Source organism: Mizuhopecten yessoensis, unplaced genomic scaffold (assembly GCF_002113885.1).
Source record: "Mizuhopecten yessoensis strain PY_sf001 unplaced genomic scaffold, ASM211388v2 scaffold716361, whole genome shotgun sequence".
NCBI classification, from domain to species: Eukaryota; Metazoa; Mollusca; class Bivalvia; order Pectinida; family Pectinidae; genus Mizuhopecten; species Mizuhopecten yessoensis.
Window position 1 is genome coordinate 326,301 of NW_018480078.1, and position 104,561 is coordinate 430,861.

A 104,561-nucleotide genomic window follows, 5' to 3' on the forward strand; every position below is an offset into this window, starting at 1 on the left:
TTCTGTATATATATACATATCTAGTAAATAGAATAATCGAGTTAAATAAAGTATTGCCTCTGTCTCCAGGATTTGAAATGAACAACGTCAGGATGAAAGATAATAACCTTGTCAAGGGGAGTTACTCTAAGCCGGAAAAAGGAATCGCTGTTGTTACTTCCGATAATCTATCTAAGCAATAAATGTGTTAGCAAATGTTGTTGTGGTCCTATTACACACATTGCTTTTGATGACAAACTTAATAAAGCCCGGCAGAGCTTTATGTAAGTTTGTCAGCAATAGAAATGTGTGTTATAGAATCCACAACAATGTTTGCGAAAATATTTATTATTTTTATTAATATTTCGATGGAATAGTTATGATTTATTTAGTTAAAAAAAATATTGATATGTATATATATTGAAATGATATTGTCGAATATTGAAAAATGTCACGTTTCCTTCAAATATAACAGTATTACATGCAAAATTGTCTTTGATCGACATTATCTTTTAGCCAATTACTTGATGTTTACCAGGTAAATCAGTGACTTAGGTTAAATGGGAAAAACTGTTTAAATCTGTCGAATATATAAATAAGACATGCAGTGATAAACAGCAGCTATCGCTTTATCAATATACACGTTCTATGTGGACGCGTTAATTACGAGGACTACTTTTATTTAAATCAATAATGAAATAGGGCAATGTTATGTAAATACCCTAGATACACAATCAGGGTTAACTCTGCGCTTAAGTGTCCATCTGAGTCTTTATCGATATGTTCCCGTCCTTATGGAGACCATGTGTTAAACTCTAAGCTTTTGTTTGTCGAATTCTTTCAAAGCTGTAAATTCGATATCCTTTGTTTAAATTATCGTCAAGGACACTTCTTTAGTTTGAAATAAACATTCCAATGATTGCTTCTCGTATTATTCAGTATCAAACAGGTCTAAATCATATATGAACTTTCGAGGTGCTCAAATGCAAACAATTAGATTAAAAAATAGTGCAAAGTTTAATCATTTAAATGTCTTTTACAAAGAATTACTACCCAAACATCATATTACGAAACTTGCGTAGCTCAAAACGTGTGATTTCTTGAAAGCATTGTAAATAGACGGGAAGCAAACTCTATGAAACAATATCTTATGTACACATGTATAGCTATCTCTATTGTTGATTTGTTCTACTTCTTCTTCTTCTTCTTCTTCTTCTTCTTCCTCAAGGTACAGTCCATACCACTTAAGTGTATTCTCGGACTTTGCGTGATGTGAGCAATTCAACTATTCACAGGTGCATTTAAAATCGATTATATACAGTTAAAAACTAAAAGCACTATGGTGCATTATCGTAGGTGGGTGGTTGTCAGCCTCCTCGTAAAGGTATCAAGTTAGGGTCTGTCTACGACTGTTGATGGTAATGTGTTCCACAGCCTGATGGTGACTGGAAAAAATGAATGTTGGTAAATAAGTGTCCTATTGAATGGAATGAGGAATCGATGGTTGTGTCCTCTGGTGTTGGTACCTGCTGGTATGAGTTGGGCTGATGGTATTGCCACTAATCCATTCACAATGCGATACATCATGGTGACCTTGCTGACTGATCTTCTCTCTTGGAGGCTGGGCCACTGTAGCTGTTGTTACATGCTGCTCACGCTGCTGGTCTGTTGGTAATTTCCAGTGACGAATCGGGCCGCTCTCCTCTGCACCATCTCCATGTTGTGTATATTGTTGGTAATATGTGGATCCCAAATGGTGCTGGCGTATTCCATCTGTGGTCTAACTAATGCCTTGTAGCATAGGTCTTTGGTTCTCAATGGGCAATTGGCTATATTTCTTTGAAGAAAAGCTCTGGTGTTGTTGGCTTTCTTCACTGCGTTATTGATGTGAGTATTCCAGCTGAGTTTTTGATGTATTGTGACTCCCAGGTACTTGGTGCTCTCTACCTCCTCCAGTACATGCCCATGGCTGTTATTGGATTAACTTGTAGGTGACCCCTTGGTGGTGATGTGTAGGACCTGACATTTATGAGGTTGGAACTCCATAAGCCAGTCCTTCTCCCATGCCTGGAGGATATCTAGGTCATCCTGTAGTAATTTGGTGTCATGCTGGTTTCGGATCTTCCTATACAGCACACAATCGAATGGTGGAGTTGTTGTTAACATAGCTAGGCAGGTCGTTGATTTATAACAGGAATAGTGTCGGCCCGAGCACACTGCCCTGGGGGACCACGGATTCTACGGGGGCGATGCTAGATTTTCCTCACTCTAGCACCACTTGCTGTTCTCGGGCATGTAGGAAATCACTGATCCAGCTGTGTAAATTGCCTCGTATGCCGTAATGATGTATCTTGTGTAATAGCCTCTTGTATGCCACTTTATCAAAGGCTCTTGAAAAGTCGAGCAAGATGACATCTGTTTGCCCTCTTTCATCTACTGATTTGGCAAGGTCATGTATCATAGAAACCAGATAATCGATGTGTCCGGAATCCATGTTGAGCATCGGTAAGGATGTTGTAGTTCTCAATGTGCTGCATGATGTTGCTGGTTATGATGTGTTCAAGCAATTTACACATTATTGATGTAAGTGACACTGGTCTGTAGTTCCCAGGGTGGTTCTTCGCTCCTTTCTTGAAGATTGGAACCACATCTGCTTTTTTCTAACTTGTCGGAATTTTGCCTTGTCCCAGTGATGCTTGGAAAAGCGTAGTGATGACAGGTGCTATTTCTTTGGCCAGTTCCTTTAGTAGCCTTGATGGTATACCGTCTGGACCTGTGGCGTTATACTTTTTTAGATTCCTGAGCAGCCTGTACACTCCTTACTGTGTGATGTTGATGTGACCTATATCTGGGATGATGCTATTTCCCAAGTCATTGATGTTGTCATCTGGCTCGTTGGTGTTGAATACTGAGCAAAACTGGTTGTTAAAATGTTTGCCTTCTTGGTTGTATCAGAGTATGTGACAACATATGATCCTGTCAGTGGGGCCAATCCAGAGTTGTCCTTCTTTTTGCTGTTTCTAAAACTCCAAAAGCGTTTAGGATTTGATCTGGCATCAGGTGCGACAATTTTGTTCAGGTAGCTGTTGTAGACATTCCTACATGCTGCTCGTGTCTTACTCTCCAGTTTCTGGTATCTTATCAGATCTCTTTTTCTGTTGGTTTATTTAGCTATGTTGTATGCTCTCTACTTCCTTCTAGATAGCCTCTAAATCTCAGTTGTATCCCACGGTTGACTGAATCTTTTCCTTGTCATCTTAGATGGCACTGATGTGTCAAGTATAGATGTTAGAATGTTGCAGATATCAGTCCACATTTCTTCCACATTACTATTTTCAATACAACTTCTGCAGGAACAAGTGTTGAAAGTCCATACAGCTGTTTTTCGTACTGTCAATATCAGCTCGATTCCAGATGTATATTTTCCTTACCAAAGGCTTCCTTCTGGTATCGACAATCTGCTGTCATTAAGTAACAGGACATTTATTGAACACGTCAATGTATTAGGGACTTGAACTTGAAATCAAGAACCCTGAAGACTTTTCTACGTCAGCAGCTTACCACGAACTTTACTTAAATCACCGAGATTCAAACCAGGGACCATACGAACTCAAGACGGACGCTCTGAACAAGTGAGCTACATACCTGGTCACCGGCAACCGATCCAGTCTGGTTCTAATACACTATGGTGGGTTAAATATATATTGTTGAATTGCATAATCTGAAATGTTTTTATCAATACAGAATAATATTCCATTATTAAACGTAGGATTATGCTTATTGATATATTTTTGTCAATTTGTGCATGACCTGCCATCTTTTGAACAATGTTACTACAATGTTATTATAAAATCAAAATCCGAATAAAAGAAATATAGGATTTTTTAGGATTTTTTTACAACACAAATCTAAATGAATGAGTCAGCAGAAAAAATATTTTGTACAAAACAAAAAAGTCACGAATACATAAAAGCTATTAGTTAAAGATTCATAATAAAATAACACAAACAGCAAATTACACTGTAGACTTGGAGAATTTCTGGCCGCAATTACGATTCACGAAATACTACAAATTCACAGATTATAGAAAGGACCCCCATTTTTTCGGTGACTGACAGACTAAAACTAACCGCCTAAGTTTAACCTGGCATGTTAGTGACCCAGTGGTAACACTGCCAGTCTCAGTATCTCTATGTATACCCACCAATAGAGTAAACTAGGTGTTATTTCTACAATACATGAGGCCATATATTTTAAATGGTATTATAAACCATATTTAAAACACCTGTCCCCGGTTTATTCTGGGTACAAAATAGCTCGAACTGGTATACAGTAAAGAACTGGCCATTCCGGTTTACATGAGATGGTCTACCATTGCCTACCCTGTGGTACCACAGTGTAGGTGTATTTCCCATATATGAGCTGATATATGATGAAGAAATCTCAACCTTTGGAATTAGCCTGTCAGCCAAACATCAAGAGTGTGCAACGTAACTGTGACGAAAAAATAGACACTCTTTATTGATACTGTGGAATTTCAGATATACAGCAAAACTGTATTGAAACAAACTTTACAATCTAGGGTTATCTCCCTTTGACTAGAATATTATTTGATTAGAAATGAATAGACAAGTATCAAAGGTCATTCTACCTAAGTGGTCATGATTAAATCATAATTAAAGTCCATAATATGTAGTCCACTTAATTATCTGCTCCTAAGGAGCACACATATCAAATTAATGATACCATATATAGCAAGGTTAGCTATCTTCTAGGTCTGTGCCAGTTTATCATCTGGCAACATATTACTGGATACATCATTGTTCAAGATATATATACCACTTACCCAGTCCAATGGTATATTATTAATACCTATCACACTGATTGACAAGTTCATGTAACATTTTAAAAATTGCTGAAGACCTGGCCCACACTGGCATGAACATAGGCCTATATCACCTTGCGAAAGTCCACATCACCTTCAGCGTTGTTGTGATGAACCAGTCCCCCTGAATCATTTCCTTGGAAACAGCATAGATCCAGAAATATCCTGTGGACAACAAACACAACAGCAGAGTCCTGTCCAGTAATTATTTAAATGGTGTAGTTGGGGCGGTGGGTGGGTAAATTGTTCAACAGCCTTCGAACAGCCACATCCGGGTCAGAGATATTCAGGGACATGGATACGCTTAAAATTCATGTAAGCTCAAAATTAGCAAATAAAGCGTCTAGCTGATGTTGACCGAAGAGGAAAGACTTGCACAAGACCAAAATGGCAAATTACCTCAACTCATTAAATATTTTCACTTTAACTAAACTGGTGTTATCATACAATTGATAAACCTTATTAGTTCAACGTCACAGAAATAAATATATTTTACGGCACTGCATGTCGGCAGGTTTTTCAAAACTGTTCCTACAAATTAATTCAAAATTATTTCAAATCACAGAAATAACAACTACAAGCACATGTTATATTATGTTCTGTCCATCAATGGTGCTAAGAGGAATCGAGGTAATTGCGCCATGACGTCAAATTAAAATATTGACGTTTTTGCGATGGCCGTTTTGTTGCATGATGGACATGAAGATTGAAATGTATATTCTGAACTTTTATGAAACTCATACAGTTGCTTACATAAGTATATACACCATGATGTGCATACACTGTTCCTTTCATTATTCAAAATTCGAATTTATCAATCCTTTTGATATCACGTTATATTTGTACTAGTTGTATATCATATTGTCGGGAGGGGGCCTAGTAAGATGTAAGAACTTTGAACCATATCCCTTTGACTATTCAGTGTCAATAAAATGTGTTTGAATGTAAAAGAATACTTAATAATCAACTGTGAATCCCGGTGATGACCTGATCAGTTAACGATGTGGTATATAAATGGAAATATTTCTGATTTGTTTTCAATTTACCCATGTCTTCAAGATCACGCAAACACTTACTCGATGTAATTGGTTTTATGACTAATACATAACTTGCTAATTCTACAAAGGTTTCAATAGAATATTTTGACTTGTACATGATTGATTTCACACATTAAATAGCCTACAATCTTGTAAGTAGAAAATTAGAATTCTTTATCGGCTCGACCCCCTACCTAGAAACGCACTGCATCGTCCCCGGCTTAGCATTTCTCAATCTAACGATAGCGCTGTCCCTTTATTACTGCTGACGTGAGATAGGCAATCTGACCACGATCTTCTAGTAAAGCCTGATTGAAATGTAACAATATTCTCCTGTGTATGATTGTTAGGTGCTGTGCTCCAATAGCTTCATACTAATAGGCGTGGCTTGTCGTCATACTGGGTTTTGCACCTGACTTTTTCTGTACAAGTTTCTGCTCATTTTGTCCTGCCGCCACGAAGTAGCGGAAGCAAGACTAAGGTATGGCTTTTCCGGCGAGGGCGGCGACGTCAACATCATTTGTTTGCGTTTAAGTTAGTTTCACTGAAAGTACATGTATAAGTGCTAGACCAACCAAACTTGAACCATAGATGCATCTAAGGTAGTACATCTCAACCCATGCATGAAATTCTGGATGCGGCCTACCTGTCATGGTCCATTGACCTTGTCAGCATCTCCATCAACATTGAGTGTTTGCTTTAATGTTACATATATAGTTTCTCTATAAGTGCTTGACCAACCGAACTTGGCATGTGCTTTGATGGTCAAAGCGGGGCACAGGAAAGATATATCAATCCGAATGGTTTGCTTTTAATGCTTTTGCTACAATTACATACTGAAACCATTGAAAAATCATTTTCTGAATAGGCAAATAATATCTTTAATGCTTTGGTAATATTTTCCGCGTTAAGACACACACTTAATATGTGTTTATCGCAAGGTTATGCGGCCGGAGTATTTTACAATCAATCTCCACTGATCAGACATTATAGCTGATGCATTAATTGCCAAAGAAGGAATTTATGTACTACAACCCTTGTCGCGACAAATTCTTCCCCGAAAACATATTTTTTGATCAGCATAACTGGTATCAAGATTGCGTCTTATACCTTTTGAATCGAAAAGTGTATTGTCCAATGTAGTGTCTTAGCGAATCGAACACGTTCTGATAATACCTATATCTTGCGTGTATATTGTCATTGAGACGATATTTTATGTCACAGCACCCCAACAATCCATACAATGCTGTCTAATTCCACCAGCATACAACAGTTCAAAAGCGGCCACATGCTATAGACCTTACGGCCGATAAGTGTGAGGTTTTGTGACAATCTTAGTCACTTCAGTGGTTGAATTAAAGCTTTTTTCATTGTGTTATTTCACGCGAACTTTGAAACCTCGCATTGACAAAGATAACAATAACGTCATTACCGAACCATGTGTTAATCTTCTGTATTCATAATCCTATGAACGTCATTTTCAAAGACTTCATAGACAAGACATGCAACGTTAATATGATAATTTAAAAAATATCTATGTGAATCAAACAAATTTCATGAATAGATATTTGATGTCTGACGTAATCCCTTGATGTTGCTTTGTATAACATGGAATAATACCAGTAACTAGCTTAATCAATGCATCTTAAGCGATAATATGATTTTCATTTCAGTAATAATTACCATAACTTTAGTATGCATATACAATACCTCAAATTTCATCAATACCATATTGCTAGAAACAGCAAGCAGATCGAGATAGAGGGGCGACCTGGAATGATATTGCCATGTGTATAGACTGATACAACTCTAAATTGTTCTAATAGGTATGGGCATGTCTGCATAAACTGCTTATGATCAATAGCATTAAAAATGTCGACAAGAAGATGCATACCACTGCAGAAGATTTATAAACATCCAACGCAAACAGTATAAACTCGTTTACTCTTCAATCCTGTTTGAAACTGCATCAAAGAACATGATTACCATAGATATAAATAAGATTTATTGTTATCTTAATGGATTTTTTTTTTTTTTTTTTTTTTTAAAGTGTGATCTCTTATTATCATCTCAGTCGATCAAAAAGCTTTGATGAATTCGATATCCGGAATTAAATTTCTGTATGTACACTATGTGTAAAATTTACTGATTCAACCTCATTATTGATTTAAACGCACTTGGTTTACCGTGACATGTTTCATCTTATTCTGTTTGATTACATTGTTATTTGCTGGTAAGTTAATGCATTGATGCATTTCTTCAATCTTTTCTTTAGAAGATACGGTGTATCGGGAAGTTTTCGCCCTGTTAATTTTTGCCCTTTACCTGCAACTTCGATATTTGATCGGTACTAATTTCTCGATTTACATCTTTTTCCCTATCCTAACGTTACAGTACCCAAATCGGGACCCTTTTTAGTGAAATATTGATGTATTTCATACCATATTACCGTTCCCAGTAATTTTTGTTCACTTTTCCTTAATTTTTTCATTTTGATAACAAGTTAATATTTCCGGCACATGGTTCTATAAATAAACCCGGAAATATAGTCATGGTAACGTACTCTCAAAACATGTATAGCTGTACCCGAATCGGGACACCCCTACCAGTTTTGGTTTATATTTGGAGATGAAAAAAGTATTTAGCAGAACATGGCATGTCTTTGGAATATTTAAGAGTCAATGGTCGTTCTGAATGAATTTCTTTTCCAAACTACCATTAGTTGTGAAATAGTAGGAAAGTGAAAAATCACATACAAAAATTGAAAATCTAGAACGTTACATTTTCGTCATTATTTGCAAACTATAACTGTGATTGTAACCATAAGTGGCAGTAAATATTGTTCATATAATGTTTTATTGGTATATTAACATCTTTAAATCAATATTTACGATTTGAAAATACTTCTTTGCACAGCATGCACATTTCTTGTGACTTTTTCCTTCAAGTGTCCCGATTTGGGTACTGTCCCGATTTGGGTACTGTGACGGTTCACCCCTGGACATGAAAGAGTATTATAATCTTACACCCCGTTTCATGTGAAGTAAGGTCACAATTGCTCAACAATGACGTGACGTCATGAATTCGGAAAAGTCTGATGCTGCAGAGCGGAAAAGGTGTCCCGATAAAATAAAACCTTTTTACGATATATTGACCGTACAAGTTAGAAAGATGAGATTATTTTCTGTGTAAACTTATGGGGTATGCTTAATCTCGCTGACGGATTCGTTTTCGTCAAAAACGCTCAGGGGAAAAGTTGATATTTTCAAAATGGTAGCCAATCCAAATGCAATAAAAGGTTTCTTAGCTTGTTCTGGTGGTTAAATGAGAGAAAAATACTCTTTAATGCAAAGCCTCGGATTTTATCAAATTTGAAAACCTCCTTCGCGGGTAATTTCCCTATCCTGCACCACATGGCATTAAAGAGTCTTATAATATTTTCTGTCGTGTTAAATATTTGCCCAAATTATTTATGGCGAGAACAGCGTAAGACGCACTGCACAAAGATTTCCCGGCGTACAGTAATTGAAGTTGTATATTTCTTCAAGATTTTTGACCTTTATTTAATTTCAGCAAAGAATATTTATTCACGACGTTGAAGTCATATGAGTCGAGTAACAGACAAACATATATAAAAAAAGTTCCGTGATTATCAGAATATCTTTTCAAACACATACCGATATTAATTGAATGATATATTATGTAACCAACCCTGTTTCTATTTCTAAGGAGTCGTTAAGCAAGAAAAGAGTAAAACTCTATTTTATTATCATTCTTTTTAAACTTGGAAATTGAGACTTCACAATTTGTTCTTTGAATTGTAAATAATTGAAATGATGTTTTATGAAACAATATCCGTACGTGGTTATTGATAATGATAACTATACACTAAATTATACTTAATACTGGTTAACATTTCAATAGCCCCCATGATAATTGTATATGAACGGCTTGGCGATTATGCGATCGAATTTCTGCTTTTTGTGCTGGCTAACATTACTTCCGGTTAAAATTGAATGACATAATCAAAATTGTGATTAGTACGAGAACCCATTAAGGGATTATAACTTAAATCTAGATCGCGGAATGAAGTAATAGGCACTTAGTAAATAAGCTATGAATACTCCTGAGATTACCACAATAGATTGCCATTTCTCATTAAATACTACTTTGACAGGCGTTTGACTTGTCTTTTATGGAATGTCTTGTATATATTGGTTTATTTGTTATTGTCCCTACTCCACCAGCAGTATCGGTTTAACGGGGAGCATGAGGGTTGTAAAGGATGGAATGCATTTTGTTACCAAACATACCATACAACAGATCCATGATGGATATTATCATTTCAATATCCCATATGTTTTAACGAAAACTCTTCAAACGCCGACATTTATTGACTTTCTCGATCCTATATATATATATATATATATATATATATATATATCCTTTAGAACTAGAAATCAAGGACACTACAGGCTGTTCTACGGCAGCCGTTTTCCCTGGTCTTTACCTACAATATGACCAATAAGGACCTAAGTTGTACGATAAGCATCACGATTTTGATTTCCCTATCGTTAACTTTCTCTTTCTAGATAATAGCATCCCCGCTTATTCTTTGTTTGATATGAAAGTTAATGGGTTTTTTCCCATTATTATCAGTAGTTTGGGTTGTTGTTTCATTGTAACTTTGAGGATAACGTTGTAAGTTAGTCTTATACTTTTAATATAACAAACTGGAATTTAAATGGTTTACCCATTGAGTACTCTATATATTTCACTCGTATGGCAAAATATATTGATATGTTCATTTGTTTGTCACAAATATGAAAAATGTCGATGCATTTTGCCATACTTGTGAAGTATATATGGTAATCAGTGGGAAACCATCCTTTACTTTATATTAACTATCATACTTAATTTTGGATTCAATTAATTGAAACTGAATTATAAACCCACATGAATTAATTATCTTACTACTACCGAAATGGCCTAGTGTTTACGTACCTTCCCTCGTAAGAGGGAGCTGGAAATAAATAAAAACTTGCGCATGCGCACCGGTTCCTCTCCAGTCACATCCTGCCATCCGGGCACCGTAGCCAACAATGTTCGTCTACACTAGTATATACACATTTCCCCCCGCCATATTCCCTTGTTCGGGACCCCTACAGAAAAAAGTATATCAAGACGCATATTTGAGTTCCAACTTGCTGATTATGGCTATACAAATGTAAGCCTGGTCTTTTTTATCTTGGGATTCTGATATTGGTCTATTTAGGTTTGATAAAATATTTATTACCCTTGTGGTAGTAATTTGATTTCTTTGTTTTCTTTATATATATGATGATAAAACCACACGGGGAACAATCATCCTTTCCCTCCCTACACGGCCAATAAATGTATAAGATGTTCCCCCCAAAGAACAGGTTGGACAGTGAAGCACGTAACGGAACGTGAATACACGTGTATTACACAGTAGTTGATGTAAATGTCCCCGGTAACGTCACGCCCGCTGTTTGCCTTGCCTATCAGCACTGTTAGTACAATGAAACACTAGCTGTAACACACTTGTGTCATCACTATGGATTTAGATAACAATCTTGACACGCACTGAACGGAAGGTTCAGAAATCATTCGGGACGCTGAAAGTATCTTACTGATTTTTTTAATTAAGCTTTTATGTGGACTCATATATACCATAAAAACATACTCTAAAATTCTTTCAACTGTTTCGGATAATTAGTGTAAGGGCTCCTTATGATAAGAAAATTAAAAAAGGAAAAACTAATACCGAAAATAAAGAACAATGCTTTCGTATGTCTGTCCCGACAAAAAAGATAAGCGTCACACATTGTCAAAGAATCACCGGACAATTTTTCTATTTAGAATTTAATAATTTTTAATTTTGTTATTGAGTTCTTTTTTATCGGGGATCCAAGTAATTGTGGGCTGATTACATGTTTGTGCACTTCAATTTGTCATGAAGCGACAAGTGGTCTGTTTACTTAGTTTTAGCATAGATGTTTTGTGTGAAGGAACGAGATAATATTCATATGTTACATAGCTGATAAATATGGAAATGAACCATTAGTGAAATCCATTAATGTATTTAGAAACACAATCACTGGTCGTGATGTTGTATCATGCAGTGTATGCCTCCTATTAATGTATTATTTTTTGTCATGATTACGTTACCATTGCAAATATTGACATACAGTGTACTCAGTATAACCCTTATAATTATAACGCGTAATAAAAACACTCATTTTGTTTAACTGGGGCTTGAAATGCTTGTGACTTTAATCAATAATAATGCCTTTTAAACACATTGTTATATGAAAACATTCTCATGAAAATTGTTATGGCACAGTTGTGTCACACAACAACCCACGCCCGAAGACAGACATGCCGTGTTCCGTTTCAAGTTTTTAACACATCGATGATGGTATGTGATGATAAATTTCTAATTAGTCATACATTTACAATATTCTATTCGAATATTGATCAGATACTGAACAACAAAAGAGATTTTGTTTTCTTTAATCACCTTTTTTTTACAACCATTTCTCAGTGGCCTTCTTGTACTAGATAATATAACACACTGTTCACACAAAGGGAAGTAATTTATTTTAACACACACACAAAAGTGTTATACGACATATACCATATACTATCTGGGTTCTAACGTGATATATTTATTCAATATATATATTGTTTCAGTTTACATATATGTTTTGTTTTAAGACCATTTCAAATTCATCAAACACGCTTCTATATGTTCGATAGTATATATATTTAAATCATCTAAATTCCTGTGCAATATTGTCAATGAGTTTCGTAGATTTTACAACCCCTCTTTTAGATAAAGACAAGGATTTTAAATATATCGAGGAGCATGAACGCTTGCAAATTAGTCTCCATCGTACTGATAACAATCAATTCATTTGCAAAATTCGTAACTATTATTGTTTGTGATATTTAAAATCCTATAATTTCAAAGAGGTCCACAGCCCTCGTTGTGGTGGTACCCCCAGCTCTGTAGGTACCGAGAAACTTTTACCTCCGTAAATTGTTCAACTCATTTTATGCATTGCAAGCGTCTCGTCCACTGTTGGTTACTTTGTTATTTTTGCAGAGCAATTCTGCACCCTTGTCAGCCTCCGCTGACCATTTATATCAAATTTAATGCTACACAACATTTATAGATCAAGAACATCTGCTATGATCTTCATAAAATATGATTCTTGATAAAAATATCCATATTGTGTTTTAAGATTGTAGTCTATATATGTGTATATATATATGGGGCAAAGAAGTAATTCCAACAGTGTGGACATGTTTAGGTTGTCAAATTTTCGGAGCGATCCGCTCCTTTATCAAGACACAGTGAAACAACAGTTTCACTGTGTGTATATATATATATATTGGGCAATGATGTTAAACATTTTTGTAATAGATCAGAGAGACACTTAACTAATGTCTTTATTATTATTTTTGGTAGAAATATTGTCTGCATAAATCATATTTGATATACTATTTTCTTTCTTTCTTCTTCATTGTAATTTTGTAATACACCCCACAACCGGATCCTTTTTTTTATCGATAAATGCTTAATTATTGGAACGTTTTCTTTTCTATTTTTCAAATAAAACAAAAAGTTCGACTTAAAGAGAATCAATTTATTAGTGTCATTATGAAAAATACATCATACATCATTACTGTGGTACCTTTGGCGAAATGGTCGACTTTTTACCCTGTATATAAACCTACATACATATACTACACTAGCTTCAAACCTCCATATCATATCATTGTATTAGTATACAAAATGACACTCAGTATGTAAGTGTTTATTACGAAGTATCTCAAGCAGAATGTCTTTAACATGTAACTCCCTTAAATCATGCAACATGGTGAAAAGTCAATTGTAAATATTGAAAACAGTATTCGCTTTCCAAATTTCTTACATAACATTAACATTATATTTTCCTTAACATTAATTTATTACTAGCACAAAATTTATAGCTTGAGCACAGATTCTGAGTTTGATCATGAGAACGGTTTCATGAATATGGGCCCGGTCTTCGTGTTGACTGTAAGAAATCCTTCAATAAGTTTAACCAAACCAACCTTGACTATCCGGTTTATTTTTCAAAAGAACGCACCCATCTAAAAAGTTCTGACACGTGAACAGACTCTCGAGTAGCTCAAATCAAATATTTGTATACAAACCTCATAAAGAGCGAGACATGTATGTAACTACCGAGAACATGAAAGAGTTTGCAGTTACACAGTGAATTAAAATAGGAAATTCACGGAAGAGGAATCTGTGATTCGTTATGAGTGATAAAAATATTCAGAAAGGTCTATAATTCTTGTTTTTCAAGGACACAACCTGAATATGTAATCACAAGATCTTGCAGATACTTTTCATAACCATTGACCTATAGTTATTGTTTAATTTTTTCATCATTCGAATTTAAAGAACAAAAATGTGTAACAAGTTGTTATAGTAATTTATAAGTAGATCCTGAAATATTGATAAATAGAAGAAAATTGGACAATACTGACAGTACCAATATCGACGTTCTTTCTCTTACTCGCAGTGTGCTGTTTAAATGAATAAGTCTCATTTTTATTAGCTCACCTGGCCCGAAGGGCCAAGAAAGCTTGTGCCATGGTGCAGCGTCCGTCGTCCTTCCGTCCGTCGTCTGTCGTCCGTCGTCCGGCGTCGATATTTTACTTTAAACAACTTCTTCTTAATAACCAAAGGGCCTAGGGTGATGATGTTTGGCCAGAAGCAAACTTGGATGAAGGGCTAATAAGTTTGTTCAAATAAATGACCTTCGCCTATTTTCAAAGTCACAGGGGTCAAATATGTTCAAAACTTTAAACAACTTCTTCTGAATAACCAAAATGCCCAGAGTAATGATTTTTTGGCTAGTAGCATGCTTGAATGAAAGGGCTACCAAGTTTGTTCAAATGAATGACCTTCGTCCATTGTCAAGGTCACAGGGATCAATTGTCTTAAATAATCTTTATACAACTTCTTTTGGATAACTAAGAGGCCTAGGCTAATGATATTTAGCCAGTAACATGCTAGGATCAGGGGCTACCAAGTTTGTTCAAATGAATGACCTTTACTTATATTCAAGGACACAGGGGTCAAATATGTTAAAAAAACCTTTAAACAACTTCTTCTCAATAACCAAAAGGCCTAGGATGAACCTATTTGGCCAGTAGCATGCTGTAATAAAGGTCTACCAAGTTTGTTAAAATGAATGACCTTGACAAATATCCAAGGTCACAATGGTGAAATATGTATAAAACATTTAAACAACTTCTTCTGAATAACCGCAAGTCATAGGATGATGATATTTTGCCAGGAGCATGCTGGGATGAAGGGCTACAAAGTTTGTTCAAATGAATGACCATGACTTATATTCAAGGTCACAGGGGTCAAATATGTTTAAAACCTTAAACAACTTCTTCTGAATAACTAAAAGGCCTAGGGTTAAGGTATTTGGCCAGTAGCATGCTGAGATGAAGGGCTACCTAGTTTGTTCAAATGAATGACCTTGACTTATTTTCAAGGTCACAGGGGTCAAATATGTTAAAAACCTTTAAACAACTTCTTCTGAATAACTAAAAGGCCTAGGGTTAAGATATTTGGCCAGTAGCATGCTGTGATAAAGGGCTACCAAGTTTGTTCAAATGAAATGACCTTCGCCCATTTTCAATGTCACAGGGATCAATTGTCTTAACAAATCTTTAAACAACTTCCTCTCAATATATGTTTAAATCTTTAAATGACGTTCCGTATAACCAAAAGGTCCAGGGTAATGATATTTTGCCAAAAGCATGCTGGGTTGGAAGATTTTAAACTCTGTTCAACCTAATGTCCTTGTTCGACATTCAAGGTCACAGGCGTCATATGTTTAAATCTTTTAATAGGTTTTTTTGGATCAAACACTGATATTCTGCCTGTTGCTGTATTTTAGTCCACTTTTAAGATTACAAGTGTGGGATTAATACCAGGTGAGCGATTTAGGCCCTTTGGGCCTTTTGTTATTCATTACTCCTAGGTCTAAACAGAGAAGACGATATTTCATATGTGTCTATCTTGTATAACACAAGCACTTTGAACCATTATTTAATCATGTTAAGCATACCAATTACAAAGAAAAAAATCTATTTTGTTAATAAAATCCGTAAATAAATCCATACTAACGAGTTAGTCGCTTCATTTATGGAACATTATCCTTCATGTACTAAAGTATTACATGTAAAGTTGTTTTGATATCTTTTATGATCACCAATATTATTAAATGAGCTTTGTTCTGAACAAAGTTTTGAGTACAATCATCAGTTATTAGAACAATTAGATTGAATTGAAAGTACTTGTTCTATATTAAACTATATATATACAAATGCTGGTTGTTTAACGAAGAAACCAGAAAAACTGCAATTATATCTGTTTACTTCAATGTTATTCCCTTGCCGTTTACATTCCTGTCGTTGCGTCATCATATCAAATTAGCACTCCGTACGTGTAGGTTTTTTTCATATTTCTAAATCAATTTACTAAGCTAGCAATACAGATATATAGATAGAAAACAGCTCAGTGGGATAAGATAATATGAATGTAACGATATAATAAGATTATGATTATTATGATATAATAAGATAATAACTCTTTAGACAAACGATTGATTAGTAGGGATGATCTTTCGAGCCGATTCAACTGTATTCTCATCTTTTTATCATATTTAAGCATGGTCATAAAACAAGATCGCTCATTGCAAACTCGTAATCAAATCATTTGTTTATTGTAATGAAACATATTTTACAATTTTTGTTATCATTTGCATACATGTACTTATACGGTTTAAAATGAAACTCAAACACACATTTGATTATTTATCTAGTGAGCGAAAACACCACTTCCATCAGGACAGGTTAGGGATGACCAAACAAATTCTCGTTTATCAACATCAAAAATGTACGCGTGTATGTATGTAAGTAGCAATTTATGTACAAACAAAACTGGTAATACTTTACAAAACTTTATGCTATAGACAATACCTTATGATACACTCTTGTACTTTTAATAAAATATTTCGGACATATTTAAAGGATTACATAAGCAACCATAATATGACATTAAATACTTTGCGACGTTGGCTAGTTTTTGGTTTCCTATAATATCTAATTATACAATGTTCCAAATATTAATAACACAACGACAACATTCAATGTAACATTTGAAAATTAAATATCCATCTGTTTGTAAATGATAGAAACAGTAAGAAGCAATTGCTATCACAGTACAAATAATGACGATCTGTTTTTTATGCACATAATACAATTAATTGCTAAATTATTAAATACCATTTGGCCCGATTTGTTCATACCAACCAAACTACATAAACCATTCAACTATAATTAATATAATTTATATCTTACAGCTCATGTTAAGAAGATTTCCATCCGCACAGATTTCTGTTGAGGTTCAGTAGATTTTTCAACGCTGAGTTGAGTGGACGATTAAGAAGAGCGTATAAAACAGGATTTATGGCAATAACGGAACTTCCTAGTGTACCTAATACAATCAGCACACAAAACATGGAATATGAAAGCATTGTTGACCCACTTATACTGTTACTTATAACAAACACGGGAAGCGGAATCCAACAGCATGTAAACGTCCCAACTAAAATGGCGATTTTCCTGGAGGCTTTCAACTCGACCCGTCTTCGACCGTTTTCTCTGTTCTTTTTGCTCATTAGACACACAGCACCAGATACATTGTCGTCATTGGTTTTGGTCATGTGCACTGATCCGTCCATTCCCACAATTTCTATCGTGTTGTCGTGTATTGATGATGTGGCTATATTTTTATCTGTTGTCGTCTGCTCATGAACAGTCGTTTGAACAGTTTTATTCGTGCTCGTACTTATAGTTACAGGAACATTTAATGTTATTGATGCAGATGTGTTGTTAATTTTTGGTGAATCTTTAGCATCTTTCACACTTCGGAATGATACAGCGAATATCTGTGAACTTCCTGTGCTTCCCCTATTATCGGGATTCTGTCCTGTATAAGACGCACTGGCATCCGCATCATTTACTTTCACGGTATCTGGCACGATTTTTCTTTTTCGTTTATGCCGAGCCATTTTCACAGAATGCTTGAAGAGAGTTCTCAATATCAGGCTGTATAACACAATAATTACGCACAATAATGCCATTCCAAGAGGAAATATCAAATACTGGTCGTATTCTGCCCAGTTAGGAGCACCGTCTAAAAAAGAACATGGGACATACAAAGAACTATCGATGAAAAATAGTGCCGAAATGACCCCTAGAGTCAACGCTAAGAGCCATGATGTTATTACTAGCAAAACCGACCTTTTTTGAAGACCAACCTTCTTGAACGGATATACCACTGCCTGATAACGTTCAAAACTGGCCATTGTTAGCATGAAAAATTGCAATGTATCACAGAATGTTCTGAAGAAAGTTCCGATTCCGCAGATTGTCTTGACAGAGGAAAACATCGTATATCCCGTGTACAATTCTATCCGAATTGGAAGTAGACATGTGCAGCTAATAATGTTAACAATGCAGGAGCTTACCAGATTTATATTGATATAGGTCCGCAGATGTCGATTTTTAAATATACATAAACAAATACTTATATTGCCAACCAGTCCAATAATGATAGTTAGAGCCATGATGACGTCACAAAATACTATTGTCCCTTTTGATGACAGTATATAATGCTCAAATCGGGATCGGAATACATTTTCGGCATAGGTTGCATTGGTAACCATTTCAGATATGTAAATATATTTGCTATATGTTGTTGGTAAGAACCATTCTGATTATCAGAGTCATGTCAAAAGGCGTCGATAATAAAACTCACCATTTTGAGCAAAAAGCACTTTCCAATCACAATGTTTACTGTATTCAACTTGTATATTCCATAGGGGTAGAATCATCATTTGAAAAGTTTCCTGGAGGTCGGTCTATCTCAAATTTTTCGGATATAAATAAATATAAGTATGACTTGATTGCAGACACGCAACGCTTATTGTCGTCTATCGCCAATTCTAGAAGAGAATCCCTACGAACATTGTAAATTGAAGTATATTGAATATAACATCATTCGTCCTAGTGACTTCATTCCCGAACAACAATATCAAGATATCACATTTATCCTCATCTACACATTCCTTCGCTGTTTAATCTTCATCGCCGACAGTTTACTTGTAAGCCACCACTCTATAGGTAAATAGACATAGGAACTAAGCAAACGTCACATCGACCGCAATATTTACACGACAAATTATTATATATCCTTCCATAACACAGTTGTGTTCACGAGATGTATTGGAAATTGAAATTCTATATGGAAAAATCTATTTCATTAGCAGTAGACATCGATCGCAAGGAAATTGTACACATGGTACCCACAGACTGAAGCTCCGTAAACAAGTGATGCAATCGTGTACAAATAGACGTCACTTTCTAACCGAGGTTGATTGTGGGCGGGGTATGTTTGGACACATGGAAAGCTCCTCTATGCATGCTGTGTATGTAAATCCAACTGATCATAAGTAACCTTGCCAAAGGAGACTTGAGTAGTGCAAATCTCTCCTATTTTGAGTTATTCTTGTAAGATAAACTCTGAAATTTACGAACCAGATCACAAATCGTAAAATTCAGGTACTGTTAAGCTGATTGGTTTGGAGAGTACAACCACCGCTCCACAGCGAAGATCCGCTTGTCAATATGCTGTTTGCTCTATTTTACTCCTATTTTCAGATAGGCGATAATGATACAATTCATCGCGTTGAATTATCTCTCTAATTATCAGATGTTTATTATGATGAAACAGTAATTACTGCCAACGGTTGATAGCACAATGCTGGTTTATATAGCAATCAAAACAACATGCTGTTTTGTTTTTCAATGCTTCGGGGTGGGTTTTTTTGCATTTAGAATGAACTCATTAAATTATAACTAGAAAAACGAATAAAGAAGTACCTTTTAAAAAAATAAGTGCAACGATACAAAAGTAAGATTATCTAGCAAAATAGACATAGAAATCGCTATGGAAACGTAAAGCTACATTTCGACAGATAATGAAATAATTACGTCACGGCTTAATAAAGGATTTGTAGTGACGTTATTGGTACTTAAATGGTCACATATTAATCATTTTAAATACGCAAAAATAAAACATTAATGTACGTTTAGGTCAAGTAATATAGCGATGATAAACAGAATCAAGAAGCCGTTGGTAATCTTATTCGTTCACTTAACTCGACTTGTTGACCTTTAAGTGTCACACTGTTTTACCTCTATATTATCTGTTTGCTAAAACTTATTTTAACACAAACAAATAACAGTACAAAGCCTGCTATAATAAAATGTACCTATTCAATTTATATCATATAAGTACTCGATACATCAAGATGGTAACATAAAAATGTACAAAAAGTGGAGAAACAAAGTTACTTATATGATCAGAAATGCTATACTAAGAAACACTACTTTTTGAAGTATTAGAGATATGCAAGAATTCCAGCCAAGATTATTGGAAACACTTTAAAAAAATGTTTGTCCTAAAACTAAAATAGCATCTCCAACATTTATTCAACATGAAGGTAAAGATATTACAGATGCTGATGAAATTAGTAATGTTTTTAATCAATATTTTACAAATATTTCCAAACAGTATATACAATAAACATGTATGCTGATGACACAGCTGCTCACACACATGGCAAATCAATTGAAAACATCAATTTCAGTTTAAATTATGATGCCAAATTAATTCAGAAATGGTGTGATGAAAACAAAATGTGTGTTAACACAGAAAAAACTTTTTGTTTAAAAAGAAAAGTTTTGTTAATTGGAACATCACAAAGAAAATGTAGACAATCTGAAAATGTATCTGTTTTTATAACTTAGAAAATGTGGAACAATAACAACTTCTTGGGATTACTATTGACGATTGTTTATCTTGGGATAAACAAATTGCAGATGCTGCAAAAAAGATTGCATCTCAAATTATCCAAATGAGACGCTTTCGACCTTTCCTGACCCAATCATCTAGTCTCACATATTACAATTGCTTCATTAATCCCTATTTTGACTACTGCTCTAATATCTGGGGAAATGCAAAAAGAACCACATTGCAAATATTGAAAAACTGCAAAAACGAGCTGCCAGAGTTATTTTGAAACGTGATTTTTGTACACCTTCAAATGAAATGTTTAGCAAACTTAAATGGTTGCCCTAAAAAACGAATTTCATACAACCACTGTATTTTAATGTATAAAGTCTTAAACAACCTGGCTCCTGACATCCGTTATCCATTCAAGAACTACCAGATCATCAACGCAGAATGTATTTTATATGCCATCTTTTAAAACAAATGCTTTTAAAAGGTCTTTTGCATATCAAGGTCCATATATATGGAATAGTTTACCATCATATGTACAGAACTGAAAAAGTCTATTATCTTTTAAGAAATGTGCCAAAAAGTATTTTATGGGTTAAAACACATGTATGCTCATCATTTTTGTAATTTGTGTAATTTAGCACATTATTTATGTAACTGTTGTACAGTTAAAATGTAATACATGGGCTGACCATGCTGGTAGGACGCTTCCCCACCGTAGGAAAGCTCGGGTCATCGTTTCATTTAGAGCTGTTTCTGTGATAATAGTGGATTTAAAATGTACATGTAAAATTATCTTACCAGTTAACTATGCATAGTACTATTTTATCATTGTTGTATATAATGTACATTTTTTTAATATGCTTGACCATATTGGAGACGAGTCTTTGACTCAAAATGTAATCAAGTTTAAATAAAGACTATTATTATCATAAACCACTGAAATTATCTATGAATATACGTTCTAATAATACCTGCTACAAGTGTATGAAGTATTGCTCTACTCCTTATTAAAGTGACAAATAAACGTTAACCAATTTGTCATCAGCTGAATGATAATATACAATTACAATAACCAGCTCAATGTCAATAACATCAGGACAACATGAACTTCATTAAGATGTAACTAACAGTATCTATAATGCGTATATTCTGTCAGACTTACTTGCCTAATCATAAAAACAATATGCAAAGACTAAAATCATTTAATGACTAGAGTTTCTTTATATGTCTAGACTAAACCTTGATTCAGTCTTGTGAAGATGGTTCGTGAGGACACAAGGTAGGTATACTTTTCTCAAACATGATAGCACTAAAGTAAATGAGCTAACTGTTACCTAATCTACAAACAACTACAAAGGTTCCCAATCAATACGCAATGTACGTATGCTTTTCACAGATAGCAAGAAGTGATGATGCTTAATGAATCTAATATCTATTTCTGTATGAAATATTTTGGCCTAGCAAATGTGATTCAACTTTCTCGTGATCTAATCTCATGTAAATATTGCACACGAATAATCATCAAGAGAGTATTGAAAAGAATCATGTAAGTGTACATATGATCGTTTATTGATTAGGGGTATATTGATTGGTACTAAAAAAGGATTCAAAAAGAACTTGTAAGAATTATGTCTTGTCAATTAAGGTGATCTTTTACTTAAGCTACAGCACGTCATTTTCATTTGTAAATGTATCGTCCAGGTTATTTTCTGAAATCTGAGCTGATGATATATATAACTATGTTTTTGTGTCCAAGACACTTTTTTCATTAAATATCCTCTACTGTTACAGTTCATTATTCCTTTAAACCGGTATATTTGTTTTCAATAGAAAACAAATTACATAAAGAATTAAAGCAAACGCGAGCGTAATGAAATTTTATGAAAAATAGCCACATATATCGGTAACTAACCCAATTGTCTAAAGCCCTTGGTGAAGTAGGATTTCTTAAATTGGGACGAATAATCATACATAGCATGATAAACTCATAGATTCATCGATTGGATATACATAAATAAATTTACAAGATTCTCCAGTGTACCGTATAGTATCTAGTTATTTTGCAACCCATCATCAGGCTGTTCTGGATAAATCATCCTGCTGTCTGTTACGTATCCTGACATTTCTGCTTAAGTGGCGACAATGGTCGCTGAAGACATTGGTTGGTCATCTTCATGACCTGATTTCCAGGTAAGAGTTGTTGTGTCTACTACAATGCAGTGCCTAAGTGGTGTGTTTCAGAACGATAGTGACCGAAATAGTAGCTTAAGGTTGAAAAAAGATATGATAATGGATCATATTTGTTGTTAAACATAGCAAAGTGTTTCCCTATATGCCTCTCAACAGCTATTGAAAGATAAATGAATTTCAGATAATACCCAATTTTGTATTATTCAGACTGATCGCAATGGAAATTGACATGTTTTATTATCTTGGAGTGTACAATAATTAAGACATCATTCTTAATAAGTTATTTCTGACTACGTTAACATCACTATAAATCGTTTTTGATAAAAGTACCGGTTCAAAATATCCAAATTATATATTTGAATCCCGACATTTTGTTAAAATCCTCAAATATGGTCAATCAGGGGTTGACATGGAGGGTGTCCACTCCATCATGTAGAATGTTGAACCTTAATATATGAGCAGTTTGTTCAGTTGATTATTGATAATGTATTGTGATATATTCGAGATTTTCATCTAACAAGATGTCTTTGCAATTCGAACGAAAGCAAATGAAGATATGACAATAATGTTTAATAAAAAAAATAGCAATAGAATCTGGAGATGAATAAATAAATAAATAAATAACAAAACATCAAAGTCTTGACCTTCTTGAATTATTCGTCGTTCAATAAAATCGTTGGCTGCAAAGGGTATTAGAAAAAAAAATTGCGTGCAAACGTTCTTTCTCAACCATCGTCATAATTTGTCTTCGTTAGGTTTCTCTTTGATTAACCATTTTATGACAAATTACCATGTTTGAACATTTTGTTTTCAATATTCGTTAAAAAATCTTTTATTCTTTCTTTTCCCAACAAAACAGTAACACACGTGTATATTAATTATGGGTTATGGAAAATCTCGAAAAATAACCTTTTTCCATTCTGATAACTAGCTGAGTTGTATTGAACAGCTAACTATTTTTGAAATCATATGTCTAGTTTTGCTGTATATATAACGTTAATATGTCTAGTGCTGCTTATACGAAATTTCTAAAATTTTATTTACTGATTGTGTAGATGTAGTTTCAGTCAAGGAAATACTATGAATTACGTACAAATGCTATTGTTTAAAACTTTAATTAGAAAATAGTTGAATCTATACTCTTCTTTCATGCATAGCCCCTGAGGTTTGCTGTAAACTTAAAGGTCACAAAATAGAGCCACGATTCATAATATACATAATTTACAGATTCTTTAATTTGAAAATATTTATAATTGCCACAGTTTCTGAATAGATAACCTAACTGTGTGCAAGTCTGTTTATTTCTCAATAACTTGGGTGTAGAACGTGACCCAGTTCACCGCGTATGAATATCTGTAAATATTGGCAGACTTCTGTCCGCAAACCTCGTGTCAATGTTTACAAACAAACGCTAGCATTTAGACTACCGTGTGTTCGGGATTCCAAAATAAAAACATTAAATTTTATTTTTGTTATTGTGTTGTTGGGTTATTTTTAATTAAGATGTTTTTTTCAGCTAGTGTCATGAGCCATAGTTGCGATTGTTCGTCGGTACAAAAACGCTCCATCAGCTCCACTCTCTCATCGATGAGTGTCGGCCGCCATGACACAGAAACGATGGCTATTGTTCCGAGAAATGTAGGCCAAATTTCTCGTCTCCATCAAGTCACTCGGCCGACAAATGATTGATCCACATCATACATGTCGCAAACCTCTGGTATGCTTACAAACAGCAATTTCAATAACTGCACATTCAATTTCCACCAGGCCTAGGCTAGTCACTCGACGACATGGTAGCACTCTCTATATCCCACCTTTGTGCGCATCACTTTCAAACGATGAACGTATGTGGTCATTAGTATTTTCTACTTAGTATTTTGCCCCAATACCTCAATTTCATACAAATATAAAATTATTGATTCCATTACCTTCTAATACAATTATGAAGATATTGTATGAAGTGAAATATGGATATTTAATGTGATTAAAAATATTGAAATGAAGGATTGTTTTCTTTTGTTGTCACGGAGACACTGGCGGGGTTTAGCTGTCTGTCAACGGCGTTTGCATGACGTCAAAATAACTTTGAACGTAGATTACACAAGGTAAATGCTTGTATCCAACTCTTTTAATAGTGTTATTGTTAAAAGAAAATCGCGTTTACGCAATTTACCTCGTGCTACATTGGATTTATTATCTCAGAAACTAAACAAAATATAAGGTTAATCCTTAATAAACTAGCCCCCTCTTAATTTTGAAATTCATAAATTAATGGATTTTGCGCACCTGCACCTGTTTTACAATAGCTTACAAAATTGCGACTTCCAAATATCCAATAGAATAGAAGAATGTACACTGCATAACTGACCGGTTTGAATAAAATGTTCAGGCCTTAACTCGTTCTGATAGATTTGGGTTTGTTTCGGTGACAGTCGAAAAAGTCTGAGTGAACAAGTTTTATACAGTGAACATTGTCTTTTCACATCGTTTTATAATGGAAATAGGTGGAAAAATTCAAATGAATCACGAATAATTTCTTTATGATGAAATTCAAAGGGGAACAGATTACGGTGGCTTAAACCGGTGACAACGTTAACGGTTCTGGCGATGGCAGCATATCATTTTAAGCATGACATCAAGATCTTCAAATGCCGTTTTATGACTGCTTAATAGAATAACAATACCGAAACAATCAGGGTTAGACAGGAATGCTACTCTGGTTGGAACCCTCGATCGGCTGAATAAATCATGCTTTTATATGTAACCACATGACATATGTGTTTTACATTTATCTTTAAAGAAACAAGGTGGTAGACTCTGTAGGTGGATTCATAGTCCCAAAGGTTTGTCATAACCACGATGGCGTCGTTTATCTGCCTTTTATATAATCGAAGGGTTTAACGAACCTTCCCCCACCCCTACTTTGCTGCAGCAGTAGTTTAGACACAATTTGGATTTGCTGGCCCTATTATCGCCGTTGACTCTTAGAAGGACACAATAGCTCTACGCTGCAGTGTAATTCATTTTTGGCATGCTTTTTTCTATTACCAAATTGTGTAAATGCGATCATATATGTGTGTCTTTCTTTCATCATTTAACAGACTTATGTGATATTCTGCCAATCTCGATTTAAATTCACTTAACTAAAGTTTGTACAACAACGTATGTTATAATAGAATCTTATAACACTTCTATTTCTACACAGATACACAGTTAAGATTGGGTCTATAGAATATATAGTGTTCATGTACATGAGATCAGAATGTCACCACTAATGTTCATATTTATTTATCCACCAAAGGCTCCAGTAACACTTATTATGAATTACACTATGTTAAAGATCTAATATCAATTGTCAGGTTTTGTTTTTTTACATTCTTACTATCCCGTGACCAACTAAATTGTGGATCTATTTGACTGGATACTTCCCTTAATACAACATAGGACCTGAAAACGAAGATTTATCGATTATCTACAGGCTCCAGTGAAGATAAACTGACATTTATTGCACTTTTCAAAAACGGTATAATTCCTGCAAGAAGTAGCCATGTAAATCAGCTCCTAAGAATTCAATATTTTATTATTGTACTAATAAGGGTGATCTTTCATGCGTAAATAGACATTGTTTCTTGTGCTGATGATGGTGCTGTGTGTGATTACATTGTGTGCGTATGTGTGATCATTATTTCACAATTTACAGCGTGTACCTTTATGTCTATCATCTGTTAAATAAATATTACTCGAAAAAGCACTAGGTCCAGGTAATCTGAGAGGTACTAGTCATCTGCTGCATCGACGACACTCACTGTGAAAGCCAATGTAAATTACAAGGAATGGCACGTCTTCAAAGGAAGAACCTCATTTATCTTACAACATATTTCAAGGTACAAAATAATTTCGGGCTCGCATGCCAGGTAAATATATAACATTTCTTATTTTACGAATGGCGAGTCTTCCATCATAAATGCGTCCACATCATTGGTTTATAAGTCTGTAATTGTATAAACATGATCATTATATCAGTCATTTGGGAAAAACAAACTTTTTTAATATTTAGCTAAGATATGTCTTCTGCTGATGACAAATACGCCTCACTCTTGCTTCTAAGTACGACTTGATTAATTCTTGTAAAACCGTATACTGTATATTGATTTTATACAACAGCTCCTCTTATAAATGATATCTTCTAAGTCTTCTTATGCTCAACATGGATTTGTAATATTGAGTTGTTACTGAAATGACCTTCTTATTCTTTTGATGAGAAAGGCATTCTTAGCTTAAGAGTCTATCGATAGCCTCAAGGATTAGAAGGCAATTAATCAATGTGGATACTGTAAGGATTTAATTTAGTCTCTTCATATCAGAATCAGGTTTTCCCCCTTTGTAGCTCTTTTGGCTTATATAAGAATATACGTAACCTTCATAATGTTAATATTTGACATTCGAAAATGTAGTATTAAGTAACATAGGTCGCATACATCGCTTTTGCACTTTTATAAGTGGAATAAAGGATATTACCAAAATGATAAATGTGACGTCACATTACCAAAGGAAACATATGATTTGGACATCCAAACAATTGTTTGGCGAGTCGAAGCCACACGCCGAACTAAACATAGACGTGAGGACAGGAAGTTGGAGTACATTTGCCATAATTACAACATACATCCAAACCATATGAAATCACTATTATGTCTATAGCGTGTAAATGTAATCAAAGGCTATTTGATAAAGATCAATAATTTATATCAAAAGACAGTAGGCCCCTCGTTATCATTTGATTCAAATGGACATTTGCAGTGCTAAGGAAGTATGTCTTTTATGGAAATATATTTCATATTACAACAGTAACAAAAGTCTTCGTAAAGAGGCTCGTTGTTACACCTGATATCACGTCATCTTTAAACGTAGTGGTTTACATGTCTTTTGGTGACAGCTGCGGTAAAAATACCGAATAACGAAATACACATTTCCATTAACATCACAAAAAATGCTTTTTCCTACTAAGTTTTAGACAATCATCTAACTTTTCAATGACATATCTTCAATGCGCATTTGATTCAGTGATAGTCCCTGTATTTTACACCTGTTTCAACAAAATGAAAAAAAACAACATATAAAGACATTTTATGTTACTACTTTTATTTATAATCAGTGAACTGAAGTTTTATAACTATATCCTTTGGAAAAAATTACCTATTGCGTCTATGATCAAGCAATGTTATCGCAAAATGTTTTTTGTTAAATGTACATATACATATTAATATCTACGGTTATGGCGTATTAAATATATTCAAAACATGCGACAAGGTACAATAACGTTTGTGACAACAAATGGGCTGTATTTGGTGACAAACCACCAAATCAATAATATATCATGTTAATAATAGCATATAAAAGCTATAGCCATTAGCATATTCTATAAATAATACTATCATGTAAATATTGATATTTCATAGATATATTGATTTAAAGAGACATTTCCACATGCTAAAATGAATGTATCAAGAGGTTTCAACCTACATTTTTTTGTAATAATTCTTTTTGTGTAGAATTAATGGGAACCCCCCAAAAAGGTAACAACAAAACAAACTGTCTTAATTTGAAAACAGAGAAAAAGACTCATAATCGCTAGAGGCCGTACAAAAGGAATTTTGTGAAAACAAGAGGGCTTCGTTCTGCACATTTCTTTTTTTTATTTATTATTATGACAGATTGATGAACTACGAAAGTTATAAAATAAGATCAGTTTATACTGTATAAGTGTACTTTTGTATAAAAACTTGACAAGATGGTGCATCATGAAATCTCGTATTATAGGATGGAGCATATGTCTTTTATATGGACGAATTTTAGAGTCGGTTAAAAATGCTGCATTGTTTTTGCTGAAAGCAGGGGATATATGGGGGGGGGGTCATTTTAAATCCATGGCTTTACAAACAGAACAGAAATGTTTTAAAACATTAACGTCGTAGAGGAATCGGTGTTTTTTTTTCTATAATTCTTTTTCAGCACTTCGTTCCATCATGCCAATAATTTGCATATAAACCTAAACGAGCTTTAATCAGAAATTCAAAAAACAATCATGTGAAAATCAAATGTTTTCGGAAATCGAACCCGCAATATCGATGTCACGGCGCCACAGCAAAACTACGTACTTCTTTGTTTTCTTTTCTGTCTTTTTTTGCGACTGAAGAGGACAAATGAATCACATTATTATATCTATATAGCACGGTAACCTAATTCCTGTACTCAAATGGTTAGAGGCAACATTTTCCCTCCCATTCTTCTCAATAAAACAGAGGTGTGTTTTTGTCGTGGCTATATATTAACCATGGCGTTTGAAATTCAAATTTGTTTATCAGAAATAAGTCTCAATGTATCATGAATATGTTGAAGAGGTCCAGTATTTTGAAGTTACTTCTGGAAATGTCCCTTTAAGGTGCAGACTTACCCAGCTTGACTTAATATCAATTATAAACAATTAAGCAATAATTAATCACTTCCTCGCGTTTATCAAAACGTTTGTTATTATTGAAATATGAAATGGAATAAGTTATTAAGGTATACATTGACAAAGCGACGAAGAAGTAAATTTAAACATTGTATGAAAGGCTGATAGTGGGATATTATCCAGTACTAATCCATCTGGAACTCTACATATTGATTACATATTCAGATACAACATGCATGCATTTACATTTTACAATGTTAATATCAAAATGTGTATTTCACACTGCGATATTTGAATTGTCTGTGCGTAGTAAAAAATATCTGAAGAGCTTGTAGCTTTGGAACAATGTCACCAACATGTTGTGACATATATTTTCATCGTATCCTAATAGAAAATATTGTATCATGCTAGTCACTGAAAAGCTGAAAACATGTATTGAAAATAGAAGTTGTATACTTGATCTATTCAAATGATATATTACGGACTGACAAAACATGTATGCCTTTGAAATTTAGTTATGAGTTGTGTTTTTAGTTCCAAGTTAACGCCCATACGTCTTATAAATACGATTATTTCTAAACATGCTATGTTAAAGCCTCATCTTATGAAGAGATATTTGCTACAGACCTAAAGCTGTCTTGATCATCTCCGCCCCTTTCTAAATGGTGAGATGGTTGGAATACTATTTTAAGAGTTCTCGTTCAACTCCAACAACCCAGGTGGAGTATAAATTGGTCTGGGGTGTATGTTGCGGTATCTGTGCTGTAGCATTCAAGTGAGGTGGTGTCACTATAAATGATGCCGTTGGAAGCACGGTCCCACTACAAACAGAACACATGACATCTCCAGCACACACACAGTCATACGCACATAGGGAGATTTTAGCCAGGTGGAATAGGACTAGTAGTTAGCGCCTGAATTACTCAAAATTGTATCATTAAATGTATATCTATGTACTGTAAAGTGCTTTAGAGTGGCTTATGTAAGCTAGATAGGGCGGTATATCAAATGCTGTGTATTATATTATTATTAGATAACATCTATAATTCATAAAGTGTCAACTGTATTGCACAGTTGACTAAATTTAATCATCGTTTAATAAACATTTTTGCATGAATATTATTCATTTTGACTATTTTGTACTTGCTTTGCCTTTTGTTTTGATTTAATGGACACACGATAAGCTTTCATTGCAATGTAATCAATGCATGACCAAGAAAATACCCCTACTTCCTTCTTAAGGTATAGTTCATTACAACTTATATATCTCGACACCATGTATGCATCTTTATACTAGACATAACAATCTTCTTTCGTGCCAAACACATCGGCAATGTAAGCTAGGAATCACAGAACCCGATCATTCTCCAGACGCGACAGTGTCAGACCTAAGTGTGCTGCCAGACAATATTTAGTTATGAAACATGCGTTGTTGTGGCATTAAGTTTGTCATATAACACACTAATTACATATCACCAGTCTACTCAAGTATGACAGATCGTCTCTGCATTGAATCCATACAAAAAAATCATTATCAGTCTATGAAATTGAATTCCATATTTAAAAAGTCGCCAGTCCTATTCAATAGTTGGTTCAGTGCGTCATACCCATGTGTGTATGCATTAAATGCCAGTCAGTGTATCTAAACAAACCAATGTGCATGATTAGCATGCTTTAATAGTGCAGAGTAAATCAGTATTTCGTTATATATTTTTGACGTATTTAGATATTTAAAAAAAATGCACATTCATATCCAACACATTGCGTAAAATAAACTGCATAACGATAAATACGGAGCCTATAGAAATATAACAGCATTTTCAATATCATATATTGTAACTACATACTAGACCAATACATAGTGCTACCAATAGGCTTGAATATCAGTTCGAAATAACACAATGTTATTTTAGGCGTGTTGTACGTGTTAAGGTTCCTGTCCCATTGCAGACGAAACGGTAGATAACTCCACTGTAATAGTTTTGTACACACAGAAACTTTCCCTAAATTTCGTTTTGGGTATAACTGGTGCAAAACGGTAAGGAATCTCTTGTTGATAATAAAGCTTAGTTGGTCTGAGGTGCATAGTTCATATAATGTGGTCTAGCCATTTATTTATTTTTTGCTGTTCATTTCATCTTTAGTTTTTTGAAGTTAATGTTCCATAAGGTATGGTTTTGATTTCAGGAACGATTTTACTTTAAGCTTTAACCTTGCCTAAAAAAACGTTTCCAATTCAGAGTTACAGTTTTTGACGGTGGTAAGAAGATCCTTAAAAGCGTTTTACTGGTTAAACAAGCCAACCCTTTGAATGATCCTACGTAAAGGGACTGGTAACATAAAAATATATATCAAAGATTATACATGGATGTTAATAATAAATCGTAAAATTGATATAATAATCAACAGACAATTTCAAATTCAACACATTATACAAATAGGCGCAGCCGTCATTATATTAGGAGGGTGTACGTGTATATGATGGTAATTATGTTAACTATATTTAACTATGTGCAATTTGAATATGTACAAAGTAATCTATATAGAATATGCTACTCATTAATATGTATTGCTAAATTCTTACATTTCTCCAAAGAATTTTATTTTCGCTAGGAAGGACGAATTCAAATATCTACTGAATGAAGACATTCCTCGACTGAACAAACACGGAAATACGCACACTCAAACACAAAGCGATTTGCAATATTACACTTCCATTATTTCTGTATCAAAACAACACAATTACTCATACAAATACGATATATTATTACTCATTTATCCCTTCATTATGACATCCAAACTGTGTATTCAAGCGACGTGTTGTGTAAACAGAACAACGCAGCTTTACAAAGCGGTCATGCATAATTACAGCCTGGCGACACCATCGCTGTATGTGTTGACTACAGAGTAGGGTGGTGGCGCTCCAAGTCCGGTGGGTAGTTGTATATCCGGTCGGAAGAGATTCTTCACTTTCTGTAAGAATCAACGGAATATGAAAACAAAATGAAAAGCATACAAAATATCAAATATTTTGTCTTTTTTGTTGTTGTAAAATTGCCACCTAAATTTTACAATATAACACTTATCTTAAAAGGTAACGAATAATAATGTTATTAAGATGTAATTATTAAAGTTGGATTATTTTCAGTTATCATATCTATCTAAAATTGCGTACATTATTGTAAAAAAATCTTACTGCTCTGAAAGTAATCCCTGGAGTAACAATGGTCTTGTACACCATATAAAGAGGAATGATCATCACCGAAGACAGCGCCATTAAGGCGCCTATAGCGTGCGCCCAAGTAGGATATTCGTAGTCCACATACTTCACCGCTTTCAACTTAATAAGACGGAACAGCAACACACCCTGTGAACATATAAAGATTTTAGATATGTTGTAATTTAAGTATTTAAGGGAAACATATTTCAAAACATCGATTATTGGAGTAACTATTGTCATTTTAAGATTTTTGGCTAAGCTTTTCGCACATCATAACTTTAAAAAAGTGCGTTGGTATTAATGAATAAACTGTTAACATACAAATGTATCCTGTAATATGATATCAGAATAATTTCTTGTTTTTTTCTCTAAATACAGATGTGAGACATTACACAAGACTTAATTAATCATATGTGAAAAGATAACAATACATTCTTGCTATGATTTTATGGACATGCAAAGTGAAAGTTTTTTAAAATACTGACGATTTCAAGGCAACTCAAAATAAGAGATATCACCTTCGGGGCAAATATCAGTTCTGGCGATGTGTTATCATATTTACTACAAAATATAATGGTTACGTAATTCTTATTTATAGTAATAAAATAAGTTGTTTTCGTTCTATTTGTGAACTGTTGTTTACTCACGAAGCAAATTGCTGGTGTCATGAACGTCCAGCAGAACTTGAAAAATCTGCTTGGGTAGAATCCGAACATACTCCGGAGGTTTTCATAGTACCTATTTACTCCTGAAACAGCACATCGGTGATAAAATAATTCCCAGAAATACGACGTAAGTTAACTCCTAATCAAAATAGGTTTACGATACATGAAGCCAAACAAATTCAATATTCCACGCACCATCTGGTCATCTCGTCCATTTAAGACTCAGTAGTACTTTATCTAAAAACACGTATATCATCATAGGAATTGAATTTGTATATATCGTAAATATATGATTAAATTTAATCAGCATTAAAAACCGATATGATAATCATGAAAATACATATAAAAATATGTTCGTATAATATAACGTAGACTGAGTAATTGTTTCCATTGAGGAAATAACCATATTAGACACCTTCATCGACTCCAAGAGCTACTTTCTCAGACTTTTAAAAAGAACGTCATTATGGTATAGCTTGCCATAGCCCCAAGATACTCTACCGACTCTGTGAGTTACTTTTTAGACTTCTAACATGAACTTTATTACGTTATAACTTACTGTAGCCCTAGGTTACTTCACCGAATCAGTGAGGCACTTTTTCTGATAACTTATAGGAACTTTATTATGTTATAACTTACAGTAGCACCAGGTTACTTTACCGACTCCGTGAGCTACGTTTTCATACTTCTAATAGGAGCTTCACTATGTTATAGCTTACCGTAGCCCCAGGGTAATTCAGCGACTCATGCCATCAGTGAGCTACTTACTTGGACTTCCAATAGGAAGCATAGTATTAAACTGTTTACCAAAGCCACGGGCTACTTCACCGAATCCTCGATCGACGGTTTCAAACTTTAAATAGAAGCTGCATGATGTGATACAATGTAGCTTACCATAGCCCCAAGATACAGCAATGCACTCGAAGAATATCAGACAAAGGAGGCAGAGACCGCTAGCGGAGTAATGGTTGAACAATTCAAACACATATATCCCACCCTATAGAATATATAAATATCTGCATGAAACCTGTAGTTAATAATGGGGAAAACATCATTAACAAAGCCATTAACAAAAAGGTAATACCAATTAAATGTTCAGTTTGAAATGTCTATATGATTTATAAAAGAAAATGGGCACAGTTATAATCTTTGATAACAAAGAACATACAGTCACAACAATTTATTTGATGACTAGTTTATCCAAACAAATTGAATAAAACATATCAATTAAAGTAAAATCTGTCAACATTTTGGTCGTATAGGACCGTTGTTGATTTTTCTTTATTTACAATTATTATATTGTATGTTATTGGCCCGTTATTACATCTGTATTTGCTTGATATATCTGTTATTTAAGAATGCTGCAGACTTCATCAGACAGAATTTAAACAAACATCCTACCTCAGTCACCATTGACAACCCTACGAGATAGGACGCGAAACACACACAAGCTATGAAGATCTCCCTGTTCTTCCTTAGGTATCGAGGCCATTCGTCTATCAGAGCGGTGAAGAATCCCTCCATTGTACAAAACTATAGAAGACATTTTAATCTGTAATTTGCACCCCTAAGTTGCCACTGTTATCATGTTTAACATTATAACACCGTTATATGGTTGTCTCCGTGTTATTAAAATAAACTAATAACGCAGTATGTTTGCCGGTTCAACACACTTTTGCATGATTGCTGTCAGTTATAGAAACAATTACAATATTTGACCTTGCCATAACCAATTATGTTATGTGTTGCCGGTGATAATAACCCTCACGAAGTAGGCAAATAAATGATCAAACTATTAACGTATATTTATATGATAAAAACATGTGCGTCAATAGCCATATTTATTCAGCCACTGATATCTCCAATAAAGAACAAAATATTACGAATGTTCAGGCAATTTAAAAAAAAAAAATATATATATACCTGACTGTCGAGTCCTAACATAAGGACCATGAGAAAGAAGAGCACAGCCCAAAGAGGTGAGATAGGAAGCTTGATGACAGCATTTGGGTAGGCAAGGAACGCCAAACCTGGACCTAAAATAGGACTACAATCATAAATGTATGTGTTCCTTTACTTTTAATAATTTAGTTTTAACTTAAATATGTCACATGGAAAAAAAATGTACTTATTTGGTAGTGGATTACGGTATCGAGAAACTAACTGTATGGAACGCCGAGTACTGAAAATGTATGATGATTCTTGAAACAATGACGTGATGAATATCAAGTTAATCTAATGGCGATTAAATGTAAGATAAATTGAAAACCAGATAATTACTTTAACTGATTGTTCGTAAAGCCATCCTTCAACCGTGTTCTATTTTAAGTCATATTTACGTGTAGAATGTGAAGTGAAACTAAGGTTTTACTCACACTTTACAGCATTCAAAATAGAAGCGAAAAATGACAATATATGCAAAATAAAAAAGTTTATATTTTTCACGGTGGCAAGACGTATGGTTAACAGTTTATGGAGATACTTTTCAATACAGACTGACGTTCTTAATAAAGTATTCCTTTTACACCAGACATATTACCGGAAACTGCGACGTCAGCAACAGCCATCTGTTGTTCCTTGGCCATGAATCCGATTACGGAAAATATGACAAAGCCAGCAAACACACTGGTGCAGCTGTTGAGAATAGAGATGAGCACGGCGTCTCTGAAGGTAAAATCACGACAGACTGTTACACTACATCATATTTATTAACGCATACAGTAAGGCTTGTTTTTCATCAGAAAAGCAGGAAAGTTGTTTCAGACCATCAACTACATCTGTAGACGTTTCGATGGTTAGAACTTTTTTTTTATTAATGTTAACTGCAGTAATTTTCATATCTTGGACAATTAAATTGCGGGATTGTATTGATAACTTGCTGCAAATATTTTAACGATTCGGGAAACTCCATCTTAATCCTTTGACTGAGAAGCAAGAACGTCGTTAAGCATAAGGTTTCATTGTGATAGGTTTCAGAGTTCCTGTGTGATAACATAAGCTGGGTGGCATAGCAACCAGAGCATTGCATGACAGACATATGCAAAAATGTTCAATCAATTAGTGAAGTTTATTTTTGGAAAAGACAAGATCTAAACTTACAGAACATATATGTGGATTATTTGATTATACAACAGAGCATGTCGCCGTGTGTGTATAAAGCCTCTTTAACTGTGTTATGATGTTTGTTTTCTGTGTATCATCTTTGAATCAATAAAGACAGCATTTCATTCTAAGGTCAACGTCATATCAAGCGAGGCGTCTAGTGTCATATTTACAAGTGTACAAATGACGTCATAACTAATCCACATGTCAATAGATGTGTCCAAATTATATTAAACGCTTTGACAGGTTCATACATCATCACTAACATAATTACCGGATCATTAAACTCCATCAGAAGCGTTCCGTGCGCATACGTGTATATTTATTCAAGGATGCCTGTCCCACTGGATACCACAAGTGAATAGTGAATTAAAGATTCGTGTCCCACTGCACACAAGTGAGTAGCAAATTAAAGATTCGTGTCCCACTGCACACAAGTGAGTAGCAAATTAAAGATCCGTGTCCCACTGCTAGCAAAAAAGGTAGAAAATCCATCTGTTCATTTAGTTTCTGAGCTGTAGCTATATCTGGTCAGGATACTTTTGTTGATTAAGTAGCTCAGATTGTTAGCGCGACAGTGTAATATATATATAAAAAAAAACGAAAAAAATACAAAATACAACTTTTGATATAGCGCCCTATCTCGCTAACGTAAGCTACCCTAAAGCGCTTTACAGACATAGATATACAATTTTATACAATCATAACAATAAGCATATACATTAATCAATAAAATATTGAGGAATTCGTAGGAGCTGCCTTATCAGGCGCTAACTACTAGTTCTATGCCACATGGGTAATAGCTCCCTATGTGTGAATGCCTGCGTATGTGCTAAAGATGTAAAGTGTTCTGTTTAAAGTGGGACCGTGCTTCCAACGGTATCATTTATAGTGACACCATACTTGGATGCTACAGCACAGATACCGCAACATCCACCCTAGACCATTTTATACTTCAACTGGGTTGTTTGAGTTGTGTGGGCAGGAGAAAAACACTTTCTTTGAATATTCCATGCGTACGACGACTTCGGGGATCGCACCCCGGCCGCCCATCGATCCCGTAATGATCTTATGTCCAGGGTTCTAATCCTGCTCTGGTCCCGTTGTATTTTTTCACTCAACTTGGAATACTGTAGTTGGTATTTTGTTTTTATCTTAATTTCATTCATTTACGTAAAATTCCCGCAATTTATGCTTTGAGGGGGATAATCAAACTTATACTTACATATTTCAGCTGTGGTACAGAGATTCTTAACAGACATCAACCAAATAGCATACATTGTAAGCAGTTTCCAATCGGAAACCGTCGGCACTTTTCGGAAACGCGAATTTCACGTTTACGGAAAATACCGACGGTTCCCGATTGAAACAGTGATTACCGAGTTGACTTACTTGTAGACGTTGTTGTTGTACTTGTTATAACTGCCCAGTGCGATCAGGGAGCCCAAACCGAGGCCATAGGAAAAGAAGATTTGTGTTACAGCGTCCAGCCAAACCTAAGTCATCGAGAAACTTACATTACAATAATCACAACGGTTACTTTGTTGTAATGTTTAGTTATAAAAAGGTGTGCAGTATGACGTTATGCAGTTTGATACATATGTTGATTTTTTTCTTAAATATCTATATGTTAACTTCTAAATTTCTTAAAGTCAGTTAATAAATGACTATGTTATGACATTATGTTATTGGTTGTTTCAAAACAATGTAACTTTATCAATAACTAGTGTATACACTAACGATTAGGTAAGATCATTTTTGAACATGATACTGCATTAATTACATGTACTTTCATATACTCACTACAGGGTCTTCTTACTAACTCTCAAATCTTCATTTATTCATAAACGAATTCGCTAATTCATTAACAAGAATTGGTCAATTCACTATGGCCTCCTTAATTCATCAATGTAAATGTTACTGCGCTAATGACTATTGTAAGTTCATTAATATTTGTACCATAAAGCATTGATGAATACGCTAATTTACTACTGATTACCTTAATCCACTTCTGACTATTTCCATTTACCAATGACTACGTTAATTCACTAATGACTCAGTTACTTCACTAATGACTCCGTTGATTCATTAATGACTCCTATAATTCACTAATGACTGCGTTAATTCACTAATGACTGCGTTAATTCACTAATGACTCCGTTAATTCAATAATGACTCCGTGAATTCATTAATGACTCCGTGAATTCATTAATGACTCCGTGATTTCACTAATGACTAAGTTAATTTACAAATAAATACGTTAATTCACTCATGACTCCGTTGATTCATTAATGACTCCTATAATGCACTAATGACTGCGTTAATTCACTAATGGCTCCGTTAATTCAATAATGACTCCGTGAATTCATTACTGACTCCGTGATTTCACTAATCACTAAGTTAATTTACAAATAAATACGTTAATTCACTAATGCCTCCGTTTATTCATTAATTACTCCGTGAATTCATTAATGACCCCGTGAATTCATTAATGACTCCGTGATTTAACTAATGACTAAGTTAATTTACAAATAAATACGTTAGTTAACTACTGACTCCGTTGATTCATTAATTACTACGTGAATTCATTAATGAGTCCGTGAATTACCTAATAACTAAATTAATTAACTAATGACTCCGTTGATTCATTAATTACTCCGTGAATTCATGAATGACTCCGTGAGTTCACTAATGACTAATTTAATTTACAAATAAATACGTTAATTCACTAATGACTGCGTTAATTCACTACTGACTCCGTTAATTCAATAATGACTCCGTGAATTCATTACTGACTCCGTGATTTCACTAATGACTAAGTTAATTTACAAAAAAATACGTTAATTCACTTATGACTCCGTTGATTCATTAATGACTCCTATAATGCACTAATGACTGCGTTAATTCCCTAATGACTGCGTTAATTCACTAATAACTCCGTTAATTCAATAATGACTCCGTGAATTCATTACTGACTCCGTGATTTCACTAATCACTAAGTTAATTTACAAATAAATACGTTAGTTAACTACTGACTCCGTTGATTCATTAATTACTCCGGGAATTCATTAATGAGTCCGTGAATTAACTAATAACTATATTAATTCACTAATGACACCGTTGATTCATAAATGGCTCCTATAATTCACTGATTACTGCGTCAATTCACTAATGATTCCGCTAATTCAATAATGACTCCGTGAGTTCACTAATGACTAATTTAATTTACAAATAAATACGTTAATTCACTTATGACTCCGTTTATTCATTAATTACTCCGTTAATTCATTAATGAGTCCGTGAATTACCTAATAACTAAATTAATTAACTAATGACTCCGTTGATTCATTAATTACTCCGTGAATTCATTAATGAGTCCGTGAATTAACTAATAACTATATTAATTCACTAATGACACCGTTGATTCATAAATGACTCCTATAATTCACTGATTACTGCGTCAATTCACTAATGACTCCGCTAATTCAATAATGACTCCGTGAGTTCACTAATGACTAAGTTAATTTACAAATAAATACGTTAATTCACTAATGACTGCGTTAATTCACTAATGACTCCTTTAATTCACTAATGACTCAGTGAATTCATTAATGACTGCGTTAATTCATTAATGAATCCGTGATTTCACTAATGACTAAGTTAATTTACAAATAAATACGTTAATTCACTAATGACTCCGTTGATTCATTAATTACTCCGTGAATTCATTAATGACTCCGTGAATTAACTAATAACTAAATTAATTCACTGATGACTCCGTTGATTCATAAATGACTCCTATAATTCACGGATAACTGCGTCAATTCACTAATGACTCCGTTAATCCAATAATGACTCCGTGAATTCATTAATGACTCCGTGAATTCATAGGAGTCATTTATGAATCAACTAATAACTAAATTAATTCACTAATGACTCCGTTGATTCATAAATGACTCCTATAATTCACGGATAACTGCGTCAATTCACTAATGACTCCGCTAATCCAATAATGACTCCGTGAATTCATTAATGACTCCGTGAATTCATTAATGACTCCGTGAGTGCACTAATGACTGAGTTAATTAACAAATAAATACGTTAATTCACTAATGACTCCGTTTATTCATTAATTACTCCTATAATTAACTGATAACTACGTTAATTCAATAATGACTTCATGAGTTCAGTAATTACTACGTTGATTTATTAATAAGACTCCGCAAATTCACTAATAATTCCGTTTAATTACTAGTGACTTAGTTATTCCTCTAATGACTCTTATAATTCACTGATAACTGCGTTAGTTCACTAATGACTCCGTGTATGCATTTATGACTCCGTGAGTTCGCTAATGACTAAGTTAATTTACAAATAAATACGTTGACTCATTAATGACTCCTATAACTCACTGATAACTGCGTTAATTCACTATTGACTCCGGTAATGAATTAATTACGACACTAATTCACTAATGATCCGTGAATTCAGTAATGACTCCGTTAATTTACTAATAAGACTCCGTAAATTCATTAATAATTTCTTTAATTACTTATGACTTAGTTATTCCTCTTATGACTCCGTTAATTCACTAATGACTCTGTGAATTGAATTATTGACTCCGTTAATTTACTACGCAAGTAATGCTTTATACATCGATAACAATGTTGTAACTAACATACATTAAAATGTCTTTGCTTATATTTTCAATTACAGGAAATCACTCGAGTAATTAGGATGTAACTTTCTATTCATTGGGCATTTAAGATATTAACTGTTTACCCCTGAATCCGCCAGTTTAGAGACATCTGGGTATATATAATACCGGATGCCATCCCACGCTCCCGGAAGTGTGACTCCTCTAATGAGGAGAATGGTTAACAGGATGTAAGGAAAGATTGCCGTGAAGTAGACTACCTACAACAGATGAAAATACGTCATTACTCCCCTAGTATGACTTCTCATGAACGGCTCAAGCAGAGCGATATCCTTGTCCACCAAATCGAATATTTTCTCAAATAGATTTCCGATTGGAACAATTCGTCATTTGAAGAACCACAAGTAAGATAACATTTAATGAATAACAATAAATTTACGATTTTTGGGTGAGATAAATGTAAACGTTGAAACAGACATATCAAGGAAACCTCAATTTAGTTGTCTATTGCTGATTTGATAGGCGAACGATACTATTGGAAAATGCAAACAATAAAAGGGGAAAAAAAGAAAAAAGGCATATTCTGAATTAATTTTCTGTTATCAAAAATTATCACTTTTACAATAATTTTTCTTAGCAGTGTAATAAACGACTCTTAATTGTTGAAAATTTTGGTAATTTGTTCACATTCAATGATTACCCTGTGCTAGCTGTGGGGAACATAAAACCAAAATGATTGTGATGTTTATTAAGTTACAATGTTTAGCCACTAAAAGCCATGAACTAATATCTTCGAAAAAAAACGAAAAATTTGAGATTACTAGCATAAATCACTCATGTGAGATATTAATAGAAGCATATCAACTCATTAGAAAGATTTGTTTTTGGCCTAAAATAGCTGCTTCGTTGTTAACTGACATAAGTATAAAATAAAGCATATGGTTCGATTGGGCTTTATGTTATCAAATCTGTATTTAAACATGGAACAATATTTTTCATGATTGCATCATGGTTTTTTGAAACATCTTCTTTTGATGGAAAATAAAAAAGTAAACAAAACAATGAGTTAACCAGTCATTCATAAATCTAATTTCCATGCATTAATATATACCTTTTAGGATATAACATTAGTTAAATATAACTATATACACGGCGATGCCTACCTTTCCGGTCCATGTGATACCTTTCCATATACAGAAATAACACAACACCCAGGCAAGGAGCAGACACAGGGCCAGCTGCCAACGTACCCTCCCAGGGTCGTCAACTCCCGTGCTCACCTCCAGAACATGGCGTCTAAAAGGTCAAACATCAGTCCTAAATTGCATCATAATCCTACTATATAAATTTACATTTTTGATGTCCAATGACTAGCACTATTTATTGCAGAGATCTTGAGCGCTTGAAGTAATAATGTTTTGTTTTGCTTAGTCTTGGCAAAACAATTTAACTGTTGTAACGAGTGTACCTTAATGAGTAGGTAAGTAGATATATGCGATTTACTTGAAAGTAACATCTGTTTTTAAAGTAGTACCCATATGAAAACACGTGCATATTGAACTTGCTTCATAGAACAAAGTTACATCTCATGCGGGTCGGTATTATCTTCATCAGCATTTTGTAACATAAAAGCAGAACAGATGTCCGCTTTTATATCTGGTATCCATATCAAACAAAAAATAGCGCGTTTTTAGCATTTTTATTTTTCCAGACCTTGTTCTCGTACAATATGCATACACAACTATATTTTTTATTTAAAAAACTCTTTTCGTAAAACCAATTACATCATGTACGTAAAATGAACAAACAGAATGTACTCACTCCCAATACTCTCGAACAGGGGAGGTAAATGGCATGGCGGTGCAGTTAAACCCCGCATACGACATCTCCATAGCAGTAACATTTTCGCCCATCGTCGTGTTGGCTTCCGTCCAACTAGTGCCATTTGTGCAGTTGTAGAATGACCACTGGCGATTGTACTCGGACTTACAGAGGTCTGTGTTCCACCAGTTACCACACGTTGACCAGGGAAGTATGTTAGTGAATGAGTTAAACAGATAGTAAATCGCCCAGGCCAAAATTACAACATAGAAAATGTTGAGCCATGCGGCCATAACGGCGGCGGCGTACCCGACACCTGCAGAGGAAATAGGACATTAATAAAATCGTCTATTTAACGTTTGTATATTGGGTAGAACATTCTTACATCATCAAATTGCAAAAGTTTCGGTTTATCTGAGAACTTTCCTCTGAGGTAATAAAAACTTCCACTATAATTGTTTTACATGTCAATAGTTCAATAAGTGATAAATATTATTCAATCATGCCTGAAAGCTATAATCGTTAAGAAGGAATTGTGACGTTTCCATCAACAAAAGATATCGTTCATAATCAAAAGGCGCCTTATTATAGCAGAGAGATTGGCATACAACGCGTTCCTCCCAATCAAATTTTTTACTATTACATCTATCTAACGATGTACGCAAAAGTATTCCCTATGTGATATCATTCTACCATAATACACTTTAACCATACCACTAGAACTAAAGATTTGTTTAATATTAAACTCACAAATCTCCATTTTCTGTTGCAATATACTTGAAGAATATTTAACGTGTATCAATATGTATCAATAAGCATAGCTCATAGCGTCAGGCTAGAGAAGCATAATGTGAAAAGGCAATACGTAAGGATACTGGTAGGTATATCACTGTTTAATGATTTATACAATAGTTTGAAGAATTTTAGAAAATATTAATTCGTTACAGTTTACGCTAAATTTCTAAGTTTTGTGTAGTTTTGGGGAAACATTCAAAAAGACTTATGTTTCCCGGGGATATGGGAAATATTAAACAACACAAATACTTTTTGATCTTTATAAAGGCTCAGTAAAACAATATTTATAACACAACTATTACAATAAATACATCAGGAATATGTTAATGACATCTTACACGTTATGACCATCCATAATGTCACTTTTGTTCTATATTTAGGTAAAGATGAGGTCATATCTTGTATAATATCCTGTTACAGTGAAAAAAGTGTACATAGCTAAAAGAAATGCATTTTCTTATAAGTAACAGGACATCGAAGAGCCAATATTTTTACAAGTGCATTTATCTTAGAGTAAATTATTAACATAAACTTAAACAGTGATATATCCAATTTTTAATGCATGCGCTTTAAAAAGATAGAGTGTAAGATGGTGAAATTTTGATTGTTTTCAAATTTGACATGTTCTTACTATTACATATAACCCAAAGTGTGTGCTACGATATTGTATTTGACAGTTGCTTTTATGTTGCGTCAGCTAAGATTATATCACAGTGTTTTTTTAATATAACCTTTGAAAATTGGAGATATTTTCCAGACACTGAGGCCCCCAGTACTCTGCCATTGTCCTAGTGAGAGCTCCAGAAAGTACATAGGTATCCCAGCAAACACGGAAGTCAGTAGGTACGGGATGAGGAAGGCTCCTGTCAAGAAAGAGAAGTATTATTGTGTCTTTACTCATTCATGAATACCGTACATATGAGATATATGGTGGAAGATGGATGTCGCGTTTGATCGCCATTAAAAGAGGAACACAATGTGGCCCCTGATCTTTGAATTTTTTCTTCTGAGATTTGAATATTGTGCTTAGACCGAGTAAACTGTTTCAGGAGATGGTACTATAAGTCCGGTGCAAATATAACGAAATGTTTACATCATGCTTACCTTTTAAAAATTGCTTTACAGAAATCAAGGTACCTACTGCTACCCCCTACATGTTATACATATAAGTGGAAACTAATGTGGGGACCGCCTGCAGAAATAGGGATTTTCTTTTGTACCATCTGCTTTGGAACAAAAAGTTGTCAAAATAAACTTTGTTCACCCATTTTAAATCTTTATGTTTCTCTGTCCTTATTTACAACCTTTTTGTCTCCCAGCGTCTCGGTAATATTTTAAGTTTTGGTCTTAGTGTTGAACGTTTCCAAAAGGGGGAGGCATTGGGTTCTGTGCCAAGAGTGGGAAATACCAAACCTTTAACAATGGTAGTTGGTATCACTTGCTAAACGTTCGGAGTCGCCGCAACGGTATTTCAGTGAGAAAGTGAGAAAACAAATGGCATTGTCCCCGTGAGGTTTGAAGGGCGAATCCAAAAAGTATTCCAATGTTTTTCTGCTTATGGAAATTCGAAGTCATATGCATGTCGACTTTTTCAGGGAAATTGACGACATGTTTATTAACATAATCGATTATCTAAAGTACGCAACTTACACAACCAGTAATATATGTAGACAAAACTATTCCTAGAAAATGCATTGTGACCTGTTTGGTGATCACGTCTGCTTGCCAAGCTACGTATCGAGGTATACCGTTTGATTGTTACCATATAACTTATCATGATAAAAAAAAACATCAGCATGACTACTTCAGCAATAATATTAAATCAGAATATTACAAGAAAACAAGGTCATTGTTTGATGTCCTCACCCATGGATTCTGTAACTAATATCGTTGCTGCCGATTGCCTTAATATATCCTCTGATTAAAATGATCGTTACAGCTCAACCGAATATTCCCTCTATTCTTGGTACTACAGGAAACCTTGGTATCTCTATCTAATATAAGTACGAAAGGTAACCCATGTTTCTACTCTAATATGCCTACTATAGGTAACCCTTGGTTCTTACTAATATGGTTATTACTGGTGACCCTATTATTTCTATCTTATATTGAACAACAGGTAAGCGCAGCATCTACTATATTAAATAAAAACATTACACCACAATATCTACTCTTTCTCATATGTAAAAGTCACGTACGTAACACCTCTATATAATCTGGTTACAAAAAGGTCAACCTTATTTCTCCCTTGTTTATTACAGTGACAACAAGACACCTACGTATCTACCCCGTTTATGTGGGAACACCAGATTACTCTTGTCCCTTCCCTGTTTAATGCAGTTACAATAGGTTAACCTTGTATCTCCCCTTTTTATGGGGTAATACAAGGTGACTCTTGTATCTCCCCTGCTTAATGCGGTAACTACGGGTCATCTTTGCATCTAACCTGTTTAATGCGGTTACAATACACTTGTAGGCCATCCTGGTATCTGACTTGATTAATACGGTAACAACAGTCATCCCTGTATCTCCCTTGTTTAATGCGATACAATAGGCTACTCTTGTATCTCCCTTGTTAAATGTGCTTACAACAGACATCCCTGTTTCTCCCCAGTTTAATGTGGTTACAACAGACATTCTTGTTTCTCCCCTCTTTAATGCGGTACAACAGTCATCCTTGTATCTCCCCTGTTTAATGCGGTAACAATAGGTCAACCTTGTATTTCCTCTGTTTAAAGCCGTTACAACAGGTCCACTTGTATCTCCCCAGTTAAATGTGGTTACAACAGTCATCCTTGTATCTCCCCTGTTTAATGCGGTTACAACAGTCATCATTGTATGTCCCCTGTTCAATGCGGTACAACAGTCATACTTGTATCTCCCCTGTTTAATGCGGTACAACAGTCATCATTGTATGTCCCCTGTTCAATGCGGTACAACAGTCATACTTGTATCTCCCCTGTTTAATGCGGTTACAACAGTCATCATTGTTTGTCCCCTGTTTAATGCGGTACAACAGTCATCATTGTATGTCCCCTGTTCAATGCGGTACAACAGTCATTCTTGTATCTCCCCTGTTTAATGCTGTTACAACAGTCATCATTGTTTGTCCCCTGTCTAATGCGGTACAACAGTCATCATGTTCAATGCGGTACAACAGTCATCCTTGTATCTCCCCTGTTTAATGGGGTTACAACAGTCATCATTGTATGTCCCCCCTCATCATTGTATCTCCCCTGTTTAATGCGGTTACAACAGTCATCATTGTATCTCCTCTGTTTAATGTGGTTACAACGGTCATCATTTTATATCCCCTGTTTGATGTGGTTACAACAGTCATCATTGTATCTCCCCTGTTTGATGCGGTTGCAATAGGTCATCCTTGTATCTCGCCAGTTTAATGCTGTTACAATAGGTCAACCTTGTATGTCCCCTGTTTAATGTGGTTACAAGAGTCATACTTGTATCTCCCCAGTTAAATGCGGTTACAATAGGTCAACCTTGTATCTCCCCTGTTTGATGCGGTTGCAATAGGTCATCCTTGTATCTCGCCAGTTTAATGCTGGTACAATAGGTCAACCTTGTATGTCCCCTGTTTAATGCGGTTACAAGAGTCATACTTGTATCTCCCCAGTTTAATGCGGTACAACAGTCATCCTTGTATGTCCCCTGTTTAATGCGGTACAACAGTCATCATTGTATGTCCCCTGTTTAATGCGGTTACAACAGTCATCATTGTGTGTCCCCTGTTTAATGCGGTACAACAGGCATCATTGTATGTCCCCTGTTTAATGCGGTTACAACAGTCATCCTTGTATCTCCCCTGTTTAATGCGGTACAACAGGTCATCCTTGTATCTCGCCAGTTTACTGCTGTTACAATAGGTCAACCTTGTATGTCCCCTGTTTAATGCTGGTACAACAGTCATCCTTGTATCTCCCCTGTTTAATGCGGTTACTACAGTCATCCTTGTATCTCCCCTGTTTAATGCGGTACAACAGGTCATCCTTGTATCTCGCCAGTTTACTGCTGTTACAATAGGTCAACCTTGTATGTCCCCTGTTTATTGTGGTTACAAGAGTCATACTTGTATCTCCCCAGTTAAATGCGGTTACAATAGGTCAACCTTGTATCTCCCCTGTTTAATGCGGTTACAAGAGTCATACTTGTATTCATTCTTGTATCTCGCCAGTTTAATGCTGTTACAATAGGTCAACCATGTATGTCCCCTGTTTAATGCGGTTACAAGAGTCATACTTGTATTCATTCTTGTATCTCGCCAGTTTAATGCTGTTACAATAGGTCAACCATGTATGTCCCCTGTTTAATGCGGTTACAAGAGTCATACTTGTATCTCCCCTGTTTAATGCGGTTACAACAGTCAACCTTGTATCTCCACTGTTTAATGCGGTACAACAGTCATCATTGTATGTCCCCTGTTTAATGCGTTTACAACAGTCATCATTGTATGTCCCCTGTTTAATGTGGTTACAAGAGTCATACTTGTATCTCCCCAGTTAAATGCGGTTACAATAGGTCAACCTTGTATCTCCCCTGTTTAATGCGGTTACAAGAGTCATACTTGTATCTCCCCTGTTTAATGCGGTTACAACAGTAATCATTGTATGTCCCCTGTTTAATGCGGTTACAACAGTCATCATTATATCTCCCCTGTTTAATGCGGTACAACAGGTCATCCTTGTATCTCCCCTGTTTAATGCCGTTACAACAGTCATCATTGTATCTCCTCTGTTTAATGTGGTTACAACGGTCATCATTTTATATTATCTCCCCTGTTTAATGCGGTTACAACAGTCATAATTGTATCTCCTCTGTTTAATGTGGTTACAACGGTCATCATTTTATATTATCTCCCCTGTTTAATGCGGTTACAACAGTCAACCTTGTATCTCCACTGTTTAATGCGGTACAACAGTCATCATTGGTTACAACAGTCATCATTGTATGTCCCCTGTTTAATGCGGTACAACAGTCATCCTTGTATGTCCCCTGTTTAATGCGGTTACAACAGTCATCCTTGTATCTCCACTGTTTAATGCGGTACAACAGTCATCATTGGTTACAACAGTCATCATTGTATGTCCCCTGTTTAATGCGGTTACAACAGTCATGTATCTCCCCAGTTAAATGCGGTTACAATAGGTCAACCTTGTATCTCCCCTGTTTGATGCGGTTGCAATAGGTCATCCTTTTATCTCGCCAGTTTAATGCTGTTACAATAGGTCAACCTTGTATATCCCCTGTTTAATGTGGTTACAAGAGTCATACTTGTATCTCCCCAGTTTAATGCGGTTACAATAGGTCAACCTTGTATCTCCCCTGTTTGATGCGGTTGCAATAGGCTTGTATCTCGCCAGTTTAATGCTGTTACAATAGGTCAACCTGGTATGTCCCCTGTTTAATGCGGTTACAAGAGTCATACTTGTATCTCCCCTGTTTAATGCGGTTACAACAGTCATCCTTGTATCTCCCCTGTTAAATGCGGTTACAACAGTCATCATTGTATCTGCCCTGTTTAATGCGGTACAACAGTCATCCTTGTATCTCCCCTGTTCAGGTCATCCTTGTATCTCGCCAGTTTAATGCTGTTACAATAGGTCAACCTTGTATCTCCCCTGTTTAATGCGGTACAACAGGCATCCTTGTATCTCCCCTGTTTAATGCGGTACAACAGTCAGCATTGTATGTCCCCTGTTTAATGCGGTACAACAGGTCATCCTTGTATCTCCCCTGTTTAATGCGTTACAACAGGACCTCCTTGTATCTCCCCTGTTTAATGCCGTTACAACAGACATCATTGTATCTCCTCTGTTTAATGTGGTTACAACGGTCATCCTTGTATCTCCCCTGTTTAATGCGGTACAACAGTCATCATTGTATCTCCCCTGTTTAATGCGTTACAACAGGTCATCCTTGTATCTCCCCTGTTTAATGCCGTTACAACAGTCATCATTGTATCTCCTCTGTTTAATGTGGTTACAACGGTCATCATTTTATATCCCCTGTTTAATGTGGTTACAACAGTCATCCTTGTATCTCCCCTGTTTGATGCGGTTGCAATAGGTCATCCTTGTATCTCGCCAGTTTAATACTGTTACAATAGGTCAACCTTGTATGTCCCCTGTTTAATGCGGTTACAAGAGTCCTGTTTAATGCGGTTACAAGAGTCATACTTGTATCTCCCCTGTTTAATGCGGTTACAACAGGTCATCCTTGTATCTCGCCAGTTTAATGCTGTTGCAATAGGTCAACCTTGTATGTCCCCTGTTTAATGCGGTTACAAGAGTCCTGTTTAATGCGGTTACAAGAGTCATACTTGTCTCCCCCCAGTTTAATGCGGTTACAATAGGTCAACCTTGTATCTCCCCTGTTTGATGCGGTTGCAATAGGTCATCCTTGTATCTCGCCAATTTAATGCTGTTACAATAGGTCAACCTTGTATGTCCCCTGTTTAATGTGGTTACAAGAGTCATACTTGTATCTTCCCAGTTTAATGCGGTCACAATAGGTCAACCTTGTATCTCCCCTGTTTGATGCGGTTGCAATAGGTCATCCTTGTATCTCGCCAATTTAATGCTGTTACAATAGGTCAACCTTGTATGTCCCCTGTTTAATGTGGTTACAAGAGTCATACTTGTATCTTCCCAGTTTAATGCGGTTACAATAGGTCAACCTTGTATCGCCCCTGTTTGATGCGATTGCAATAGGTCATCCTTGTATCTCGCCAGTTAAATGTGGTTACAATAGGTCAAACTTGTATGTGCAATAGGTCATCCTTGTATCTCGCCAGTTTATTGCTGTTACAATAGGTCATCCTTGTATGTCCCCTGTTTAATGTGGTTACAAGAGTCATACTTGTATCTTCCCAGTTTAATGCGGTTACAATAGGTCAACCTTGTATCGCCCCTGTTTGATGCGATTGCAATAGGTCATCCTTGTATCTCGCCAGTTTAATGCTGTTACAATAGGATTGTATGTCCCCTGTTTAATGCGGTACAACAGTCATCCTTGTATGTCCCCTGTTTATTGCGGTACAACAGTCATCCTTGTATGTCCCCTGTTTAATGCGGTACAACAGTCATCCTTGTATGTCCCCTGTTTAATGCGGTACAACAGTCATCCTTGTATGTCCCCTGTTTATTGCGGTACAACAGTCATCCTTGTATGTCCCCTGTTTATTGCGGTACAACAGTCATCCTTGTATGTCCCCTGTTTAATGCGGTTACAACAGTCATCCTTGTATCTCCCCTGTTTGATGCGATTGCAATAGGTCATCCTTGTATCTCGCCAGTTAAATGTGGTTACAATAGGTCAAACTTGTATGTCCCCTGTTTAATGCGGTTACAAGAGTCATACTTGTATCTCCCCTGTTTAATGCGGTTACAACAGTCATCATTTTATACCCCCTGTTTGATGCGGTTGCAATAGGTCATCCTTGTATCTCGCCAGTTTAATGCTGTTACAATAGGTCAACCTTGTATGTCCCCTGTTTAATGCGGTTACAAGAGTCATACTTGTATCTCCCCAGTTTAATGCGGTTACAATAGGTCAACCTTGTATCTCCCCTGTTTGATGCGATTGCAATAGGTCATCCTTGTATCTCGCCAGTTTAATGCTGTTACAATAGGTCAACCTTGTATGTCCCCTGTTTAATGCTGGTACAACAGTCATCATTGTATCTCCCCTGTTTAATGCTGGTACAACAGTCATCCTTGTATCTCCCCTGTTTAATGCGGTTACAACAGTCATCCTTGTATCTCCCCTGTTTGATGCGATTGCAATAGGTCAACCTGGTATCTCCCCTGTTTAATGCGGTTACAACAGTCAACCTGGTATATCCCCTATTTAATGCGGTTTCAACAGTATTCCTTGTATGTCCCCAGTTAAATGCGGTTTCAAAAGTCAACCTTGTAGCTCCCCTTTTTAATGTAGTTACAACAGTTATCCTTATATCATCCATGTTTAATGCGGTTATAAAAGGTCACTCTCGTCCCTCCCCTGTTTCATACGGTTACAATAGGTCACCCTTGTATCCCCCCACCCCCACCCCCACCCCCACTTGTTTAATACGGTAACAATACGTTACCCTTGTATCTCCCCTGTTTCATGCGGTCGCAACAGGTCACCTTTGTATTTCTTAATTTTTCTTTACCACATGACACCCATGCATCAAATATATCTTTACATGTTTTATGCCTTTTATATATTGGGTATACAGGTCACTCTGTATGGTGTTATAATACGGTTACTATAGGTAACTTAAGAAAGGTAGCTAAGGATACGATAAGAGTATTTGAGGTACATGAAAATAATTTAACTAACATGAGTGCATTGTGCGTATGATTATTTGTCACCTTTCTAATTTGTAACACTCTTTCGGATTGGATATCTTACCGGGGATCTATATTCCTATAGACCCCGCTCTGTCGGGATCTTAAAAATCACGTGCAAGGGGAGATAACTCAAACTAGAATATCTCTTTATAACAACAAAGATGGCGTCAGACACACGCAAGCGCTCGAGGTTTTACCAATCACTCACAGGATGAAATAGCCTACAAGCAATCTAATAAGACAGCAAAGTCAACGGAGCAGGCAAGGGTGCTTATTACAAAGATGGTTGTGTATTGTCCGAAATATTGCCTGCCGAAACGGCGTCCTTTAGGGGCTATTTTGGTAGCAGTCAAGTTTAACTCAAACTCACAAAGTGACTTATAATTTTGCAGAAAGAAAAAAAAAAAAAAAAAGATTGTCAGGGGGACAAATTCGTTATTTCTGGGTTAGGCGGGGTCTTCTGGCTCATAGACCCCTTTGGTCTGTATAGACCCCTCGCCTTCGTCTTGGGGTATATGAACCCGTAGACCCCTCTTAACCCAGATATAAAGAATAATATTCCACGAGGGCTTCAGCCCGAAAGCATGCAACCTGATAGGCCAGATATTTGGGGTATTGAAATGATTACATGTCTACATTTATTTTCATAGGCATTTTACGTTTTGGAAAGTGTTAATTTTCAATACGCCTTATTAATGGTTATTTTACTTCCTAAATAACTTACCTGAAAGGAACCATGGTGGACAAAATGAAATTTATTGACAGAGTAAAGACATCACTTCACAATAACGTAAAATAGTTATAAAATGTTTGGAATCCATTCTTATTTCAATTCGTCAATTCGATCAATGATGAAAATCGATTAGTTTCAGTCGAAAAGGAGTTCTAGATAGTGGATCATACAACATCGTATAGACTTGCAGCATATGTAATACAGACCTTTTATTTAATTGGCTGAAATATCGCTGTATCTCCTGGTAAGATTCACCCGGTATGTAATACAGCTCTGTACACAACAAAGTATATTTATTCCATAAAAGCTCCTAGCAGGTGGACTAGCATAAACAAGAGTCGTAAACAAACATAAAAAAGAAGAATTATTTTTTGACAATAATCATTTTAGATCCTATTTTCGCCACATTCTGTCAAAACATCGCCATTAATACGACAAGAGTATTTTGTTACATGTATGAAAAAATTGAGTAATATCAAAGGCCTAGACTTTCCTCACATCTATGCCCTGCATATAATTAAAGCCCTTTACAAATTTATACACAAGATGAATGACGCTTCAGACATAAGAATACCTCTGATTCATAATTCGGGGGGATTTGGGCTATTGCTCGACCAGTTTTGATGGAAAATCCTCCTTATTGAAAACGTTTTCAAAAGAGGAACATGACTCCCTTCAACGATTGATTGATATGATAGATGACAAGAACATTTAAAAGTAGATGAGGAAAATAGTTCCTTTATGGAAGTCACAGTATTTCCCACGAGAGCTACATAGAAGTTATACAACGAGTGGTTGTTGAATATGGTATTTATTTCACTCGAGTGAGTTAATTTTCAAAAGTTACAAAAGACACGAGCTTTAGCGAATGTCTTTCTGTAACTTTTGAAAATTAACAAACGAGAGTGAAATAAATACCATACTCCACAACCACGAGTCGTGTGATCTGTTTCTACCACAATCTCATGATCAGTCTGAAATAACATACGCACATGTGTTTGTTGACAAGGCTGGCGTAGTGATATGACACATATGTAAAAAGTCACTCATTAATATTCAAAAATGGCTTTTTTTTTTTTACAAATCTAATAATTGTCAAAACTAATGTTTCGGCAACGACTTCATGAAAAAATATAATAGATGAACGACTTTAAATATTAAGAGTAGCATTATTGCATTAATTTATATAAATTAACCACGGACTATATGCGCGTAAGCATATCGTACGAAGTATGCCTCCCTCCAAGTGACGAAGACGAACTTATCTCTGTCAATGTCCAAAACCATAGGCCTACGTTTCTTCTTGACGGTTCTATGTTTGACGTTTATAGTGAAAGTTCAGCCATAGTCAGACCGTCCAAAAAGCGATAACGGGACGTTGGGAGAACGAAATATTTTCCGACACTGTGCCAGATCTTATTTTGGTTTCACGACCTGGACACGCGACGGTGTGACGTCGAAACGATATTGAGCGTCTGTAGCAATTTTGCCTAAAACTAGCGATCAAATCTTTAAGTATCATCTTCTTTTAATATTGCCTTAATAACCCCCTTTCCCGCATAACCTCACAAAGTCACCAACATTTGTCGAATGTTGACAGCAGACGACGTAAACAAAACAGATTGTGGCAAAAAGCACGTGGAAAAAGTCGTCCCGGTCAAAGTTCATCTTCTCGACCAATCAAAACTCGTGTAGGTCATATACCACGTGTGGCATATAACTCATATTTATCTAACAGTCTGCGTGTTTATACAATGATCTGAGAGTGGAATTACACAGCGTATTGTGGTAGAAACATTTTTATTACCTCTGTGTGTGTTTATACTCGAAATAAAAGGGTTGGAATTTAATGACAAAGAAAGGGGAGAAACAAATAGTTCAAATATAAGGATAACAATATTTCATAGCTGGTACCAAGGAGAGTCGCACTATTCCAAACCCTTTTTGCATTAACAGTTTAACGATTCTTTTCAACGAGTATTAATTAATTATTGAGCCATTTATTCATTTTTTGAATAATCTGTAACACATTATCTGTAATCTGTTTGAAGATAAAGAATAACTGGGAAGAACATAAGTTCATACATAATGGTTGCAGTGTCTTGGAGTGATGTGTCACATTAATTTCTAAGCGTCCCTTTGGTTTGGTTGTGTTTTACGTCTTATTAACAGCTATGGTCATTTAAGAACGTGCCAGGTTTTGGTGGTGGAGGAAAGCCGACGTTCGCGGAGAAAAACCAACGACCTATGACAAGTACGTGGCGGCTGCCCCACGTAGGTCTCGAACCCGCAACCCAGTGGTGGAGGGCTAGTGGTAGCAGAATGTCAAACGCCTTAACCACTTGGCCATGAGGCCCCCTCACAGCGTCCCTTTGTCAAAAATTGGAACATTCACATTACAAACAAAGTCGTTAAGTTCTTTGAAATAGGTCTGATACAGCAATGACATTATAAAGGACGTGGCATATCCCAATGAAAGGACAGAACAAGAGATGGAATGCTATTAGTAGCTCAGCTTTCAATGGTAATAGTAGTTTTAGTTGATCGCAAATTTTCATGAAATGCCATCGTTTTTTACGATTTGTGTTGCATTTGTGATTATTGTCAAAAATAGTTCATTATATAATTGTGTAGATTCCAGTCGTCTTTGTCTGTAATAATTGTACTTCAAAAAAAGGGCAGATCGACCTGAATATTTAACACAGTTTTGTCTTAACTCTCATATATCACAGACATACCCATGTATATCATAAAGTATCAATATTAGGTTAAAAGGAAGGACGGATTCGAAAATTTGATAAGTCGTTATTCGGAGTTATTACGAATTCGATATTACTAAAAGACCAATATCTTTCATACGATACAGCTATTAACAATCAAATAGAGTTCAAGTATCAAATAATAAGTATTAAGTTGTTGTTTTTGCGCATGTCATATTTGTTTCTGGTAAACTAATATGGTATTTACGGATGATGTTATGGGGTAACAAAAAGCACAGCACATTACATTGTGAATAGACGCCCGCGTAACATTTCAAATGTAGGTCATCACGGCTAGGATACTAGTACGCACACTACTGGATGCTGAGCAGCTCATTGATATAAAACAATTTATATGAATACCTATCCTCTATTATCACTCCCCTTTTTTCAATTTATTTGTTTAACATCTACGACAATGCAATAGGTGGTATGCAGATTATTGGAAGAGGAAGAACATTTTCATTTTATTTCATTTTATTTATTCCGTTTTGTTTGTTTATTTTATATTTTACATTATATTTTGTCATGTGTCTGTTATTTATTTTTTTATATATATATTAGTGTTTTTTGGGGTTTTTTTAAATGTAATCGAATGTTTCCACTCATAATTATGTTTTAATTGATATTGAGAAAATATTGCAAAAAATTATTATAGCTTTGTCAATATGTTTGATGTATGCCAATATTTCTATAACTCATCAATGACATTTCTCACATTAAGACAAACACTTTGGTTCAATGTGAAAAAAACACATGCTGTTTGTACAAACGACACATTTTATTCTTTACGCTTTTCGATTTTCATTTCCTCTATACCAGTGAGTTAAATCCGGAGCTCGTGTGGTGAATTATTTGTTACATTAAGGACATCCTCACAAACACAACGTGTTGTTGTTGTTTTTTTTTTTTTAAATATATCATTATTACCATAGACTATTCTTATCTATATAAAGTTTCTAATTTGTTACAAATTATTCAAATGCAAAAATAGTACATGAATCATATCATACTTTTATGCGTACACAATATACGGTGTATGTTATATAATAAATGATTATATGTATTGAATATATATTTTAAACGTTTTATATTATCATTTAACAATGAGTGTCAGTATACCTACCCCCTCCGTTACGGTAACATAGATAAGGAAACCTCCATATATTTCCAAGTCCTACACAGTAGCCGACACAGGCTAACACAAATTCTATTTTCCCAGCCCATGTCTCCCTCTCGACCTTTTCCCTAGTATTCGCTTCAGCAGCTCCCAGCGCTTCACCATCGTTCACGACGGTCAACTTTTCTACTTCGTGAGCTTGAATCATTTTGTGTGTACAATGTATTACTAAACTTATGGCTGTGTCGGAGTAATAAAGTGTAGGTTACGGGTCTCTTTTGTCATAAAATGTTAAACTGGAACGTGTGAATGACTTAAGTAGATATTTTTATAATGAAAAATACATGACATTTAGGTTCACTCCATTGAAAAGTAATTTGCAATATAATTTGGGCTTTGAGTAATTCATTTCTGAAAATGAATTAATAAATGAGACGATGTATATGTTCACACACTTTGACCTACTTCGATTGTCATCGCTACTTTGCCTTGTTATGTAGAATGCAATGACAGCAAATTACCCAAATTATGACAAATCACGCTCGTCGCTGGGTTTACATGAATATATTACAGCTCTTGTTGTCTGTTCCTCTGTATAGAGTCTGTATTATATCAAGTTGTTTGTAGTAACCATAAATACCATCAGAGGCAAGGTACAATAGGTGAACGATTGCTGAATCGTTTTGAAATGTGATAAATGCTTCATTTGCGTTGCTGTATACTTAGCAATGATTTATCAGACCCGCATGGTATGTTTCATAACTCTGTTTCGCCACATTTTATTCTCATAGAAATAAAAGCACACATTCACACTTTCTGACACCGCCAGTGAGAGGTTTCCATGTCCTTACATTTAATGTTGTTGCTGTTATCGTTTTTATCACAAGCTAACCGAAAAACATTATATATTATCTTCTCCCTGTCTTTAACTCCAATCTATATGAACCGATGGGATTTATTGTGAAAATTCAAAGTACAGACAATAGACATATACCTTTACGCCTTCTTTTGTTACGGGTACTATGTTGTCCTAAAGGTACCATGTGATTATATTCAAAAATGCAACCAAAATTGAATCAAAAATCGCTGTTGAAAGTTTCTCTGTAGTGACGTTAGTAATATGTAACAATTTTCCGAATTAATAGGCCCGAGGCATTTAAAGAAGAGTGGTCAATTTTGAAATGTTTCGAATACTCATTTTGGGATGATATAGCAGATGTCACCAAGGGTTCGTCCAGAATAATTTACAAAATGTACTTATGCTCTAGACTTGTACAAGTATTCATGAAACCTTTTTCATGCTCACGCATGAATTCTGTTCTCCTGCAAACTCTCCTGTAACTCGCTTAAATCATTTAACTCAGTCAAATCAGTATGCAGCTAAAAGTCTTTCCCAATTTCATCCACATCATCTACAAAATGTGTCTTTTATTTAACTTCTTGCAAGAACAAGAAAAAAGGCTTGAGCATATAATCTAAGTTTGAGCATGAGAAGGGTTTCATGAATACTGGCTCGGAACATCATCATCATCATCATCATCATCATCATATCATCATCATCATCATCATCATCATCATCCCGATTGACAAGTTTGAAAGATTTCATTGGTATAGACATTCTTGGGGATTTATTAGATTTTGTCGGATAATTAGTGGTCAAGTGGTCAAGGGTTTATTGGTGGTAGTTACCTCGAAGTATTAAAGAGAGTATTATGCGTACTAGTTTCTGCAAATATTTACTGTAACTTGTTTTCATGTTATCTTGCTGTATGGCAGATTGTTATTGAACATTAAATTATGAAAATTATTACATTTAAGTAGATCAAGTGTTTTTAAAATATTGTTAAGGCAATATTTCATTGAACTGGTTCAAGTTGCAAATAAATAATGTCAAAAAACTTATCAATATCAAAATGTAATACATTTGCTCTTATTTTAAACAGAAATAAAAAAGACAATACATATAACCGAATAGGTGAGGCATATCTCATTTATTTTTATTTTTTTGACAAGTTGTTAAAATATGAACTATTGCCAACAACCAACATAAACTCTTGTCAAAACAAGTAGAATTCAGCTGATTTATGAGGAAGAAATTACTAACTTAAAATCGCTTTATTAATTACAATTACAAGAAAGCAATATATCACATTTAACCATACTTAATATTTTAATTCTTATTTTGGAAAAAGGAGCTTTATTATTATTCTTTGTGATAATATCTACTGCTGATTACAGATCCGATTTTTAAATAATAATGAGGATAAGGGACAAATAGATTTAAATTTAAATACGAAGCAGAGAAGGTTTTGTTTTTAATTTAAAGTACTGAACTAGCACAATTAAGAGCGTCAATATATCTTTACTGGACGTGGCAGGAATGTGAAACAAACGCAAATAAAATATAGCTTATACTACAGTAGGTGTTATGTATTAAAACACATGTCCCGTGCCAAGACCAGGGGGAATGACAAGATTAAAATGGCTATCGAAAGGAACCATAGGTATAGGTTGCTTAATTTAGTTTGACATTAACTGAAAATATAAGCATGTCTGCTTCAAAATGAAGTCTCCAATCTCCACGGATGGAACAAAAACATTTTAAAATTGTATCGGTAAAAACGTGTTTTATTATGGGAGTAGCCTAGGGGGCGCGGTAGTCTAGTGGGAGGACGCCGGGCTCGTGGCCGAAGGGTTGCGGGTTCGAACCACGGCACGGCACTGTGTTGTATCTTTGAGCAAGATACTTTACCCCGTTTGTTCCAGTCTGCTCAGCTGTAAATGAGTACGTGGTTGGGTAGTGCTAGAATTGTTGAATGCTAGCTGTGAGCGCCGAAATGGCAGCACCGGCTGTATGCTCCCCAGGGAGTTGAGAAAGATGTTGGCTGGTTGCAAAGGCCCTATAACCACGGATAATAATTTGTGAACCGCTTTGAGACGACCTACGAACTAGGTTGTGATAAAGCGGTATATAAGAACCTGCAATTATGAAAAGGTACCCATGAAATAAATAAAAATAAAACCCCACGAAAATTAGCGATTCCGCCGTACGTTAACACTTAAAAAAGACATTTTCAGGAATATCAGCAAATTTAGGGAGAGCAAAGAGTTCTATTACACTGGTATCGGCAAAGACCTGACAAGAATAATAGAGGTGGAAACAAAGAGAAAACAATGCTTCATGGGCGGATTGGTCGAGTGGTTAACACTACAGCCTTCCACGTAGGCGGCCGGGGTTCGATCCCCGAAGTCGTCATTTGCATGGAATATTCAGAGAACGTGTTTTTCTCCTGCCCACACAACTCCAACAACCCAGGTGGAGTATACAATGGTCTAGGGTGGATGTTGCGGTATCTGTGCTGTTGCATTCAAGTGAGGTGGCACTATAAATGATACCGTTAGAAGCACGGTTCCACTACAAACAGAACACAATACATATCTAGCACACACAGAAGCATACACAGATAGGGATATATTAGCCAAGTGGCATAGGACTAGTAATAAGCGCCTGATAAGGCAGCTCCTGCGAATTCCTCAAAAATTGGATTGATTAATGTATATGCTAAGTGTATTGATTGTTTAAATTGTATATATATGTACTGTAAAGTGCTTTAGAGTGGCTTAGGTTAGCTAGATAGGGCGCTATATCAAATGTTGTAAATTATTATTATTATTAAGGGGCGTTCATCTTACAAGTATGCGGTCTATCAGGTATGAGACGGATCATTCAATTGCCAGGAGAAACAAAAGACGTAAGACAATGCATACACTTGTTTACAATAACGTGGAACAGCTAAGGAACATATTAGATAAACTTTCAATTAGGTCAAAGTTTGATAATCTACATATAACTTATTTTACGGATGGAAACGCTCAAACCAACAGTATATATAGTTACAGAAGAATTCGAATCTAACCTAGAGGATAACTATGCCTTGTATTTAAAGACATCGATTGAGAACAAAATCAGACAGATAGTATATGATACATGTTAAGACAGATTTAAAAAGCAAATGAATAAATATAATCTCAATCCAACTCTGAAGAATAGCTTTGTAAAACTGTCAAATTTAATTTCAATCAGATGAACTATTTTCTTTCATATACAAAGATCAGAAAGTGAATTCCATGAAAACATTTTGAAATAGAGAACTATTTTGCCTGGGATATCTGACTGACGTTTATCCAGAGTGCAGGTTATTGGTGAATTCAACCACCCAAATCTAAACGGGGAAATCTTGGAGGGCAGTAGGAAAGAGCGATCGTTGTTTCTGTTCTTCAATTTATAATTGTTATACTTTTGTAACAGAAACCGCTTTCTAAAGACCTTCATACGACTAGGATGCATTTATAACGAGAAAGGCAGAAATTGGTACCATAAGCTGGTTAGAATTATTTCGGATTGATTGCTTGCTTTTATATTGCACAAGAAATTCAACAAAAGTATTATCCTTTTCAGAAAACAACGGAAAACAAGGATACCCCATTCGATAGTACCACCTGTAAACTTATTCGCAAAAAAAAAACACGCTCAGGATGTTATTGTAATGACCAAACTATCAAATGAGAAAAACTGCAAAATAACAAATGAAGTAATAACGCTGATAATGAAAATAGGAAAACAAAATAGATAGAACCTATCAGCCGATGAAAAACAGAGCTCAAAAGCTATCGGGGGATATGTTGCTCTAAATCTAAAATTGAAAGTGACATCGCAGTTTGATGGCTAACATTTAGGTCCCCTTAAAAATAAATGTAAACCCGGGAATTATAGACCTGTCAGGTTGACATCCATACTAAGCAAGATACTGGAGACGATCTTGCAGAGACACATAGCGAAGCGTTTGTAGCAAAATGAGTTATTTTCCCTGAGGCAATATGATTCGTGCCGGACAGAGCAACTACTCTAAAGGTGCTTGGCCGATGACTTAGATAACGTTTACCTATAGATGGTACTTTTATGGACTTCAAAAAGCCTTTGACACCGTTACCATAGAGGATGATGAATTAAAATGGCATCTTAATGTCAAGTGAACAGTTTATTAATTGGGCGATAATCTTCATTCGAGACAACAAATGGTATTCTGAAAGGATAACATTCGGGTTGGACTAAAAATAACATCGGAGTGCCCCCAATGATCCGTCCTGAGACCCATTTTGTTCGTACTTTATATAATAATAATAATTCGAGGTTCTGATAAACCGCTTTATCACAACCTAGTTTCTAGGTCGTCTCAAAGCGGTTCACAAATTATTATCCGTGGTTATAGGGCCTTTGCAACCAGCCAATATCTTTCTCAACTCCCTGGGGAGCATACAGCTGTTGCTGCCATTTTGGCGCTCACAGTTAGCATTCAACAATTCTAGCTCTGCCAAACCACGTACTCATATACAGCTGAGTAGACTGACCAAGCGGAGTAAAGTGTCTTGCTCAAAGATACAATACAGTGCCGTGTCGTGAGTCGAACACGCAACCCTTTGGTCACGAGCCCGGCGTCCTACCACTTGACTACCGTCCATTCTATATATTAATATATAATCAATCGCTTTATACTATACCGTCTACATGTTGTGCTGATAAACAAAACTGTCTAGAGTGATACGTTGGTGTGGAATAATTGACGTCTCCAAATGAATATTAAAATACTGTGTGCTTGGAGTGATAACATTTGAGATTCCATCCTTGAAAATGGAATATATGCACATCGGTGGTGCAGTGAAAAATACGAACATATTTCTTAAAACATGACACTAGATAGGTATGCTACGAGAAGGATCTTGATTGATTGTTGCTACTGATCATATATTTTAAGACTAAATCATTGCGCAGGAAAAAAAGAAGTCAAATTTAATGCAATACAATATTCGACGAACTTTTCAATTCATGGATGAAACATTTATCCGTTATTACAGAAAATCCTGTAATAGTTCACTTAGAATCAAGACTTAAAGTTTAAAAAATCTATGTATATTTATTGACCTTAGTGTAGGGAAACAAGACTCTTTGTTTCTCTTCGCCCTCGTGAAACAGGATTAACCTCGGAAAAATAAAGAATCACGATTCCCTACTGCAAGGTAAATAAATATAAAGATATGCCGAAAAAGTAGGTATAACGAAAAGGAACCACAATAGTAGAGATGATCAGGTTACCAGGCCATTGTTGTAGTCTGCTTCCGTCAATCGGAACTAGGTTGTGGTGGCTCTTGCTGATTTTTCTAGAGAGGCTCCGGATAAGGGAAATATGATCGCAGAAACGTGAGGACGTGAGGGCGACATTACGTTTTATTGTCCCGTCATGTGAACAGTTTCACCAATTAGAAGGGCTTTTATAGATGAGTTATACATACATGTATTACATCCAATTTTTGAGTTTCTTTAATGGCGTTTATACTGGAGGAGGAATACGGTCCACACAAACACAAAATAAAAAATTTCATAATGTATACTACATAAGCATGTTGCCTTTGTAATGGCGTGTTAAGCATTTGTCACATTAATAAAAGAGAAGATGATGAAATTATTGACAGAGACATCAATTATTTTTCCTGTATAAATGCATAGCATGTCATTCAAAATCATTCAGTTTTCTTCATTTCACATTATAAAATAAAGTAAGCAATTCTCCGACGAAGCAGTCAATGAAAATCATCGAAATATAGTGTAAACCGTTCATTATCAAATTTATAATAAGCATGCTGTTGGAGGCTGTGTGTATTTTGGAGCACCGGAGAAGCTTAACGTTTGTATATAACTGTATTATAAAGCCGATCGCTACTTTTATAGAATAGAGGAAAATTAGTTATATTCCCAAAACATTTAAGCATTCCTAGTTATATTTCCAAACATGTAAGCATTCCTAACTTCTGTTTTATGATATAATTACTTTTTATCATAAAGGTTCCGCTCTAATTGTAAAATCTGGAATACTCGTACATCGTTTCATAAAATACGAAATATAACTATAGAACATATGTTATGGATAACAAGCAGTGTGGAAAAAAACACTTTTAGCTATAACATTAGTACAGCAGTAACCATGAGCATTTGATATTTTCACAAATTCACGTTCATGCCAATTTCATATGATACCATTAGCGGGAATAATCTACAACGGCACGTATCGAGGACGGGGTCATGTTTAGTACAAGGACGGTCATTAATACGTGTTGAACTATGGAGATCGGTATAACATGTCCAAAAGGGTTAAACACGGGAAACAATTCCTACCTAATATTAAATGTTTTATGTTTTATGAAATAAAACGACTGAATAAAGATCGGTCGAAGACGTTTATGGAGTAAATTTATGGAAAAGTTATCAAGTATTTATATATTTATAATCACAATTACTTATAACGAAATCTGCTTGTGAATGGAGTTCAAGCATTGAAATCAATCCTAAACCCGTTCAATAATGCGCAGTTTCATTTCATGTCGCATAAATACCAGACACTAAATTATGATATGCTTGCTATACCGAATTTATTATTTCGGGGCTATATATTTCAAAATCAGACCAACCGTTGTAATAACTTGTTTATGCTAAACTTAGATTTAATTGTAGCATTTGCACACTGATTACGGAATCTTCTTTTCACGATAATTGTGAAATTTCTTTAAAACTAAATTGGTGACCAAGTAAAATCAAAGGATATGGATATGTTAAAAACGTTAACGCAAGGTGTAAATTGAATGGGGGAAAAAATCAGAACAAATTATTCACCTGGATGATAAAAACAAACTATTACTCATCAGCAAGAGCGTAAATCAAATTACGTATCCAATCAATATACCATCCCTGTATTCTGTTATACTGATTTTTTTTTTTTGTATATTTCAGCAACCAACTAGTTTCTGTTTATCTTTTAACGTTTACAGTGATGTTATATTGTCATTGATAGAAATGAGAGAGACATACGTGCTCTGAAGTTAACCTACAAAGACATTTTGTTTGCAATATTGTGCAGGAATACTTACCTCCTCCATTTTTGTAACAGAGATAGGGAAATCTCCAGACGTTTCCGAGCCCGACACACTGTCCAACACATGACAAAATAAACTCTATTTTGTCATTCCACGTTTCACGTTCCTCACTTGGATCCAACTTCAGCTCCACTGGACGAGTGTTGGGGGTTAGGGGTGACTGACCACTGGAATTGGCCGTAAGACTTGTCCGTTCATTGTTCAGATTCTGTTGCGGGGATTCTTGTTCTTGTTGTTGTAAAACATGTTTCTCGTTTTCCATGCTGCAGCTTCCGACTTTTAAAAATTGTATTATTATTTTCCCAAAAAAACCCGTATAATTTGGTATACTGTGTGATCCTGTCTGCGTCAGATCCGACAGACAAATCAGTAAATAGTAGAAAAGTACTTAAAACTTGTTCGTGTTGCGACGATTCCCATCACTGCTGTGATGTTCTTTACAGCTAGGATTTCTTCAATCACAAATATAATTGTGTCCAAGTGCCGCAATTTTACAACAAATTATCAAATCAAATTACTGTAACATTCCAAGATAGTTCGCACTGGATAAAAAAGCATAAAACTGCCAGAAATTATCCTTGAGCTTCCCCGTTCCAAGTCCTGACTAGGTGATATTTACATAAATAAGTGCTTGTCCAAAATAGGTCTGTGGCAGAGAGCACTGAATCCTATTCCTCCCAACGGCAATGCGACAAATGTCCGTCAGAAATTTGTACAGAAAGATTTGGGTTATTAGATCAGAGAGGAAAGGTCCCAACAGTTTAATTCGCAACGTTATGAAACAGAATTGTATTGATAAACAGTTGTGATTATATTTCATAAAATTGCTGTCAGTAACCGCCATCAGTTGTTATCGCCAAACTCCTAATAAAGTCGGAACAAATCGGACGAAATACCAATAAATCGTTCAAAGGAAGCAAAATTAATTCTCGGATTTACAAGTCGCTCATTTCGCCGTATCGGAATGTCATTTTGAGAAGTGGGCTGTGGAAGAAAATCGCTAGCTGTTACGGCAAAGGGTTATTGACAGCTGTGTATCTAATTTGCAAGGTCTCGGCAGGCCGTCATGTAACATACGTTTTACTGATTGAATCGTATTGAATTAAATACGAGCTAACACCGAATAGCCGTAACCTGACAAACATCAGTTCTAGGTTGCATAAATTGTCACCAATATTCTGCAAGCCAGCAAAAAATATTTTTAATCAAAATTTCTATAATTCACTGCTGTATGTGTGCATGTTCTTTAATTGTTTTACTCCGTAATATAAAATCATAATGGTATTCACATCCATTACAATAGTTCTTTAAAACGTGTAAAGTGAATTACTCTTCAAAGATATCCTAGCGTATCTACTCAAAACTGATACAAGGTTCTAGTTTCTTCGAATTTTAACATTTTTGTAAAGAAAACCGTTTTCATTAAACAACATAACTATATCTTAAAAGTGTGAATGTACTTATGTGGTAAAACCTGTTTCAATTGTAACCACAGTATAATATGGCTGGCGTGTGTATGTATGTATTTGAAGTACGGGAGTCAAATTGATGTTTTTAATTAAAAATGTACACGGATAAGTCACTGTCAACCAAATGTGTAGGTGCTCCTGCTGAAAAAGAAATACATCTCTTATACAGAGCTAAATAACAACTAGTTGGAGATTTAATAAAATCTTTCTCAATGAATGGCACAAGTACCGTTAAAGTCCCACGCAAATATGTCTACTATAGTATCATTTCAGCGCAGGAAGTGTTGGATTTGTTGCAGTATTAAAGGCGAGAGACTTTCGTACAGTCAATGTTTGAAACATAATATCGTTAGTTGTTCCACCAAAGTAACTATTAAAGTATCTAAGTTTTTATATTATGAACTGATCATTCGCTTATATAAATTGAAATTCCAACATTTAAATGAATTTATTACTTTAACTTTAGCTTGAAATTGAAATTCTGTTATTTCCACATCAGGGCCATGCGGAAATACTCAAATACATTAAATCTGTCCAAGGCGCTTTACAGTGCATTATATGGATCGTTCTAGACTTACAGAGCATTATCAAGTATAGTAACATGATCTGCGTTACAGAATTAGAACGTAAGTCGTTGTTCTCAAAGTTAATATAGGGTGACGTTGTGTTTACAGGACGTCGTCACTTAAAATAAGAGTTAAAATGCATCTGTAAACAGGTAATGTTTTCAAACTCTTCTTGGATTGTGAGGGTTAAGGTTTGTAGTGTACTGTTTGCAGTCGGCAAACTACTTCACAAAAATGGCTGCAACCTTTTTCCGAAATACTGATTTTAAAGGTCATAATAGGGCGATCATTTATGTTTTCAGACCAGAATATGTCGTCGACAATTACGAGTTTACCCGATCAGTTTTGAATGAAGTTATAACTTGTTTGTCCTTGTTCCAACGCCTCGACATACTAGCTACAGTGTCAGTCTCAAAACTATGACTGGAACAATCCGAGTGTATCGGCAGTAATCCTATAAGAGTAACATCTTATTGTAGACGCTAACAATTACGTCATAGTCAGGTTCCTGTAATGAAGCGGAAATGTCCAACATGTCGTCAAACACAACTCTGCACGAGTTGTCAAAATGACAGCTATATCGTAATGGACACGTACATGTAAGAGGGCCATCTTAGTAGAGTATTTTGTTGGCTAGTCCGATTGCAGATTGGCATGATAATTCTTTACAATGAGATGAAATTGTAGGCGCTCGGACACACTCTTATCTAAAAAAAAAAAAGATTGAACCGGTAGATTTGATACTGGACAGTATTTTGTTTTTTTACCAATTCCTTGTAAATCCCAGGCTTCTTCAACAATAGTCAGACATTACCTTTCTTGAAACATAATCGGAACTTAGCCTTGGCCAATGACTTTAACATGATTGAGGTAATCAAAGAAAGCAGTGCTGCAAGCCATAGCTTTATTAGACCGACATGTGAAAAGCTGGTCCAGATGAAAAGACTTCAATTGCGAGTTTTTAAGGACATTTTCTGAGTTGCTTGTTTAAGGTACGTCAATGGTTCATCATGGTATTCATGACAGCAGTCATGATATATTACAAAAAGGAATGCCAATGTATAAATAAAACCGTACATCGAACTCAAAAACAATGAAACTAGGCCAATATATGAACAAAGAAAAGTTTAAATGACCGCGATATATTTCACAACACTAATATTTTGACTGATGGTGCTAAATTACTTCAAGACGAAATAGCTTATTTTGGACAAATCTATTAATTCATTTATTCCTATTAACAACTTGGTTGGAGGTGTTCACTTTTCCAAATCATTTTTTGGAGTCTAAATAGCTGTTTATGTGCATTAGTACTTTCTGCAACTTGTTCTCAATTGGAACTCTTCTTCGTTAAATGCGATCTAGCAATAAATGCTGTCTTGATGACCTAACCGATATTATTCTGATGGCGAATGATCTATCGTCCGTGCGCTATTGCGCTTTTGGGTTTCTTGCTAAGCTTTTCGTTGTACCACGGATCATTTTGTTTATTATTTATCATCCTTGCTTGAAGAGATACATCTTTCTCAATCATGACTTCGATAACCGAGGTATAGCCAGCCTAGTGCGATTGAGTTTACCAAAGTTAAGAATGGAATTTTAACAAACAAAAACAAAACAAAAACACTCCACCATGTCTAGCATTGCGATAATATTGAGGAATCATAATATTTTGATATCAATACAGAATATATTTCAGAATTAACGTTTACCCTAACAGGATATATTTTATTCTGAATTCAGTGTTATGAAATGTATGCTTGCCATCAACTTAAAACACAGTATATGATGAATGTATTGCATCAGTCTGAAGTGATTAGAAATAACCGCTTTGATCCCAAATAAATAACACTGCACTACATAGATATTTCGTCCTTCTAGAACGTATCGGTGTTGTTAAGAGGGCGAACATCGGCATCTTAAATAACCAATAAATTGTTCATATTTAATCCAGTTTTTATTCTAACAGTTTATATAAAATGGTTTAATAACAAACAATTTGAAATTACAACGTTTTAAAGAGACATACATACAGACAAAAGCAGAGAGACAAAGTGAGAGAGAGATACATAGACCGAGATAGACACACAGAGAGAAGACACAAAGAAAAAGAGAGAGAAGAATACAGACTGAGAGAGAGGCAGAGATACAGAGACACAGACACAGACAATGAAACACACACACACAGATACGCTAAGGAGAATATAGACAGAAAGGCAGATAATAATGTGATAAATACGTTATACTCATGTCTATGTTCCTTGAATTATGCCGAGTAAATAAATAATGATCTTCGTAGATCCATTGCAAATACATGTATTGTGAACATTAACATAACTATTGTAATTATAATTTGATCCCAGACCATTCCTTGTAGTCCCATTTAACATATTTATCCATAGTATTACGTTAAAACATGACCATTAAAATTAGGACAGCTGTTCTTCAATTCAAATATTATATTCCACCATTATACGATTCTTTTCAGCAGGCTTCAGTCGAATACGCAGTCACATTGAAAGATCTCGTATTTTCCTTAGTGGCCACCTTTGACATTCTAGTGTTTTCCCTACAAAAGTTGGATCTTCCAGCGAATAAATGGCCTTCTGTGAAGCTCTCAAGTTGTCTTCATTATTGTATACTTGGTCAATTAATACGCTCTTGTATAATTTCCTCTAGCACTAAATTCATGATGTTTGATAACAAATCAACAGTTGTTTTTTGTGTTTCCATTAACAAATATTTGTTCATTAAAATATTTCTAAATAAGAACCTGCCAGTTGAGAATTTCGTGACAATGCTTATGCAATGATGATGATATACCCGAATTTCAAGCCTCTCAAAGTCTACCGAATGTTGACATTTATCAAAGGTGAATTATTCCTGGACTGTTATTGCATCATCACTTTATTTCTGCCGGAATTTCTAAAATAGCCCTGGCATCACCTGGTGTGGAACGTTTGAGTTTAATACTTCTTAGGGTGTTGTTCACTTCCGCCTCTTTGTGATAGTTCCACGACAACTGCAACTCCAGGCTCTTTTGCAGGTCGTCATCCGACGGATACGGAAATGTCTACAAGGTAAATTGATATTTTAAATGGTGTGTTTTGAGTTTATTAAAGTTTTTAAGCAACATTATAAGGACCCATTTACTTTGTAAGTGAAAATTTGACAACAACAAAAATGTTCTATACTTTAATGGGTTCCCTCGTGCATAAAGGACTACGTCAAATTAGATTGCATATCTTTGTTAAAAGAATTATAACAAGTTACGCTCGGCCATTAGCCAAGAGCGTGAGAAAGCGTTTGAAACCCCTTGTTAGTTGCGTGTCGGCCTCCGACTTGGAAAGACAAAATGTTTACGAAATAAATGTGTAATTAATGCGAAACTTTGGTATCCTTTTTTGCTTGAACGTACTTACGTAGCATCTTCTGGTGATGTGCGATTAACAACAATAATTTTTAAATACATGTATATGGTACACAGTCTTGTCTCTAAACCGGCACATACAATTACACAATGTACAAAATGAAAATATATGGAAAGCTTGAAAAACACTTTTGTATTGACAATTAGAGTTTCATAAAACCTTGCCATTTAAAAAGATAATATAATTGACTGACATTTCTAAACCGGTCAATTATTTATATGAATAATCGGCGCTATCCCAAAGATAGTAGACGAGACTTGTGCGATTTTGACCGAGCATAGACGACTTGTACGCACTTATTAGGGACAAGGCATTTTGTAAAATCGTTGGTTTTACTGTACGCTATAATTTTAGCTTGCACGTCGTTGTTATCAGCCAAAATTAATATGGAAAGATGAAATTGGGAAACCGATCGCCTTAATATGTTTAATTTATAAGCCAAACCATAAACATATCAGTACTTCTTTCTCTGTGGTATGGTTATACAACCAAAAAGCACTGCATTGCATGAATCATCACCTATAAATTAATTCCCCATACCGAAGCATTTAGGTGTTATTAACGTAATCAATAGTATGCTATATAATAACAAACAACAATGTAAAGTACCAATATGAATAACATATTAATACTGTCTTTTAAATGATAGTGTTTCAATTATGTGCTTAATGATATTTTGTGAAATTAAGACATTCTTGAGATAAAATGATTTTTACTTGGATAGCGCCACCTTCTATATCAAATGCATGTGCATAGTACTGTAGAATGTTTCTGATTGACTGATGAAAATGTAAAAAGGCTGATTTTTTGTAAAATCACAGAGTCAAGCGAGATATTGAAAGTTTCAGTTTATATATCTTTTCTTTACCTTTTCTTTCAATCTGACCAGCATGTCATTATTAAGATATTCTTGGAAGAACTTCTTATTCATCATCATGACCTCCACACCGTTACTGACGAGGCTGAATCCCGGCTGGTTATCAAACACAAGCTCCTCTATTCCCTGTAGGACGGAATAAAGCAGTTAATAAACACAAGCTCCTCTATTCCCTGTAGGACGGAATAAAGCAGTTATCAAACATAAGCTCCTCTATTCCCTGTAGGACGGAAATAAAGTAGTTATCAAACATAAGCTCCTCTATTCCCTGTAGGACGGATATAATGTAGTTGTCAAACATAAGCTCCTCTATTCCCTGTAGGACGGAATAACGTAGTTATCAAACACAAGCTCCTCTAATCCCTGTAGGACGGAAATAAAGTAGTTATCAAACATAAGCTCCTCTATTCCCTGTAGGACGGAATAAAGCAGTTATCAAACACAAGCTCCTCTAATCCCTGTAGGACGGAAATAAAGTAGTTATCAAACATAAGCTCCTCTATTCCCTGTAGGACGGAATAAAGTAGTTATCAAACACAAGCTCCTCTAATCCCTGTAGGACGGAAATAAAGTAGTTATCAAACATAAGCTCCTCTATTCCCTGTAGGACGGAATAAAGTAGTTATCAAACACAAGCTCCTCTAATCCCTGTAGGACGGAAATAAAGTAGTTATCAAACATAAGCTCCTCTATTCCCTGTAGGACGGAATAAAGCAGTTATCAAACACAAGCTCCTCTAATCCCTGTAGGACGGAAATAAAGTAGTTATCAAACATAAGCTTCTATATTCCCTGTAGGACGGAATAAAGTAGTTATCAAACACAAGCTCCTCTATTCCCTGTAGGACGGAAATAAAGCAGTTATCAAACATAAGCTCCTTTATTCCCTGTAGGACGGAATAAAGCAGTTATCAAACATAAGCTTCTATATTCCCTTTAGGACGGAATAAAGCAGTTATCAAACACAAGCTCCTTTATTCCCTGTAGGACGGAATAAAGCAGTTATCAAACATAAACTCCTCTATTCCCTGTAGGACGGAAATAAAGTAGTTATCAAACATAAGCTCCTCTATTCCCTGTAGGACGGAATAAAGTAGTTATCAAACATAAGCTTCTATATTCCCTGTAGGACGGAAATAAAGCAGTTATCAAACATAAGCTTCTATATTCCCTGTAGGACGGAATAAAGCAGTTATCAAACACAAGCTACCATATTCCCTGTAGGACGGAATAAAGTAGTTATCAAACACAAGATCCTCTATTCCCTGTAGGACGGAATAAAACAGTTATCAAACATAAGCTTCTATATTCCCTGTAGGACGGAATAAAGCAGTTATCAAACATATGCTTCTATATTCCCTGTAGGACGGAAATAAAGCAGTTATCAAACACAAGCTTCTATATTCCCTCTAGGACGGAATAAAGCAGTTATCAAACATAAGCTTCTATATTCCCTGTAGGACGGAAATAAAGTAGTTATCAAACATAAGCTCCTCTATTCCCTGTAGGACGGAATAAGGCAGTTATCAAACATAAGCTCCTCTATTCCCTGTAGGACGGAATAAAGCAGTTATCAAAATCAAGCTCCCCTATTCACTGTAGGATGGAAATAAGGTAATTATCAAATACAAACTCTATATTCCCATTACAAAAGTAATGGTGTCATTATCAAACACAATCTCTCCTATCTTTTAGGATATTAAGGTAAACAAAATAAAACACAAGCTTCTAAAACACCCGTAAAACAATAGCGTTATTGTTATCAAACACAAGCTTCATCTATCTAAAAGAAATGTACGAGTATCATACAAATGCTCATATATTCCCTTTAGAGTTTAATATAAACACAATATCAAACACAATCCCTTTACCTTCTTAAAAAAAGGTAACGTTATAATTATCAGACAAAATGTCTCTTATCTACTATAACAGCAGTAACGATATGGCTAACAAACACAGGATTCTCTTTCTATTGTTCAAGAGTTATCTCAAAGTCGTGAAATGCAAGATCCACGCTACCCTATCCACTCTACAATTTCAACGTTATAGTTACAGTGATTACATAGTTTATCCTTTACTCTTTTACATATAATAAATTATAAAATACCAATTTTCCTATGCTTTGGGTTCATGCATTTCGTGTGACAGCAGATAGGTCATGTTATCATATATAATCGTTATATAACTTTACTGTTAAGATACTCACAAAGGACATTCCTTTCTGTAGGATTCGCACTTCAATAAACGTCGGTGGGTCTTCTTGTGGCGCAGGGGGCATACTCTGGTAATAGAAAACTGGTAGTCTGACTATGCTCTAAAACCGTCCAACATCTGTTTATGATTCAAATACGAAATGAGTTTGCCCTGTTTAAGAACACAATGACATAATGTTGCGAACAATTTCATTGTTTTGATTTGTTTGTTTGGTTTAAAAGAAACTATATTCAAAGCTTTTGTTATGTTGATGAGAACAAAATAAGTATTAAATAGCACGCCACACAGTAATACAAAACCGTAAACCTATAGTAGGAAGCAAAACAATATTTTAGTACATTGATAGCATTGATAGCATCTATATATGGAAATGCATTTAGCAGTAAAAATCATGACATGTCTTAATCACTAGCCGAAAACTAGAAGCAGAAGTGTTGTCACTTTCGGTTTCACACATGATAAAGCGCCGTGCTTCGTATCCACCCACTAGGGAAAGAAACTAAAGTCTTTCCCAGACATTAGGTTTAGACTGTATCAAATTGCGAACAAATGCAATAGTATTTCGTCATCCCGCTTTTTTTTTCACCCTCCACACTCCTTTGCTGTTTCTTCAACAATTTTTACCAGTTCGGGTTTCCAATCTTTTGCCAACTAGCATCACTGATTAGACATAGAAGAACGAAACAGATCTATGGTACAGGGTGATTCATGTATAGCATACTGTTTCTATTACCAAATTTCAAAATTGCATTCCCATGTGTGTACTAGGTCATCATTTAAGATACATGTTGGCAAAACTCTGCTGGTGGATTTTTTAGTCCTGAGGTGTGCCGTTACCTTGATTGCCACAGCTATCTATTTGGAATAGTGGCATGGTCAAAAATATACATGCTTTACTCTATATTTAGTTTGAAGTTAACCAATCCTTCTCTATTTGCTGAAATACGTAAAAAAAGGGGGTTTCACGCAATTTCCTTTCTGTTTCATCAGTAGTTAGACCATTTGGATTTACAACGTTTTGGCCCCTAGCATAACCGTTTAGTCCTAGAAGGAAGAAACAACTATATGGTGCATACACATTCCGTATCTATAACCAACTTTTAAAGGTACAATCACCTGTGTGTCTTTCGTGCATGTTTCAGGAGATAAAAAGACGGGTGCGAAAACACATAAATGTATACCCATGTATCCCAGCTATGGCCAATATATTATTTATAGTTTAGTGACAACACAGTTTAACTGTAATGCGGTTGAATGCACACATACCTCAGGCGTATCCGATCGAATGGTCACCTGCTTTCTCCTCCGATCTAACTCTGTCTCAAAATCGTCCCCATATGTTGTCGTGGAGAGAGGTCGGTAACCTATGAGAAACGTGTATAACGGCATATGTTTTGATAGTCACATTTGTACATGTTTAAGCATTTCAGGATAATCTTCCACTTTCATGGAATTTATTCTGCAGTTTAAAATCATAAACTGACAAATTAATTCAACTTCACAGAATAAGAAATACATAAGGCCTAACTGCAATGTACATGTAGCATTAGAACACGCAAAATGGCTAAGCACATACTGAACGATAAACAAACCGTTTGTCAGCTGAGCTTTGCTATCAGAGACATATTCCGTTTTTGCGTATTGCAGAGTTATCTTCTCTTGTGAGCAGGTAATGATTGTTACGTCATTTGTTTGTGAGAGTAACGTCATCAATTTTTGAGAAAACGACGTAATTTTCTCACACAAACCAATGACGTAACAATCAATACCTGCTCACAAGAGAAGATAACTCTGCAATACGCAAAGACGGAATATATTAGTCTGGAATACAACTTAGATTGGTATGATTTAACATGAAAAAGATCTTTTTTGTAAAGCAAATATAGTGTTAAACATATGAATGACGAAATACGAAATATACTATATAAACACTCGTAATGAAATCGATATATTTTTAATGATTTAGTTATCCTATATATATAGTTTTTTTTATATGATTTTGCTATATATACAATTATCTTACTAATTTCCTGTCCACATATTTTTTTTATTTGCTGTTATGAATAGGGTTATCTGAATTGGGGAAAAGGAAGACAATGAATTGCAAACAGACTGCCTCAAACTCTCAAGTGATTCTTATGTAGTACGAGATTTCAATTAACAAACGGAAATGCTGCTGCTTGTGTGTCAAAATGTTTGAGACAGAGGTCATGGAACTTGTTCATATATTACTGAATGTGAAATTTACATTTTCAAAAATGAACCTTAAATAAGAATAATTTAAAATGAGTACTGAATACCGATATTTTTTTCGCCCAGATAATTTTTTGCCCTTTTCGGGTAAAATCCATTTTGTATAGTAATATATTCGCCCTATACATTTAATTACTTTGTATATAATGTCGTTTATTAATGTTAGCAGTAATGATAAATGTGCACTCATTACGGAGGGCGAAAGGTTATTTATGCCGTAATTTGCATAAGTATGAATGTCAGTTGCAAAGGCTAATATTTTGCACAACGCTTGTATTTGAATTATTTTAGTTTCAACTACGACTAACGTCTGATACCAACATGTATATACTTCCTTCACCTATCTGAAGGTAGCATATACGTAAGTCAATGATATCACAATAACGTGTTATCAAATAATGTAGTGTGTTATTCAGTGAATAAACCCATGTCATATCTTTTTGCGTATTAACCCATTTGATATGACCTATCATATCAGCCCTGTGATTGGTTGTAAGTTTCACTTGTTTCAATTGTGACGTCAATGCTAGGACAAGTACATGACGTCACAGAATTACGCACTTGAGTCAAAATGGCGGCTTTTTACATTTCAAGGTTGCATGAATATTAATGTTAGCAGTAATGATAAATGTGCACTCATTACGGAGGGCGAAAGGTTATTTATGCCGTAATTTGCATAAGTATGAATGTCAGTTGCAAAGGCTAATATTTTGCACAACGCTTGTATTTGAATTATTTTAGTTTCAACTACGACTAACGTTCGAATAAATGCCACAAATCTATTTATGTGATGAAAAGGATCTTTCACTCGTTTTCATTTCATTTGAAATTTATGAAACTCGTCACGATTTTTTCATTTTAGCTCGCCAAAGGTTCGCTAAATTGAAAACTTCTTAGACTCCTTTCATAAATTTCACATGAAATGGAAACGTATGGAAGATTATATATATATGTATATTGGTCTAAACCACATAATGTTAGCATATGTTTTGTCTTTCACTCGGAGTAAATGACACAACTGTTAGTGTGGAACTTACCGTCATCAGAAGGCAACTGTTTAGGTTTCAGGAAGGGGCCCTGTAATGAATTTAAAATTTTAATTTCAAACAATGCATTACAGTAGAAGCTACCACTTTCAGATTCAATAAAGCTTTAAATTGACTGGTTAAATGTCATACAGGCCTGTATTACAAAATCACTACATTATTTTTAAAGTATATCCCTAAAAGATCACTCACATATGATTTTCGAATATAATTTCAATCAACAATACTTTTCGACATTAATTTGAAAATCAGTCACATGTCAGATATATACCTTAGCGACTAGATTGTGCAAGTTGGCTATTGATTTTTTCCGGAAATTCTTCACCTCCACTTGAGCCTGTTCTCTGTATTTAGACTCGGCTTCTGTTATAATCGATTCTGTCTCTCCACCATGTAAGGACATCGCTCCTAAGTTCCCTAACGCTCGCGTGACGTGGTTTTGGTTAATATGCTGGCACAATAAAGATAACATATATTATACCAATGACTTGTGTATTTGAAACTAAAACTGGAAAATATTCGCCCCTTTTTAAGACGAGAATGATTCAAAAGAAAAACGAAAATATGTTTACAATAAGTAAAATACCAAACGAAAGGGTAATTCAGTTAAAGTCGATTGCAATTTGAAAAACATGATGACAAAAATTTAACGATGAGAAAATGGAATGGTTTACATTATTCGTAATCAATGAAACGCTACGGGTAAATTAAGTTTAATGTTGATAATAACGAAAAGACGGCAGCAAATAACTGCTTTAAAATGGAAAAACAAAAATTAACAACAAATATTTATAACATTGCAGAGTACGAAACTGTCTGACTAAAGCTAAAATCCTATTTAGAGTCTCTTGCATTGCCGTAATATCAAATCAAAACTTACTATTATCTATCAGTTATCACTGACGAAATATATGTAAAGGGAGGTTACCTCGTAGTGCAATTTCCTGAGTTCTTGATAAGCTGCATTTGTTGCAATGTTTATTTCCGGTAGAGCATAAAAGCGGAAGTAGAGATTTTTCTGCTCCAGTCGTTTGATTTCGTCTTCACGTAACAGAGTTATCTGATCTTCATGTGAAATCACATGGTCATTCTTCGCTGCTGTCACCACTGTGAGACAAACATACATTTTACATGCTCATTATTACTCTGTCAAAGTTCCAGTAAGAGGACTATTGTATTCCAGGATTTTTTTCGCCCAGTCAAACTTTCGCCGTTTGCCCATGAAATAAGTTTTCGCCTAGTATTAATTTCGCCCTCCTCATTTAATTACTGTATATATTATGCCGTTTTACGTGTAATCGCTGTAATAATAAATTCGCCTCCATAACAAAGGGCGGAAAAGGCGAAAATTAAACTGCAGCGAAAATTTCACGGTATACAGTATCTCATCAGAGCTGCCACAGGGGATAGCTTACAAGTGCTTTTTTTCTCTATAAAAATGACTTACATTTCTCTCTGTGACCAATCTCTCGAGTAGGTTTTCTAAACTTTTTGGGATTCACGTGTTCCAGCTTCTTGAATATGCTGCAACTTCCCTAAAACACCGACGGATCAATTCTGAATAATTGTCAACGATGTAAACACACATTTGTATTAGTATTGCGTGACATGTCAATACGTGTATTTGTTTTATTATAATAAGAGTATGAATTTGTTTTATTATAATAAGAGCATGAATTTGTTTTATCATAACAAGAGTATGACTTTGTTTTATTATAATAAGCGTATGAATTTGTTTTATCATAACAAGAGAATGAATTTGTTTTATCATAATAAGAGTATGAATTTTTTTTATTATAATAAGCGTATGAATTTGTTTTATTATAATAAGCGTATGAATTTGTTTTATCATAATAAGAGTATGAATTTGTTTTATTATAATAAGCGTATGAATTTGTTTTATCATAACAAGAGTATGAATTTGGTTTATTATAATAAGAGCATGAATTTGTTTTATTATAATAAGAGCATGAATTTGTTTTATTATAATAAGCGTATGAATTTGTTTTATCATAACAAGAGTATGAATTTGTTTTTAAAATCACATCGTCACAAAGTCAAAATTGAAAATCGACAACAACAGAAAACGTGGACAACCAAAACAGATGGATTGAATTTTGGATATTTTTTGGGATAAAATACATAGGTGTTTTTTATAAATAATTTTAACGGTATTCGTATTTATGTCATAGCAAGCAGGTTTTGCTTTAATGTTCCTCGAAATTGAAGAGCTCTGGAAGTGCCATATTTTTTTATTTTTTTTTATAATTTTTTTTTTATAAATTATTCATTTCAAAACTTTAAACAATATTTTTTGAGTGATTTTTTTCACCCTTATATTATGTTAAATAAACTTACCGACTTGATAACAAACAACCATTCACTATCTTTACTGTCTGGTACTAGAATGGCCCCCCGTCTGCGATATAACAATAAAACGTCATATAAGTTATTATTAATAATAATAATCTACTGTAAACTCATGATAAGGTACATGTAATATCGTTTCTGCATTGAAAGAAAAAGGGGACATCCGATTAACCAATGAAAAGGCGATTATTATTGGAAGTGATGCTTTATAGACCTCCTGCTCATATATGGTACAATGCTGTATGTTTTAGTACATATTGGTAACGCTGGGATTTAAATGTAGCACACCAAATGTTTAAATTGGTTAAACATTTAAGTACGGATTGGTATGTTGTGGTTTTAAATTTTCAAGTTTAGTACAGGTTACATTGTGATTTTATATTGCAATCCAGCATCAACATTCCAAGAAAAAACGATAACGTATTGAAAGGTTTAAAACCGCCTAATTTTTTTTCATATTTCATTTTAACAGAACCAATGAGAAAACAAAAAATGCGCCAATTCACCCTGTGGCTCTGAGAAAAATGTACAATTTAATACGATGTTGCCATTGCTCGTTGTACAGGAATGGCTTTCAGAAACTTTGAAGTGCTTGTATGTATTAATAAACGCCTTCTCTCCCTGACAACTATAAACAGGACAAAATATGCCAAAAACGTGTGTGAAGATTCCTATTATTGAGTATTTACAGTAACATGCTCTTACAAAAAGGGAAAATTCGTTAAATTAAGATGATCATGTAACTGAAAGAGACAAAGGTAATCAAGACTTCCTACTTGAAGTAACTAAGTATTGCCTTCTTCGGATGCTGTGCAAGCTTTTCGATCGGCCAGTCTGCAAGGAATGGTATATCCCTGAAACAAGAAAGGAAAAATGTAATAAAAAATGCCATATTTAGCTTGCCCATGGCGCCTACCAGTCGGTATTGATTCTTGAGTATTGAAACATTACAATATTTGTATAAGGTGTAATGGATTGAATTCGATTTGACCTCTTTCAAAGAATGCTTCTAATTATATAGATCCATTATTATTTTATTATTTAAATACATCATAATAAAACTCTTTTTTGTGCCTCTCTAACATGTTTATTTATTAATGTGTTTATTTATTATTAATTTGTTTATTTGTTATTAATTTCTTCGTGCTTTTTTTCTCATTTAGTTAAGTACCTTAGGAAGGGATCGTTTGGATCTCGCAGTCCACCAGACATGAAGATGTCCACGAAATCCTAAAGAATAACACATATACACACATTACGTTTACTATCATACTTATCAATGCTCACTGCAATAACACATATACACACATTACGTTTACTGTCATACTTATCAATGCTCACAACAATAGCATAGAGCATACATTTAACAGCGAACAATCACGTTTTCAGTGACCTGTTATTTAAAATTCGAAATTCCCAATATAATTAACGAGAACGTTGCCCTATTTTTTGATAGTCGTAAATGATTACAATAAAACAATCACAACCACAACCACAATGTATCAGTAACACGGGAGCAGTACAGTACATAGTACTAGCGTTTGATTGAGACACTTTTCTAATAACATGTTATTTACCGTAGTGCCAATGATCATACTGTAATTCCTTACGATATCAACCGAGACCATACTGCTATTGTTTACCGTATCGTCCATATATATCGGAATATATATATCGTCCATATATATCGGAACATATATATCGTCCATATATATCGGAACATATATATCGTCCATATATATCGGAACATATATATCGTCCATATATATCGGAACATATATATCGGAACATATTTTTTTAACCATATCACCATACTGAAATTATTTGCCTTATCGTCTATGTCAAAACTGATCTTATTTACCATATCGGAAATTTACTGTATCGTCTATGACCATACTGAAATTATTTGACGTATCGGATCTTTACCGTTTCGTCTATGACCATACCGATATTATTTACCGTTTCGTCTATGACCAGACTGATATTATTTACCCTTTCGTATTTGACCAAACTGATATTATTTACCGTATCGTCTATGACCGTACTGATATTATTTACCGTTTCGTCTATGACCGTACCGATATTATTAACCGTTTCGTCTATGACCGTACCGATATTATTTACCGTTTCGTCTATGACCATACCGATATTATTTACTGTATCGTCTATGACCATACCGATATTATTTACCGTTTCGTCTATGACCATACCGATATTATTTACCGAATCGTCTATGACCATACCGATATTATTTACCGTATCGTCTATGACCATACCGATATTGTTTACCGTATCGTCCATGACCAGACTGATATTATTCACCGATACGCTCATGGCCAGACTGATGAACTAATTACCGTATTACCCATGACCATTCTGATATTATTTACCGTATTGTATATAACCATACCGATATTATTTACCGTATCACCCACGATCAGCCTGATTTTATTTACCGTATCGACAATCACCATACTGATATTATTTACCGTATCGTCTATGATCAGACTGATAGCATTTACCCTTTCGTATATGACCAAAACTGATTTTATATACCGTATTCTCTGTGACCATACTGAAATTATTTACCGTATCCTCTGTGACCATACTGAAATTATTTATCATATCGCTCATGACCAGACTGGTGTTATATACCGTATCGTCCATGATCATACTGATATAATTAAGCATATCGCCCATGGCTAAACTTATCTTATTTACGTACCACCTATGACGAGACGGATTTTTGTTAACTGTTTCGCCTATAACGTGTTTTATATTGGTTACCGTATCGCCCATGACGAGAAGTTCGATCTTTTCACGAGATATGACTGTAGTTTGACGAAGGGACTGTGTCATAATCGCCTGTTCTCCAAAACTGTCCCCGCGGTTCAGAAAAAGTACTGTCTTAGCCTGTTTGGTCTTGGTATCCAACATTGAGACGACAGCTGTAAACGCAAACCAAGACACTCATTCTCAGGAAAAGTCCCCACACATCAAATGTCGTATGCTTCAACACATTTATACACATTCTCAGGAAACGTGTGTGTTTCAGCATCGACGACAACTCTATTATATGACGTCAAAATAAGGTTGTTATGCATTCCAATGTCATACACTTGTTATTTCAATGTAAAAAAAATATATAAATAAGCTGATAATATGACAACATTTGTCCCAAAAAAAATATTGTCATAGGAAATTGAACGTGAAAAGACTAGAATCTCTTTAAGTTTGATAATTAATTGTTTTATGTATGATTATCAGTACCAAATCAGTATGCAACGAAGATACAAAAGGCACTTGGTCTAAAAAGAGGTTTTTTTCTGAGAATGAATGAATTATTTCATCTCAACACTTCTATCCATGTAATTACAACCTCTGTTCAAGTGGAGATAGATCGATAGTGCTTAAAACAGAGCAATCAAAAAGCGGAATTTCTTAGGTATTGGTTTTATGGCTTTAACGGAGCATCAATTGATTTCATAGAAAGACCTTCGTTACGTGTATAAATGATAAATAGAACAAGTTCATCTGCATGGCTCATCTTGCTATTACGTCACCTAATGGTAAACAGATTTTCTGAGACAATATGTGTGTATTGTCCTTACATATAAACATAAAAGTACATTCAAATAGTATTACAGCAGATGTTTTATTCCGAAATTTAAACAGGGGGGATATTCGAAAAAGGAAGAAAAAAAGACTAATTCTAGGGCAAAATCTTATAAGTGAATGTGAGATCACTTTTTTCTGGACAAGGGCCTGTGTTCATGAAAGCATTTTGAAGCTCAATATCCAATCCCGTTATTCTGCTAAAGTGATACCCTATACAGATAGATGCACGTACTGCAATGGTTTTCAAGGAACTTTGAGATCCATTAAGTGGTATATACCGTTCGTACTGTTGATTTATTAGTTTTTGACTGTGTGGCATGATTTAAACAAGTTCTTAGATCATTGAATTTAATTCATGTTCGAGCAAGACACGGTCAAATGAATATTGACAAGGCGAGTTTTGAATCGACAAATAGGCTAAAAGGCTTCTAACTGTCCAGGTCAAGTTGAGTTGGAGCTGAATTCTTTAATGTAACAAACGTTAAATTCATTGAAGATTTTAAATTTAGTTTCACGCACACTTTAAGCGAAAGCTATATTTGCCATTATTTTTTTAATGCTTACTTCCTAGAATGTCGTTATATAATTGCATAGCTAAGTAGTCTAAACAATTCAATTGAGTTGCGTGCATGAGGAAACAAAAGAAAATAGCCTCTTTAAGAAACTAAACGCTTGATCTGTGTTATGCTAGCTCTATGTTTGGGACAATTTTGTTTTAATTATCCTTTTAATTTGGATTTAAATGTGATTGTTTTAAATGTTCACTATCATTCATTTCTTACCACATTTTACCACATACTTTCACACATTTAAAACGCAATGAAATGCACCGCTGATGAAATTGTACAAAACATTTGCTGTACAAAAGTTAATATCTTTATTGTAAAAAGTGATAATATTAACGATTGTGAAAACCATTTTGTTTTTGTTACAGACTATGGAGGTTTTATAAGTTTGTATTTATTACCTGCTCCAGTCAGAATGAAGTAAAAACCACGAGCTATATGGCCTTCACGCACTATCACTCGCTTAGAGTCGTATCTGTAAAGATCAATGAACATAGATGTTTGTGTATCGTATCTAACACAATAACTCAAATAAGATATTTGCATTTTTTCCTCTATAAAAAAATACTTAAAAAAGCGCTTATTTATAAGATATTTTTAATTATAGTCTTTATAATGTTTGTTTTTTAAATGTAATAATCACGCTATCAGTAGCTTGTGATTCGTATCGTCAAATTAAGTGTTATATGTTTGATAAGGAAATAAAAAGAAAAATGGGGATAGTTGGAGAAATATCTTCTCTTACAACAATGGAAAGATTATAAGTTTTTAAGTCCAACTCACGATTCTAGCCAGCCCCTCTGTGCGATGAGTTTCTGCATCCTTACAGGGTACTCGGCTATTGATTTGTAGTTCCTGAGGGCCGTCTGTAACTGTTTTAATACAAACCATTGTTACTCAAAGTATAACAAAATTACAACAGCGGGAATAATTGGTTTACAATCACTCTGTTTGGTAAAAGCATCCCTTGTATATTCTTGGACATGTAATTGTAAGATTAAACTTAAAACAGACTAAACTAGTTTATCAATTATGGCTATTCTATGTTATTTCCCTTGAAGTACATGTCTCTGATACTAGTTTTGCCACAGGTAATTATGGTTATTGTTATTTTTTATTGCATCGAAGAAAAAAGTCCGCCTCTGCATTTAAAATTTGTGTTGCTCTTAGTAATAAAGCACTTGCAATATAGAAGAAGGGCGCTGCCACACAAGATACAAAAATATTAGTTTGGTTTGGTTTGGTTTTATATTGTTTAACGTTCTATGAACATCTTAGGTCATTTAAGGACGTGCCCCCATTTGTATTATGTAAGGGTGCATATGTGTATGTGTGCCGTAGACAGGGTATGGTGGTGTACTTGTGTCCTTGTAACAGCGCGGATCTGATGCCGACTTTATATTACTATCTCACTGTAATACCAGGCCGAATGCACGCGCCCCAGCATTCTGCCAAGTCAAATTATGCAATTTTCCAAAATGCTGAACGTTAAGCAGGGACATACCATTTTGAAGGACTTCGGTATGTCCCGGCCTGGGGACAGAACCCACAGCCTTCCTCACCTATGCGAACGTTCAACATTAAAGCAAAAAGTGGCGCTAGGAAATAAAAGGTAGTTAGAAAAAGAGTTAAATATTAAGATCCAAACTATTGCAATAGAATCTTCTTAAGGACCAGGACACACCAATTTTTACAGGTAATCCATCCTACGCTACAACAACAGAATTCAGGTAATCTGGTTCTCCGACACAACGTTAAAGATACTTTCAGTGTAATTAATTTGCATCATGCGCAAAAAACGTAAACCTAAGACCACATTAAAACACATATACCGATTTAGGGTATATCCAGGTACATTATAGTCCTTGTTGACGTTTTTATCATTGTGTACAAAAAATGATTCATTGCAATTATAATAGGGTTTGGTATATAAAATAATGTTCAATTTGGGTTATTTTGGTTTGGTTTATTTGAGTTTTACGTCCTAATAACAACTGTGGTCATTTAAGGATGTACTCTTCTGAGGTTTCAGTCACGTTCAAGTCTCGTTTTGATCTGGTGTAACGGGTTTTTGTAATATTTAACAAATTATGATAAGTATAATAGCAAACACACATCTAAAAAACATGTAAAAAAAACTATATGTCTGTTGTGTGTAGAACATTTTTAACAAGAATTTTTAAAAAATGACCAATTTGGCGGCCATTTTGAAAAAGTGTATTTATGTGAATTTCTTGCGCTTCACAAAGGGCCAAAATTCCCCTTTTTTGACACTAGATTGATCACTTAAATTGTCATTGTGTCACCATTTTTAATTGTAGCAGGTTCAATTTTGCTGTACAACTTTATAATGTTCAATATGATCAAAATAATATGCAAAAAAGTGGAAAGTTATATATTATTGATATTTTTTTTTACATATTAGGGTAACTGAAGCAGTTTTGTTTTTTGACCCCGAAAAAGGTGAAAAATAACACAAATAATAATGGGACAAAAAAAGAAGCACACCGACCCCCCATTTTTGTGGCTGTTTTAGAAAGAGAAACTCATTTTCTTTCGATTCATTGAATACTAAAAAAAGTTTATTACAGGATTTTTTTATATCAAGCGTTTAATCAGCAAAAAATGGTGAAAAATGTTCATTTTTTCATTAAAAAATAAGGGGTAGGGGTAACTAAAATCGCATTTTTGAGTAAAATGAATAAGTTTAAGACATTTTACTTCCATAGTTCCAAAGAAAATAATATTTTTATCAATTCTACAAACATTCATACCTATCTGATAACACACTTGGAAGAAATTGTATGAATTTGTTCTGCCAATGGTCAAAACCCGAAAATTCACCTAAAATCTTTGACCGATCATAGCACAAAAACGAACACACCGACGTATATTTTTTTTTTGCATTTTCTACTATGCCATTATCTCCTTTTTCCAAAAATCAATATAAGAAAAAAGGTTTAATACAGGAATATTTTGACTTCTCAGAGGTGTACATCCTTAAGGACGTGCTGGGTTTTGTGGTGGAGAAAAACCGGAGAAAAAAATACCGACCTACGGCCAGTACCTGGCGACTGTCTCACGTAGGTCTCGAACCCACGACCCAGTTGTGGAGGGCTAGTGGTAGAAGAATGCCAGACGGTTTTTCCACTTTGCCACCGCGGCCCCTAAATTTGGACTTATAGTTTGAATTATTTGAAATGTGTCAAGTGTTAGACGCATTTTATTTTGTGTCCTTAATTATCTCTACTTACGTAGTGAATCTCATCATCTGTCCTTTCTTTTGGTCGCTTCATTAGTATTCTTCTCGTTTCGTTGGACACACTTGCCTAGTAATTAGAACAAATAAAGATCAAAGCATAATGGCAACATGCTTAAATCGTCTCAAGTTGATAGATACAGCCGTTCAAATTTTACAATGTTCTTGACAAATGACTATAATTAAAGTCACACTACACTTTGAAGTTTTGTTATTAAGAATGTTACACTGTATAAAGAACAGATACGTAAAGAAAGAAAACTCACGTTAGAAAAATATAAATTTCAGCAGTTTTTATGAAGATTCCTACATATCTGGAAGATTTACATAATTACGTAATCTCTCAGGTCAGAACGCGTTTCTCTTGAGTGTCCCGAGGAGTCAAAACTTCTATTACCACTGCCATATTACATAACCGATCTCTTGCTTTCAAGAAATGCTATTTTTGGAGAAGAAGGGTTTAGTTGGTCGAAATTCATTAAGAGAATTAAAAGTCCTTGCGCGGTGGTGAAAAGACTAACATTTTTCCAAAGTATGAAAAGGTTTAGATAGCAATATATGAAAAAAAAGCGATGTTCAGTTATTTTTGTTCTCCAAATCCAGGTGTGTAAGTAGGCTACTTCTGGCATTTGGGAATTAGTTGCAAAATGAATAAATAAAAATAAATATTGCTATAATACAATAGCATATAATATTCATGTATAAATTGAGACACATATCTAGTATAATTATTGTTTTTAAAATTTTACAATTACATTAAATTCAACGAAAGCGACAAACAGGTTAATATGTCAAACATTTTCTTTCCAAATAGGATTATTTTGGGGATATAGCCATTCGAACATGACAAAAGAACTCATAATAGGAATATTTCGAAATAATCAAAACTGATTGTGCTATGTTTTGTTTACCTGTTTCGACGCTTTGTAGTCTGTGATGTCAAAGAGCAGATTAGAGGCTCCTGCTGAATTTGTCATTGCATCCAACGTTCCAAATTGTCCAAGCATTTCACCCACTCTGCAACACAAGGTCAAACAGGAAGCTCATAGCCATTAGGAAAAACATCAAAAGGAAAAGAGAACATATCAAATACAATAATACGAAATGGGGATATATATATAAACAGCAAAAGGAACTAAGGATATATAACTAATAGGAAATGAGGATATATCAAAACAGCAAAAGGAACTAAGGATGTATCATCCATAGGAAATGAGGATATATCAAAAACAGCAAAAGGAACTAATGATGTATCATCCATAGGAAACGAGGAGATATCAAAACAGCAAAAGGAATTAAGGATGTATCAAAACAGCCAAAGGAATTAAGGATGTATCACCAAAAGGATATGAGGATATATCAAAACCGCAAAAGGAACTAAGGATGTATCATCCATAGGAAATGAGGATATATCAAAAACAGTAAAAGGAACTAAGGGTGTCAAAAAAAATATGGGTATAATGCAATGTTCTAAATGGGAGATACTTGTCATTAAGTTATGTCCTATGATAGTTTTAGAACGCAGGTAAGTTTAAGGTTGTGTTGAATGCTTTATAGCAAGAACGAATTTCTCTTATCTAAAATGTACATGGTAGATTGAACGTTGAAATAAGTGTAGTGAAAGTAAGGAAAGCTGCCGCACTATTGGTGTAGCATGGAATCAATACAAGGTACTTACGATTGCGAATGGATTCTCCACGCTCTCAGTAATACGACCAAAAACCTGGCAAGGTTACGAAACCTCTGATACGGCTTTCTCTGTAAGTGAAAGAATAAGTAAACAAATAATTGAAGCAAAAATAAAGTCACTGATTCTATTTATGAAAGAGTCTTTGCATAATATATAAGGTGAGTTATTAGTCTGTTTTTCTTTTTTTCTTGTGATTTTCGTGTGACCCTAAAACGCTTCACTGTCATTATTTTAAAATCAAACTTAGGTTCAGAGAAATTAACCTAAAAACTAGCACCAGAGAAGCCTCACACTTAGCGAAAGGGTAACATAAACTTGGATTCGGAAATATCTCAAAGATAAGACCAGAGAAACGTCAATGTTCGAGCCAGTAAAACTTGAAAAACAAATTAAGTTTAAGACCAGAGAAACTTCAAACTTGTCATCAGATAAATACCATACAAAAGTATATAAGAATCTCAAAATTTGTTCCAGATAAATTTCAACTTAGTGCCACCGGAACATAATACTTAGTTTAAGAGAAAATATACATTATAATAGCGTATACAAATATAAAAGAATGTATACAGACAAACGGACGATATATTGAATCCCTATAAATACGCATTCTGAGGTTTTCTGTGCTGCACGTGGCACGAGTCATGATAACTCCTGTCACCAATTATCAAGGTCACTATGAACATGTGACACTGAAATCATACAGCTGTGTACATAAGTCAAGGTTAGCGTCGTGACATTTCTTCATGACCTAGTTCGTAGGTCGTCTCAAAGCGGTTCACAAATCATTATCCGTGGTTATAGGGCCTTTGCAACCAGCCAATATTGTTCTCAACTCCCTGATGAGCATACAGCCGGTGCTGCCATTTAGGCGCTCACAGGTAGCATTCTACAATTCTAGCACTGTCCAATAACGAACTCATGTACAGCTGAGTAGACTTGAACAAGCAGGGTAAAGTACCTTGTTCAAGGATACAACACAGTGCCGTGCCATGTCTTTAACCCGCAACCCTTGGGTCACGAGCCCGGCGTCCTACCACTAGACTACCGCGCCTTTAAATCATTGTAAGTGTCATAAAAAACCATACGTCAAGGTAACATATATAACATGGTTTTTTTTCAAGTCGTGACTACTGACGTGACGTTAATCTAAGTTATAATGGCATTTTTTTCTTTTTTCTTTTTTCTTTTTTATACGATGAGATGTTCATCAAATAAATTCTAACAAGCCACACATACATACTTGAGGTCATAAAAACGTTCGAAAAGTTATTTTACGCAGTTAAAGGTGTTATATTCGTCCTGTTGCTGATCACTTATATTGCACTTCTAGTAAAACATTTAAGAGCCAATCAGTTAAAATGAATACACCTGTTTACCGTTTGGTATGCGAGGACGTTAATGCATTCAATACAACAAAAATAATATATTATTTATAGCATTAATTAATACCTATTCCAAAACCTGTATTGAATTAAGGAGGTCAAGTTTATTAATATGACGATATAAGCCTAATACTATCAAATTTAGACAATTTTGATTTCCAACTGTTTGCCTCTTGCACCATTGATGCAGAACTCTACAGAAATCGGTTACATTACAGGTGTTCCAGTACATATGTACTGCTACCCACGTGAATTTTGTGATCCCGTACCTTTCTAGTACAGTTGATCAGTTACTATACTAAAGGATATACTTAACCTTTTAATGGTATTACCCTCGTTGTGTGTATATATTATATCACCTGTATTTGTGATATCGACCATACGTAAATGTCTAAGTCGTATAATCCTCCAAATACAACCTGTATGTGGGGCTCAGGGTAGATTACATGATTAAGGTCTGTGTCAAAAACATTGTAATCGCTTTTTATTCTAGCAAGTGCCACGTAATTGCTGTCCTGACCTAGCTATTATAGTGTATCACAATTGTCTGATTTCATTGGCAAATATGTACAAATTTGCTAGAACACTGACGCCATAACAGTAGTAGGCTATACAAATTACTAGAACAACCGAAGTCTGAAGCAAAATGTCAAACATTTTATAAGTGACTCTGGTGTTCTGGTAACGTAGTGTATATCTGCCTTAAAACTCAGACAACTGTGTCTGGGTTACTGTATTCACAGGCATCCGTGTCTGGTATGTCAATATGTAAAAATATTAAATAGACTTCCATAATGTATTATCAATATAGGAGGGTAGGCAATACTATTTCGTATATTTTCATAGATTTACATGCCTGTCAAAATGTGGGACAGGGACGACTATTTCATATATTTACATATATTTACATACCTACTGAATTGTGGGACCGGGATCGACTATTATATATATTTGCATATTCACATGATGCAGATGCCTGTGCTGTAATGGACCTCTGCGTTTTGGTAAAAAAAATATATATATATTTATTTGCATATGAAACCAAGACAACTGCTGTTGTATATGGGCATGTAACGGTACCAATCAAGTAATACATTATGTATATATCAAACTAACCATTTATCATTTTGAAAATGGGTCTTTTGTTCTGTGAGGCTTACATATTCATGTTTGTAACAAGAAATGTGATATTTTAATAGTTTGATACTCAGTAATACAAATACATATTTATATGTACAACCGTCCGATAATAAAAGCCGGTGGCAGCTAAACACACCTTTCTCTAATACTTATACATGCATTGTAATGAGCTTCTGGTGTAGTTAGCAAAACTTTATCTATATGATGTCAGTATAATTAGTATACAGCAAATAACATATATAAAGGGTCTCATATTTGCTATGCTTTCAAAGAGTGTTTTTCGATGTAACATTGCCAAACATATTAGTACATATATTCTACCCCTACACTGATTGTTAATTCAGTAGGCGAAACGCCATTAGTTTGATTGTATGTGCTTAGGAAATTATAATCATGAAAACGTGCCCTACAATTTCGATAATTAAATACGATAAGATCTATTTGATATCTGACCACTTTTTGTGACACTCATCCCTAAGGTCGGTGATATATAAACGAAATGAAGCACACAGTTTGAAATAATTGTTTTTTTTGTTTTGTTTTATCGCAATTTAAGTGAATTAGTTTCTGGTATAATATACATTGATATAATAAATCATACATTGTTTCAAATTTGTAACAAAGTGTCTTCGGCAAGTATGAAACTCCAAAACACAACGGGGAAAGTGTTGTCCAAAATTGCGAAGAAGGGTCTCCGTGTTAATTTCGTTATGCAAGCGATGCAGTAAATTAACACCATGATAATACATATACTTGATGTAGATACAGTTCACACAATCACTTGTCCCATATCTCTACATGTATTTGATGCACAGTGTAGACATCAAAAGCATGACACATCAGAGTCACGATGATAAACTGGGACAACAGGATGCGGACTGGACACTTTAAAACTTTACAATGAAGTTTCATCAACGGAGACAAAACTTGAGAAAACTTCAGTTTTTATACGTCGTCGATTAAAAGTGTCAGGGAATCCTTTCGGCTAATAGACATAAGCATTAAAAGTGTCAGTGTTTCGGCTAATAGACATAAGCATTAAATGTGTCAGGGAATCCTCTCGGCTAATAGACATAAGCATTAAAAGTGTCAGTGTTTCGGCTAATAGACATAAGCATTAAAAGTGTCAGGGAATCCTCTCGGCTAATAGACATAAGCATTAAAAGAAGATGTCAGTCGTCTTAATATACAGACACAGATCATTTGTGTCGATTGGCAAACATTGAATCATTACTGTTTATGCAGCCAAGACCAGTATCTTACACCAGTATTTATGTACGGCTGAATGTCTCGAATTGATTATATCAGATATAAACACGTACACAATTCCTATTGTTCATAAATCAACATACTTAATACAAAACAAACACATGAAACTGATAAAGAAAATCGTAAGGTGACGTCCACCTGGTGTATAGAAAATAACAGTCTTACCTATACATTATATAAGCAATACGTTACGTATATATGTTAAGAGTTTCTGTGTTGCATACTAAACATTAGCAGAGGGGTGTTATATATAGCATACACATACTCATGAAAATCAACAGAGTTGAATCTTAACTACGATGAATACAAATGGCAGAAATGTTTCTACGTTGGGTAGCTTTTAATCAATTATTCTTTTCAAATTGCATAGACGTTTTATTCTGTTAATGGTATTGAGAAACATTTTGTTATAACAAAGATGACACTATCTACTTTCATTATTGATTTATGAATAAGTGACATAGTGGAAATATTCCACATTTTTAAAATATAAGGGCAAAATACATGATCAAAAACGTATCATAGGACCCAACAGAGGAGAGACAAAAACAAAAGAAAAGATTGTATGAACCAAAATACAGCGATAACACACTGTCTATATTTTCGATAATAACGTAAAACTTTTGATTGATTTAAGCATGTTTACATATTATGAAGAACACTTTATATTTGATTTAAAAGTACAGCAAGGCTCATTTCAAAAACAATCATTTCATTCTATTGGAAACGAATTTTGAAAAAAACAACTGTTCATGACATATATAATATAATTAAGTTTATCAACGAACATTCATGTTTAGTTGTCGTGTGTTAAATTTGTCTTCGCGACTTATTCAAATTCTAGCTGGTACTAGGCGATGAAGACAAATAAAATGGACGAGGGTTTGCAAGGATATGTTACATAGTTGATCATCAAAACGCACTTTAAAATCAACGAACGTCTGCAAAAGGAGAAAGTCGTTGTGGAAAATGATAAATAAACATGCATTCTAGAAAAAAAAGAGTTTTTACCTTCCTTTTTCGAATCAGTTTCCGACGAAAACTATTTAAAACCTCTGTGCCTGGTTCCGATCCCCCTAAAGATGGACGTTTTGTTTGACCCGGAACCGGTACTGGTGAGGAACTTGATTTCTTCCTCATTATGTCGACAATTTGTTTCATTTTATCCTTGCTCTCGTGACTTGGTTCGGGGGTTTTGACTGGTGTCGATAGCGACGCCCGATCTTTCGACTGACTTTGGCGACGCGGTCTTTTACATCTGTTCGTCGTTATCCCTAGTATCCTCGTCGTTAGACTCGTCTTCTTCTTTAGGGCAAGATCCTCGTACATTGCTACCTCACTAACAGACATTTGGCGGTTCATGTTCCGGTTCGGAAGTTTCCCGCCCATTGCATTGAGGGATTGGAGCATTGCAATCTTCTTCATTTCGTATTCCGTCACTTGAATTTCACCCGAGCTGTCAGAGTTGGTCGATAACTGCCGACGTCTGACAGGTTTGTCAAACAGACTACTTCTTCTGCGATGGACACGACTTGTACTTAGGTTAGAAAAAGACGAGAATACCTCGGATCGGTTGTCGTCCATTGCACTGTCTAATGAGTATCGATACTTCCGAACGGCCGGAAGAGATTCTATATCTCCCAAATCCTGTCTGAGCAAAGAAATCATGGAATCTCGTCGTGTTCTAGATTTCTTTCTGTTGCTTATTTTTTTCAAAGACGGAACATCCGAAAGTTTGGATTGTTCTCGTACTGCCGGAAGCGGTTGTAACAAGCGACCATGCGCAATTGGTGATTGCGCTAGAATTTGAGACATGATGAAATAGATCGATCTTTGAAGATGATACTGTCACTTCTGAAATGAACACATGTTTTGTTTTAACCTGACGTCGATCTCTAGGAATCCATGACGATTCTAATTGTATTCATAACAACAACTTACAGAAATTACCCAAATATCCTAGGTAGGTTGTTCGCGTTGAAGCTCCGAGGCACGACAGATTACCGCGAGCCTTGTATCCTTTCATTTCATAGCTCCATTCTTTATTTGATCTCGGAAGTTCCTTTGCAGGATGGTAAAATCATCGCTGAACATCATTTCACATATAAGATCCGGTTCTAGCCCAGGTCCATGTTTCTTTGGGTCCACCTATAAAATAGATTTCGTTTCGTGACCTGAGAACAACACTACTAATCCAAGATATCGTCTATAATTTACATATAAATTTGGGTATCGATAAGCTGGTAAGGATTACAAAGATCTATAGGTCACCGGAGGGATTAACCTTCCTTGGAGAGGTTCGTGAGTTTTTAGAATTTACGCTTTATTTGAATAAACCTAAATGAATTTAAACCATTTTGTACATTTGAACATTAGAAACAATTTTTGTTTAAAGAGGAAAAAAAGTCATACTTGGCACGTATTACTTGTATCTTACATAATGTTGTTTCGTGTGTCGTAAAATAGCGTTACACAGGATTATCATATCCAAACCTTTAATGCCAGCTAGTAACGTACTATATGGACCAATAATATAACGTTAAGTTTTGGAAGCCAATTAAAGATCAAGCATGATGTGGATTAACGTGGTCATACAAACGTTTAACTGTAATGCTAATCTCTATGTAAACACTTGTGTATCAAATTGGATCGAAATTACAAAAAACGTATGATTTATTTACTTTAGGTATCACTGCCATGATCGAAAGGGATTCCATTTTTAAAGTGTCATAGTAGTATATATGTTTATGAATAACCAATATTACATTGGTTGCATTTCTCGTAAATATTTCAATATGATAATACACGTTTATATTTTACGTTTTTATATGTATATAAATGCTCCATTACAACTGACTAAACAATACTATATCAAAGTTTGAATTGCTAAGTACATATATATTAACATTTGCAGTGAAACCTTATTGGTCAGTATTTAAACATCGAGGGTGAGCTTCTTAAAAGTATAAATATTCATAAGATTATTCATTAATTAAATGAAACCTCACAAATATTTTAACATGTTTCTGATAAAACCGATGCATGAGTATTTAAATGTTATTTATTTGAGGATGACCTTTTTAATGCATTCTTTAATTTCGATATCAATATTCATTTGAATGTCGCCGATTTAATTTTTATAAAATATCGGTTTCTTAAGTTTCAATAATTGTATTCATATCAAATGAACATGTTGTTCAGTCCATGAATCAAGATACAACAAAATGAGGCCTTGATTACTTTATGTGTCCAGAAAGCGAGGTTTCCGAACGGCAGGATTCCAGGTAACCGTGAGGTAGCATACAGTTATACAGGCAAATGTCCTTATTTTGTTCGGGTATGAAACGTTATATTTAGTTTTTATAGGGGATCTTAACTTGATAACATATCACTATCATTTATCGTTGCTTGGAGTAACATGCTGACATTCTAAATCTCGAGTACTTTAGCAGGGTTACCTTAGCGAGTATTAAAACGCATTATTCATTGTTTCTACACCCACTAGAGTATAGGCGTTGACATCTTAACACCATGTGAAAGTGTGAGATATATCACTTCACGCTGAGCTGGATGGACACCATCTACAACAAACAGAACGTTTAGAAAAAATCATGCTTGTCTGGACAGCCACGACTTGGAGAACAAACACATCATAAGATCAAGTACTAGCATAGCGAATAAAACAATGTAAGGTAGATCTACTAATTAAGGATCCATACTGGTAATAGCTTAACGTTACCGGTTCTAGTGTAGTTGTACTAATACATAGCACGGAGCGACAGTATAGAGCAGACATACTTACCGGGGTAGATTAAGTCCGCCTTTTCTATCACAGTCACATAAAGTACTTATATTAGTTTCCTGGTGTCTATTAAACGTAACAGTGGAATTAAATTTTGGATAAATGGTTTGTGAATCATATCTCCAGCAGAGAAGCTTAAAGCTGTCCTCCATTTCCTTGCAACGAACAGATTGGAAGAGTCCATTACTACATTGTTTTCTTTTTGGCAATTTCGAACACATGTGTTCTATAAATAATTTGAATGGAGTTTTGTTTATGTAACACTCAAGGTACCCAGTAACATGTACGTTTTTAGCATGGTAGTTAAACAACCCTAGATATCTCATACAATTAGACATTTATATAAGATTATCCCCATCTTCCCATTCATCATATTTACGAAATCATGAATATGAAAATTTGATTTAAAAAAATATATTTTTAACTGATGTTTGAAAGAAATGTTTAAATTCAGTAAATACACTGTATCACATTTACTTGAAAGTGACAAAAATAAACGCAATAACAGACATTTACTTTTTGAAATAATGTATTTCATGATGGTACGTATATATGTATTTCTTTACATAAGTACCCATGGAGATACTTATAAAAATAAGGTCAAGTATCAACAAGACAGTCATTTCGACCGAATACAGCGATGACGGATGATGATGCTGGACAGTTGGACAAGCGGATCCATGGTGTCTGGACAGTGAATTAAGTGGGTTATAGTGATGTCTGGATCAACGAGACCCAACCTTGTGTGCTATTGTTATATGAGTACGGTTATGATATTACAAAGACAAATTTACATCTATGTTCATCGAAAAATCTTACCTCATGACTCCCGAAAGGATTTCTTGAGATTCTTACGTCCGTGCTAGCACATCACAATTGTCCATCGAAAAATCTTACCTCATGACTCCCGAAAGGATTTCTTGAGATTCTTACGTCTGTGCTAGCACCTCACAATATTGCCTTTATCCTAAATACAGAATAACATTCCAACACATTCATGTTATATCTACAATACCAGTAAATAGTTTATCTAAATGAGAGTTACTTAACAGAGATTTAACCCGACGACTTGTCTCCTATAACATTATTAATGACACGACCTCCACGAATATATATGTGATCATGTCACAAGTTTACATTAGTCGGCAGGCGTTGCATTATTGATAGATATGGAGATATATTTATTCAAACATTTCCTTTTTTTTTTAACAACTAAGTGACGGTAACAATCTTATCTGTTTAATTTATAAGCCGTTTAATCACACAATTTCCTCTTTATGCATTACTTGTAAAGCTTTTTATGAAATGAAAACCGATTTTCAATTCAAAAACCAATTACCAGCAAAAAAACTGTTAAATTTTTATCGCATTTTTTAATAAGAAAAAGTCAACATGATTGTATCCTGGATATTTTGTAGATTTAAAGTTATTTATCCTTAGAAGGTAAATAGCCTATTAGGTATTTTATGAGCGATTTTTTGTAAGGGATTTATTCTAGATAAAGTCTGAATGTTTTTAAAAGAGCGACCGTCTCAGTAAATCAGTTAATTGACTCGAACCTTTGATTGATAATACTGTATCCCAGACACCGATCACCGTCATCGTAATCAGTTTAGTTTTTCCTTCCTCAGCAGATAGATTGTATAGTTATTTTGTCAGGTGAATTGAGAGAAAAAAAATCTGACATATTATGACAATAATAAGTGAAAGATATGTTTTAAATTGCACGTATTGACATTCATCGCTGTTATAATAAATAATTTACAAAAATTGTGAAAACATTTAACTCCAAACATTTGCGCTCAAACTCTGTTCAAGCTAACCATGCTATTGACAATATCAGCACGGTCGTGATTCACGACCAATAAATAATACAGATGGTATAACGCAATAGATCAATGTGTAATGGGACAGTAGGTAACACAGAATTTTTGTACATTTGATTTTTTATTTTATTTTCGTAAGTTGACTTAGGATTGCTGTTCAACTGCAGGCGAAACAAAAGTGAATCTCATTGCACTTTTTTCATATATATATAAATATCTCCTTAATTTTGTTTTGAATGCTACTGTAGTTGGGCTGTATACAAGGAAACTATTGTTGATCGTGTAGCTCATTTAGTTAAAACGACAGTATTGTGATCGCAAGTCAAGTTTTCTAACCCAGTCTGGCCACGTTGTAATAATGTTATTGACTTTTTTATGTTAATGTTTTCATTTATTTAGTTTCTTTTCGGTAATGACACGTGAAAGTTATTTTCGGAAAGGTAAAAAGTTACAGAGTACAGTTTTGGCAGGGCTACGTGATCCAAATTGTTTTCACTGCCATAGATCGTTAGTGATCTACATACTTTTTCCTAGATTTTACATAAAGTACAAGAGGGCAGGTAAACGCTTACCCTTAAGGACCACTGGATTTCACCTTTTATTTTGAAATCATGGTCTTAAACGAAACCTATTTTTAACATCAGTACAATAGACAAATAAGGTAATTTGTTAAATCAGTCTATACGTACGTTACCATTACAATAAGTCGTCATCACCAAATAATCGAACGTCATCATTCTAATAAAATATTTTCGTCAATTTAATCCACGCCATCATTCAAATAAGACTTGTTCGTCAATTAAATACACGTCACCATTCAATCATAATGTTTCTGTCAATTAAATCCATGTAATCTTTCAGATAAAATGTCTTCGTCAATGAAACACCGTGTCATCATTTAACAATAGTACATGTCATCTATAAAATGAGATATTTCAGTCAATTAAATCCACAACAGTACTGAATGAAGCATACACAACCTCAAAATAATCTTAACATAACATACTTAAAGAGCAATAATTAGTTATATTAAATATGACGTTATGAAAATATATGCTATAAGTAAATCAGTGCTTCACCACTCACCTTGAGAAAATGAATTTAAAAAACCCATCGATGTATGACAAAGCTCACAGGATCATATATACATTGTTCCTACTAAGATACCTATAGTATAAATACAAGTAAAATACTTTGCGAGTAAAACGTACTGCTGCTAAATGCGAGTGAGGTATCTGCGTGTTAAACTTTCTGAAAGTTTTTCCGGACATGATTAAAAATCGAAATAAGAATTTTAGAAGCCAACCAATAAAATTGTTGTACTGTAACCCAGTAATCATTTTATTTTTGTCTCTAAATCTCCTGTACCTGTATGCTAAGGTAAATAACAGGTGCGAGCAACGCACAGCCTAGTTGATACAGATTACCGTATTGTGTACATATACCTACCGCTGTAAGACATTGGTCAACAGGACAGGGTATTGTAAGCATGTTTCCTTGTTTGGAGACACCCAGGTATGGCATAGACACCCAAATGACCTTCTGCAGACTGCTGCACACGTAGGACGGCGGACTATGTCAGTTTAACCTTCGTCTTTATTGCCAATAGTAACGAGGGTGAATTTATCATAACAGAAAATATATTCAGACAGCATAATATACATAGTGGTTTAATTTGGGGGCAAAATTAACACTCGGCGAAAGTTGATGTTATGGTTGAAGGGCGAAAGTTGATGTTATGGTTGAAGGGCGAAAATATGACGTGGTGAAAGTTGATGTTATGATTGAAGGGCGAAAATTGATGTTATGGTTGAAGGGCAAAAGTTAATGTTATGATTGAAGGGCGAAAGTTTGACAGCATTTTACAGTATGTACTTCATCATTTGCATAAAAATGGTTTACCGTACCTTATCCAAGTTTCTGTTTGGCTGTTCCACATCATTCAACGTTTAAGTATATAACTTTTGACGAGTGATGCTAATCAATTGAGATAAGTTTGTATTATACGTACTGTTAATTAACTCATTTGTACGTGCTCAAAACTTAGCGTAATATCGGATATTGACAGTTAAACGCACAGATGAATTGGAACACTCACAGTATATGCTACAGGAAACTATGTACAGAAACTTTAACGAGCGTATTCATAGTTTAGCGCAATATTCAAACTGCGAAAAACGTTACAATAAGAATACCGCTAAAATATGGACATCTACAGTATGTGAATTATATATTACATGTTGTCTTTGATGTATACTTGTCATGTGATAGTCATCCTGGATATCCAGGGGTTACGCTCACTTTCGCTCTCTGCACCCCTGGAATATGTCATAACAAAATTGAAGGCACGCGGCTAGCTATTTGATTGGTTTCGGGTAAAAGAAACTGACCAATCACTAGACTGATACTTATCCTTTGAAAATTACAGAGGAGCGACGCCTGACTTCAAAGCCTGTCAATTTTTACCGTTACGTGACCGCGAGATTCTTTTGTACATTTTGTACATCAAAGGATCAAACTAGCCTTCTCGTCCCATCCGCAAGGCAGTGAACACTGAGCCTTCTGTTTTGCTATGACATATTCCAGGGGTGCAGAGAGCGAAAGTGAGCGTAACCCCTGGATATTGAGGATGACTTGTCATGTGATAGTATTCAGAGTTAGTTTGGTATGGACTGAGTTTTAGTGATGTTTGGTAGTTAAACGTGTTTACCTATGACCTAATAAGTATTCAAGTTTCTCATTTTGTTTGTATATATATTGTTCTTGTTGTGCTGTTTTTATACTTGTTTGTCGCAATCACAGCTCTACAGAACGCCTGTTCTCCAAAAAGTTCAACATATGTGACTCATAATAAATATTCTTGTGTCTTAAACGTATCATGAAAGCGGATCGAAGAACGAGTTCAAATAAATGTTGTGGACAGGTAGGTTTTGTTGCCAGGTACGGCCGAGTGAAGTAACACAGGCAAGCACTATATATATTATTGGTAAATTATACATCATGGTTACCAACAGATCGATCACAAACTATTGATTTGTTATGTAATAAGAACAGTGTACAATTTACCTTAAATGATGAACTTGACACACCCACACCCGTGATGCACCTTTAAAATTTGAAAATAATGAATTACATTGCATCATCATGGCAGATTATAACTGTACATAGGATTACGGTGGCCAGCTGCTAGTTTCGAGCTGGAGGGAACTTCCTGTTAGCTCTGTGGTAGAGCGTCCGACTAGGAATCGCGGGTTCGATCCCCGTTGGAAGCACACTATTCTCTTTCCTGTAACAAATGGTGTCCGTGGCACTCCCTGTGGTGACAGGGATTTAGAGCCTGGGTTGTGGTGTTCGAGTGCGAAAACATTTAAAAAGGGGGGAGTGTTCGTAGTAAGGCAGAATTAACTGCACAGAGGATTACGGTGGCCTTCTAGCTCTATTCTCTTTCCTGTTACACAGCTGTATACCATTATATGTGAACTATTCGCCCTACTCTATGCCTGCCTATATATTTGTAAATGCGCCAGCAATTCCCATATGAGTTTCGATTCAAGGTAAATACATGTGCCTTTGCACAGGCCTAGTTTCTCCAATGTTCCCCCAGAAGATACAGAAGGGACTCCACAATTTTGCAGGGGTTCACATATTAGTCGCCTCTTAGGATATTATGCAGCGAGATAGAGTACTAGTAGGTCTAATCTTTCCTTGGAAAGATGCAAAAGTCAACTAAAAATTGTTTTGTTATATTTCTTAACTTCAATATTAGTATTTTTGTAAGCAATTATGGTAATGAATTCTTTGGGTTTTAAAACATTCAGTGTTGTTATATTATCTCTAAATATAGAATTATTTACTTTACTGTGTTTATATCGAATAATAACCATTATAGGTACAAAATAAGGGAGAAGCTGTTTAGATTTAGCGAGACAATGTAGAAAACCAAATAAATTTAGCGTTTTTCCTGGACCATATGGTAATTAACCCTTTCACCCCTATGTAACTTAAGTAGACTCTTCCATGCATTGATATGGATGAGTCCATTATGGTCTACAGTGGTGAAATGGTTTAGGACTGATCAGTGATAGCAAAGGCCAGAAGAATGAAAATACACGTCTAAAATGTTCCAAAACACATGCTGAACTACTGTAGTTGTTATTCGTAAAAATATAATTTTAGACTAGAGCAGATAATTTATTTTAAACTATTATTTTATGTAACCATATCTTAGAATGAATTACAGCTACAAGGTTACAGACAACATACACTGTAGGAGACTAATAGCACATCAGTGGAGTAACCCACCAGGGTACCTCGTGTAGAAATTAGAGGTTATAACTAATTACCTATCAGAGGTTTGAACTATACCCGATGATTTAAAGTGGAAATTCTACTTTGTGATGATAACAGAGAAACTACATCCACGACTGTTATGTTCATGAAATTGTTTGAACAAAATTTCAATTACTGAAAAAATTATTCGATGTGCCACTGATGTTAATATGAGTACATTATTATGTTTCTATATGTTGTGTCTAACGCATGGACACACTGACAAGTAATAACAGCAAAAATATCGTCGTATTCAGATGTTTATTTCTACAAATAAGATGACATGTACACTGGGAATGTAGTGTTATCTCCGAAATCTGACTCAACAATATGCTGAATTTACACAAAATATCACGTCTCCTCGGCATACACACACACAAAAACAGAACATTTACACAAAATATCACGACTCCTCAGCATACACGCACACAGAACATTTACACAAAATATCACGTCTCCTCGGCATCACATACACACACAGAACATTTACACAAAATATCACGTCTCCATGGCATACACACATACACAAAACATTAACACAACAAACCCACACAAAATTCACAAAAATATCGCTTATATCTTTCAACATATACACTTTTAAACAAATATCACTTAAATCTTAACAAATACATCATTTTAATTCACACAAAATTAGCATTCATAAATACACACATGTACACAAATATGAGGTACACATGTCCCAAATATTTGTCAACATTTTCAGGAGAAACAACATCCTAACCTTTCAAAATGAATAAAATCTTTACTAAATATAAACCTTTTTTTGTCAACCAAATAACCTTAATAGTAGTATACATTTTCAAGATTTGACAGCATTTAAAATCTCAAACATCACAAATGTTTACAAACTTACATACTCAACATTGTAACACCATTCAATTATCAATCTACATCCTTTTCATCATTCTTAACTAAGTGCATCTAACAACAGTTATGAAACAATAAATATGAATCATTATTTATTTAAAAGCTCAATAATCAAACAAATGCTGACAGTGTAATTCTTAGTAGAGGGAGATAACTCTAGTTTCAGAGCTCGCCATCAGGTATATACAATTTAAGTAGTTATTTGGCATATGATATATAAGTAGCACCTTATATGAGATGATTTACTGATTAAACTGCTAAATCCTGGATTATCAAAATATCTTACAAATGCAAACAGCTACACTTACCCACTTATGGTCACTTATGGTCGAAAGCTCTCTAAGGAGGTTGAAACCAGCCTTATCTTTTTACAAATATTTGAAAATAATACCGGTAGATGCGTTAAAAAACCCCAAAGCTAAATAAAATACAGCCAAATCGCATCTACAGCAAAATATACAACAAAAACAAAGTATTTTTCAAACCAGAGTGTCATTATAAATGCATTCTTGTTGAATAAATAATGTTTAACTTATGAAATACTTGTTTAAAAAAATTGCTGTTACCAATTTAATCTGAAATGAAATATTAATTTGATTGAAACATATTTTATTTGTCATTCAACAAAAAGGATTAGGCACAAGTTATCTCAACTTAGAAACACCCTCTCCAATATTAACTATGAAATATTAAATATTAATTCATGAGGTGTTAGATTTTCACATGCTTTGCTGTAATAAATATATAGTCAAACCATGTTTTTTTTTATAACTGGAGATCTAACTGGATGTATATGTACGGATCACAAACGATATAAACAAAAAAACAGTGTAATATGTATTGAACACACTGGAATATATGCCAGTCTTTTAACACCGGATGTTTAAATTTATTTCATGTCATTAACAGTGTATGCTTTAAGTATTCTGGCTTAATATAATGAAACCAACTTTGACATGTTTAATTGCAAAAGTACAGTAAAAACTCACCAGTCTGACTAGAGCTTTTTTCTCATGAACATTTTTAGGAAGTTGAAATTTTCAGGTTGATTTGATAATAATATCCAAATAACATAGACAATACATTGTATGATGTTGTTGAAAGTGCATTTGTATCTCTTAATAATTGTCACCAATATTTTTAATGATAAAATAAGTTCTCATTTCAGCTTTAAAAAAATTGTATTATTTGGATTGTTTAGTCAGAGATGATATATTTTTGAAGACTGAAAGAAACCAACTTCTTCACATTAAAATTTTCCAAATGCATGTGCATTACAATAAGATGCCTGAGTTATGATATCTCTCAGAGTGAACTTAAAAATTACTAAATCTGAAGAATAGTTAGAACCACCAGGCAATTTGAAATATTTGTAAATCTAAACAGATGACGAGATGTCATTTTGACGAGGAAGGGCGGTTAAATTACATTTTGATGAAGTATCCCCCTATGGCAGTCAGATGAACGAGGTTTCATTGTCTCATGTTAAAAAAAAATTAAGACAAAATAAACAAATACAAGAGATCCCAGAGGGATCTTGGCGCCCACATTTGTACCATCTTCATTAGTTCTTTGTCAGTTCGATCTTTTCTCTTCTTTCCTCTAATCTGTTTGATCGAGTCATGTTAACAGTAAATGCACCTTGAGGTAACTTTTGATCTAAACTTAATACTGATGTGTATGAAAGCCAACCTTCAAAGTGAGTTTGTCATTTCACATATTTACTAGTACAGTACTTAATGTGAAAGAAATAGAATCGATCATTGCAATATGAGAAAGATCTGTTTAGTTCTTCTTTTAATCCATTTTGTTTTTATGATCAGTCTCAAAATATAACAT

The 104,561-nt window shown here is 34.8% G+C and overlaps 3 protein-coding genes across 3 annotated transcripts; all 3 read right to left on the reverse strand.

The window, feature by feature from the left end:
* Window positions 1-17,372: 17,372 nt before the first annotated feature.
* On the reverse strand, window positions 17,373-18,734 carry LOC110443834 (dopamine receptor 4-like). Its single transcript, XM_021488257.1, has one exon. The coding sequence runs from the start codon at window positions 18,732-18,734 to the stop codon at window positions 17,373-17,375; it is 1,362 nt and encodes a 453-aa protein (XP_021343932.1).
* Window positions 18,735-32,135: 13,401 nt separating this feature from the next.
* Window positions 32,136-56,953, reverse strand: LOC110443918 (sodium- and chloride-dependent GABA transporter 1-like). Its single transcript, XM_021488379.1, has 13 exons — window positions 56,752-56,953; window positions 44,511-44,642; window positions 42,985-43,300; window positions 42,327-42,459; window positions 41,289-41,423; window positions 37,899-38,002; window positions 35,944-36,068; window positions 35,328-35,440; window positions 34,806-34,937; window positions 34,299-34,401; window positions 33,387-33,487; window positions 32,716-32,886; window positions 32,136-32,492 (listed from the first exon to the last, which is right to left on the reverse strand). The coding sequence occupies exons 1-13, from the start codon at window positions 56,951-56,953 to the stop codon at window positions 32,385-32,387; spliced, it is 1,875 nt and encodes a 624-aa protein (XP_021344054.1). The 3' UTR covers window positions 32,136-32,384.
* An 11,925-nt stretch (window positions 56,954-68,878) lies between these two features.
* LOC110443900 lies at window positions 68,879-95,390 on the reverse strand. Its single transcript, XM_021488356.1, has 19 exons — window positions 95,336-95,390; window positions 92,889-94,025; window positions 88,075-88,154; window positions 87,308-87,413; window positions 86,392-86,466; window positions 83,921-84,009; window positions 83,539-83,612; window positions 81,741-81,901; window positions 80,125-80,183; window positions 79,730-79,807; window positions 78,942-79,002; window positions 78,031-78,118; window positions 77,512-77,690; window positions 76,855-77,034; window positions 76,575-76,614; window positions 74,551-74,648; window positions 73,277-73,351; window positions 71,063-71,197; window positions 68,879-69,836 (listed from the first exon to the last, which is right to left on the reverse strand). The coding sequence occupies exons 2-19, from the start codon at window positions 93,690-93,692 to the stop codon at window positions 69,666-69,668; spliced, it is 2,553 nt and encodes an 850-aa protein (XP_021344031.1). The 5' UTR covers window positions 93,693-94,025; window positions 95,336-95,390; the 3' UTR covers window positions 68,879-69,665.
* Window positions 95,391-104,561: the final 9,171 nt, after the last annotated feature.

Excerpts from the sequence above, each read along its gene's own strand:
- LOC110443834 (XM_021488257.1), bottom strand. The coding sequence starts at position 18,734 with ATGGTTACCAATGCAACCTATGCCGAAAATGTATTCCGATCCCGATTT.
- LOC110443918 (XM_021488379.1), bottom strand. The coding sequence starts at position 56,953 with ATGATTCAAGCTCACGAAGTAGAAAAGTTGACCGTCGTGAACGATGGT. Across the intron at positions 44,643-56,751 it reads ATGTTACCGTAACGGAGGGG|GAGCCTTCCTCATCCCGTAC; the intron begins GTAGGTATACTG and ends CTTTCTTGACAG. Across the intron at positions 42,460-42,984 it reads CCTGTTCGAGAGTATTGGGA|ACGCCATGTTCTGGAGGTGA; the intron begins GTGAGTACATTC and ends TTGACCTTTTAG.
- LOC110443900 (XM_021488356.1), bottom strand. The coding sequence starts at position 93,692 with ATGTCTCAAATTCTAGCGCAATCACCAATTGCGCATGGTCGCTTGTTA. Across the intron at positions 77,691-78,030 it reads GATTGGTCACAGAGAGAAAT|TGGTGACAGCAGCGAAGAAT; the intron begins GTAAGTCATTTT and ends TTTGTCTCACAG. Across the intron at positions 73,352-74,550 it reads TTCGATCGGATACGCCTGAG|AGTATGCCCCCTGCGCCACA; the intron begins GTATGTGTGCAT and ends TTCTATTACCAG.